The sequence below is a fragment of the Podarcis vaucheri genome (assembly GCF_965113315.1).
Source record: "Podarcis vaucheri genome assembly, chromosome: 7".
Taxonomy (NCBI): domain Eukaryota; kingdom Metazoa; phylum Chordata; class Lepidosauria; order Squamata; family Lacertidae; genus Podarcis; species Podarcis vaucheri.
In genome coordinates this window covers 5,669,467-5,791,596 of record NC_138765.1, presented here as the reverse complement: position 1 = coordinate 5,791,596, position 122,130 = coordinate 5,669,467, and the positions used below count along the sequence as shown (strand labels likewise).

The window sequence follows — 122,130 nt, the reverse complement described above, 5'->3', positions numbered from 1 at the left end:
TGTCCCATTCTCACATGCCGAAGTTACTTTGTAGGGAAATCCTACTTTAAAAATTGGGGAAGTGATGGTACCATGGAAAAACTGGATGGAAGCAGGTGTATTGACTTTGGACCAATCAATAGATGAGGAAGATTAGTTTCATACGTTCGCTGTTTCAAGAGAAGAGATCTGGCCCCAAATCTCCAGACACAACATCTCCTCACAAGTTTGTTTGGAACAGCAGCTTTTTCAGCTTCTGTGACACCTGAGATATTGGAGCAATTGGGTAATTTGTTGTAAACTAAAAAGACATGATCACTTTCTACAGATGTTTATTATCAATAAGTAAGTTTCATATGCAGACTTTAAGAAATGGTTGGAATAAAAAACTGGAACTTTCAATACCTCCCAAACAGTGGGAAAATGTTTTAGCCTCAGTATCAACGGTATTGATGGATCTTAAATTGAGATTTATACAACAGAAAATAATATTCAGAATTTATTGGACTCCTTTATGTTTGTATAAAAAAGGACTAGCTAAAGCAGCTTTTTTGCTGGAGATGTAATAAGGACAATGCCTCCTTGAAATATATTTTTTATAGTGTTCTATATTTGCTAAGTGTTGGGAGAAATTGCTGGACTATATAAATAGGACTGTATGGAAAAAGTTAACATTTTCAGAGAAGAATATTCTTTTAAATTTTATACCTACTGTATGGAAATGGATAACGGCACAATGAAAATGGATTCTGCCCTAACAGTGGCTAAGAGACTGATACCGATGAACTGGAAGAATTAAGATATGATCCCTTTAATCAATGGCTTGACAACATGAAAGGGGTTGCTTATAGAAGTAGACTTTGTTTGGACATTTGGAATGAGTCTATGCAGAATGTAGTAGGTCATTCATAACCGTATATGCATTAAGATAATAATAGCACTAATATCAAAATAAAGATTTATGGAAATGTAAGTGATTATGCTAAGTGTATTGCACTGTATTTTTTGCACTGTTCCCTTTGTCACTTTCTTTCTTTATAAATGATTTTTTCCCTAATAAAATATTATTATTAATAAAAACAGTGGTCAAGCGGAGGTTTTTCTTCGTCTCCCTTCAAGTTGGGACTCAGCATCCTTCTTAATACCAGTTTATGGAAGCCAAAAATGGAGAGAGTTCCTCTTATGTTCAGGTTCTACTTGCAACTTTCCTGCAATGGACATCTGGACCTTCCATGGAGGAGGCAAACAAAGAGGAGCCTCAGATGATTATGGGCTCAGTCTATATGGGGACTGGTGGTCTTTGAGGTATTGCAGTCCTGAGCCATTTACGCATTGCATGGTGAGTTCCCGCCTCCCACCAGTGGAAAGAACGACACATGACACCATAATTAAGGTTAATGGGCTAAAATTGGCCACAACTTTATTGGTTACAGGTAAGAGCGGTATTGGCTTAGGCATTGGTCCTATCAGACTATCCGGCTTCAGCCTGTTTGCTTGAAGACTGGGAAGGGTTAACACCAGCAGGGGGAGTCCTGCTGATGCACATCAACTAGGTAACTCCCCCGGGGTTGGGGGTGCGCTTTAGGCCCTGGTCTCCATAGGCTTCGGACGAGGCAACACCCCCCGGAATCCTTTATCAGACTCCCCTTCAATATTTGGGGGAGGTGATGGCACTCCTCCCCCCTACAGATCTGCATAACAATACCCCTACCAGTGCCTAACCGCCAATCTCTGGGAAGTTGTGATGATTTGCTACAAGGTAGGCGAAAAACCAAATGGCCGGTGCCAATTTGCCAAGTGGAAAAAATTCCTACCAGGCCCCTTAAGGGTGACCGACGGAGGTCCATAGCAAGGTCAAAAGAGAAACCTTGAAGGCCGGGCGGGTGGGAAGCCAGGCAGCTGAGTGGTCCAAAGAGGGCGATCCCCGGGCCGCGCTTGCCTTAGAATCATAGAATCATAGAGTTGGAAGAGACCACAAGGGCCATTGAGTCCAACCCCCTGCCAAGCAGGAAACACCATCAGAGCACTCCTGACATATGGTTATCAAGCCTCTGCTTAAAGACTTCCAAGATAGGAGACTCCACCACACTCCTTGGCAGCAAATTCCACTGTCGAACAGCTCTTACTGTCAGGAAGTTCTTCCTAATGTTTAGGTGGAAGCTTCTTTCTTGTAGTTTGGATCCATTGCTCTGTGCCCGCTTCTCTGGAGCAGCAGAAAACAACCTTTCTCCCTCCTCTATGTGACATCCTTTTATATATTTGAACATGACTATCATCTCACCCCTTAACCTCCTCTTCTCCAGGCTAAACATGCCCAGCTCCCTTAGCCGTTCCTCATAAGACATCGTTTCCAGGCCTTTGACCATTTTGGTTGCCCTCCTCTGGACATGTTCCAGTTTGTCAGTGTCCTTCTTGAACTGTGGTGCCCAGAACTGGACACAGTACTCCAGGTGAGGTCTGACCAGAGCAGAATACAGTGGCACTATTACTTCCCTTGATCTAGATGCTATACTCCTATTGATGCATCCCAGCATTGCATTGGCTTTTTTAGCTGCCGCGTCACACGGTTGGCTCATGTCAAGTTTGTGGTCAACCAAGACTCCTAGATCCTTTTTACATATACTGCCCCTTAAATGAGGCAAGCCACACACCCTGAGCCAGCTGATTGTATGGCTCAGGGGATGACGCGGCCTGAGGATTCCCCCAGATTGCGCGGGGCTGCAAACCAGCCACCGTGCGTGTGTTGGGGGCGTGAAGCCAACAACAACAACAACAACAACAACAACACCTCCTCCTGATGTCAGAAGTGGCTTTGTACACATTTGACTGCATATCATCTGATCCATCCACAGTAATTATTAAGTTTGCAAATGATACTACCATAATGGGCCTAATTACAGGCAGAGATGAAACAGCGTACCGGGGAGAGGTTCAAAAAGTATCTACACGGTGCTTAGAGAATAACTTGCACCTAAATATTAGTAAGACAAAGGAGATGGTGTTGGACTTGCGGAGGAAGAGAGGGGAACTTGCACCGTTGTATATCGGGGGGCTGTGTGGAGAGAGTCTCCTCCTTTAAATTCCTGGGAGTATACCTTGGAAAAGGACTTCACTTGGAAAATCAACATAACTCGGGTGGTCAGAAAGGCCCAACAGAGACTCCATTGCCTCAGGGTCTTGCGAAAGAATAATGCTAAACAACAACTGATGAACTTCTACCGGTGCACAATAGAAAGTGTCCTTTCACATTGTATCACAGTGTGGTATGATGGTCGTTTACCTTCCCGCTGGAGCGGTACCTATTTATCTACTTGCACTTTGACGTGCTTTCGAACTGATAGGTTGGCAGGAGCAGGGACTAAGCAATGGAAGCTCACCCCGTCTCTGGGATTCGAACCACCGACCTTCTGATCAGCAAGTCCTAGGTTCTGTGTGGAGGAAGAAGAAGAAGAAGAAGAAGAAGAAGAAGGAGGAGGAGGAGGAGGAGGAGGAGGAGGAGGAGAAGAAGAAGAAGAAGAAGAAGAAGAAGAAGTCAGCTATAGCTGAGAAAATAACCCATAATGTAATGCTGCTGAAAGAAAAGTTAGAAAAATGGGTGTCTTTTATGCCATCTAGTGGGTGTTTCCTTTATATACGAGTGAAAATAGTCCACAAAATATTATACAAGCTGCATCTTGTGATCATCTATAGTTACAGATACACACTGGTCCCACTATTAGAATGCTTGTTATCTGAAATATCAGTTATCCGAATGCAAAGAATTATACCCAAATCTTCCTATGTGAATGGCTGATTCAGATAGCTGAACAGCTGGAATTTCCCCACTTCCTTCCTTGTTTGTGTTTTGCTGGTGGTGGCAGCTATTCTGAGCAGAAACCATGGCATGAGGGAGAGTGACTGGACAAATGAGGGAGCAGGAGAGGCCAGACAAATTACCGTATTTTTTGCCCTATAGGGCGCACTGGCCCATAGGGCGCACCTAGTTTTTTTGGGGGGAAATAAAGGAAAAAAATTCCCCCCAGCCCCCAGAACAGGCTGCTGTCCGCAAGCCTGCGGAACCTAGCGGGAACTCCCGCCGGGCTCCCAAGGCTTGCGGATAGCTTCCTGAAGGCTGGAGAGCGAGAGGGGTTGGTGCGCACCGACCCCTCTCACTCTCCAGGCTTCAGCGAAAGCCTGCCTTCGCCCCATAGGATGCACACACATTTCCCCTTCATTTTTGGATTGGAAAAAGTGCGTCCTATAGGGCGAAAAATACGGTAGTTTTTCTGTTGTTTGCTTTTGCTGATTGGCTACAGCAGTTTGGGACAGAAAGCAGGCAGGGAGGGAGAATGGAGAACTTATGGATTAGAAATGTTCCCATGGAAAATAATAGACATATCTGCTCCTTCTGCAAATACTCACCTAATGATTTCCTGGGAATGCATTGTGTTTGGAAAGCAGGGGAAGATGAACTTGCTATAGATGGATGCTTCTATACAGCCCTGCTGGGCGAATCTGTACCCAGAGGAGGCTGTGATGGCCATCAATCAGATATTTGAAGATGGCTATCCTGCTACCTCTCAGTCTTCTCTTCTCCAGACTTAACATACCCGACTCCTTCAACCATTCCTCATTGGGCTTCAGCTCTGTGTGGCACCCCCTGGAGTTAAGTGACAAGGCTGCATCTCTTGCTCTCTTGCTAGGTGCACCCTTTGACCCAACACACTTCTTGCAACTCTGGAAAGTGGGGGAGTTCATTCAGTGGCATAGTGTGGGTTTGCAGTGCCCGGGGCTGTATGGAGGGAGGGAAATGGACAGAGTACGCATGCACATCCAACTGCCTAGTTGCGTATGTGTCACCCAGGAGATCGCAGAGATAGGGAGAGTCATTCCCTTGTGCTGTTCACGGTCCGCTTTAGATGTGTGGATCAATGCATAACAATATTACAAATTTTAGTGATTCATGGAAGTGAGAGCTGGACCATAAAGAAGGCTGATCGCTGAAGAATTGATGCTTTTGAATTCTGGTGCTGGAGGAGACTCTTGAGAGTCCCATGGACTGCAAGAAGATCAAACCTCTCCATTCTGAAGGAAACCAGCCCTGAGTGCTCACTGGAAGGACAGATCCTGAAGCTGAGGCTCCAAGACTTTGGCCACCTCGTGAAAAGAGAAGACTCCCTGGAAAAGACCCTGATGTAGGGAAAGATGGAGGGCACAAGGAGAAGGGGACGACAGAGGACGAGATGGTGGGACAGTGTTCTCGAAGCTGCCAGCATGAGTTTGACTAAAGTGCGTGAGGCAGTGGAAGACAGGAGTGCCTGGCGTGCTCTGGTCCAGGGGGTCACGAAGAGGCGGACACGACTAAACAACTAAACAACAACATTACAAATTTGTCCAAAGGATTGATCAAAATGCATACAGTGGTACCTCAGGTTACATACACTTCAAGTTACAAACACTTCAGGTTACAGACTCTGCTAACCCAGAAATAGTGCTTCAGGTTAAGAACTTTGCTTCAGGATGAGAACAGAAATCGTGCTCCAGCGGCGTGGCAGCAGCAGGAGGCCCCATTAGCTAAAGTGGTGCTTGAGGTTAAGAACAGTTTCAGGTTAAGAACGGACCTCCGGAACAAAGTACTTAACTCGAGGTACCACTGTATTTTAAAACAAACAGTTGCCTCAATACAAAGCACAGAAACCCTCCCAGTGTAGCTCCCCTCCCCAGTGCCCTATGTTTCTTGATCCCTCCTTTTCTTCCTTCCCTGCCCACCTCCTTTCCCAGCCCATTGTATATGGAGAGGAACAACTTCCTTCCTTCAGAGGACGTTTCTGTAAAAGCTGAACTGCGGAACAATGTGGACCCTCCACTAGGCTCTATATAGGAACCTTTGGGAATTCCTGGCTTCTACTTCTGACCTTTCTTGGCTGTATCCCTTCATGGCCTCGGAGGGCAAGTCACAGCTCCAGCTCCAAAGGCAAGTGGTGGCCTTGGCCCTTGAGAGACAACAGCATAGGGAAGTCACCCCATCACAGATCACCTGCCCTCATGGGACAGGAGACTTTTGCTGCCTCCTTGCAGAATTATTTTTGCATATTTCAGAGGGTAATTTGGAGGTGGGGGAGGGAGGAGGAGGTAGGGAGAGAGAAAAATGTTTGGAAGCTCCTTCATTTGCCCAGAAGGTTCCCTTCTACAGAAATGTGAATGGTCCAGTTCTGGGGCAAGAGACCATTTATTTGTGCTCTAGCCAACTCTCAAAACAAGAATTCCTCCACTGGTATTTTGAAACACCAAGTGGTCAGATTTATCTCAAGTTTACTTGCAGCTTACAGGCATTTTGGAGTTGGCTGTTTCTTTTTATTGCCCAAGTGACATTCTCTAAACCTCTCCCTGCAGCATATCGGCCATCTGGGTCAACATTTTCCAATCCTTAAAGCGCACGGTGCAAAGAAACTCAGGGCTCCCCATCTGATAAATTGAGGTTGGATATCTTTGTGCTTGTTTGGTTCTGTATCTTCAAAGACAAACCCAGAGTTGCCTGATTCACCCTGCCCTCCTCTCCCCTCTGGCCATTATGTGCTCAAGGAGGCTTAGAAAACTGGGTATAATTATCCCTTCCTTTGAGCATCTCTTACTCTTCCAAAGCCCATGTCACTTTTTGCATGCTGCCCAATTTTAGCCATGCTGATGTGGTTAATGATGGTTCAATTATGGTTTATTGGCTTTGCACCAATAATCAATAATTTAGATTTCTAATGTTAATATCTAGTAGGGGTTTTTATGCTATTAACCTCAGAGGCACAGGGAAGTGTGCCGGACGCCACTCTAACTCAAGAAGTATATACAGTGGTACCTCGGGTTACATACACTTCAGGTTACATACACTTCAGGTTACAGACTCCGCTAACCCAGAAATAGTACCTCGGGTTAAGAACTTTGCTTCAGGATTAGAACAGAAAGCGTGCAGTGGCAGTGCGGCGGCAGCGGGAGGCCCCATTAGCTAAAGTGGTGCTTCAGATTAAGAACAGTTTCAGGTTAAGAACGGACCTCCAGAACGAATTAAGTACTTAACCCGAGGTACCACTGTATTCGCTATGTGCCTCAAGACACATCCTTGAACACTAAATTTTCCATGTGCTGATATGTAGGGGGACTAATTCCCCCCTTAACGCGGCAGTTTTTAAAGAGGCAACTAGGGTGACAAACTGAACTGTCCATTTGGGATACATAGACGTTTGTCCTCTGAGCTTAGATTTGTCCTCTGAACAGAGCAAAATTCTGCAGTATTGGGGTGAATTTATACTGGACCATCTGCACATAGAATCATAGAACTGTAGAATTCAAAGTTGGGTTATACCATATTCAGCCATTGTGAACGGCATCCGGTTGGAAATCGCTCAACAACTTTGGTCAAAAAAACTTTTGTGGCAACCCTAATTCAAAGGGACCTTGAGGGCCATCTAGCCCACCCCCCTGCGATGCCGGAATCTCAACTAAAGCATCCATGACAGATGGCCACCCAACCTCTGTTTAAAAACCTCCAATGAAGGAGAGTCCACAACCCCTCAAGGGATTCCATTCCGCTGTTGAAGGGCTCTTATCAGCAGAAGGTTATTCCTGCTTTCTTTTTTTTTAATAAAATTTTTTATTGGATTTTCAACTTTTATAAGACAAAACACACACAAAAATGACACAAGACAAGAACATGCATAAATTCAGAAAAACCTTGTTTCCTAACCTTATTCCCTGACTTCCCCCACCCCCCCTCGTGCATCCCAATTCCCAAGATTATATCAGCAAATTGGTATTTCTCCTCTTAACCATCTTATTCATCTTATTATCTCTTTTATTAAAAAAAAAATTGATTTTCCTAAGTTGGACTTAAGTTCTCTTCCATCGATTTTTCATTTTATCTTAATTAAAAGTCATATTAACCAAACCTAAAAGTCTTGAGAGTTTTTAAGATTCTCCTCTTTCCTCCCTCCCATCCCCGGTTTTTGTCCCTTCCCAATAAAAATCCAAAATCAAGGTTCTCAGCCTGGGTTCCTCACGTCCGAGGCTTTCAAGTCTCTTTCAGTCCCTCTCCGCCGGTCTTGTTGGCAGTCCTTTATATCAGTCGTCGGATCTGGAAAAAGTTCTTTCACCATCAAAGTATATTCTCTTCCCACAAGGAGATTTGAAAACCCCTGCTGGTAGATTTCCACAAATCCTGTATCTCCAGAATCAAAGTCCCCATGGAGGCCCCAATCATATTTCTTTATTTTAAGTTCCTGTATTCCATAGTCTCCCGGGGCCTCCTCCTTCTTCTTCTGCGTCTTTCGTAGACTTGTGGTAGGTGTATTCCAAAAGTCTCCTTGCTTGTATTCCACAGATGTCAGCTTTTGGTTGTTCTTTCCCGAAGTTACTTTCTCTTTTTCTTGTTTAGTCTCTTCCACTTCTTTAGATATCATTTCCCATTCAGCTGTGGATTCTTTCTCATTCAAGTCCTCAATACAAACAGCAGAGTTGCCTGTTCCCAAGGTCATAGTCATAAGTTGTTTATTCATAGCCAAGCTCTGCTCTTGTAAAATTCCCACCAATTGAAGCATCCTTTCAATTTCCACTAGTAACTTTCCATCCACAGCCATTGTAGCCATTGTAATTTCACAGAGTTTCCCCTAGGGGGAATCTGGTTACTTATTAGTCTTTTCTCCAACAATCCTTTAACTTTTTATTGTTACTTTGTTTCCAACAATTTTAGTTCAGTTGTAACTCATCTTAGTCCAGAGGGATCTTAAATAGGAGTTTTTCCACTTTAAACTGCCCGTTTGACAGCTTTGACAGCTGTCAAACTCCGCAGCTCTTACACAGGCACGAAAACAGGACGCTCCCGAGCCCGGGAGGGAGGTTGTTTAAAACAAAAAGAAGGTTTCCAAAACTCCACTCTCCAGCACAAAATTTCCTTTAGCTAAATCTTGGAAGTTAGTGTCCTTTTTAACTCACCCCACCAAGGGTAGGCTCTCCAGCTTAGCTCTTATGTCGTTGCTTAGATCGTCTGCAAGGGGGGGGGTGCGGACTTCCTTTTAGCACACCCCCCGATCGTCTCCAATTCAAGATAAAAATTTTTAAAATCCAATTCCGTCCTACTCACGGGTTATTCTTTCAGTCCAGATTTCAAGGAAGGAAGTCAGCGCTCTCCGGTCATGGCTCGCGGCTTCGCTCCACCGAGGTAGCGATCGACTCTCAGTGCCACGCCACCCCCGTATCCTCTCCGCAGCCTTTAAAAAGGCTCTTCGTGAATCAGGGGGGGCGCTTAAGGCACCCGCCGAGTCTTCAGTCCGCAGGCTTCCGTGCCTGTGGTTTTTAAGGGTCCCCGCGTCGCCGGCGCGGCAAAGACCCGTCCTCGGTTGAGCCGATTCCCTCCGCAGTTCGGAGGGAATCCGCCATTTCCAGATCGCGCCAACCCGGAAGTCCTATTCCTGCTTTCTTGTAACTGGATGCAATTGGTTCAGGCGCTACAATCTGAAGCAACAAAAAAATGAGCTTGCTCCCTCTTCTGTGTGATAGCCCTTGAGATATCTGAAGATGGCTAACGTGTTTCCTCTCAGTCTCCTCTTATCCAGTCTAAACATACGCAACTGCCTCAACTGTTCCTCATCAGGCTTGGTTTCCAGACCCTTGAACATCCTGGTTGCCCTCCTCTGCCCACCTTCCAACTTGCCAACATCCTTCTTAAACTGTGGTGCCCAGAACTGGACACAGTATTCCAGGTGTGATTTGACCAAGCCAGAATAGAGTGGGACTATTACTTCCCTTGATCTGGACACTAGTCTTCTGTAGATGCAGGCTAGAATGGCTTTAGCTTTTTTTTGCTGCTGCATCACACGGTTGACTCATGCTCACCTTGTGGTCCACCAAGACCCCTAGATCCTTTGCCCGTGTACAATGGTAAGCCAGGTGTCTTCCCATGTTATATTTGTGCAGCTGTTTCTTCCTACCTAAGTGCAGAACTTGACATTTGTCCCTACTAAAATTCATTTTGTTAGTTTGGGCCCAGTTCTCCAATCTGTTAAGGTTGTCTTGAATCCCGATTTTCTCTTCTATGGCATTGGCTACCCCTCCCAGTTTCATGTCATCTGCAAATTTGATGAGCATCCCCACAATTCTTTCATCCAAGTCGTTCTGCTTCACCATTCTGCTTCTTTAGTAGACTAACAACCTACTGGATCAGAATGATTGCAGAAATTGTTGGGATACTGCCAGGGAGACAAAGTCCATCATGGCCCCCAAGCCGGCTGCCGGACGATCCATTGATCTCCCGTAGGCATGCTGTATCAGCAATTAGCGACATGAGCTCCAGAAATAGCCTGCCACATTCCAGAACTCAATGCACGCTCTGTCAGCAGATAATGCACAGCAAAAGTCGCACTCAGGAGTGTTGATATAGCAGAGTCCATTTGCACAACGGAATGATGAATAGTACGTGCCACATGCTTTAAGTTGCTTTATTTTCAGTTCATTGTAGAGAATTTACAAACATGCATCTTGCCTCTGCTGGAGCAGAGAAGCAACCGACCTTCTCCTCGGACTAACGAACACCAAGAGTAATCAGTGAAAAACAGGAAACCAGTGTACGTCACATCCAGCTTCCCATTCCCGTGGGAAAACCCAACAGTACTCTGACTGTGGAATGTAAACATTGTCTTGTGACAAGCACTTTGCTGCACAGTGAAGAGAGCAGAAACCAACATCCTCCCCCTTTCCGTGAACATCACTGGGCAGCGTGTTCGTACAATATCAGTACAAACCCAACTTCTGTACATAGGTACAGTGTTGATTCCTTGACACAATCTTGGACAATACATCAGCAGGAATTTCATTACCTGGCATATAGGACACCGTTACGAGTCCCTTCTGAATATATTCCCTAGCATGTTGCAACTTCAATTGCAAGTGCTTCGTGCTTTGCTTACAACCTTCCGAATTCAGCAAAACCAAACATGCTTTGTTGTCCTGGTAAACCTGGATTGGACATTTGACAGGAATTTTCATGTCTTTGCACAATTGTAACAACCATTCACAATCCTTAAGTGAATAAGACAGTGCATTCAGTTCTGCTTCACAAGTACTTAAGCTAATCGTTGTTTGCTTCTTGCATGACCAATCAAATAGACCCTGATTGTACATGTAGCAAACTCCAGACGTACTTTTCCTGTCTGTAGTGTCACTTCCAAAACTTGCATCTGCAAAAATCTCAAGACCACCAGACTTCTGATTGTTAAATCTTAGTCTGTAATGCATAGTGCCTTTCAAATAGCGTGCTATGCGTTTCAGAGCTTTCCAATCCTTAACAGTAGGATTGTTAACTTGTCTGCTTAGCAAATTACAGCTAACAGCAATGTCAGGTCTTGAACATCTGGCAATGAAGTTTAGCTTACCTAGCACACTTCTGTACAGTGTAGTGTCAGAAAATGCTTCTTCAGTGTCTTCTACCTGATAACCTGTTGTCATCGGTGTGTCTACAGGGTTAGCATCCATCAGGTTTAGTTTGCTTAACACATCAGCAATTTTCCGTGACTGGTGTACTAGAATGTTACCACTTTGATCTTTCTCTATTTCCAGAGATAGGTAGTTGTTTACCTCACCAAGATCTTTCATGTCAAAGTGCTCTTTCAGTTGAGCTAGGGCATTATTGTACATTGTGACATCTTTCCAAAAGAATAAAATATCATCAACATAAAACAAACAATACAGCTTCTTTTGCCCCTCCTCTTTGACAAACACACATGGATCAGCTTTCCCTTGCTTAAAACCTAAAGAAAACAATGCTTCAGTGAGTTTTGTGTGCCAACACCGTGCACTTTGTTTGAGACCATAAAGGGACTTTTTCAGAGCACAAACAAATCCCTGTTTTACCTGTACGCCATCAGGTGGATGCATATAAAGTGATTCACCTAGAGATCCGTACAAAAACGCTGTATTCACATCGTGGTGACTAATGTGTAGATTCTCCTCTGCAGCTAGCTTGAGCATAAGCCTAATGCTCTCATATCTCACAGTGGGTGAGTAGGTCTCGTGATAGTCTTCACCTGGTACCTGTGCAAAACCTCTGGCTACCAATCTGGCTTTGTGCCTGACTATCTTGCCATTTTGATCAGTCTTCGCTTTGAAGACCCATTTGCTTCCAAGCAGTTTCATTCCTGGAACTACTGGAACTAGTTCCCAAGTTTTGTTCCTTTCTAAGGAATCAAGCTCAGCCTTCATGGCGTTTAACCATGGCTCAGCTTCCTTTGAATCTAAATCCTGGATTTCTTGGAAACTTGAAGGTTCAAATACCTTCTTGGAGCTTTTAACAGCTGCTACTGCTGTCTTAGCATATTCATCAGCAAATCTCTTTGGAGGTCTGCCTTTTGTGGCTCTTTGTGACCTGCGAATCAGCCTTTGGTCTTCAACACTCTCCTCTTCCTTCTTAGGAGAAAAGTGACCTATTGTGAACAATGGTTCTTCCAATTCCTGATCAGAGCTTTCAGAGGGTCGCATAGAGGCTTTCGCACTCTTGAAATCCTCTGAAGTATCCGATTCAGTTTCAGACTCAGAATCAGAACCTTCATCAGTGGGTGTGGGTTGTTGTTGCTTATCCTCAGTCTCATCACTGTCATCAGGATAACATTGGAAAATTCCCACGTTCTCCCCCCACTTGGCATTGTACTCAACACTTCTTGTGAGCCTAATTGTCTTGGAGTCAGTCATCATTATTCTGTAAGAACCTTTCTGATAACCTAGAAAGATACCATGCAATCCACGTTTGCCTAATTTGGAGCTTTGTGGTGAGTGAATCCACATATCAGAACCAAAAATTCTCATGTGTTTGATGTATGGTTTCTTACCAAACATCTTCTCATAGGGGGTACAACCAATCGCTGAAGATAACCTGCGATTGTAACTGTAAAGAAAACATGAGAGAGCTTCGGCCCAATAACTCTCTGGAAGATTTGCATCATGCAGCAAGGTTTTTAACCCTTGAAGCAATGTTTGATTTGCCCTTTCGCAAAGCCCATTCTGCCATGGCGAGCGAGGACTGGACAAATCGTGTTGAATTCCTTTCTCAGTCAGAAAAGCTTCAAACTGCTGAGAAGTGAATTCTCCCCCGCGATCTGTGAAAAGAATTTTTATCTTCTTACCATGCACATTTTCTTTTTTTTTTTTTTTTAATCATATTTATTAAAATTTCCAATAATAACAGAATAGGAAAATAAGAAAGATAAAGGAAAGAAAGAAAAAGAGAAACTAACTTAGACCCTTCTTTTCATAACCTTCTTTCTGGGACTTCCTCCTTCCCCTCCCGATTGTATTCCCCTTTATCCAAGTTGGTTCCACAAGTTCTCATCCCCAATTAAACCTAATATATTATACTCATAAACCAATTTAAATTTACACCATCTTAGCATCACTCCTCGTCTTATAATAGAACAAAATTTTCCCCAAGATCCGCTCTCATTTCTTCCACGAGTTCCCCCTTTCTAAAAAAAAAGAAAAAACAGAAACGTAAAGTATCAAAGTTATAAAGAATATAAGATAGAAAGTATAGAGAAATTCAAAAAGTTGGTTACAAAGCCTTTGGATTCTAAGGTTCCCCCTCCCTTCCCCGGTTTTGATTCCCCATGTCCATTTATCTGTATGTTGTCGGCCTGGAGATCTTAAGTCCACAGCCAAATTTATCTCAGTCCATCATGCTGTTTTCTTCGGATTTGATTGTCTTAATGATGTTTAACGTCGAAAATCCAATCTAATAGAGGCCTTTAATTTTCTTTAATCTTTTGTTGCTCCTCCCATTATTCTTTCCGTGTCGTATTCAGTCATCTACTCTTTTATTTCTTGGTTTCTCAGGTTTCTGTCTTGTTCAGCTGTCAAAACATTCTTGTTCCAAAATTTAACGTCTCTACAGAGGTTTGTTATTCAGGGACACAGACTTACGTCCAGTTCCTTTCTTGCTTCAATGGAAGATTCTATTGTGTTATAGTCACCTCTGTAGACAAAATAATATTTCAGTTCTGCAGCTTTCCCAGGAGATAAGACCTTTACACATCCCAGAGTAGTTTTCCACATACGACACTTGTAATGTCCCGAATCCCCTCTAGAGGGATTACAATAACTTTGTATCCTCTAATCCAAAAGTCAATTTGTTGTTTCTTTTTCCCGACAGTTTATATCCATATTTATATCAAATTGTAACAAAATTAACCAGCAAAAAACTTGTAGCAAAGTCCTCTTTATAATTTCCAGTTTTGACAGCTCCTTTGACAGCTGTCAAAATCTCCATCTCTCTTCGCCAGGCTGTCCGAATCGCCCCGGTTCCCAGGGGGGGGGTTGCTTTTTCCTCACCCTCGACTCCTCTCCTCCAGCACAGTTCTTATAATTCACATCGTGGAGTTGGTAATTTTTATCATCAATAAGCTTCTGAATCGATCTTGGTTTCTCAGTCCTTGTTTTAGCATGTTTACAATCAGGGAGGGGACTGACTTCCTTTTTTGGATCCCCTCCCGCTCGTGCCAAATCCGGAAAAATTTTTCTTTTTTCCTCCTTTTAAACCCGGTTGCCCAATTACTCACGGGTTGTTGATCAATTGTCCGAATTTCCTTTGGAAGAAGCCAGCGCTCTCCGCCGAATGGCATGCGGCTGCGCCCGGCAGGGGAAGCGGAGGACTCAAAGCACCACGCTACTCCCCGGCGCCCGATCCGTAGCCTTTAAAAAGGCTCTTTCACAAGCCGGGAGAGCGATAACGGTGCCAGCCGAGTCACCATGTCCACGGGATCCGTTCCCGTGGTTTCTAAGGGTCCCCGCGTCGCCGGCGCGGTAGGACCCAGCCCCTGCCGAGCAGACTCCCTCCGGAGCTCGGAGGGAGTCCGCCATTCGGCGATGGCGCCAACCCGGAAGTCCCTTACCATGCACATTTTCTAACCAAGCACAGAATTCCTTGAACCTTGGAAAAGCCTCTGATTTCTGCTTGAGATTGTACACGTAAATATACCTGGAAAATGCATCAATGAGAACCATGAAGAACCTATTGCCACCCAAAGAGGGCGATAGTGGACCAACTAAATCAGCATGAACAATCTGGTATGGTTCTGTAGCTTGCCTACTAGACACCTTACCTTTCGCAGCCATTTTCACCTTGTTTGCTGCGCATGCCTTGCACTTCATGTGGTACCTGCAGGGTTTAATAGTCATACCTTCAACCAAGGTAGGCATCTTAGATACTGCCTCAAAATGCAAATGACCAAATTTCCTGTGAAAATCATGAATACATCCTGCATGCAAACTTTTGTTAGAACCTGCAATGCAACAAGTATCATTCTGCAAAACATCATCATAATACAAAACAAATAAACGATCAACACATTCAGCATGCAATACGTAATCGTCTTTCTTTGTGATGGTGCATTTCTTGTTCTTGAAGGAAACGTCAATGTTCCGTTCATTCAGCTGCATCACACTTAGAAGATTGTGTGTGGCATCTGGAACATAAAGTACATCCTGTATCGATAAGTCCAAACTGTGAAGAACAACAGTTCCGTAGCCTTGACTGGGGATCGTGTGGTCATCCGCCTGGTGAATCGCACCTTCTTGCGGTGTAAAAGACACGAACAGTCTCTTATCGTTGCACATGTGGTGGGTAGCTGCTGAATCAACAATGAAGAAAGATCTAGACGTCTTCTGGACCTTTGCAACCTTTGGAGTGAAGCGTGAGACCATTGCCTTGTGCTGCGTTGTCCTGGACACCGGACCTTTGCCTTTGCTTTGGCCTTTTCCACGCGATGAGCTTCCGCTACGCTGCTCTGTCTTGGCCCTGGGATATCTGCATTCCCTCTTCATATGGCCTAGATGTCCACACGAGTAGCATTTCACTGCCTTCAAAGCTTTGGCGCCCTCTGGTGGTTCCACTGCACTCTGGGATGACGTCTGTGAAGACTCCCCCTTACCCATGCAGCTAGCACCCCGGCGATCTGCTTCATTCTGGATCACGGCAGTAACATAGGCTACTGTGAGCTGAGCAGTTGGCTGTACAGCAATCTGAGTGGCAACGGACTCCCAACTTGGTCCCAAAGAATGTAGTATCATGAAGGAATACACAGCCTCTGGAAAGTTGAGTCCTCTCTGTTGTAACTCGTGTCTCAGATTTTGCATCTCCATCAGGTGTGTACGCACATCTCCACCTTCAGCAAGAGCCATACCATGCAGCTTGGCATAACAGTACATTGAGGAACCAGCTTCTGTCCTCAAGTGAGCTTCTCTTAAAGAGTCCCAAATTTCTTTGGCTGTGGTCTTTCCACGCAACAGACAGAGCTCTTCTGGGGATACTATCAACGTAAGCGTTCCCCTTGCTTTGGAATCCTTAGCAGTCCATTGAGCTGTTATTGGAGCTGGGGGGTTGTAATAACATTAAACAGACCTTCCCTCCGCAGAATTGCCTCTGCATAAAGTACCCACTCCGTGTAATTTTTCTTATTGAGCTTAGGAATCCCAAAAGCATCAACCAGCTTTGCATCAGCCATCATTGCTGCTTTAATCAAGCTGCGTCACAGTACTGCAGCTTCTTCCAAAAGCACTTTTAAAAAGTACTTTCGTTTTCCCCAGCCATCCAAGCCTGTGAGCTTGTGCCTTAAACTGTATCGCGGCAAAACGGCTTTAAAAGTTCAAAGTCCAGCCATAAAGCATAAACAAGGAGCTGGCAGGCTGCTCCGGGAGCATGAGCACATACCTTCATCAATCAAACTTGACGCGCAGAGCAGATAACGCGGTCCGTTCCTCTGTACCTCTGCCGGCATTCCGACTCGATCGCTGGAGTCTTTAATCTTCAGTTTGATTTACATCTTTCTGGGCCCGGAACCAAAATGTTGATATAGCAGAGTCCTTTTGCACAACGGAATGATGAATAGTACGTGCCACATGCTTTAAGTTGCTTTATTTTCAGTTCATTGTAGAGAATTTACAAACATGCATCTTGCCTCTGCTGGAGCAGAGAAGCAACCGACCTTCTCCTCGGACTAACGAACACCAAGAGTAATCAGTGAAAAACAGGAAACCAGTGTACGTCACATCCAGCTTCCCATTCCCGTGGGAAAACCCAACAGTACTCTGACTGTGGAATGTAAACATTGTCTTGTGACAAGCACTTTGCTGCACAGTGAAGAGAGCAGAAACCAACAAGGAGAGCATTATCTACAAGTTTTATTCAGCGTTGATCAGAACAAAGAAAAACATGACTGCCTGCTTCAGTGTCTCTGACACACAGAGAGAAACGAAAGCAATAGAGAACATAAACTTCATGTGAACAGGAAATGCGCAGACTCTGTGACTCACAGCCTGCGCCCTTTTAAGGTGGAACGGAAATATCCTAACAGAAATGCCCTGCTGAATTAGATCCACCTGGGCAACAGCTTGTCTTTCTCTGACATGGCCACGATCCCTGCAGAAAGCCCTTAAATACTCACCCCTGTCCTTTGACTGCCCCTCCATGGATATGGCAGCAGCCTCCCCTCCTTCAGCCTCTAAAGGGGAAAGGGCAGGGGGTCCATTCTCTCCTCTAGGACAGCACCCCAGTTGTATCCCCAGCCCATAGGTGCCTACTCCCTCAGGCCCGGGGTGCCTGAGCACCCACAAAAATCCCCAGGAAGGGCCTGGACACCCACAAATTTCTGTACGAGGGCCATGGCACGCCTGCCTTAGCCCCAAGCCACTCAGGATTGTGAGGATCACAGAACCAATTTCATAGCTCTATAATATTCATCGGTTGTTGTTGGAATACAACTTCCATCATTATCACCCCAAATCGAGGGCCATGCTGGCTGCTGCAGGTTGGAATCCAATGTGAAACAGGTCTTATTTATTTCTTTATTTGATTTATATACTTCCCGTCATCCTAAGATCTCTGGGCGGTTCATGGAATAAAATACAAGATAAAAACACAAGTAAATTATTAAAGCTAAACAGCGAGACCCCGCTTCCCACATGCACATCTTAAATGGCTGTAGAATATTAATCAGCCAAAGTTTTGGTTGAAAAGGAACGTTTTCACCGGGTGCCTAAAATATATATAGTGAAGGTGCCAGGCAGACTTCCCTGGGGAGAGCATTCCACAGCTGCGGAGCTACTGCAGAGAAGGCCCCGTTCTCATGTTGTCACCCTCCAGCCCTTTCATGGAGGAAGCACACAAAGAAGGGCCTCAGATGATGAACACAACGTCCAGGATAGTGTGTATGGGGAGAGGTGGTCCTTGTGCAAACCCTCACACAACCTCTTAGTGGGCACAAAAAGGACTTATGTGAAGTTGTACCAATATCATCGCAGAGCCATCTCTATCCAAATCTCCTAGAGTCCAGGTGTTGTGGTAAACTGAAATTCTGAAGTGAATCGTAGAATCATAGAATCCTAGAGTTGGAAGAGACCACAAGGGCCATCGAGTCCAACCCCCTGCCAAGCAGGAAACACCACCAGAGCACTCCTGACATATGGTTGTCAAGCCTCTGCTTAAAGACCTCCAAAGTAGGAGACTCCACCACACTCCTTGGCAGCAAATTCCACTGTCAAACAGCTCTTCCTGTCAGGAAGTTCTTCCTAATGTTTAGGTGGAATCTTCTTTCTTGTAGTTTGGATCCATTGCTCCGTGTCCGCTTCTCTGGAGCAGCAGAAAACAACCTTTCTCCCTCCTCTAGGTGACATCCTTTTATATATTTGAACATGGCTATCATATCACCCCTTAACCTCCTCTTCTCCAGGCTAAACATGCCCAGCTCCCTTAGCCGTTCCTCATAAGGCATCGTTTCCAGGCCTTTGACCATTTTGGTTGCCCTCCTCTGGACACGTTCCAGTTTGTCAGTGTCCTTCTTGAACTGTGGTGCCCAGAACTGGACACAGTTCTCCAGGTGAGGTCTGACCAGAGCAGAATACAGTGGCACTATTACTTCCCTTGATCTAGATGCTATACTCCTATTGATGCAGCCCAGAATTGCATTGGCTTTTTTAGCTGCCGTGTCACACTGTTGGCTCATGTCAAGTTTGTGGTCAACCAAGACTCCTAGATCCTTTTCACATGTACTGCTTTCAAGCCAGGTGTCACCCATCTTGTATTTGTGCCTCTCATTTTTTTTGCCCAAGTGCAATACTTTACATTTCTCCCTGTTAAAAAGTGCATCGGCTCTGCACGACAACTCTGTAGACATGCCTCTTCTAAGGCTGTGCAACGAAAAACAAGGTCGTCCTTTTGGTTTTAATACCAAGCCAGTGGTCTGTCTGCCTCCAGTCCTTCCCTGCCTGTTCTTGTTTTGCCACCCTCTGGAGCTCTCATGGAGGAGGCACATGAAGAAGGGCATCAGATGATGGCCACAGGGTCTGAGTCACTATATGGGGAGAGGCAGTCCTTCAGGTATTGCGGTCCAGAACCATTAAAGGCTTCGTAGGGGAAAACCACCACTTAAATTGGGCCCGGAAGCTAATTGGCAGCCAGTGCTGTCATTGGCCTTATCTGCAAACTGTCTTGGTGCAGGGAACAACCTTGCCACCAAGCTGATTTGCAGATAATATCTATCTGCACAAAATGGCTTGGACTATATTATTCTCTGGGAACGAATTTTCATGGGGCATTTTAAAAAATCTTCTGTGCTCTACCTGGGACATTAGACACTGGATTAATAAGAATCATTCATGCTAATGTACAATCTGATACTTGCTATGCGAGTGTGGATGTTATGTTATATACACATCTTTGCCATACACACACACACACACACACACACACACACATATAAATACGGTGGACGCTCAACCTGATCAGTGAGAGATGCATGTTCGCAACCTGCAGTGTCCGCAACCCACAGCTGCGCGTCTGTGCACACGTGGGTTGTGATTTGGCACTTCTGCGCATGTGCAAATCATGATTTAGCGCTTCTGCACATGCGCGACCACCAAAATCCGGAAGTAACCTGTTCCAGTACTTCTGTGTTTTGGCGGTCCATAACCCAAAAAACCCGCAACCTGAAGCGTCTGTAACCCAAGATATGACTGTAATGTTAGATGTATTCTACAACCATGGCAGAGGAAGGAAATTCCACAAATGGAAACAGAGATAATGGAGGAGCTTCAAAAGAAAGGATGAGAGCATGGGATGGTTAACCTGCTCTGGCCCTTTACATGTTGAAGAATGCGCCTCTTTTGGCAGTCGGGTGGCCAAGGTAGGTGACAATGGGACGCCACTTCTCCAAGACACCTGACCACCTTCAGAGGGGAATGGCACACATTTCATAAAAATGTGGGACATTGAAAAAGCCAACCAGCATGGGAGAGATGTCGATCTTTTCAGGAGGGATGGGGGATTTGAAGCGGAAGTTCTGCAGGATGCTGGTGAAGAAGAGGAAAAGTTCCGTTCGGGCCAGATGTTCTCCAAAGCAATAGCGCTTCCCTAGGAAAGAGGAGGAAGGTGAATATGGGCTTCCACAGTGCCGTTATAGACAACTAAGGAGTGTTTGGAAATGGAAGGGGACTCACTCACCAGCAGAGAAAGGCATGAAAGCCTTATTCCTCTTGAACTGCCCATTCTCATCCAGGAAATGTTGGGGGTCAAACACATCTGGTCTTGCAAAATGTTTGGGGTCTTTCAGCACAGACCCGAGCATGGGAAACACTTCAGTCCCCTGAACAAGAAACAGAGAGAAATGAGAAGAGATGGGAGAAATGGAAGATTCTTCTGGGCGACAAGAAATCATTCTGAGATTTGGAGGAGCAAATCCTGTTATCTACTACCAGACCCAGTAGTGTACTGGTCAGTTCTGTACTGCAGAAAACTATCATGGTGGCCTCCACAGCCACGCACCTCCGAGGAGAGTCCCCAAATGCAGACAACTGTAACGATCCATTAGCCACCCTCCAGTACTAATATTCAGAAGATGATGACGATGACAATGATTCTTAAATTGTCCTGTTTTTGTGGCCTTCCCACAGTTATCTGGTTGGTAATAACTTTGCCTTCATGAAGTTAAATTAACAGCTGCTCCATCTAAGAAAAATACCGTAGCTTTTGGAGAGTTAGAACTAAGCCACCTTTCAGCCTCATAAGAAAACCCACCACCACTCCTTTGGGGAAGAAGGCACCAAGAAAAATGGGCCTAACATAGTGTCATCTGGCTGGGCTCTGTCAGAGGTTCCGTATGACTGAGCTGCAATGGCTCTCCTCGTTGTCACATCTTCCAAATCCATCAGGCTCCCCTCCTCCGACGGTGTTTAATGACCTAATCCTTTGATGAGGCTTCAGGCACACTCCTCCATTACGCAGAGTATCCAAACAGTAGAAGGAGCCAAGAAATGTGTGCTACATCGCTACATTTATTTCTAACTACGCAGGACAGAAAAGAATATGCATCTGCTCTCTGTGAGAATCAGTGAACAACTGGAACAAAGAAACAGGAAACCAGTAACATCAACATCCGTCTCCCGTGAGACTTCCAACAGTCTGGAATGTAAACAGAGTCTTGTGACTCCCAAAACTGCACAGTGGCATAACAGAAATCTAACAGGCTCTTCTGGTCTTATTTTGGATTTGACTCTTATAACCCTAGAGCGGTGATGACAGATAGGTCAGGGACAGAGGTACCTAAGGGAATTTTGTCGGCCTTCAAAATATGTCTGGAGATTGTACTGAATAGCAGAGTCTTCGTCTCAGGAATTAATAGAACCACCGTACCTTGGGAATGGTGTATCCCCGGAACTGGGTATCACGGGTCACACGTCTTACTACGCCTGTTGGGACCAGATCTGAGAATCTCTGGATCTCGTGGATCACAGCATCCGTATAGGGCATCAGGGGACGGTCATCCATGCTGGGAATGCGATTCAGGCCAATCACCCGTTCAATCTCTTTGTGGACCTTCTCTGTTGAGAAATCAGCAAGATGTGACCAAAAGTGCCATTTGCACCTTCAGGGAACTAAACAAGGATCCCACCTCATAGGTGGGAAAACAAAGAGCGACCATTCCATAGAAAGGCAAGGACACACCTCTCCACCCTCTTTTCCAGCCCTTTCCCCATTCACCTTCGATCTCTGGGTATTTCAGTAGAAGCAGGAAGCCATAGCGCAAGGTGGTGCTGACCGTTTCTGTGCCAGCGAAAAAGACATTGAGGGCTGTCATAACAAGATTCTCTTGGAAGAACTCTGTGTTTGGGTTTTCCTTTTCCTAGGCGGAAGAAAAACAAGAAAAGAAGATGTTTCACTTGTTATATCTTAGTAAAGGTAAAGGGACCCTTGACCATTAGGTCCAGTTGTGGACGACTCTGGGGTTGCAGCGCTCATCTCGCTTTACTGGCCGAGGGAGCTGGTGTACAGCTTCTGGGTCATGTGGCCAGCATGACTAAGCCGCTTCTGGCGAACCAGAGCAGCGCACGGAAACGCCGTTTACCTTCCTGCCAGAGCTGCACCTCTTTATCTACTTGCACTTTGAGGTGCTTTTGAACTGCTAGGTTGGCAGGAGCAGGGACCGAGCAACGGGAGCTCACCCCGTCGCGGGGATTCGAGCCGCCGACCTTCTGATTGGCAAGCCCTAGGCTCTGTGGTTTAACCCACAGCGCCACCTGACTGCCTCCTTTCTATGAGGCTCTCTCTCCTAATGATTGGCTGAGGGGGGAAGGAACAGTCGTGGAGTTCTGAAAAGCAGCCCAATGGTTGTGTAGGCAACAGATGGCTGGGTGGAGTGGGAGGGAGCAACCACACAGTCCCTTTGTGCAGAAAGGCTACAGAGGAGAAGTCCTGCTGAATCAAGCCTCATCTAGTCCAGCATCCTGTTCTCACAGCAGCCAACCAGATGATCCACTGGGAAGGAGGGTTCAAGCACAACAGCCCTCTCCCCTCCCGTGGTTTCCAAAAACCGGTATTAAGAAGCATGGTTGCAACCAACCCATGGAGGGTAGGGCACAGCCATCCTGGCCAGTAGCCTTCAATAGAACTCTCCTCATCAATGTGTTGAATCTTCTTTTAAAGCCACCCAAGTTTCAAAATTTCCTTGGTTGAAACTGTTATGATATAGAAGCAATGCAGCTGTGAGCTACTGCTAGCTTGAAAGCAAAACATAATGGGAATGTTGGGACTGTTCCGTGGGAAACAGAGGGACAGTCTATTCACAGTGCGAAGCACCGGAATTAGCTCAGAGTGTAATATGAGCTGTACAGGAAGTACAGGAGGTGTTTGTCTCTCGGCTGTTGGAGTTTGAAGAGAGCAGACGTGTTTTTCTGTAACGCTGCAAAGACAGAAATAAAGGCATGTAAATACGTTTCTGTCTATCTCTTTCCCCTGCCCGGGGGGGGGGCAGGAAAGAGGGGGGGTGTTCTTCTCACGCTGAGAAGGATCACCTATCGGGACCTAGCCTGGATCCTGCTGGGGAATGCAGACAGGGAGGTCAACCGGAGATCAAGCCGGGTGCCTGGAGAGTGGCCAGTTTCCCCTGATAAAGGCTTGATTCCCAACAGAAACAGGGTCTACAAAGTTTCCTTACACAGAAATTGACCATAGTACTTAGAAGAACACAATCGTACCTGCTGCATTTTCACTAGGAAGCAATCAATGAAATCCCGAGGGTTGTTGGGGTCCAGGGTCTCCTTGTTGGCTTTTATCTTCCTCACAAAGAACTCTTTCATGAGCAAGAGCTTCTTGAAGGCTTTCTCTTGTGGGCCAGGCAGGTGCTGCATGATGCCTGAGAACATCTCGTAGAGCTGCGTGTGATGGGTTTGGAGGAATGCAGCGTTGGCAGGAGGAAGAGAGAGAACAGATATTGAACAAAGTGGGGGACCGCTAGGGGCGCCTTGGAAGATGGCGGATATTAACATCTATCCAGCCCGCACGAGGTAATTAGAGGCTGATTATGGGGAGTAAATCAGTCTCCCTTCATCTCTCCAGTGGGGAGAGATGCAGTTTTCACCCGCTGTTGCCATAAATCACCCCCGAGTTCGGAAGAAGGAGGGGGTGAGGCACTGGGTGCACAACCCTCGGCGGGCCTCGGAACTCCTCCGAAGCTGCTTCCAGGAGCGAAACTAGTTGCGTTACTTAAAAGGGAAATAAAATTGGTGAAAGATAACGCACATGCTTCAAGAAAGGCAGGAGGTTTTTATCTGCTTACAATTTTACCACTGAAATGAAGAAGACTGAGACGGAAGATTACATCAAAGTACTACAGACATGGTATGTGGAATGGAATGCAACGGAACTGAAAGGGGGGGAAACAACTTTTTATTTTTTTGCTCTATGTGATTAACTAATAACCCTCCCTCTTAGAAGATCCGTCACAGCAACTAATTGCAAATGGGACTAAAAATGAGCTGTGTGGAAATAATATGAACTTAAAGGTTTTACTTTGTGAAGGATTTGGAAAGAAGGGCTCCCTTTGTGACGCAGTTAGAATGGAGATGTGATACGAGACCTGTGTTGCAGGAGGTTTGGTCTTGGGGAGGGCGAGCCGAATATTTATTATTTTCGAGGAGATTGTGATCTGGAAGGGGCAGCCCTCCTGGAAAAAGACTAACTTATGAAGCAACAGGTCGGGAAAGTTAAAGAGCGAGCTTTTAGACTGTATTTCATCGGAACGACAAAATGGCGATTGCTTGCTCGAGCGGAAATGCCTGGACTATTGGATGAGAGTGATTTACGAGAGAGCAGTACAAAGCCCACACAGAAACACAAATAAGACTGTTTTTTTCAACCCACTTGTGGAGCAACTCGGAGGTGAATGAAAAGGAAAATGAGTAACGACAAGGATTGAAAAGAGGGGACTGGAAATATCATTCTTAAGATGAAAGCAGCACAAATATTCGAGGATTGGACTCCTGCCAATCAAGAAGCATGAGTACCCCCCACAAAAATTTAAAATTTGGGAAACAATTGGATTATATGATATGTATTGATATAATTTGGATTAATTGGTTTGATGTGTTTAATTTGGTAATATGAAACTTAATAAAAATTATTTTTTTAAAAAGATATCGAACAAAGTGACTTGAGATTGATTTTTGGGGCAGGCAGAAGCAGGAGTTCCTCTTTCACTTGGTTCCTCTGAGCTCCGCACAGAAACAACTTGGTACCAAGTGCTGACTAAGCTATAAACCTGTCACAGACACAGCCTCAGGGCTTGACTTCCCCTTTGTGATGGACAAGGATGTAATGAGGACAAGGATGAAGAGGAATCAGATGGTGTGCTTGAAACAACATTGTAAAATTGCTCCAGGCAGAGCCTGACCAAAGAGCAAGGCAGATCAGGAGTTGCAGCACCATGGAGAGCTCAGAGTGAGACGCTTGTTCCAAGCCTCTTAAGCCTCTCCCAGGTTCTGGCCCCTTGTGGAGAACTTAGTTTCTTAAGATAGGCACTTGTCCTCTCTTTATGTGTGATTGTATTTTTAATATTTTGTTGGAAGCTACCCAGAGTGGCTGGGGAAACCCAGCAAGATAGGCGGGGTATAAATAAATAAATATAAAATTATTATTATTATTATTATTATTATTATTATTATTATTATTATTATTATTTTTCATGGTCTCCTGCTTGGTGGGGTTCCTGTGCTCCTAGATTTGTGATGTGCTGGGGGGTGGCATTTGGTTCGGGCGTGAAAGACACCCATGAGCATTCTGGTCCAGGCTGTGGTGGTATGGAAGAATATAATGCGACCCTTTGTTAGTCACCCTCACTCAGACCCCTGAATGTGATCTTGCTCCTTAGCTGGTGATGCTGCAGCTTCTGATCGGTCTTTTTATTTTATTTTATTTTTTAAAAAATATTCAAAATTAAAACAAAACATATTATCCAGAGACATATCATCCTTACCCCCCCATTTTCCCCTACACTTCCAACATATATTTGAACTAGTTTTATACATTTTCCCTAACTGCATTGGTGTCGTGTACCATTTGTACATCATCTTCATGTAATTCTCCTTCAATAGGGAACAATCTGTAAATTTTAAATCAGTTTTCCATTTTTCCAGTGCCCATTTAATCATAACTGATTTTACCTCTTCATCTTTTGTTTCCCATTCTAATAGTATGCTGTATGCAGCCTTCAGTAATTTCACTTTCCCTTCAATCACTTCTGTTTGAAACCTAGATCTTGTATAACTGAATCCTTTCTTGCTATCTTCTTTATGTGTTTCATATAGTTGTCGATAATGCAACCAACTCTGAAAGTGGTCTTTGATCTCATCGTAATCTCTTAATTTCCATTTCCCATCATGGTCCTACATATGTGAGCCATTTTCCTTTCTTTCCAAGTGGTTTGAGCAGTAATGCTTCATGTGGTGTAAGCCACCATGGGGTATTTTGTTCCAATAAGTCTTTGTATCTTTCCCATACTCTCATTAGTGATTTCCTGATTATATGGTTGTAAAAACTTCTATGAACCTTCCCTTTCCTGTACCATAAGTATGCGTGCCAGCAGAATCTGTTGTCATGTCCTTCTAGTTCTAATGCCCCTTGCTTATCCAATCTCATCCAGTCCCTGATACATACCAAACAAGCAGATTCATAATACAATTATGCTTCTGGTCGGTCTTGACCACTGCTGGACATGGGGGTAATGACAGAGCCCCACACAGAGCTGGCTGTCCTGCGTACCATGCCTTCAGCAGATCAAGACAAATAGCATTATTCACAAATGCACAATAGAAGTTCTCTCCCTCCCCTCCAATTTACCTGTCCCCAAGAGCTGGAAACAAACTGGTAGGTTTCCTGCATAGTGGTGAGCAAGGAGAGGAATTCCTCATCTTTATATTCAAAGCGGTTGCCAAAGATGATGGAGCTGATGACGTTAGACACAGAGCGGCTCAGGATGTAGGTGGGGTCAAAGGGTGCACCTAGAAAGAGAGACACCCCCCTCAAGTCACTCAGCCCAGGAACAAGTCAAGGCTACACTTGACTTGCAAAGCTGTCCAGTCCTTGCCTTATCCATGTTATGGGTTGAAATCTATGCCTCAAGCATGACACAGAAAACCTAACTGGAGTTGACCTTATGTCCATCTGAAGATGATGGGAGTGGTAGAAAACCACCTGAGCAAAAGGCCTCCAGGGTAAGTGCAGGACAGGACGATTTGGACCCGGGTTTCTGATGGTGGGAGAAGGGCTGTCATATGGAGGATGGAGCAAACTCATTTTCTGCTGCTCCAGAGGGTAAGCTACATGTTGCAGATTTTTTAGCTGTGATTCCTGAATTGCAGGGAGACACGAAGCTGGCAGGGAAGGCTCTGGAGCTGAAGGAGGAGGAGGGACGGGAGCCTGTAAAAGAGGCAGGAGTAACAGAGGGTGGAGAGCAAGGGGAAGGCACTCAGCTGTGAGCCAATCCGGTCCTCCAGGAAGTGTACCCACAACATGGACAGGCCACGCAGAACTCGAGGCTGGAAGGTCTCCTGGAAGATGCTGCTCTTAGCACCATGCAATGGGGAGGACTTACTTGGGGGGCGTTTAGGATACTGGAGGAACTTGGTCTTTTAGCACAGACCTAGAATCATAGAATCATAGAATCATAGAGTTGGAAGAGACCACAAGGGCCATCGAGTCCAACCCCCTGCCAAGCAGGAAACACCATCAGAGCACTCCTGACATATGGTTGTCAAGCCTCTGCTTAAAGACCTCCAAAGTAGGAGACTCCACCACACTCCTTGGCAGCAAATTCCACTGTAGAACAGCTCTTACTGTCAGGAAGTTCTTGCTAATGTTTAGGTGGAATCTTCTTTCTTGTAGTTTGGATCCATTGCTCCGTGTCCGCTTCTCTGGAGCAGCAGAAGACAACCTTTCTCCCTCCTCTATGTGACATCCTTTTATATGTTTGAACATGGCTATCATATCACCCCTTAAGCTCCTCTTCTCCAGGCTAAACATGCCCAGCTCCCTTAGCCGTTCCTCATAAGGCATCGTTTCCAGGCCTTTGACCATTTTGGTTACCCTCCTCTGGACACGTTCCAGTTTGTCAGTGTCCTTCTTGAACTGTGGTGCCCAGAACTGGACACAGTATTCCAGGTGAGGTCTGACCAGAGCAGAATACAGTGGCACTATTACTTCCCTTGATGTAGATGCTATACTCTTATTGATGCAGCCCCGAATTGCATTGGCTTTTTTAGCTGCCGCGTCACACTGTTGGCTCATGTCAAGTTTGTGGTCAACCAAGACTCCTAGATCCTTTTCACATGTACTGTGTACTGCTCTCAAGCCAGGTGTCACCCATCTTGTATTTGTGCCTCTCATTATTTTTTTTTTTTTGCATCTCTCACACTAATGCAGATGTCAAAACCTAACTCTGCACCCGATTTCATCCTTCTCCAAATGTTGTGGTGGTACAGTTCTCAAGAATTCGAATAAGAGGATGGTGTAATTTTGAGTGAAAAAATGCCTTTTTTAAACATGCATTTACATGCAAAAGGCCTGCTAGGGACTACCCTGTTGTACACTTCGGTTTCCTACCTACTAGGATGCAGAATCCGGACCCCATTTCCAAAGGGGTTGCCGGTAAGAGCCCTGGAAGAGGGCATAAAAACTCCTTTTGGAATGAAAGAAGCTTACACGCAGCTGAGCTGGGGGTTGGATCATGACCTCAGAGACTTCTCAAGAAGGAGCTCTGAGGGTACCGCACCAGCGGTATTAGAAACCGAAGTATGAAAGCTAGGAGCTAGATGGCACTTTAAGCCCAGGTTATGGGCGCAACAACAGAATATCTAGGCACGCTTTTTTTAATAACAAAAAAATGAAGGAACTGCAGCTAAAATATTATGTTGGTATTTCACATGGTCTAGTCCTTCCCCTGCCCACCCCCTTAATATTCTTAAGAGGGTCTCTTCTCCAGTCTTCATAGAGTAGCTGGAAGTGGGGAGGCAGAAAAAGGCCTTCCTTTCCTCCCACTCTGCAGTTTTAATCTGAAATCTTCGGCGCAGTGCTGCCCCAGAGCTCAGAAACTGCAATGCCAGTTCCTTCTGCGCAGGACCGGAGACGGTTAAATTGCAGGGAACCAAGAAGGTGTTTGGGATTGCCCAAGCTGCTTTGCTGGAGGAGGAGCCGAAAGCTCCCTCTTCCGGGATCTGCTACGGACAATTCGGACGCATGAAAGCTATGCTCTGCATCTTGTAAATAGATGTAAATAAAGACATCTCTGAGTGAGCAGAGGTATTTATTGTGAAAGGCCTCCCAAACCCATCACACAGGGGGATTGGTCTAGAAGACCCTTGGGGTCCCTTCAAACCCTAGATGAGCCATTAGCTAGATTCAGGAGGAATTTCTTATGTTCTTATGATGTGAGGTGAAGCAGGAGTGCTCAGCAACATCCTTGTGTAAAACGACATGACCTTTCATTTACTAAGAATCTACCATGGATCAACTTCAAGGTTTTGAGTCCAGCTTCTAATATTATATGAGAGAGGGAGAGTTTCAGTTTGCAGAAAGCAGTATGTGTTTAATGGTGCTTTCCTTCACCTGATATTTTCGCCCTCAACGTTCATCAACAGCTCTCAAAGTGGCTTGTTTATGACCAACATTCAAACACTCGGTTCACTATTTCTAATCACCTCATGAAGCAACATTTCTTGAAGTTACAAAAACTGAGCTCACTTTTTGTTTCCCTCAGGGATTCCAGCAGGAAGTGGGTCTCCTCCAGGATCCGCTCTTCTACGGATCTCTTTCCCATCCCAAAATTCCTCAGCGTCATGATGGAGAAGCGCTGTAGCTGCTTCTCCCGTTCCCCGTTACTGAAGCCAACCCCTGAGAAGCAAAGGAGTGAGGAATAAGGAGCAGGATTGAATGATGTTGTGGCTGAAACCACAAAGGTATGGAGACCCCCTCAAAAAAAATTTTTTTGCTTTTTGGTCTGGTTTGATTTCAGCTTTTGAGAGAACATTCTAAGTGTAAGAGGTGTGTGTGTGTGTGTGTGTGAGAGAGAGAGAGAGAGAGAGAGAGAGAGAGAGAAGAAGAAGAAGAAGAAGGGGAGGAGGAGGAGTTTGGATTTGATATCCCGCTTTATCACTACCCGAAGGAGTCTCAAAGCGGCTAACATTCTCCTTTCCCTTCCTCCCCCACAACAAACACTCTGTGAGGTGAGTGGGGCTGAGAGACTTCAGAGAAGTGTGACTGGCCCAAGGTCACCCAGCAGCTGCATGCGGAGGAGCGGAGACGCGAACTCGGTTCCCCAGATTACGAGTCCACCGCTCTTAACCACTACACCACACTGGCGTAGAGAGAGAGAGACTTCCCTCAGTAAGAGGGGTTTAACAATAATCTACTACATAGGACCATGAGAAAGGCCAATGAGACTCTCCAGTGCTAAGCGTGATAAAAAGGGCATATAAATGCCCGTAATCGTGTGATCTGGGCAAGAATTGCCCAAGAAGAGACTGACCGTAACCCTGGAAAAACCAGTCCAACGTGGCTTGTTCTCCACGGTCACTGAAATCTTCATCCTGATCCACCAGGGCCTCCTTCACGGCATCGTATCCACACAAGACCACAACACGGCGGGGCCCTAAGTGGATGGTGTAGACAGGACCATATTTCTCACGGATCTGTGAAAACAGAACACAAGGAGAGCCTGCTGGGTCAGGTTAAAAAGAGTCCAGGATCCTGTTCTCAGAGTGACCAATCAAATTCCCCTTCTGGTAAGGTTACCAGATTTTTTTGATTTTTTAAAAATATTTATTAGAGTTTCCAATTTTTTTACAAAACAAAGAGAAAAAAGCAAACATAAAAAACATTAAAAACCACATAACTTTCACAACTTATTTTCTCATAACTTGTTTCCCCGACCTCCTCATATCTCCCCTTCTTGTATATCCAGTTCAAATTGTTTATACAGCAAATCCTTATCTCAAAGCATTACAGCTTAAAAAAGAAGAAGAAAGAAAAAAGAAACACCTTATTTTCTCTCCAACATCTTAGATTGTTATAACTTCAAATTCTTGCTTACAAAAAGAAAACCATTTAATCATAATTACAGCTTGAAACCACTTAATTCCAATCCAACATCATTCAACATTCCTTAATTTTGCAATATTTTTGTAAATAGTCCTTAAATTTTTTCCAGTCTTCTTCTGCCGACTCTTCTCCCTGGTCACGGATTCTGCTAGTCATTTCTGCCAGTCCCAGACTGGTAAGGTTACCAGATTTTGTTCAAAGAATTTGGGGACACTTTTTTTTTTTTGAAAAGAGAAAACCAAGCTATTAAAAATGTTTATTTATTAAGTAGTATCTTCTGTGGTCTCCTCTGTCGCGTGGCCTTCCTCTGGGCCCTGGCCTGATCTCTTGGAGCGCTAGCCACTGTGGAGTAGGCTCAGGTCAGGCCTGGATTCGGCCACGTGTCCTTGCCCTCCCAGTGCTCTCCTACCTTTTCTCCTCAGCAGCAGAGACAGTGGCACAGCAAGGTCGGGTCTCCCCTCCTTTTTCTCCTTCCTCTTTCTCTCTCTTCCTTTTCCTCTCCTCCTTCTCCCTGCGTCGGCTCCGGGGTTTTCCTGGCCACGGAGCACCACTGGGCAGTCGGCCGGGTGGCCAGGTGCTCTCGCTCCCACTCTGGGCACCCCCAGTTCCCCCTCGGCTGTGGTGGCAGCAGCGGCCATCTCAGCAACCTGGACCCAGCCTGGTAATGCAGTTGGCTCTGGCTGGCTTCAGAAGCTGCTCGCTGCCATGGCGCCCTCCATTTTGCCTCACCGGAAGTCCCCATATGATGTGTCTTGTTCCGTTGAACCCATCACGCAACATTCATTCCCTACTAATAAATCCACAACACTTAAAATATACCGTATTTTTCGCTCCATTGGACGCACCGGACCATAGGACGCACTGGACCATAGGAGGGGGAGAACAGGGAATTTTTTTTTTCTTGTTCTCCCCCTCTAAAACAAGGTGCGTTCAAGGTACATTCACCAGAGCTTGTGGGGCTGGTGGTGGTGGGAAGCGCTGCTTTCCCCCACCGCCAGCCTCAAAGATCCCTGAAGCCTTTGGAGCACAGCGCCCCTCTGCCCTACAGAGGTTTGCTCGCAGCCGTCCCCAAGCTAGAGCAGCGAGATGGAGACCTCCGTCTCGCTGTTTTGGCTTGGGAACAGCCTTGCTAGCTTCTGCAGGACAGCGGGGTGAAGGCACCGTCCCCAAGCTAGAGCAGCGAGACGGAGCGCTCCGCAGTGCTCCGTCTTCCTGTTCTGGCTTTGGGCTTAGCGGCGCAGCCTGCATTCTCTTTGTAGGACGCACACCCATTTCCCCTTAATTTTTGGAGGGGGAAATGTGCATCCTATAGAACGAAAAATACGGTACATCCAGGGGCATTAAATGAAATCCGGGGACATTCCGGGGACGGATTTTGTCCGGGGACAGATTTGTAAATCCGGGGACTGTCCCTGGGAAACAGGGATGTCTGGTAACCATACCTTCTGGGAAACCTTTAAGTGCTCTTCCCTTGTTTGGTTTCCAGAAACTGGGATGCAGAGGCATCGCTGACTCCAACTGCGGAGGCAAAGCAGATCCATTGTGACTATCAGCTATTGGCACTTCCCTCCATTCCCACACACCGTTAGGCAGAGGGATGGAGAGGGAGAATCAAAGTTGGAATTAGACAAGAGAGAAGGCTGGGTTGGCAGACTGGAGTGATCTTCATTCACCATCAGCATATAATAATGATTTTATAACCACAATTCAGAAAATGGATAACTGAAGCATCATAGAACAGAGCTTTCCAAACGGTTCATGTTGTCAACACACTTTTAAAGGCATGTGTCATTTCGCAACACAGTCATTCAGTATTAGTAGCAAACTGGGCATTAAACTAACCCCTTTCCAGCCCCGGGAGGAGCAGAGAGACATCTACACACTGCAGCCAACACACTAATGTGTCGTGACACACAGTTTGGAAAGCTCTGTTACAGAAAGTTACCTTCATGAGTGAACGGTACATATCGCTTGTGTTGACTTGGAGCAGGTTCCCGATGAAGGGGAGGGGAGTTGGTCCAGGTGGCATCTGGCTTTTGCGGTGCATCTGCCGCCATGTTGAGAGGACCATCAGGCAAGAGAGGCAGATGACCAGGAAAAGGGTTGCTGCTCCGAGGGGATCCATGGGGAGCTTGCGTGTGGCCTGTGGAGCTCCGCAGGCAATGTGTTGCTGACCAGCTGGGAAGAGAAAATACCCGCGCAGTCCGAGTTCAGCCTGTTACATACCTTTGGAAGAACCTCCTCCTTGAAATTGTGCAACCTGTTTACTCTCTGCTCAGGGTCTTCTTTCAAGTCAAGAGAAGACCTTCCAGAGCAAAGTTCAGATGGACAGATAGTGGAGACAGGGAGTTGCCTGTCCAGGTCTGCACCACCACGGGAGCTTCAAGGAGTCAAACACAATTCTCTCACCTCATTTCTCAGAAGTCTGTATCATTTGACAGGGTCTCTGCTGGTGTAAGACTAAGGGGAGAGCAGCAGAATTGTAGAGTTGGAAGGGACCCCAAGGGTCATCTACTCCAACCCTCTGAAATGCAGGGATCTGAGCTACAGAATCCCTGACAGATGGGCCCTCCAACATCTGTTTACAAACCTCCAAGGAAGGAGAGTCCACCACCTCTTGCAGGAGTCTGTTCCACTGTCCAACAGCTCTTACTGTTAGAAAGTTCTTCCTGATGTATTGTTGAGATCTCATAATTTGAAGGTGCCCTCCAGAGCGGGAGAAAACAAGCTTGCTCCGTCTTCCATGTGTCAGCCATTCAGAGGTTCGAAGATGGGTGGACTATATGGAACTTGCCGAACTGACTGGGAGACTCTGGGACCAGAGAGAAGAGACGGTGGAAGAAGATTGGAAGAAGTTTGAAGAATATTTGAAAAAAATATGTTATTTTTTAAATCTTAGAATAGCTTTGGAAGTGGATATAGGCTGTAGGGTTAGCAGTAGAAGATAGTGTATTTTAAAATAGTATTATTTGTAAGGGATAATATGTGAAGATTATAATGGTAAAAGTAAGTGTGATTTAAAAAATGGTTAAAAATTATGATACATGTAAACTGCTAAAGATGAGGTAAAACGAAAATCAGATGCGGGGACTTGGGGAAGCTCACCTAACAATGTTTAGAAAAAATAAGGATAAGACAAGAATTTGTTTGTATTCTTTGTTTGTTTTTTCTTTGTGTTGTTTATTAGTGTTATAAAATGAATATTTTTTTTTTGAACCCCCCCCCCCAGATATTCAAAGATGGGTATCATATCTCCTCTCCTCTCAGGACTCCTCTCATATCATATCAAGAGATATCCTGATCTATTTACCAACTTTTCTTGTTACTCATTTCCGCACATTCCCCCCCACCAATGGATCATAAAACCTGATCTTCCAGGCACCCCTGCCTATTTCCCCTACTCTGTTAGGAGTGTTTGCAGGGTCTACATGCAACAGAAGTGCCCAATGTTGACAAAAGGTGAAAGAGCAACAGTGCGGCAGTGTTTTACACTGTTTTACAGCTTCAGGACCAATATCAAGGGCCACCCTACATAAAGTGTGTTACAAAAATCAAGCTTGCCTGCTAGATCTCCAACAAAGCCACTTCTGAGCTGGAGAGGAAGTGGGGTTGCGGGCTTCACGCCCCTCTCCACGCACGCGGGGGCTGGCTCACAGCTCCCGCGATACTGGGGGAATCCTCGGACGCGTCATCCCCCCGGCCAGCCAATTGGCTAGTCCGGGAGGCGTGGCCTGCCCTATTTAGGGCCGGCCGACTGAGGACCCCCCTCTTTCCACGCTACAGCTGAGCAAGTTTTCCCACCCACCCACCCATTGGGTTAGGCTCTCTGACATTGCTATGGACTTCGGTTGGTCGCCGTTGAGGAGCCTGGTAGGAATTTTTCCCAGCTGGCAAATTGGCACCGGCCTTTTGGTTTTTTCGCCTACCTCGTAGCAAATCAACACAACTCCCTTTTCAATGGCGGTTAGGCACTGGTAGGGGTATTGTTATGCAGATGAGAGGGGGGGAAAGCACATCACCTTCCCCCAAATTGAAGGGTAGTCCGGTAAAGGATTCCGGGGGCGTGGCTTTGTCCTAAGCCTATGGAGGTGTGGGCCTACAGCAAGCCCCCGAGCAGTGACCCCGGGGGGAGTTCCTAGTTGATGTGCATCAGCAGGACTCTACTGGTGGTTAACCCTTGCCGGTCTTCAAGCAAGCAGGCTGAAGCCGGTTAGTTGTGAGGACCAATGCCTAAGCCAATACCGCTCAATTCCTGTAATCAATAAAGTTGTGGCCTAATTTGACCCATTAACCTAAAATCTTGTGTCCCGTGTCTTTATTTCCAAGGGGGGGGGAGGCGGGAACTCACCACGCAATGGTGTTATGGAGCAGGGACAGGCAGGGATGAAGTACAAACCATTTATTTCGCAGGACGAACGTCTTGCCATTTGTCTGTGCACCCCATATATAATAGCTTTTCTCAAGAAGAAATCCGGCCAAATAAGCCAAGCAGGCAAAGTGTTCAGTCACATTACCATGCACAGCTCAGGGGTAAGCAGCCAGTTTTATTGTGAAAAATCCCATGTCCCTTTATTAGGGCTAACCAAAGTGTCACAATATTGAGCGAGCTTTTGAGTTTACCAGAATCTTCATCAGGTTAAGTACAGTGTGGGCAGAAAGGGACAGACCACTGGTTTGGTATTAAAACAAAAAGGACAGCCTTGATTTTCGTTGCACAACCTTAGAAGAGGCATGTCTACAGAGTTGTCGTGCAGAGCCTATGCACTTCAGAATTTCTGTTTACCATAGAATCATAGAATCCTAGAGTTGGAAGAGACCACAAGGGCCATCGAGTCCAACCCCTTGCCAAGCAGGAAACATCATCAGAGCACTCCTGACATATGGTTGTCAAGCCTCTGCTTAAAGACCTCCAAAGGAGGAGACTCCACCACACTCCTTGGCAGCAAATTCCACTGTCGAACAGCTCTTACTGTCAGGAAGTTCTTCCTAATGTTTAGGTGGAATCTTCTTTCTTGTAGTTTGGATCCATTGCTCCGTGTCCGCTTCTCTGAAGCAGCAGAAAACAACCTTTCTCCCTCCTCTATGTAACATCCTTTTATATATTTGAACATGGCTATCATATCACCCCTTAACCTCCTCTTCTCCAGGCTAAACATGCCCAGCTCCCTTAGCCATTCCTCATAAGGCATCGTTTCCAGGCCTTGGACCATTTTGGTTGCCCTCCTCTGGACACGTTCCAGTTTGTCAGTGTCCTTCTTGAATTGTGGTGCCCAGAACTGGACATAACACCTGGACTCTAGGAGATTTGGACAGAGATAACTCTGCGCTGGTATTGGTACAACTGCACACGGGTCCATTTCCTGCCCACTAAGAGGTTGTACAAGGAGCGCTTCGCTACATACAAACTATCCTGGACTTTGTGTTCATCATCTGAGGCCCTCCTCCACAAGAGGGCTGGACGGTGGCAACATGAGAACATGTTGGTTTTCTGTGGTGGCTCCCTGTCTGTGGAATGCTCTCTCCAGGGAGGTTTGCCTGGAGCCTTCATTATATATTTTTAGGCACCAGGTGAAAATATTGCTCTTCCTCCAGGCCTTTGGTGGACTCGTATCATACAGCCTTTTAGACATGTCTGTTTAATAAAAGTATTGGACTTTGAAGACTCCTTCATGCGCCCAGAAAGTTCCCTTCTTCAGAAATGTGAACAGCCCAGTTCTGAACAAGAGCCCATCCCTATTTGTAGCCTAACCAACTAACCCAATAAGAATTGCTCTGTTGGTATTTTGAAAAAGCAAGATTATTTTCTGTCTGTTCTCTGCCTGTCGGGTGTCTGAGTCAACTTTCTCCAAAATCTGAAGCACACGTTGCAAAGAAACTCCCGTCTGATAATTCAAGAGAGAATATGACATGTGATATTTTGGCCAGTCACAAATAATTTAGACAACGCAGTTGCGGTTAGGCATTGGTGGGGGTACTGTTCTATTGTTCTTCAAATGAAGGGGGGAAGGAGCTCCATCACCTTCCCCAAACAAGGGTAGCCCGGTAAAGGATTCTGGGGGGCGTGGCCTTGTCCTAAGCCTAAGGAGGTGTGGTCCCACGGCACGCCCCCACGCGGTGACACCGGGGGAGGTCCTAGTTGACGTGCCTCAGCAGGGCTCCTCCCACTGGTGGTTAACTCTTCCGGCCTATGAGCCGGTTAGTAGTTAGGACCAATGCCTAAGCCAATACTGCTCAATTCCTGTAATCAATAAAGTTGTGGCCTAATTTGGCCCATTAACCTGAATTCTTGTGTCCTGTATCTTTATTTCCTCGGGGGGAGGCAGGAACTCGCCATGCAAGGAGCTTCTTCTTTTTCCCCTTTTTTAAAGGGGGAGTGTGGCTAATGTGTTTGAATCTTTATATGAAATTGCAAGAGACCCAGCCCTATCATCCTCTGACTCAGGTGGCTATACCTCCTGATATTTTGGCTAGATATAAAGAAGATAAACATATAGCTGAGAAGCGGATAAAATATACTTTGTAAGCGATAATCCTTTCTCTAGGACTAGTCACATCTTTGAAGGAAACAAAGGTGGAAATTTGTTTTTGTTTTTTTATAAAATTTTTATTGGGTTTTCACATTTTATATAGACAAAAACAAAAACACAAAAAACAAATAAACACATAAACAAAGAAAAAAAAAAAGAAAACAACAACAAACATATATACTTTCCCGAAAATGTTATTTCCTAACCCTGGTCATTGACTTCCCCCTACCCCCTATCTTGCATCCCCATTTCCAAATTTATGTCAGCAAATTGGCATTTCCCTGTCTTAATATTAGTCCTTTTATAAAAGCAAACAAAATTAATTTTTTCTAAGTTGGACCTCAATTCCCTTCCATCGATTTCCCATTTTGTCTTGAATAATGATCTTTTTAACCAAATCCCATAATCATGAGTGTTGTTAAAACTTAATTTTTCCCTCCCTCCCATCCCCGGTTTGCGTCCCTTCCCAAAGGGACAAAACAAAGGTGGAAATTTGAATTAAACTTTCTGCTCGTGCCTCTGTGAGCATAGAATAGATCAATAAGGTTCAATAGTCAGGGGGCATAATATGGTGGGCAGAGTGAACTGTTCTACAAGAAAGTGGGGTGAAAGGACAGCTCCAAAGTGAAATCTGTCATCTCTTTATTCACAACATGGGAACAGCAGCTGACATTAGAATTTTGAGGGATGCTTTTACAGCTGTGATTCTGGTATGCCTTATAAATAGAAGTACACGTAAAAGAAGAGAATAGAGAACCAAGACAAAATATTTGATCTTGCAGCTTCCTCAATTAGGGGTGCAGCAGAAAAATGAACATTCACAAGAAATAAGGCAGCAAGATACTAAACATGTAGACAAAGAAGTAATTCCAGAAAATGGGAAAATGTTAAACATTGCCATTGCTAAAATTATGGGTGTGTGGACGTTAGGTTTGTGTGTGTGTGTGTGTGTGTGTGTGCGTGCTTGTGTGTGCTTGTGTGTGTGTGTTGTGTGTGTGTCTCCTTTTGGGTGGCCAAGGTTGGTGACGATGGGGTTCTTCTTCTCCAAGACACCTGACCACCTTCAGAGGGGAATGGCACACATCTCATAAAAATGCGGAAGGGTGGCAAAGCCAACCAGCATGGGAGAGATGTCGATCTGTTCAGAAGGGATGGGAGATTTGAAGCGGAAGTTCTGCAGGATGCTGGTGAGGATGAGAAAGAGCTCCATCTGAGCGAGGTGCTCCCCAAAGCAATAGCGTTTCCCTAGGAAAGAGGAGGAAGGTGAATACAGGCTTTCAGGGTGCTGTTAGACATGAGTCAGCAGTGGCTTGGAAAGGGAAGAGGACTCACTCACCGATGGAGAATGGCATAAAAGCCTTATTCCTCTTGAACTGCCCATTGTCATCCAGGAAATGTTGGGGGTCAAACACATCTGGCCTTGCAAAATATTTGGGGTCTCTCAGCACAGATCCAAGCACAGGGAAGACTTCAGTCCCCTGACCAAGAGAGGGAGAGAATCTTAGAACCATAGAACTGGAGAGCTGGAAGGACCCTGGGGGCATCTAGTGCAGCCACCTGTGATGAAGAGATCTCAACTAAAGCTTCCATGGCAGATGGCCATCCAACCTCTGTTGAAAAACCTTGGTGGAAAGAGATTCCACCACCTTCTGAGGGAGCCCTTTCCACAGCCTCAAAGCTCTTACCATCAAAGAGTTCTTCCTGATGAGAAGGGAAGGGGAAAATGGCTTTTAGAGGGTTAGAATTAACCCCTTTAAGCCCCATAACCACCACTACTCCTTTGGGGAAGGTAGCACTAGAAGATGTGGAACCAAAATCGCATCATCTGGCCGGGCTCTTCAGGTCTTATTTTGGATTTGCTTGGATGCCCCCACAATGATGATGGCAGACAGGTCAGAGACGGAGGTGTCTCAGAGGAATTTGTTAGCCCACAAAACATGTCTGGAAATTGTACTGAACGGTGGAGTCTAAGTCTCAGGAATGAGTGAAACCAAAATACCTTGGGAATAGTGTATCCCCGGAACTGGGTATCACAGGTCACACGTCTTGCTAACCCCAAAGGGAGCATGTCAGCAAATCTCTGGATCTCGTGGATCACAGCATCCGTATAGGGCATCAGGGGACGGTCATCCATGTTGGGAATGCGATTCAGGCCAATCACACGTTCAATCTCTTCGTGGATCTTCTCTGTTGAGAAATCAGCAGGATGTGACCAAAAGTGTCCATTTGCAGCTCCATAACTGGCAAAAACAAAGAGATTTCTCCACCCTCATTTACAGCTACTTCCGCATTCACCTTCAATTTCTGGGTATTTCAGTAGAAGCAGGAAGCCATAGCGCAAAGTGGTGCTGACTGTTTCTGTGCCAGCAAAGAAGACATTGAGGGTCGTCATAACGAGATTCTCTAGGAAGAACTCTGAGTTTGGGTTTTCCTTTTCCTAGCAAGAAGAAAAATGAGAAAAGAGGATATTTCACATATTATATTTTGGGATAGGCTACAATCTGACTGCCTCCTATCTATGAAGCTCTCTCTCCCCTACTGATTGGCTGAGCTACAGTGATGTCAAATCTTCGCGGAGCTCTGAATTAATTTTATAATGAATGATTTTAGAGTGTTGTGTTGTGTTGCACTGTTGTACTGTTTTTATTGTTATTAGCCGCCCTGAGCCCGGCTTCGGCTGGGGAGGGATATAAATAAAATTATTATTATTATTATTATTATTATTATTATTATTATTATTATGATGCAATGAGGGGAAGGGTCAGTTGTGGAGTGCTGAAAAGCATCCCAATGATTGTGTGGGAAACAGAGGGTTGGGTGGAGTGGGAGGAAGGAGTCACATAGTTCTTTTGTGCAGAAAGGTTACAGAGGCAAAGGAGAAGTCCTGCTGAATCAGGCCCCATTAGTCCAGCATCCTGTTCTCACAGCAGCCAACCAGATACCCCACTGGGAAGGAGGGTTTGAGCACAACAGCCCTCTCCCCTCCCGTGGTTTCCAACAACTGGTATTCAGAAGCATGGTTGCAACCAACTGCGGAGAGCAGGGCACAGCCATCCTAGCCAGTAGCCTTCAATAGAACTCTCCTCATCAATGTGTCGAATCTTCTTTTAAAGCCATCCATAAAATTCCCGGCGTGCTATAAGCTTAGGGAGAACGTAATGAAAATGATTTATAGATGGCACCACACTCCAGCAAAACTTGCGAAAATGTATAAAGGCAGATCACCAATCTGCTGGAAATGCAAAAAAGAGACAGGGTCATACTTACACATGTGGTGAAACTGCACAGTCATCCGTAAATTTTGGGATAAATTATACAATGACTTCAAAAAGTTATTTAGATTTACATTCAGAAAAAGGCCAGAAGCCTTCCTCCTAGGTATAGTGACACTGGAAATCAGAAAAGATATAAGACTGTTGTTTATGTATGGAACTACAGCAGCCAGAATATAAGTGGTAAGAAATTGGAAAAATGAAACAGTACCCACGATAACAGAATGGCAGACTCTTACAATTGAATACCTACAACTGGCAAAGATGACAGGGACAGTAAGAGGGCTTTACAATCAGAAAGTATACAAAGAGTGGAAAATATTCAAAGATTACTTAAAAACACACTGTACAAGTAACAAGCTCCTTGCAGAATTAAATTGATCCTTGTAAAACGCAATGTGTAAATGTTAATTTACCAGAGTACAGGAAGATAAATAAGGGCAAAAGAAGGCTGTGTGTTAAATGTAAATAACAATACAAGTACAATGAGAAGAATTGGAAGTCTCTTATTTAGAAATTTAACGAACGATTATATAATAATGCAAATTTCTTTTTTTGGTGTATGTTTTCTTTCTTTTTCTCTCTCTTTTCGTCTTATCTTTATGTATGTATATATTCATGTGTATATATTTGTATTTTAATTCAATAAAGAGAAAGGAAGAAAGGAAGGAAGGAAGAAAGGAAGAAAGGAAGGAAGGAAGGAGAAAGAAAGAAAGAAGGAAGGAAGGAAGGAAGGAAGGAAGGAAGGAAGGAAGGAAGGAAAGAAAGAAAGAAAGAAAGAAAGAAAGAAAGAAAGAAAGAAAGAAAGAAAGAAAGAAAGTCTATAACGTTTCCTTACTCAGAAATTGATCGTAATAACTAGAATAACATAATCTTACCTGCTGCATTTTCACTAGGAAGCAGTCAATGAAATCCCGAGGGTTGTTGGGGTCCAGGGTCTCCTTGTTTTCTTTTACCTTCCTTTTAATGAATTCCTTCAGGCCCAACAGCTTCTTGAAGGTTTTATCTTGTGGGCCAGGCAGGTACTGCATGATGCCTGAGAACATGTCGTAGAGCTGTGTGTGTCGGGTTTGGAGGAATCCAGAGTTAGGGGGAGGAAGAGAGAGAACAGATATTGAACAAAGACTGATTTGGGGGCAGGCAGAAGCAGGAGTTCCTCCCTCCCTTGGTTCCTCACTATCATGGAAGGTTTGGAAGAAACAGGTGGCTTGAAAAGAAGGGAGACTGGAGAAGTGTCTCTCCAAGAAGAACAGACAGAGGGAACTCCTCACTCCACCCAGACAGAACGTGGTGCTGACTAAGCTATGAACTTGTCACAGACACAACCTCAGGGCCTGACTTCCCATCTTTGAGGGACAAGGAAGGCAATTTGGAGGGAAAATCAGGGTGTGTGGCGGAATTGCTTACAAAGCCAGCAGCTTCGGTATCTCAATCTGGAATTATCTCAGGTTGAAGCAACATTGTAAACATTGTAAACAGAAGGTACTCCTGACTCCACCCAGATATAACTTGGTGCTGACTAAGCCGTAAACTTGTCACGGACAAAACCTCAGGGCCTGACTTGTCCTCTCTGAGTGACAAGGAAGGCAATTTGGAGGAAGAATCAGGGGGTGGGGAGGAATTGCTTACAAAGCAAGCGGCTTCAGTTTCTCAATCTGAGATTCGCTCTGGTTGAAGCAACATTGTAATCTTGTTCCGGGCTGAGCCTGACCAAAGAGCAAGGAAGAAGAAGAAGAAGAAGAAGAAGAAGAAGAAGAAGAAGAAGAAGAAGAAGAAGAAGAAGAATAGTAGTAGTAGTAGTAGTAGTAGTAGTAGTTTGGATTTGATATCCCACTTTATCACTACCCAAAGGAGTCTCAAAGCGGCTAACATTCTCCTTTCCCTTCCTCCCCCATAGCAAACACTCTGTGAGGTGAGTGGGGCTGAGAGACTTCAGAGAAGTGTGACTGGCCCAAGGTCACCCAGCAGCTGCATGTGGAGGAGCAGAGACGCGAACCCAGTTCCCCAGATTACGAGACTACCGCTCTTAACCACTACACCACACTAGAACGGGAGTTGCAGCACCATGGAGAGCTCAGAGTGAGACACTTGCTCCAACAAATATCAAAACCATTTTTAAGCTTCTCCCAGGTTCTGCCCACTTGTGAAGAACTTAGTTTCTGCTGCTATGGAAGATTGTAATATTGGCTTTTGTTGGCCAGGCTCACTCAGACCCCTGAATGTGATCTAGGTCCTTAGCTGGTGATGCTGCAGCTTCTAACCCTGTGTCTTGACCACTGCTGGTCTTTGGGGTAGTGACAGTGGTGACTGTCCTGCATACCATGCCTGGAGTAAATTAAGAGAAATTGCATTATTCACAAATAAGTCCTCCACTTCCCCTCCAATTTACCTGTCCCCAAGATGTGGAAGTAAACTGGAAGGTTTCCAGCATAACGCGGAGCATGGAGAGAAACTCCTGATCTTCATATTCAAAGCGGTTGCCAAAGGCGATGGAGCTGATGATGTTGGATACTGAGCGGCTCAGGGTGTAGGTGGGGTCAAAGGGTTCACCTAGAAAGAGAGACCCCCAAGTCACTCAGCCCTGGAGCAAGTCAAAAGTACACTTTGCAAATCAATTCAGTCTTTAATGGTGTTTTCTTTCATCTGCCTGTTTCTCCCTCGCTGTTCATCTAAAGGTGGCTTACAGAATATTAATTAGAAGAGTATTCGCATAAAAACCACAATTACTACTTTCTGTAACAACTCATGGAACATCATCAAAATTAAACCAAAAGATTCAGTTTATCAGCATTCAAATTCTCAGTTAACCGTCAACAGTTTCAATCATATCATCATATCATATCATATCATATCATATCATATCATATCATATCATATCATATCATATCATATCATATCATATCATCATATCATATCATCATATCATATCATATCATATCAATCTTTATTACGGTCCAGAGACCCAAGAAATCATTACAAAGCAATGCACAATTCAAACAGCCTATCTCCAGATTAAACAAGCATTTTGTTCCGACTTAAAGATAGGGATCATTGGTTGTTGCAACCACTGATAAAAACTTTGCCACTGCTAATGTTCTAGCATTTGTCTAGTCTTCCAATAGGAAACTGACATAGTGAGCCTCTGATTTTCCCAGGAAAGGTACCAGCAAGAAGAAGAAGAAGAGTTTGGATTTGATATCCCACTTTATCACTACCCTAAGGAGTCTCAAAGCGGCTAATATTCTCCTTTCCCTTCCTGCCCCACAACAAACACTCTGTGAGGTGAGTGGGGCTGAGAGAATTCAGAGAAGTGTAACTGGCCCAAGGTCACCCAGCAGCTGCATGTGGAGGAGCGGGGAAGCGAGTCCGGTTCACCACATTATGAGTCTATCGCTCTTAACCACTACACCACACTGGCAAGGGTAATATCAGTTCAGCCCTGGCTTGCTCATATTTCGCACAGTGCAACAAAATATGTTTTAAAGAATCGATATCTTGAGCACATGAGCAAAGTCTGTCCTGGTAGGGAACTCCTCTCAACCTGCCATCCATCTATAATTATGCCACATTTCTTGAAGAAACCAAAACTGAGCTCACTTTTTGTTGCCCTCAGGGATTCCAGCAGGAAGTGGGTCTCCTCCAGGATCCGCTCTTCAACAGATCTCTTTCCCATCCCAAAATCCCTCAGTGTCGTGATGGAGAATCGGCGTAGTGGTTTGGCCCGTTCCCAGTTACAGAAGGCAACCCCTGAGAAGCATAGGAGGAGTAAAGGGAAGGAGGAACAGGAGAAGGTGCACTTAGTGAGAATGTGGCTGAAAACACACAGTGATAGAGATATCCACCCTTCATTTTCCAATCTTGTATAGTTTTAAAGTTCAGAATTTGGGAGAACAGCCTAAGATATGATGTGGGGTTTTATTGTTGTTATTATTATTATAGAGGGAGAAAGACTCTCTGGCTCATTTACCTCCTCAGTAAAATGGATATAAGGGGACGTGGGTGACGCTGTGGGTCAACCCACAGGGCCTAGGACTTGCCAATCAGAAGGTTGGCAGTTCGAATCCCTGCGACTGGGTGAGCTCCCGTTGCTCAGTCCCTGCTCCTGCCAACCTAGCAGTTCGAAAGCACATCAAAGTGCAAGTAGATAAATAGGTACCGCTCTGGTGGGAAGGTAAATGGCGTTTCCATGCGCTGCTCTGGTTCGCCAGAAGCGGCTTAGTCATGCTGGCCACATGACTCGGAAGCTGTATGCCAGCTCCCTCGCCCAATAAAGCGAGATGAGCGACTGGACCTAATGGTCAGGGGTCCCTTTACCTTTACCTAAAATGGATATAACAATAATCCACGGCACAGAACCACCATTGAGACTCTCCGGTGCTAAGCTTGCTAAAAGGTGCCATATAAATGCCAGTAATCATGTGCTCTGGGCAAGAATTGCCCAAGAAGAGACTGACCGTAACCCTGGAAAAGCCAGTCAAACGTGGCTTGCTCTCCACGGTCCCTGAACTCTTCAGCCTGATCCACCAGGGCCTCCTTCACGGCATCGTATCCACACAAGACCACAACACGGCGAGGGCCTAAGTGGATGGTGTAGACAGGACCATATTTCTCACTGATCTGTGAAAACAGAACACAGCTGCTAGTCAGGTTAAAAGGGAGCACATCTAGAGTCCAGTACAGTGGTGCCCCGCAAGACGAATGCCTCGCAAGACGAAAAACTCTCTAGACGAAAGGGTTTTTCGGTTTTGCGTTGCTTCGCTAGACGAATTTCCCTATGGGCTTGCTTCGCAAGATGAAAACGTCTTGCGCTTTTTTCTTAAAGCCGCTTGACGAGGCGCAGTTGCGACGGACCGTGCTTCGCAAGACGAAAAGACTCGTGGAACGAATTATTTTCGTCTTGCGAGGCACCACTGTATCCTCTTTTCAGAGTGACCAACCAGATGCCCATTATGGGAAACCTTCAAGCTAGACCTGAACGCAAGAGCGCTCTCCCCTGTGCGGTTTCCAGAATATGGTTTCCTCCAACTGCGGAAGCAACGCAGATCCATTGTGGCTATCAGCTATTGGCATTTCCCTCCATTCCCACATTCCATGAAGCAGAATAATGAAGAGAGGGAATCTGTATCTACAGCACCAAAGTGACCTCTCTGGGGTGCAAGCCTGACGGCAAGACCCCCCCTCTCAGCCTCACTGATGTGGTCCGAGGGAGAACAAAGCAATACACTTGGCAACAGCTTGGCTGCAGGAGTTGCCGGAAGGAGGCATTCAAGGCATCATCCAAGCACCTTACAGACTCCACTCTGGATTTGCGTATGGTCTCCTTATCCCCCAAAGATATCTCACAAGGCAGTGGGTCCAGACCCCCCCCCCTCAGGGTTTACTCCTGGATCCTTTCTCATGAATGAGTGTAACCGTGAAGCAGAGGAGGTTTACGATCAGAGTTCTCCTAGATTGTCTACCTTCTCAGGTTGATGAGCCCTTTCTTGCCCCCATTTCTCCCTTCATGCAGCAACTGCTTTCTTGACTGATGGACCTGCTGTTGGTCTCTGTCTGCTGCAGCCCATCGTTGCATACAAGGCACCTCCCTAAATCACCGAGGGTTTGCAATCCATCGGATACCTTCACCTGTTTCAGCTGGTGAGTTTAAGCTGTTTCCTGGGGTCTGGCCACTGTCACATGCCGACAGCTTCTATTTATTATTATATTATATTATATTATATTATATTATATTATATTATAATTATTATAATTTTCTATACCACCCTATACCCGAAGTTATAGGAGCCATGGAGGGGAGGGGGAATTAACCCCAAAGGAACATGCTTTGTCCCCTTCAATATATACTGCTTCTCCCCAACACCTCAGAGAGAGAATCAAAAGCTGGAGAATGCGGTGGAAGGAGAATTATGAGGAGATGATGAGTCAAGTGGGAGAGAGAGAGAGAGAGAGAGAGAGAGAGAGAGAGAGAGAGAAGGGTGGGCAGGCGGATTGTATGGAGTGATCTTCATTCAGAAGCAGTATATAAAAATGATTTGATAATAACAAAGCAGAGAGTGGATAACTGAAACTGAAGTTACCTTCATGAGTGAACGGTACATATCGCTTGTGTTGACTTGGAGCAGGTTCCCGATGAAGGGGAGGGGAGTTGGTCCAGGCGGCATCTGGCTTTTGCGGTGCATCTGCTGCCATGTTGAGAGGACCATCAGGCAAGAGAGGCAGATGACCAGGAAAAGGGTTGCTGCTCCCAGGAGATCCATGGGGAAGTTGCGGGTGGCCTGTGGATCTCCACAGGCAATGTGTTGCTGACCAGCTGGGAAGAGAAAATACCCGCGCAGTCCGAGTTCAGCCTGTTACATACCTTTGGAAGAACCTCCTCTTTGAAATTGTGCAACCTGTTTACTCTCTGCTCAGGGTCTTCTTTAAGTCTTTCAAGGACAGATAGTGGTGACAGGGAGTTGCCTGCCCACCTTTGCACCTCCAAGGGAGCTTCAGGGAGTCCCAGAGTCAAGCACAATTCTCTCACCACGTTTCTCAGAAGTCCGTATCATTTGACCAGGTCGCTGCTGGTGTAAGACTAGGAGGAGAGCAGCTGAGAAAGAGGCTGCAAAAGGGTCACTGTAGCAGTAATAGAGTAGTCCAGAGCAGCGGCGTAGTGTGGGTTGTCAGCACCCGGGGCAAGGCAAGTAATTTGCGCCCCCTAACGGGGGGCAAGGCAAGTAATTTGCGCCCCCTAACCCTACAAATCTATGCCAATGAATGATGGTCCCTCTCTCTCTCTCTTTCTCATATTCCAATTGATTCCCATTTCCACCGATCAATCCCCGAAGCTCTCACCCAGCGAAATTCGTGCGTAATTACACTTCGCCATCCCTAATCCTGCCGCTTCCACCGGGAAATCATGACGGTGCGTTTCTCCTCTCCAAACTTTCCCCGGCCCTTTGCCGGCCGGTGCAGCCCTTTTGGCTACGAGCTCCCCTCCTTCTCTGCCCGCGTCCGACCCCACCTCCCCGTCCAGCCTCCCTACCTCCTGAAAAAGGCGCCGGCGCCGAGCAGGACACCCCCGCGGCCATCGGAGAGAGGCGGGGCCGAGGGAGGCAAGCCAATGGGCGAGGCGGGGGTAGGTGGCCACGGGGGCGGGCGCTGCCGCAGTCCTCGGGTGGGCAAGGTAGGAGCAGGCGGAGGCTGGCCGGCCGCTCTGACAATAGGGGCGGGCTGAGGGCACGACGGGGCTGGGCCCTCTGGACTGGTGCCCCCCCAGATGTTGCGGCCGGTGCGGCCGGCACCCCTGGCACCCCCCACGCTACGCCACTGGTCCAGAGAGTGAATGATAGAGACAGTATTCCATACTCAAATTCAAGGGCAGCCCCACATAAAATGCATTGTGGCAGTCACCACCAAAGGTGTAAGCAGAGCAGGAACAGGCAGCGGGAAAGCATCACCATTTATTTCACAGGAGGAATGTAGAACCATTTGTCAACCACACACACAAAGTTTTCTCAAGGAGAAGCTCATCAAATAAGCCAAGCACTGAAAAGGGGTGGTGACATAAGCAGGCATGGCCAATTTTATCTTGAAGTCCCCCTTTATTGGGGCCAACCCAGAATGTCACAAAAAACTGTGCAAGCCTCCGAGTCCAGCAGGACTCTTTATCAGGCTGGATGTTAAGCACAACAAGGGCAATTGGGCATTATGGGGAGAAATACGATTTGGCATTAAAAACATAAGGCCTGTCTTGATTTTTGCTGCATAGCCTTCAAAAAGGCACAGCTAGGGAGGTTGTCATGTCAAGCACATGCTCTTGAGAGATCAGTTTTCCAAAACACTCGGAGACTGGGGAATTTGAACAGAAATAGCACAGGGACCGTTAGGCTGAGGGCTTGTTCCAGTGGACAGAGAACGTTAGTGTGCAGTTCTCATAAGCTCACCTGAAAAGGGACATTTTAGAGTTGGGAAAAGACTCAGGAAAGGACGACCAAGATGATCAAGGGCATTGAGCAACTTCGTTATGATGAAGGTTGCAGCCTTTTTACTTTAGAGAAATAGTAAGAGGGGACCTGATACAATTTTACAAATTTATGCATGACATGGAGAAAGTGCATAGACAATTTTCTCTCTCTTAGGGAGTTTTTGCACATTTCAGAAAAGCCCTCTTGATTATTTGGCTGTGTGTGTGAGAGAGAGAGAGGGAAGTTTGTGGTTTTTGAATAGACAAGATGAGGACCAGCTTTCAGGTTGGACTTTGAAGACTCCTTCATGTGCCCAGAATATTTTCTTCTTCAGAAATGTGAACAGCCCAGTTCTGAACAAGAGCCCATCCCCATTTGGAGCCTAACCAACTAACCCAAGAAGAATTGCTCTGTTGGTATTTTGAAAATGCAAGGTTATTTTAGGTCTGTTCTCAGCTTTATCTCAACTTTACTGCTTTGAGGCTTTTTGGAGGTGGCAGTTTCTTTTTATTGCCCAGGTGAAGTTTCCTAAAACTCTCCCTGCTGCCTGAGACAACATTTCTAAAACTTTGAAGCATGGGTTTCAAAGAAACTCAAGGCTGCCCATCTGATAATTAAAGGGATAATTATCTTTGTCCTTGTCTGTTTCTGCCTCTGCAAGGACCAAGGAAGACATGACTCTAGAGTTGCGTGAGCTATGTCAGAATCCTCTTCCCTCAGGCTGTTTTATACATATAGGTGCGGGTAACAGAAAGTAAAAAAGATAGAGGAGGGAAGATTCAATCTTGGATCTTTCTCAATCTGAGTTGCAGCATATATGTGACTGGTCACAGGTTCCTATGAACAACTGCTGGTTGCAAGGACAAAGTAAAGTTGCAAGATACTAAATATGTGGAGAGAGCTTTGTTTAGTAAGAGCTATTTTGAGATGCAAGGAAAGTGATTTGGGTCAGCCACTCTCCAAAGCAATCATGTTTCTCTTGGAAAGAGGAATAAGGCAAAGATGGGCTTTAAGGCTGTTGCTATAACCTGCTTGTGAGTGCTTGTGCGAAGACTCCTCTAAACCACACACCCCCTGGATTAAACACCATTGGTCTTATGGTCTGCATGGTTTGCAAAAGGATTTTTCCGTAGAAAGGAAAAGAGAGACTGTTTGGAGAGACAGGGTAATTCAGGGTTACATCTGCAGCAGCAGCAACTAGTTCTTTGCACTTCAATTGGTTGATTATGCTGGGCTGTTATGTGCTGTCACCCCCCTCTCCCAGGGGCTGCTGAGGCCTCACCTACAGAGAAATGCAAAAAAAACCACCCTCATTCTTCTTGAACTGCCCATTCCCATCCAGAAAGCGTTGGGGGCCAAATATGTCTGGTCTTGCAAAATCTTGGGGCAACCCTAGTAAAATGTGCATCAAAAGGCATATACTATTGAAAAGCATATTTAAAAAATGCATGATTTGTTGTTTCTTTATTCACAACATGGGAACAGCAGACAACAGTAGAATTTTGAGGGATACTTTTACAGCTGTGATTTGGGCTTGCCTTATAAGCAGAAATGTGGGTAAGAGAAGTGAATAGAGAACCAAGATGAAATATTTGATCTTGCAGCTTTCTCAATTAGGGGTGCAGCAGAAAAATGTACATTCACAAAAAAGTAATTTCAGAAAATTAGAAACTGTTAAAATTATCATTGCTAAAATTCTGGCAAGTGCCACAGCAAGAAGACTCAATAACATTAATGGATTATATAAACTAGATTTATTAAGAGAAGGCACCTGAGTACATATGTTGAAAAAGCAGTATACATTGTGAGGAAAGCAGAGATAAACAGGTTACTGTTTTATTATTTTTAAGTGCCACAAAAGCCTTTGACAGGGTAGAATGGCCCTAAGTATTTGAGGTATTGAGAAAAATTTATAAAGATGATTGAAGTAGTTGCATTATCAGCTGGTTAAAGGTGAGAAATTTTCCATCTCCATACTCAAACATATTCCCAAGGATAATGGAACAGATGACATTGAAGAAACTTTGACTTACAATGGAGGTGGGTCTCAAAGGGTGCCCTTAGTTGGCGGATGGGGGTGAGGTGGGAGGGTGTGATGTCCCCGCTTCAGGGTCCCCAAGTCTTCCTGAGGAGGACTCAGATCCAAACAATGCAGCAACATTGCCTCCTGTCCCTCCTCATACTGTGGATTGAGAAATGACAAGATCCCAGAGAGGCAAGATTTCCTAGGTTATGACTGACCTATGGCTGTAAAACCTTCCAACAACTGTCATATCCTGCAGGGTTAACTATTCTTCCTTAGCTTTTGTTGTTGTTTAGTCGTTTAGTCATGTCCGACTCTTCGTGATCCCATGGACCAGAGCATGTCAGGCACTCCTGTCTTCCACTGCCTCCTGCAGTTTGGTCAAACTCATGCTGGTAGCTTCGAGAAGACTGTCCCACCATCTCGTCCTCCGTCGTCCCCTTCTCCTTGTGCCCTCCATCTTTCCCAACATCAGGGTCTTTTGAAGGGAGTCTTCTCTTCTCATGAGGTGGCCAAAGTCTTGGAGCCTCAGCTTCAGGATCTGTCCTTCCAGGGAGCACTCAGGGCTGATTTCCTTCAGAATGGAGAGGTTTGATCTTCTTGCAGTCCATGGGGCTCTGAAGAGTCTCCTCCAGCACCAGAATTCAAAAGCATCCATTCTTCGGCGATCAGCCTTTTTGATGGTCTTCCTTGGCTACTCACTGGGAAAGTGACAGCAAAGGAATGTTGGCAAATAGACCACAAAGGAAAGAAGGCATGAAAGGGATGGGGAAGGGGGGGGAACCATTTCATGGCTGGACTAGATGCCAGGAGGGGAAAGGGGAGAGGTGCCTTGGGGAAGTGGGGTAGAGGAGGAAGAGGGCAGAGAGTCAGGGACCAGACATTTATTCACCTCTGAGATCGATTCCAAAAGAAATGAAGAGTAAGGAAATTCCACAAATGGACACAGAGCTAATGGAAATTCAAAAGAAAGAAGACTTGGTATGGTTAGCCTGTTCTGGTGCTTTACATGTTGAAGAATGCCTCCTCCTTTGACACTTGGGTGGCCAAGGTGGGCGACGATGGGGCTCCACTTCTCCAAGTCCTGCTTCAGAGGGGAATGGCACACATTTCATAAAAACGCGGAAGGGTGGCAAAGCCAATCAGCATGGGAGAGACGTCAATCTTTTCAGGTGGGACGGGAGATTTGATGTGGAAGTTCTGCAGGATACTGGTGAAGAAAAGGAAGAGTTGCATCCGGGCCAGCTGCTCTCCAAAGCAATAGCGTTTCCCTAGGGAAGAGGAAGAAAGCAAAGACGGGCTGTTATAGCCTGCTTGGAAATGTTTGGGCAAAGACTCCTCTAACCCACATGACCATGCATAAAATAACACCACTGGTCCTTTGGTGTGCCTTGTTGGCAAAGGGATTTTATGTAGAAGGGAAAAGAGATACCACTGGACAGACAGAGTAATTCTGGGGGGAAATCTGCAGCAGCAACATCTCCTAGCAATTTTTCTCACTTCAATTGGTCCACCAGTGTGGTGTAGTGGTTAAGAGCGGTAGACTTGTAATCTGGTGAACCGGGTTTGATTCCCCACTCCTCCACATGCAGCTGCTGGGTGACCTTGGGCCAGTCACACTTCTCTGAAGTCTCTCAGCCCCACTCACCTCACAGAGTGTTTGTTGTGGGGGAGGAAGGCTTTGAGGCTCCTTCAGGTAGTGATAAATCGGGATATCAAATCCAAACTCTTCTTCTACTGGTGATTGGCCTATTCCAAACTCTATGGTCACCAGACGTCCCTGTTTCCCAGGGACAGTCCCTGGATTTTCAAATCTTTCCCCAGACAAAATCTGTCCCCAGAACGTCCCTGGATTTATATTTTAAGTGTTGTGGATTTATTAGTAAGGAATGAATGTTGCATGATTCACAGCACAAGACATATCATATGGGGACTTCCGGCGAGGCAAAATGGTGGGTGCCATGGCAGTGGGCAGCTCCTGAAGCCAGCCAGAGCCAACTGCGCTACCAGGCTGGTTCCGGGCTGCTGTGACTGCCACTGCCGAGGGGGAACCGGGGACGCCCGGTACATCAACTGGGGGAACCGCTGACCCCCTGCCCATGACCCAAATTGAGCCGGGAACGAGAGTGCCCGGCCACCTGGCCGACTGCCCAGCGGCGCTCGGGGGCCAGGAAAACCCTGGAGCTGATGCAGGGAGACGGAGGAGAGGAGAAGGAGAAGGAAGTGAGAGAAAGAGGAAGGAGAAAAAAGAGGGGAGCCCCGACCTTGCTGCACCACTGCTATGCTGCTGAGGAGAAAAGGTAGGAGAGCACCGGGAGGGCAAGGACACGTGGCCGAGACCAGGCCTGACCCGAGCCTACTCCATGGCAGATAGCACTCCAAGAGAGCAGGCCGGGGCCCAGAGGAAGGCCGCGCGACAGAGGAGACCACAGAAGAGAAGATATTACTTCTTTATTTTTTAAAAAAATTACTTTTTTTTCCTTTCAAGAAAAAAAAATGTCCCCGGATTCTTTGGAAAAAATATCGTAACCTTAGTAAACTCCCCACCCTCCGGGGCTGCTGAGTACTCACCAATAGGACCCCTGACCATTAGGTCCAGTCGTGACCGACTTTGGGGTTGCGGTGCTCATCTCGCTTTATTGGCCGAGGGAGCCGGTGTACAGCTTCCGGGTCATGTGGCCAGCATGACTAAGCCGCTTCTGGTGAACCAGAGCAGCGCACAGAAACGCCGTTTATCTTCCCGCCGGAGTGGTACCTATTTATCTACTTGCACTTTGACGTGCTTTCGAACTGCTAGGTTGGCAGGAGCAGGGACTGAGGAACGGGAGCTCACCCCGTCGTGGGGATTCAAACCGCCGACCTTCTGATTGGCAAGTCCTAGGCTCTGTGGTTTAACCCACAGCGCCACCCGTGTCCCTTACTCACCAATAGAGAAAGGCATAAAAGCCTCATTCTTCTTGAACTGCCCACTCTCATCCAGGAAATGTTGTGGGTCAAACACGTCTGGTCTTGCAAAATGTCGGGGGTCTCTCAGCACAGACCCAAGCATGGGAAACACTTCTGTTCCCTGAAGAAGAGAGGGAGAGAAAGAAGAAGATACGGGAGAAATGGGAGATTCTTTCTGTTATGACATCAGTGACAGTTCCCCATTTCTGTATTTCCTCCCTTGGTGAAGTGTGTCCCTCCCTCATTATTAACACTCATAAGGAATTTTAGAACATGCCTGTCCTCTTTGTGTGGTCTTCTCACAGGAAAGCCACTTCCGCCCTAAAGAGGAGGTGGGGTTGTGGGCTTCACGGCCCCACCACACGTGTGGTGGGTGGAGGCCAGGCCCCGTGTGATCGGGGGGATTCCCGGCCTCGTCACCCCCTGGCTGGCCAATCAGTCCGTTCAGGGGGCGTGGCCTGCCCTATAAAAGCAGGACACAGCCGGGGATCTCCCTGTTTGCCGCCCACCAGCTGTTCCTGTTTTGGTTGAAGGTGAACCTGGCTGGCCATTTTGGGGAAGAGGAATGCTAGTGTTATGTACTGAGTTGAATAGGATCCAAAAGGCAGCAGTCTGATTGGTCCTAGAACAATAGGATTCAGAATGCAGCAGTCTGATTGGTCTTAAAACAATAGGGTCCAGAATGCAGCAGTCAGATTGGTCCACAGGAGCCACCCAATCCAGCTCCAGGTGGAAGTGAATCCTCACCCTGATTGGCCTACAGGAGAATCCCAGAATTAGCCAATCACGTGGGGCCCATTGTGTAAATAATGTATATAAAGCAGACATTCTGGGGGAACTTCCATTCTTCTTCACCACTATGAGCTGAATAAAGAGCATGAAATCCGCTCCTGACTCCAAGTATATTTCAGCTAGGGATGATGGACCCAAGGTAGTTTCATCTGGCAGGGCTCCTCTGCTTTTATTATGGTTTTGACTCCACAGTAGTGATGACGGATGAGACACAGACCAGCGGTGCCTTGGGAATATTAACTGGCCCATCATCCATATCTGGAAATAGTACTGAATGGTGGGGTCTCAGGAATTTTTAAAAAAGATAGAAAAATAAGCAATACCTTGGGAATGGTGTATCCCCGGAATTGGGTATCACGGGTCACTCGTCGTGATACCCCCATAGGAATTATGTCAGAAAATCTCTGGATCTCGTGGATCACAGCATCCGTATAGGGCATCAGGGTCCGGTCGTTCATGTTGGGACTGCGATTCCGGCCAATCACATGTTCAATCTCCTTATGGACCTTCTCTGTTGAGAAATCAGCGGGATATAAGAAAAGGGAGACCTCTCATACCTGGGAAAGCTGACAGGCATATTCCCGAATAAAGGAAGGCAGTTTCCCGCCTCCCGCCCCGTTCTGCTGTCACCTTGAACCTCCCTACATTCTCAAAAAATATTTTTAAACTTACTATAAGGGCAGTAGTTACTAAAAATGACTTAGACTCCATGTATCTATCCACATGCGCCCCATTATGTTTATTATATTTTAAACTTAGAAAAGGGACATGGGTGGCGCTGTGGGTTAAACCACAGAGCCTAGGAATTGCTGATCGGAAGGTCGGCGGTTCGAATCCCCGCGACGGGGTGAGCTCCCGTTGCTCAGTCCCTGCTCCTGCCAACCTAGCAGTTCGAAAGCACATCAAAGTGCAAGTACAGTGGTACCTCGGGTTACATACGCTTCAGGTTACAGACTCCACTAACCCAGAAATAGTACCTTGGCTTAAGAACTTTGCTTCAGGATGAGAACAGAAATCGTGCTTCGGCGGTGCGGCAGCAGCGGGAGGCCCCCATTAGCTAAAGTGGTGCTTCAGGTTAAGAACAGTTTCAGGTTAAGAACGGACCTCCGGAACAAATTAAGTATGTAACAAGAGGTACCACTGTAGATAAATAGGTACTGCTCGGGTGGGAAGGTAAACGGCGTTTCCGTGTGCTGCTCTGGTTCACCAGAAGCGGCTTAGTCCTGCTGGCCACATGACCCAGAAGCTGTACGCCGGCTCCCTTGGCAAAGAAAGCGAGATGAGTGCCGCAACCCCAGAGTCGTTCGCGACTGGACCTAATGGTCAGGGGTCACTTTACCTTTACTTAAACTTAGAAAGGCCCATGAACATATGTTTTACTTCAACGAACTGATTTTTGTACAACTCCGAAAGCTTTTACAAAGTTACTATTAAGTACAATAAACTCTGTTTATAGAGATGGGAGACATAGAGGCATGCCAGTAATTGAACCAGTTACAGATAGGTTGCCGTGTTGGTCTGCCATAGTCAAAATAAAAAAAATTCCTTCCAGTAGCACCTTAAAGACCAACTAAGTTAGTTCTTGGTATGAGCTTTCGTGTGCATGCACACTTCTTCAGATACACTGAAACAGAAGTTGCCAGATCCTTCTATATAGTGAGAAGGTGGGGAGGGGTATTACTCAGAAGGGTGGTGGGAATGGGAGATCGGCAGGTAGCTGAGATGAGCCTGTTGACGACTCTTAACGACTGCAATAGGTCTTACAGCAATTGAACGTGTTTGTATTAGGGGATGCCCTGAATTAGAGCACCTCACACATTATATCTTGCTCTGCCCCTTATACACTGAAGCAAGAGAACAGTTTTGACACCTATAATGATAAGGTCCTCTGGCCAGAATCCTTCTGACATGATTCTATATCTCCTTGCAGACATTGATAAGTATGTGACCTGGCATGTAGCACTTTTTGCAACTGCCTCCAGGGAAATTAGAAAAAAATTATATAGCTGAGATTGCTATCAACTGTAAAGGAGATGAATTTATTTGACCCCATCTACCCCAAGCTGTATTTTTTTCACCAAACTTTGTACATAATCGTCTATTCTATTATTTAACATTACTTTTGATATATTAGTGGCCCCGCTGTGATTTTAGCCTATAAATTTTATTGCCCAATGTTTCAATTTGTATATTAAGGAGTTTTTATAGCTTTGTGCAGATTAGGTGATGTTTTGACAATATAAATGTTTTTAAGTTTCTGTATCAAATTAGTATATATTCTGTTGAATGATACTGTATACATTGCAGCAGCCTTTGGCTATAAGCAATAAATTTGGCTGACGGACTTACCTTGAACCTCCGGGTATTTCAGCAGAAGAAGGAAGCCATAACGCAAGGTGGTGCTGACAGTTTCTGTGCCAGCAAAGAAAACAGCGAGGGTAGTCAAAACCAGATTCCTCAGGGAGAACTCAGAGTGTGGGTTTTCCTTTTCCTAGCCAGAAGGAAGAGGGAGAGGAGGAGGTTTCTCTTATTAAACATTGCTATACTCTAAACATTGCTATAGTCCGTATAGTTAAAGCTCTGGTTTTCCCAGTAGTGATGAATGGAAGTGAGAGCTGGACCACAAAGAAGGCTGATCGCCGAAGAATGGATGCTTTTGAATTCTGGTGCTGGAGGAGACTCTTGAGAGTCCCATGGACTGCAAGAAGATCCAACCTCTCCATTCTCAAGGAAATCAGCCCTGAGTGCTCACTGGAAGGACAGATCCTGAAGCTGAGGCTCCAAGACTTTGGCCACCTCAGGAGAAGAGAAGACTCCCTTCAAAAGACCCTGATGTAGGGAAAGATGGAGGGCGCAAGGAGAAAGGGATGACAGAGGACAAGATGGTTGGATAGTGTTCATGAAGCTACCAGCATGAGTCTGACCAAACTGCGGGAGGCAGTGGAAGACAGGAGTGCCTGGCGTGCTCTGGTCCAGGGGGTCACGAAGAGTCGGACACAACTAAATGATTAAACAACAACAACATATTCTAAAGCCTTTCCCACAAAGCGCTCTTTCTCTTACTGTTCAGCTGAGCTGCAATGGTGTCTTGGTCAATTGGATAAGGGGATATGGACAGTCGCGGACTGTTGAAAAGGTGGCTTCAATTCATGGCCCTCCAAGTTGTGGGAATGTTCAGGGATTCAGGGGAGGATATATTGTTTGATTATAGCCTTTCCAACTTGTGTTAATAAGTTCACAATTTAGCAGAGTAACATCCCCCTTTTTAAACTCACAGCGGATGCGTTTGCTCAGGCTAGCTAAAGCCTCTATAATAACTGTTCTGGTAAAGGTAAAGGTAAAGGGACCCCTGACATTAAGTCCAGTTGTGGTCAACTCTGGGGTTGCGCCGCTCATCTCGTTTTATTGCCCGAGGGAGCCGGCGTACAGCTTCTGAGTCATGTGGCCAGCAGGACTAAGCCGCTTCTGGCGAAACGAGAGCAGCACACGGAAACGCCGTTTACCTTCCCGCCAGAGTGGTACCTATTTATCTACTTGCACTTTGACGTGCTTTTGAACTGCTAGGTTGGCAGGAGCTGGGACCGAGCAACGGGAGCTCACCCCATTGCGGGGATTCGAAACGCCAACCTTCTGATCTGCAAGTCCTAGGCTCTGTAGTTTAACCCACAGCGCCACCCACGTCCCAACTGTTCTGGTATTTCCCCCTTATTTCATCATAAAAGATAAGACACGACACAGTCTTCTATAAAATTATAAAAAGAGTTTATTCACATTCTGTTCACAATCGGATCCCAGAAGGCAGACGTAGCTTAGAAGAGGAACATACACCTGGAAACTATCTCATAAGGGGACAGTCCCTTTGTCCTCTCTTGGCTGGAAGCCAAGAGAACATCTTTAGCTAAGCGGATGTTGCTTCTTCGATGCATGTAGTCAAAAAAAGAGAGATGGCTGCCCTGCCCTGTGCTTTTGTAGTTACCTGCACAGGTGAGGCCACGGCCACCTCTAGTCACATGCAGAGGAAGTCTGTCCCAGCCCAGAAGGAAACAGGAAACAGGAAGTCTACCTGCTGGCTGGACAAACATTCCTCCCCATGTGTAAACATGATCACTCTAGGAATGTTGAACTTGTTGGCATGGGGCAAGACAACTGGCATGGGGCAAGACAACTTTCTTTCCCAAGAAAATCATCACAGTTCTTCGAACGCAATAATCATACCTGATGCATTTTCACAAGGAAACAGTCGATGAAATCCCGAGGGGAGTTGGGGTCCAGGGTCTCCTCATTGGCTTTTACTTTCTTTGTGATGAACTTCTCCAACCCTAAGAGTTGCTTGAAGGCTTCCTGCTGCGGGCCAGGCAGGTACTGCATGACGCCCGAGAACATGTCGTAGAGCTGCAGAGTCATGGGGAGGAAGAGAGACCCGATATTTCCCCAAGTGAAGCTGAGATAAAGGTGCTGTTTGCGTCTGAGGCTCCCCTAACACACCCAACATCCGACCCTCCCTTTATGGTGGAGGCTGATGCCTCTGACGGGGCAGTGGGAGACGTGTCTGCAAGCTGATGAGGAAAGGGAGCTGAGGTCATGCGCCAGCCATTCAGTCATGGGCGTGGTTGGAAACCTGGAAGTGTTTCTCTTGCCAATACAGAATCAACTATTAGACAGGTGCCTTCCTTATCTGGGACAGGCTGTGACAGTAGGCACAGAGACAAACAGAAGTTGTATAAGGCCTTCAAGGGGCATGTCTGAGGTCCAGCGCCGAGGGCCTTCTGGTGGTTCCCTCAGTGCGAGAAGCCAAGTCACAGGGGACCAGGCAGAGGGCCTTCTCGGTAGTAGCGCCCACCCTGTGGAACACCCTCCCACCAGATGTCAAAGAGAAGAACAACTACCAGACTTTTAGACGACATCTGAAGGCAGCCCTGTTTAGGGAAGCTTTTAATGTTTGATGCATTACTGTATTTTAATATTGTGTTGGAAGTTGCCCAGAGTGGCTGGGGAAAGCCAGCCAGATGGGCAGGGTATAAATAAAAAATTATGATGATGATGATGTCTCTGGTGCACTCCTAGATTGGTGAGGTGTTGTGTGAGGCATTTGGTTTCTCAGGGTCAGGGAAAGACATCGCTCCTGGTTCTGGCGCTATTTGTACTGTGAGCTTCTGTTGGCCAGCCTCACTCAGACCCCTGAAGGTGGTCTGCTTGTTAACTGGCAATGCTGCAGCTTCTGACAGTGTCTTGATCACTGCTGGGCTTTGGGGCAATGACTGATTAAGAGGAATTGTATTATTCACTCACTCACAAAGGAAGTCCTTCCCATCCCCTCCAATTTACCTGTCCCCAAGAGGTGGCAGTGAACCGGAAGCTACCCAGCATCATGCTCAGCAAGGAGTGGAACTCCTTATCTTCGTATTCAAAGCGGTCGCCAAAGGCGATGGAGCTGATGACATTGGACACCGTGCGGCTCAGGGTGTAGGTGGGGTCAAAGGGTGCACCTAGAAAAAAAGACACACACACACACTGTGCAAGTCACTCAACCCAGGAACAAATCAAGAATACACTTTGCAAAGCAGTCCACTCTAACCTCATTACAGTGGTGCCTCGGGTTAAGTACTTAATTCATTCCGGAGGTCCGTACATAACCTGAAACTGTTCTTAACCTGAAGCACCACTTTAGCTAATGGGGCCTCCTGCTGCTGCCGTGCCACCAGAACACAATTTCTGTTCTCATCCTGAAGCAAAGTTCTTAACCCGAGGTACTATTTCTGGGTTAGTGGAGTCTGTAACCTGAAGCGTATGTAACCCGAGGTACCACTGTGTTTCTTTGAGCAACGTTTCTTCGCGTGGATGTAGAGTGTTGGTGATGTACAGTCATACCTCAGTTTACAGACGCTTCAGGTTGCGGTTGCGGACTGCCGAAACCCGGAAGTACCGGAACGCGTTACTTCCGGGTTTCGGCAGTTGCGCGTGCGCAGAAGTGCCTATTTGCAACCCGAGCGGGCGCAGATGCACTGCTGCGGGTTGCGAACGTGCATCCCGCATGGATCACGTTCGCAACCGGAGCGCCCACCATATTTAGCTTAGGCTAAGTTACGTCTTTTCCCACCCATTACCAAAAATAAAAGCAGCCGTGATAATATTCAGTATAAAGCCTTCAGCTGCCCACTTAACTGCCCACAGGTCTAACTATCACTGTCAAGCGTTTCTGTCACCTGTAACTCATGAAGCAGCATTTCTTGAAGATACCAGAACTGAGCTCACTTTTTGTTTCCCTCAGGGATTCCAGCAGGAAGTGGGCCTCCTCCAGGATCCGCTCTTCGATGGATCTCTTTCCCATCCCAAAATTCCTCAGCGTCATGATGGAGAATCGGCGTAGCTGCTTGGCCCGTTCCCCGTTGCTGAAGGAAACCCCTGGGAAGCAAAGGAGCCAGTGAAATGAGGAGGAGAAAGAGGAGCTGGAAGGTGACACCATTTTAAACTAGACTTAAGTATGTCTTTTTAACTGGATTACGGTATTAAGCCTCCCTGAAAATGCTGCTATATCAGTTATTCTTCAACAGGTATTCTTTATGCGTAAGTGCTGTTTTTCCCTTTTGTGGGGTTATTTTAAGGGGGAGAAAAGAGGGAAATACCAGGAGAATCCAGTCTGCCTTAAATCATCCTGGATTAGCTACAATAGTTTTAGCCTTTTAACTTATCAAAGCTTCTCTGCAAAGGGATGCACTCTGTGGAACTCGGAAATGTGAGGAAGGAAGGAGAGTATCTAATAAATGTATAATCTCTTACCATCTATTCACATCCCAACATTTAAGAGTACCTGGGAGAACACAGTTGGCAGTCAACTGATAGAAGGCACTTGCAGACTCAAGAGCTTTTTCAATATTATCTATGCTTGCAAAGTTACATCGGTGGTCCTTTACTTGGCTATGAATATTCAGATGCAAATGCCATCTCTTCTATGACTTGTCTGAATTGTCGGAGCTTCCTTACGACTGAGCTGTAATGGCTTTACTCCGTGTCGTATCTATGGAATCCATCGACCTCTCCTCCGACATGATTAACGACCTAAGCCTTTGAATGAGGCTTCAGGCATGCTCCCATTACGCAGAGTATCCAAACAGCAGAAAGAGAGCCAGAAATATGTGCTACATTGATACATTTATTTCTAACTACGCAGGACAGAAAAGAATATGCGTCTGCTCTCTGTGAGAGACAGAGAACAACAAGAAGAAAGAAACAGGAAACCAGTAACATCAACATCCACCTCCCATCTCCCATGAGACTTCCAACAGTCTGGAATGTCAACAGAGTCTTGTGACTCCAAAAACTGCACAGTGGCATAACAGAAATCTAACACGAATGATGTAGAGAAGCCCTCTCTCAGCCTGTCCTAAGAAACTGGTATAAAAAAATCTACTTCACAGGAAGGACCACTGCTAAGTTCAATGCCAAAACAATGGTAGTAATGATGCGCTCTGCCAAGGGTTGCCCAAGAAGAGACTGACCGTAACCCTGGAAAAGCCAGTCAAACGTGGCTTGCTCTCCACGGCCACCAAACTCTTCCGCCTGGTCCACCAGGGCCTCCTTCACGGCATCGTATCCACACAAGACCACAACACGGCGGGGCCCTAAGTGGATGGTGTAGACAGGACCATATTTCTCACGGATCTGTGAAAAGAGGAGGAGGGCATTGTGTGAGGTCATGAAACTGATGCAGAGATGGAGCAAATTGCTCACCTACCTGTGCAGAGATTAGTAGCTCCTGAAAGCCTAAGCCTAATTAGGCAATGAAAAACACATCCTTTATGATGAACCTTTGGTTCTCCATTATCTGGGCACCAGAATTTAAGAAGGATATTGGCAAGCTGGGATGTGTGCAGAGATGGGCCACAAGGATGATCAAGGGTCTGGAGATGAAGCCTTATGAGGAATGGCTGAAGGAGTTGGGTATGTTTTGCCATGATAAGAGGAGACTGTGGAGAGATATGAAGGCCTTCTTCAAATATCTAAAGGGCTGTCACCTGGAAAATAGACCAAACCAATGGATTCATGTTATAAGCAAAGAGCTTCTGACTTAACTTCAGAAAGAACTTTCTGGTGGTAAGAGCTGTTCTACAGTGGAACAGAATCCCTCAGAAGGTAGTGGTTGAAATTTGCAGTTCCTCAAATTTTGCAATGAATTTCTCCAAACCCACAAGTATACAAAGTGTGCATATAAAGGCATATATTTGTGGAAATAGCATACAAAATTGCATTATATTTGGGGGGGTTCACTACATAAATGTGGCTATAAGGCAGATCTGCCCACAAAAATGTGTATACTCTATTAGGAAAAACGCACAGTGAAATTCTGATGAATTTGCATGAGGATTAAAAACATATAAACTGGTGCAGAATGTAATGGACTGAGAGAAACAGAAAGAAACAGATTCACCCACCAATAAAGGCACACAACACCAGCAGGCTACCATGAGGAAACCTCTCCTCCATGCGGGGAACTGAAATTAAGATTGGAATCATGGAATTATAGAGGTGGAAGGTACCCCAAGGGTCATGAGAAATGAGAACAATGAGAGAAACAGATTCGACCACTTCGACAGCCACATGACACCAGCAGGCTATCCTGAGAAAACTTCTCCTCCATCAACAGATTTGTGGTTAAATCCGGGCTGGTCTCAGATATTAAATTGCCCTGCAATCTACCTGTGTAGTTGGTGCCAAGAAGCTGAATCTGGGTGGGGAAAAGAGTCATGCAGGCCAAGCCCTGGGAGAAGATGATCTTGGATTAAGACAGGGCTCTTGTTCTGCCAGGACTTTGTTTCCCTCCTTGGCCGATATTTTTCCCGTCCAAATTCAGCTGGTTGGCACCACTTACATAGGTAAATTGCAGGGCCATTTGATAGCTGCTCAGATTTTGTTTTGAACTTTGATCATTTGTTTGTTTTGTATTTGTGTGCATTTGTTATTTGTCAACCACCTTAGGGGACTTTTTTGGTTGAAAGGTGAGTATAATAAATAAATTACATAATATAACACAACATAACATGCCATCTGGATAATCCCTGGGCAAGCTCAGCGCAGTCTCCAGTTTCACCTACCTGGCAGAGCAGGTTTTGCTCAGTGTTGGATTTCCAACTGATTCCAAAGAATCAAACAGTTGGATCTCCTTAGGTGGTGCAATATTTATTTTTGGTTATGTTTGCACGCAACCTTTCTGTTAAGGGTACCAGGGCTGAAACTGAGCATGGCGCCAACTGGGTGAAATATGCCAGGCTGAATGACTTCCCACATGGCGGTCCAGCTTTGGGCAGTCTCTGCCCCACATAAAAAGGTAAGGGTAAAGGGACCCCTGACCATTAGGTCCAGTCGTGGCCGACTCTGGGGTTGCGGCACTCATCTCGCTTTACTGGCTGAGGGAGCCGGCGTACAGCTTCCGGGTCATGTGGCCAGCAGGACTAAGCCACTTCTGGCGAACCAGAGCAGTGCACGGAAATGCCATTTACATTCCCGCCGGAGCAGTTCCTATTTATTTACTTGCACTTTGACATGCTTTCAAACTGCTAGGTTGGCAGGAGCAGGGACTGAGCAACGGGAGCTCACCCCGTCGCAGGGATTTGAACCGCCAACCTTCTGATCGGCAAGTCCTAGACTCTGGTTTAACCCACAGCCCCACCCGCATCCCAGCAAAAATGGCGTCGAGAAAGGATGTTCCTGGCTGATCTCCACAGCCTGTTTTGATTGTTTAATTGGGCTTTGTTTGTGTTATGTACTGAGCTGAATCCTAGATCAATAGGATCCAGAATGCAGCAGTCTGATTGGTCGGCAGGAGCCACCCAATCCAGCTCCAGGTGGAAGTGAATCAGCAACCTGATTGCCCTGCAGGAGCAGCCAATCAGGCTCCTGGATGAAGTGAATCAGCAACCTGATTGGCCTGCAGGAGCCACCCAATCCAGCTCCAGGTGGAAGTGAATCAGCAACCTGATTGGCCTACAGGAGCACCCCAGAATTAGCCAATCACATGGGGCCCATTGTGTAAATAATGTATATATAGCTGGATGTTTTGGGGGAAGTTTCATTCATTGCTACTATGAGCTGAATAAAGAGCATGAAATTCACACTTGGCTCCGAGTATATTTCAGTTGATTTTTCTCTTTATGTGATAGTGCTGTTGCTGGCCTAAAGGTAAAGGTAAAGGTACCCCTGCCCGAACGGGCCAGTCTTGACAGACTCTGGGGTTTGTGCGCCCATCTCACATCTATTGGCCGGGGGCCAGCGCTGTCCGAAGACACTTCCGGGTCACGTGGCCAGCGTGACAACGCTGCTCTGGCGAGCCAGAGCCGCACACGGAACGCCGTTTACCTTCCCGCTGGTAAGCGGTACCTATTTATCTACTTGCCCCCGGGGGTGCTTTCGAACTGCTAGGTGGGCAGGCGCTGGGACCGAGCAGCGGGAGCGCACCCCGCCGCGGGGATTCGAACCGCCGACCTTTCGATCGGCAAGCCCTAGGCGCTGAGGCTTTAGCCCACAGCGCCACCCGCGTCCCGATTGCTGGCCTAGCAGCTATCTAATTTATCAGGGGGCAAGGACCTTTTTTGTGTTGTTTTACTCTCTGAGGAGCCAATAATTGTTAACCAGTTTTAAAGGGAGTTCGAACAGCCACAGGTCAGCCACCTCTTTGGAGTTCTTGCCATTATATCTTCACTGGTTTCAAACTTTATTCTAACGACTTTTTAATTTCTTAAAGACCAGAGTTTCTGAATAGGAATCTGGCAGATGTGGTAACTGATTCTTTAAATTCTTCCCCTTCTGGGATAAACAGTCTGCCAACAGAATTTTCTTCAGATGCTCCTCACAGTCCTTAAAAGGTGTCTTCGGGTTATAACTACATGATTTCAAGAGACGTGTGTTATCTATTTGTGTAGATGAACCAGAACACCCTCAATAATGTGCACTCTATAAAAGAAGAAATTTCAGCGCTGAGATCTGCTTTGGATTCTGTAGTGGCTCTAATAGGAACCGGGGATTTTGAAGGCAGCATCCGATGAATTTTGTGAGAGGAAATCAGAAGTGCTTCAGGCTGATAAACTTGGAACTGGAGCAGTTAGGAGTGAGAATGGGAACGTCCCTTCCAATGAGCCCTCCATCCTATTCCATCTAAGGAAAGAACAACTAGACTGGCAGTACATAGAAAAGATTTTTGGGGGTTTTGCATTAACGCTTTGGGACTCAGACTTGGTTGTTTTGGATGAGTGGCATCATGATGACCAGTAGGAGGGCTGTTCTCAGTCTTCACCTGCGATGGGAGCTGCCATGGAGGACTCTTAGAGGGTTGGCAAATGCCTGGATGTTGACCTTCATAAATCACTGCAAGAAGAAAAGTTCCTATGCCCATTTACACCACAAAGAACTCATAACCCACCTACTTTCAGCAGCCAGAAACACCATAACCAGACACTGGAGAGACCTGTCAGGAGGAAGCATGGACCAATGGTACCAAGTAGTATGGGAAACAGCCCTACTAGAAAAATTAACCAATAAACTGAAAGTGACACGGGGACAAATAGAAGAAGACGCCTTCGCCCCAGTACGGCTCCCCTTTATCACACACACAGCCCAACAAGACAATGACAAGAATCCACCAATGGCATACAAATCAATGTGGCTAACCTGATCCAAAACACCCACCCACCCCACTCACACAAGAAAACAAAGACCACCACAGCCAACCACAAATGAACAACCACACCCCAGGCCAACCCCAACCTCTCTCACCACCAAAGGAACACAAGTACGTTTCCGAGCACAATTCAAAGTGTTGGTGCTGACATTTAAAGCCCTAAATGGCCTCGGTCCAGTATACCTGGTCCAGTATATCTCCACCTCCATCGTTCTGCCCGGACACCGAGGTCCAGCGCTGAGGGCCTTCTGGCAGTTCCCTCCCTGCGAGAAGCCAAGTTACAGGGAACCAGGCAGAGGGCCTTCTCGGTGGTGGCACCTGCCCTGTGGAACGCCCTCCCACCAGATGTCAAAGAGAAAAATAACTACCAAACTTTTAGAAGACATCTGAAGGCAGCCCTGTTTAGGGAAGCTTTTAATGTTTAATAGGTTATTGTATTTTAGTGTTTTGTTGGAAGCCGCCCAGAGTGGCTGGAGAAATCCAGCCAGATGGGTGGGGTATAAATAAATTATTATTATTATTATTATTATTATTATTATTATTATTATTAAATAGCACAGAAGCTGCACAAGCGACGCTGACACAAAACCCCACATATATTAGGTATAATAGAAACATCGCCACCCGACCCCACCACCATCTCCCCCCCGCTTTCCCCCTTCTTCTTCCGAATGTCTAAACAAATGAAACTGATCTGTGAAAAATGTTACTTGGAGGAAAAAAAGAGAGAGAGAGAGAGATTGCACATACTTTGTAAACTAAGAAAATCTTTAATAAAAATACATTTTTAAAAAAGAAGAAAAGTTCCTAACTGATCCTAACAGCAACACCAGGAACTTCTGATAGATTGGTTCCCCGGGAAAGTCAGATTTTGATTACTATACTTCATTGCAGGAGGAACTTTAACCATTACTAATTGTGTTGCCATCTTCAGTTGGCCCCTAATAGGGTCAAATAACGTAAGGGAATCAGAGGTGCTACAGGATATTTGAAATATGACAGGGGAAGCCTGGGATTGTAAACTGCTTCTGCATATACGTCACTAGGTCTATGCACATAGTCATTGGGCCTGGGTGGGGTTGGGTTATTTTTTTTTTGGGGGGGGAAGCCTGCTATATAAATTTAATGGCAAATGCATCTCCTTTAAATCAATTCCCAGACCAAATGAGTAAAATTTTCATCAAGGAATCGTAAGCTTGCCTCTTGTGCAAATGCCTGTAAATCTAAATTTCAGAAGGCTGTGTCCCTATTTAGAACAGGACAATCGTCTTTCTTTTTTATCAGCACCTAATAATGTCCCCAGAGGGCACTCTCAACCCCCAGAAGCTAGATCTAGCGACCAAAAGTTAAAATCAGAGGATTTCCTAACACACGAGATACCTGTCAAATCATAACCCACCAGAAGCTGCCCAAAAAGTGTGACCTTGTGTCAAAAGGAACTAATAATATACCTGCTGTACAGCTTGGTTGGTTAGAGCATGGTCTGATAAATTAAAATTAAAATTATTATATTATTATATTATTTATTTTTTAAAAAAATTATTTAAAAGAAAGGCACACTAAAATGCTGATTAATTTTTTTGAGGACATGAGAATTGACAGATGTGCCCATCCCTTCACTCAGGCAGAAATATACAGTGGTACCTCGGGTTACATACTCTTCAGGTTACATACGCTTCAGGTTACAGACTCCGCTAACCCAGAAATAGTGCTTCAGGTTAAGAACTTTGCTTCAGGATGAGAACAGAAATCGTGCTCCGGCGGTGTGGCAGCAGCAGGAGGCCCCGTTAGCTAAAGTGGTGCTTCAGGTTAAGAACAGTTTCAGGCTAAGTACAGACCACCGGAACGAATTAAGTACTTAACCTGAGGTACCACTGTAAAGAGAGAGAGAAGCAAAAGCTGGAGAATGTGGTGGAAGGAGAATTATGAGGATATGATGAGTCAAGTGGGAGAGAGAGAGAGAGAGAGAGAGAGAGAGAGAAGGATGAGTAGGTAGGTAGGTAGGTAGGTAGGTAGGTAGGTAGGTAGATAGATAGATAGATAGATAGATAGATAGATAGATAGATAGGAGTGACCTTCATTAATCAACAGTATTTAAGAATGATTTTATAATAACAATTCAGAGAATGGGAAACTGCTCTGTCACATTATAGAAAGTTACCTTCATGAGTGAACGGTACATATCACTTGTGTTGACTTGGAGCAGGTTCCCGATGAAGGGGAGGGGAGTTGGTCCAGGCGGCATCTTGCTTTTGCGGTACATCTGCCGCCATGTTGAGAGGACCATCAGGCAAGAGAGGCAGATGACCAGAAAAAGGGTTGCTGCTCCGAGGGGATCCATGGGGAGCTTGTGGGTGGTCTGTGGAGCTCTGAGTAGCTGGGAAGAGAAAATACATGCACAGCCCGAGCTGAGGCTGTTATGTAACCTAACCTGAGGGATAACACCCTTTGTGGAGTTATGCAATTTGCTTGCAGTCACTCCTCTTGGCCTCCTTTCTATTTAAGAAGAGAAGATCTCCTGCCAAAAGTCCAGAGGTCTTATTTTTTGCGCGAGACAGTCCTGCTTCATCGATTTTTCATGCTTTATGTACAAGAGAGAACTGGCACTATTTGGAGATTATTTCTGAGGCAGAGGATTCCAGCGGTTCTCCACCTGTGGGTCCCCAGATGTTGTTGGACTACAACTCCCAACATTCCTGAGCTCTGGCCTTGCTTGCTAGGGGTGAGGGGAGTTGTAGTCCTGGGGACCCACAGGTTGAGAAAGGCTGCTTTAGGCAGACATGGGTGGATTCTGTGTCTCAGTGTAATAACGTAGTATGACAGAGAAAGACCCAAATGATTTCCACAAACACAAGCACAAAACTATCAAGGAGACAGGCACTTACGAGGGAGTGTCCTGCCCACACCACTAGGAGACCTTCATGGAGTTCCCAGGACATGCACAATTCCCTCCCACCTTTCCAAATTGTTGGACAAGGTCTCTGGTACATAAAACAAGGAAGGAGGACACAGAGGTGGAGGCTGCTGAAGCATGTGTGGCCGTGATGGACTGTCCCAGGAAGCCAAGGGCAGAGATAGAATCCCAGAAGCCCCACTTTCTGTATCTCCCTTTACAGCCTAGGACCCTCGTACCTACAGGACCGCCTCTCCCTGTATGCCCTGCAGAGGACCTTAAGGTCCATAAATAGCAACACCCTAGAGGTCCCGGGCCCTAAGGAAGTCAGATTAGCCTCAACCAGAGCCAGGGCCTTCTCAGTGATGGCTCCAGCCTGGTGGAACGCTCTGTCTCATGAGGCCAGGGCCCTGCAGGATCTGATTTCTTTCCGCAGGGCCGGTAAGACAGAGTTGTTCCGCCTGGCCTTTGGCTTGGAATCAACTTGATCCCCTTCCCCTCTATCCTTTTTTCTTTCTATTTCTGTGATGGGACACCTATTTGGGGACTTCCCTGGCTTTTCTGGCCTACGTTGGACCAGTCTGGAATGTTGGCCTTGGTGAAGATTTGACATTTTCATCCCCAAAAAGTTTTTGATTTGAGTTTCTATTGAAATGAGGCTGCATTTTAATGTTGTATTTTAATCTTGTTTTTAAGTTGTATTTTAATCAATTGTTTTATACCTGGTGTTAGCCGCCCTGAGCCCGGTCTTGGCTGGGGAGGGGGGTATAAATAAATTATTATTATTATTATTATTATTATTATTATCATCATCATCATCATCATCTAATTTATTTACCAGCTACCACTGTTATCACTTTGTCCGGGTGTTTGCTGCGGCTTGTTTCTGAATGGAGAGGTATCTTCCTGGCACTGGGTGAATTGTCCGAGGCTGTCTTCAAGGTGTCTTTCATTTCCAGAACTGGTTCAGATTGATGGCTCAAATCTATCTACGACAGGCATAGGCAAACTCGGCCCTCCAGATGTTTTGGGACTACAACTCCCATCATCCCTAGCTAGCAGGACCAGTGGTCAGGGATGATGGGAGTTGTAGTCCCAAAACATCTGGAGGGCCGAGTTTGCCTATGCCTGATCCATGGCTTTCTTTCCTGCATTGCAGGGAATTGGCATAGATAACCCTCAGGGTCCCTTCCGACTTTAAAATTCTATTATTCTAGGGCTTGCAGGGTGCGGAGGCTCAATGGAAAATCAACACCCAGTGCAGCACTTCCAGGAGAGGTGCTCCATGTTGTTCATAGGTTAAATCAGAGAGCAATTGTGTAGCAGAGTTTTACACCATCTGCAGCTTCTCCACCAAATTCAGACCAGGGAAGGCAGATGAAAGTGATGGACTACATGGAATTGGCAGAAATGACTGGCAGAATTCGTGACCAGGGAGAAGAGTCGGAGGAGGAAGACTGGAAGAAATTTAAGGACTATTTGCAGAAGCACTGTAAAATTAAGGAATGTTAAACTGATGTCTGATGGAAAATAAGTGGTATTGGTAAAAAGATTTTTAAGAAAATGTAAATAGGGATTGATAATTGGAAAATTGATATTTATAATAGGTTCATATCTTGAGTGAGGATAAATGTTAGAGGGTAAGGATTTGCTGAATTTAATATTTGAACTGGACTACAAAATGGGAGGCGTGAGGAGGTCAAGAAACTAGTGAATGAAGTATAAGATTTGAAAATACTAATCTATTTTCTGCTTTGTTTTTTGGTTTTTCTTTTTGTTCTTATTCTTTCTTTTTTCTTCCCTCTTTTTGTTAACTGTTTTCTATTGTGTACTTTTTATGTGTTTTGTTTTTGTATTATTTTTATATTTTTGTAGGTTTTCTTATGTTTAAATTTTGGAATTTTTTTATTGTCTGTGAAACTTCAATAAACATTATTATAAAAAAAAAAAACAAAAAACAAATTCAGCCCAGGGAACAATACATTTGGGATTTCTTTGCATGGAAACCTGGAAAATCTGCATGTTCCATTAACTGTTATGCTTCCTCTTCAGTAAGGATGGTGGAGAAATTTGATTCAGTTCACATTTAAAGACAAACTTATTCACACTTTTTGATACAAGCTGTAAACTGAAACGTAGCTGGTCTTCAGAATGTGCAGTACTTAGAATTTTGAAATACAGTTTCCCCAGGCATGTAATGTATTCAAGCATGTCTGTACTAGAGTAATGTGTGAATCAAAAAGCACATGCTATTGAAAATTAGATTTATTTATTTTGAAATGCCTTATTTGCAGGACAAATGGAAGAATACATTACACCAACTTCTTTGCTCTCCATAAACATGGCAGCTGCTCTCTAGCCACTGTGGGCAGGCAGAACCTTCTGCTAGAATGAAGGACATGAGCGGGCATAAATCAGGCCAATAGGGCAGGATATCCTAGAGAAATATATTAGCCTACAGGTGAGGAAAGCTATTGTTGTTGTTTAGTCGTTTAGTCGTGTCCAACTCTTCGTGACCGCATGGACCAGAGCACGCCAGGCACTCCTGTCTTCCACTGCCTCCCGCAGTTTGGTCAAACACATGTTCGTAGCTTCGAGAACACTGTCCCACCATCTCGTCCTCTGTTGCCCCCTTCTCCTTGTGCCCTCCATCTTTCCCAACATCAGGGTCTTTTCCAGTGAGTCTTCTCTTCTCATGAGTTGGCCAAAGTATTGGAGTCTCAGCTTCAGAATCTGTCCTTCCAGTGAGCACTCAGGGCTGATTTCCTTCAGAATGGAGAGGTTTGATCTTCTTGCAGTCCATGGGAAAGCTAAGTAAGGTAAAGGGACCCCTGAGCATTAGGTCCAGTCATGGCCGACTCTGGGGTTGTGGCGCTTATCTCGCTTTATTGGCCGAGGGAGGCAGCATACAGCTTCCGGGACATGTGGCCAGCTTGACTAAGCCGCTTCTGGCGAACCAGAGCAGCGCACAGAAATGCCGTTTACCTTCCCGCCGGAGTGGTACCTATTTATCTACTTGCACTTTGACGTGCTTTCGAACTGCTAGGTTGGCAGGAGCAGGGACCGAGCAACGGGAGCTCACCCCGTCACGGGGATTCGAACCACCAACCTTCTGATCGGCAAGCCCTAGGCTCTGTGGTTTAGCCATGGGAAAGCTATTAACCTCCATTTATTGGGTGGGAGAAAAACTGAGTATTGAAAGGCATTTAATAGAGGTAATGGTGGGAATGCATCCTGATATTTTAGCCAATCAAAGTGAATTTAGACGTCACAATTGAGAAGGAGATAAACTATATTTGTAAGTGGGAAATGATAATTCTTACCCTAGGAGTAGTTTCATCTTTATGCCACCAGGACTTTTCAAAGGCAAAAATTGGAATTAAACTTCTTTTTTCCAAATTATTTTTATTATTTTTTCCAAATTATTACAAATCAAACCAAATTAATTTAAAATTTAATACAATTTCTTAAGATCAGGTTTCCTGCTCTGGTTACAAGCATATGACCATCATCAATTCTTATTTTGAGTCCAGTTGACATCTTTCACTTGCCGTTAAACCATTCTTCCAGCAGGCCACTTTTTCCACTTTACAAAACAGCACCTCCATTACATTTTATAAATAAGTAATCAATTTCACGTGTATACATTGTTGTTCCAGACCTGGTGTGCTGGGAGAGTTCATTACTATCTTCCATTACTCAGTTCTATGCAGTGTTTAACTGGATGGTACAAGGTCACATACCATTCTTTCTGCTGCTTACCAAATTAGCATATGAGCTGATGGGAGGGTATTCCACAGGGTGGGTGCCACTACAAAGATGGCGCTCTGCCTGGTTCCCTGTGGCTTCGCATCTTGCAGTGGATGGGTTTGGCATAGAGTAAAACAATCAAACATTCCAGGAAGAATAAGATCCATTTTTGAAGAAGCTGTTTAAATATTTCCCACAGAAAGAAGTAACTCCTAAGAGCTGGAATTAATCAAAAATTACTCTAATTCTGGCAAGTGTCATATAAAGAAGGCTCAATGACATCAGTGGATTGTACATTCGTCCAGTTCAAACTGGATTTATTAAGAGAAGGCAATAGAGTACAAATATTGAAAACATTGTACTGTACATCCTGAATAAGGCAGAGATAAACAGGTTACGAACTGTTTTGCTACTTTTCAGTGCAACAAAAGCCTTTGACAGGGTAGAATGGCCCTAATTATTTGAGGTATTGAGAAAAATCAATATACCGCTTCAACTTAGTTTCATTCTCAGCTGGTTAAATGTGAAAAAAATCAACAGATGGCATTGGCGAAACATTGACTGATAATGGAGTGGGGGTCAAAGAGTGCCCCTAGTTGAAGGGGGAGGGAGACTCATGGTCCCAGATTCTACCCTAAGGAGATTCTACCCAGGGGTGGAGGAAGGGGTGTGTGGTAGGGGCGGGGTGCCCTGGGTGTCACCACTGAGGGGGGTGACAAAATGCTGGGAGAGACATGGTGGTTTGGGCGCGCACAGGCTCCGCTCTGCCCAAATGGTCCATCCACTGCCTCCCCCCCCCCCAGCTGTAGGCAGCTGAGTGGGAGGAGACAGGCAGACTCCAGAGGCCCCGCGCTGTGGCCTTCCCCTATAGGTGGCTCGCCCCGCCCTCGCCCCGCCCCTATGGGCAGCATGCCGCATCCCTGGGCGCGCCACTCCAGACACCTGAGTGGCTTCCTCCGCCGCTACCCCTGCTCATCATACTGTGGACTGAGAGACGGAAATATTCAGAGAGGCAAGATTTTCTAAGGTATGGCTGACCTCCTCAAGCTGTAAACCGTGCTAGCAACTGTCCTATTGTCAGGGATCGGTTGGCAGAGAAGGGGGGAGAGACCGGAAAGTACAGAGAGCCGCCTCCTTTGATGAGCAGCTGCACTTGTCAGAGGGAGAGGAGGAGGGACTGTAAGGAAACACGGAAAATGAGAGGGAGGGAGATCCAAAGGTTGTTATAGTAGAGAGAAAGGAGCAGTCTCTGGCGCTTACCGTATTTTGTGCCCCATAAGACGCTCCGGCCCATAGGACGCACCTAGTTTTTTGGGGGGGAAATAAAGGAAATTTTTTTTATTTCCTCCCCCAGGTGCGGGGCTGGAAGAACCAGGTCAGGGAACAGTGGGAAGGCACGCTCTGCCTCCCCGCTGTCCCCCGAGCTTGTGGGGCTGGCGATGGGCAGAGCTGTGCTGATCCCGGGATGGCAGGCAGCTCTGCGCCGCCATCCGGAGCGGGGCGGGACTTAGCGCCCCGCTCCGGATGGCGGCGCAGAGCTGTGCTGGTCCCAGGACCGCAGGCAGCTCTGCGCGGCCACCGGGAGCGGGGCAGAGCTTCGCCCCCGGCTCCCGGTGGCCGGGCAGAGCTGCGCTGGTCCCAGGACCGCAGGCAGCTCTGCGTGGCCACCGGGAGTGGGGCGGAGCTTCTCCCCCGGCTCCCGGTGGCCGCGCAGAGCTGCGCTGATCCCGGGACTGCAGGCAGCTCTGCGCAACACTCGGAGCCGGTCTCCCGAGGGTTGCGCAGAGCTTCCTGAAGCCTGGAGAGCGAGAGGGGTCGGTGCGCACCGACCCCCCTCACTCTCCAGGCTTCAGCGAAAGCCTGCATTCGCCCCATAAGATGCAGGCACATTTCCCCTTCATTTTTGGAGGGGAAAAAGTGCGTCTTATGGGGCGAAAAATACGGTAGTTTTTCACGTAAGGAGAGGAGGAAAAGGGGTGTGTGTGTCAGGAAGCTTCTCTGTTGGAGGGGGAACTGGAGTGAGCCACTTCCCACAACTCATAGCAACTGAGGCAGACACGCTTTCAAGAGCTCCGTACTGTATATAGTTTTGGACTTAATAAATCTTGTAAAGACAGTCTGGAATCCCGGGCTGTTATCTCGGCAAGCACCCACATATCATCCTGACACCTATCCCACAGGTTCTTCCTTAACTACAATTCTTCCTTAACTACTCACAATGAAAGGGTCAGCAAAGGAATGTTGGCAAACATATCACAAGTGGAAGAACAAAGATAGGAAAGGGAGGGGAACATGACATGGAAATAAAGACTTCAGAGTTGGACTAGGTGCCAGAAGGGAGTCTGGTGACCAGAAAGGGGGAAGATGAGAGGGACTCAACCCTGGTACCTCAGGGAAGTGGGGTAGGGCAGGAAGAGGGCAGAGAGCCAGGGACCAGATATTTATGGACCTGTGAGATCAATTCCAAGAAAATGCAGAGAAGAGAAATTCTACCCATGGAAACAGAGATCATGGAGCTTGAAAAGAAAGATTCTGGAGGAGGAAGGACCAACCTCTTCTGGCCCTTCATGAGTTCAAGCTTTCTCCAACTTTTGCATTTGGGGCAGCTAAGGTGGGCGACAACGGTGCTCTGTTTGTTCAAGACACCTGTACCTTGGAGTACTGTGTCCAGTTCTGGGCACCACAGTTCAAGAAGGACACTGACCAACTGGAACGTGTCCAGAGGAGGGCAACCAATATGGTCAAAGGCCTGGAAACGATGCCTTATGAGGAACGGCTAAGGGAGCTGGGCATGTTTAGCCTGGAGAAGAGGAGGTTAAGGGGTGATATGATAGCCATGTTCAAATATATAAAAGGATGTCACATAGAGGAGGGAGAAAGGTTGTTTTCTGCTGCTCCGGAGATGGATCCAAACTACAAGAAAGAAGATTCCACCTAAACAATAGGAAGAACTCCCTGACAGTAAGAGCTGTTTGACAGTGGAATTTGCTGCCAAGGAGTGTGGTGGAGTCTCCTACTTTGGAGGTCTTTAAGCAGAGGCTTGACAACCATATGTCAGGAGTGCTCTGATGGGGTTTCCTGCTTGGCAGGGGGTTGGACTCGAGGGCCCTTGTGGTCTCTTCCAACTCTATGATTCTATGATTCCTCTTTCACAAGGGAATGGCACACATTTCATAAAAACGTGGAACGGTGGCAAAGCCAACCAGCATGGGAGAGATGTCAATCTTTTCAGGAGGGATGGGGGATTTTAGGCGGAAGTTCTGCAGGATGCTGGTGAAGAAGAGGAAAAGTTCCATTCGGGCCAGCTGCTCTCCAAAGCAATAGCGTTTTCCTAGGAAGGAGGAGGAAAGCAAAGACGGGTCATTATAGCCTGCACTGAGGCTTTCAGGCCAAGACTCCTCTAACCCGCACAGCCACAGATAAAATACACCCATTACAACTGAGATCTACAGGTAAAGGGCAGTATACAAGTTTAATAAATAATAACAATAATTTTGGTGTGCATGGTTCAAAAACAGATTTTTCTGTAGAAGGGAAAAGAGAAGGGCGAGACAGAGGTATATCAGCACCAGCAACTGTAAAGGGAATTGGGGGTTACTTGTGTGTAGAGAGTGCGGATGCTCTAGGCAACGTTCCCTGGCTAAACCTTTCCCTGGCTGGACAGCCTTTACTCCGTGGCTGTGTCAGTCACTGGCAGAATCCGTCAGTGGGCGTTTCCTAAACTTCTTCCAACATAAAAACTCCTTGACACCAAGTCTACGCCTAGACTCCCTGCGCGGAAGTCTTCTGCGCAGAGTGGGCGTGGCCAGCGGAGGTCCTGGACTCTCCCCGCTGGTCTCTGTGGAAGAGTCCTAGAGCTCTCGCTCCGAAGTCCCTCCCTGCTCCCCTTTCTCCCAGGTGTCACGCTGATTTCCTTCCCCAAAGGAAGTGTTCTCTCTCCCTCTGCTGGTCCCTTCTCCCGCATCGTCGGGGAGCCTTACCTCCACTCTTGGCTCCAATGGCAGTTCCCTGACAGCAACAGTTTCTGGCTAATTTTTCTCACTTCAATTGGTCGACTATATTGGGTTACTATTTGCTGTAAACCGCCAAGGGGCTGCTGAGGACTCACCAGTAGAGAATGGCATAAAAGCCTCATTCTTCTCGAACTGCCCACTCTCATCCAGGAAATGTTGGGGGTCAAACACGCCTGGTCTTGCAAAATGTTTGGGGTCTCTCAGCACAGATCCCAGCAAAGCAAACACTTCAGTTCCCTGAACAAGAGAGGGAGGGAAATGAGAAGAGAGGGGAGAAATGGAACGTTATTCTCGTGGGCAAGAAAATATTGTTTTTTTGGGGGGGTGACCTCCCTAAACTTTATAAATTAATAAATGGCAGGTTCTTTATTATTTGAGAGAAAGCTGAATAAGAATTCCTGGGCTAGTCTGGGCAGAAGAACCTGGCCAAGCTAGGGCCATTAAGAAACAATACAGAGTCACTGAGTGGCTGGGGAAACCCAGCCAAATTATTATTCTTATTATTATGAGGGCCAATGGCAACGCAAAAGAACTGTCTTTCCACTTGCCTTGAGGTGTGATGATAATAATAATAATAATAATAATAATAATAATAATAATAATAATAATTTATTGTTATTTTCAATGAGAGTTCCCCATTTTTGGGACACCACCCTTTGGTGTGGTGCCTCTGTCTCCCTGATTATTATCACTCAGAGGGTACGGACAGGTGGAACAGATATGCTTGGGGAACTTCACTGAGCCACAAACTATACCTGGAAGGGTGAAGTCTTATTTTTTTTTTTATTAAATAAATTTTACTGGCATATAAAACACATTTTATATGCAAAATAAAAAAATTCCTTCCAGTAGCACCTTAAAGACCAACTAAGTTAGTTCTTGGTATGAGCTTTCGTGTGCAAGCACACTTCTTCAGATACACAGTATGTATCTTCTGTGTGCAAGCACAGAAGTGTGCATGCACACGAAAGCTCATACCAAGAACTAACTTAGTTGGTCTTTAAGGTGCTACTGGAAGGAATTTTTTTATTTTGACTATGGCAGACCAACACGGCTACCTATCTGTAACATTTTATATGCATAATTTTACTGGCATATAAAACACATAAAATACATTTACACAATGACACAATACACAAACATAACCCACTACCTTATATTCATAACATAAAACATACCTACATTACTCTATATAATACCTACCTATACTGTACATACACCTGCCAACCTAGCAGTTCGAAAGCACGTCAAAGTGCAAGTAGATAAATAGGTACCGCTCCGGCAAGAAGGTAAATGGCATTTCCGTGCGCTGCTCTGGTTCGCCAGAAGCGGCTTAGTCATGCTGGCCACATGACCTGGAAGCTGTACGCTGGCTCCCTCGGCCAATAAAGCGAGATGAACACCGCAACCCCAGAGTCAGCCACGACTGGACCTAATGGTCAGGGGTCCCTATACCTTATACTGCACATATCAACATACCTACACACTTGGGGAACTTCACTGAGCCACAAACCATATCTGGAAGGGTGGAGTCCAAGTCTAAGGAATTAATAGAACCACAATACCTTGGGAATGGTGTATCCCCGGAACTGGGTATCGCGGGTCACACGTCTTGCTAACCCCAAGGGGAGCATGTCAGCGAATCTCTGGATCTCGTGGATCACAGCATCCGTGTAGGGCATCAGGGGACGGTCATCTATGTTGGGAGTGCGACTGGAGCCAATCACCCGTTCAATCTCTTCGTGGACTTTCTCTGTTGAGAAATCAGCAGGATGAGACCAACAGTGCTATTTGCACCTTCCAGGGAGCTAAAGAAGGATCCCAGCTCACAGCTGGGAAAGCAAAGAGGGACCCTCCCATAGAAAGGCATGGAGACATCTCTCCACCCTATTTCCCTCCCCCTTCCGCAGTCACCTTCAACCTCCGGGTATTTCAGCAGAAGCAGGAAGCCATAGCGCAAGGTGGTGCTGACCGTTTCTGTGCCGCCGAAGAAGAGGTTAGCTGTTGTACAAACCAGATTCTCTAGGAAGAACTCTGAGTTTGGGTTTTCCTTTTCCTAGGCAGAAGAAAATGTACTTACTTATTATTTCTTGGGATAGGCTAAAATCTGACTGGCTCCTGTCTATGAAGCTCTCTCTCCTCTACTGATTGGCTGAGCTGCAGTGATGTCATGCTCACTCCAATGAGGGGGGGGGGACAGTTGTGGAGGGCTGAAAAGCAGCTCAACAATTGTGTGGGAAACAGACGGCTGGGTGGAGGGGGAGTTTAATCAAATGCTGCAGGAAGAAGTACATTATTTGATCTGTCCTGAATCCTCCAACATACTTCTTCCTTTCTTTGAATTTAGTTTAGTTACAGTATCTTCCCAGTGGGCCCAGGGTCCACAAAGTTTCCTTATGGAGAAATTGATTGTAGTAACTAGAATAACAAGGGAGGTGGGTGGCGCTGTGGGTTAAACCACAGAGCCTAGGACTTGCCAATCAGATGGTCGGCGGTTTGAATCCCCGCGACGGGGTGAGCTCCCATTGCTCAGTCCCAGCTCCTGCCAACCTAGCAGTTCGAAAGTACGAAGTACAAGTAGATAAATAGGTACCGCTCCGGCAGGAAGGTAAATGGCGTTTCCGTGCGCTGCTCTGGTTCGCCAGAAGCGGCTTAGTCCTGCTGGCCACATGACCCGGAAGCTGTACGCCGGCTCCCTCGGCCAATAAAGCGAGATGAGTGCTGCAACCCCAGAGTCAGTCACAACTGGACCTAATGGTCAGGGGTCCCTTTACCTTTACCTAACTAGAATAACATAATCTTACCTGCTGCATTTTCACCAGGAAGCAGTCAATGAAATCCCGAGGGTTGTTAGGGTCCAGGGTCTCCTTGTTTTCTTTTATCTTCCTTTTAATGAATTCCTTCAGGCCCAACAGCTTCTTGAAGGTTTTATCTTGTGGGCCAGGCAGGTACTGCATGATGCCTGAGAACATGTCGTAGAGCTGTGTGTGTCGGGTTTGGAGGAATCCAGAGTTATCAGGAGGAAGAGAGAGAACAGATTTTGAACAAAGACTGATTTGGGGAGCAGGCAGAAGCAGGAGTTCCTCCCTCCCTTGGTTCCTTGTTATCATGGAAGGTTTGGGAAAACAGGAGGCTTGAAAAGAAGGGAGACTGGAGAAGCGTCTCTCCAAGAAAAACAGACAGAGGGAACTCCTCACTCCACCCAGACAGAACTTGGTGCTGACTAAGCTATGAACTTGTCACAGACACAACCTCAGGGCCTGACTTCCCATCTTTGAGGGACAAGGAAGGCAATCTGGAGGGAAAATCAGGGTGTGTGGAGGAATTGCTTACAAAGCCAGCAGCTTCAGTATCTCAATCTGGGATTATCTCTGGTTGAAGCAACATTGTAAACTTGCTCCAGGCAGAGCCCGACCAAAGAGCAAAGCAGAACAGGAGTTGCAGCACCACGGAGAGCTCAGAGTGAGACGCTTGCTCCAACAAATAGCTAAACATTTTTAAGCCTCTCCCAGGTTCTGCCCACTTGTAGAGAACTTAGTTTCTTAAGATTGGTGCCTCTGCTTTCTTTCTCACACTTGGTGCAGTTCCTGTGAGGTACTGGGGGAGGCATTTGGGTCATTTGTGAAAGGCACCTGTGAGGGTCCTAGTTGTGGTTCTACAGTCCCTGAAGCTCTGGGAGGTTGTGCTGTGGGCTTCTATTGGTCAGGCTCACTCAGACCCCTGAATGTGGTCTAGCTCCTTAGCTGGCACTGCTGCTGCTTCTAACTCTGTGCCTTGACCACTTGAAATATACTCAGAGTCGAGAGTGGATTTCATGCTCTTTGTTCAGCCCATAGTGGTGAGGAGGAATAAATGTTTCCACAAAATATCTGCTTTATATACATTATTTGCATAATGGGCTGCACGTAATTGGCTAATTCCTGGATTCTCCTGTAGGCCAATCAGGTTGTGGATTCACTTCCACCTGGAGCTGGATTGGGTGGCTCCTGTGGACCAATCATACTGCTGCATTCTTCTAGGACCAATCAGACTGCTGCATATCGGATCCTATTATTCTAGGACCAATCAGGCTGCTGCCTTCTGGATCCTATTCAACTCAGTACATAACACCACTGCTGTGTAGGAGTGCAAATATCCAGAGTGTGGGGTTCAGGTGGGATTGCTATGAGGAATTATGACATATGGAGCAAGCCATTGTGTCCGCAATGAACGCATTGCGCTGACTGGGTTTAATTCATTGACAATAATTTCTGATCAAATCCCACAAGCCTCTCCACCTCTGGCATTTGCTTTCTCTATGCCTGACAGTCACGTATCAGCATTCTAAGTACACAGGCCAGTTGTTCATCAGGCATCCTGGGTCATAAAGCTAGCTTTGATGTAGTTTGTTAATCGTTCACAAGGAGATGGTAAATACTACCTATCCTTCCTCTCCTGTTTATTGCTGTTTATGACCTCTGGAGTTTCCTAAAAGCATTCCTCCTTGCTTCTTCTTTTATTTACTCTGAATTACATATGCACGCTCAAGTAGGAAATTAGCTCTTTGTAGTTTTAACTTTAACTTTGTCCCACGTGGGGTTTTTTGAAATGCTCAGAAGAAAACTGATTGGTTCTTAAGAACACTGTGTAAAAAGTTCTTTTGTGAATAAAATGACCTGGGCCGAGGGGAAGGGAATTACTATTATACATACCCATAGCTGTCACAGATTTGAAAATAAGGGACCAGCCGCCCCGAAAATAAGGGATCAGCAGCCAAAATAAGGGATTTTAGTCAACCAGCAGCCAAACGAAGCCTCAAGCGGTGGTTCCCACAGCGCAGCAACCCGGCAAAGGGGATGCAGCAAGGAAAACCACCGTCACCTCTCCACTGGGAAGCGCTGAGCAAAGGCGAGTCCCCAGGCAACGTGGCCGATTTGATCGGCACAAGGCATGCAAGCTCCACCTCCCAGTCGTTCTTAGACTCCTTATTGGGTGAGCAACACAGCCAAGCAACACAGTTGGAGCCTCCCTCCTCCCTGGCCGGCAGGGAAGGAGGGAGAGGAGCTGCTTCCTTTGAAACCCGGGAAATTTAAGGGACATCATCAATAAGGGACAGCAGCGGGACACAGCGCTGGGATAAGGGAGTTTCCCGTCAAATAAGAGACGCTTGACAGCTATGTATGCACCCCTCCCAGAGTCTTGCTGGTCAAGCCTCTGTGTGTATTTTATCAGAGTCCAATCCTTCCTTGCTTTGGGAACGCTACACTGCTGGTTTTTGGGGTAATGACAGGGCCTCACCTGGTGTTGGCTGTCCTGCATGCTGTGCCTTTAGCAGATTAGGAGAAGTGACATTATTCACAATCTCATGCTGGAAGTCCTCCCCCTCCCCTCCAACGTACCTGTCCCCAAGAGGTGGCAGTGAACTGGAAGATTTCCAGCGAAGTGCTGAGCAAGAAGAGGAACTCCTTATCTTCGTATTCAAAGCGGTTGCCAAAGGCAATGGAGCTGATCACGTTGGACACTGAACGGCTCAGGACGTAGGTGGGGTCAAAAGGAGCACCTGGAAATTTATATATATTAACAGTAACTAACTGTGTTATATCTCTTGATATTAAGATGCCTAGGTATTTAGCAGATTCGGAACAAATCCGAAATGGATATTCCTTTAATGAATGTGCAATCAAATTTTTGACCTACTGGCATCAATTCCAATTTGTGTTTTTTAAAAATTTATTTAATTTTCCAGTTCAATTCCCCCCCCCCCAATCAATTTTCCAACAACCAACATAAAAACAAGATCCCAAAGAATCTCCTGGACTTCCCTCCTCCCCTTTGTGGGTCCTTTTGTTAACCATTTTCTCCTGCATCATTTATAATAATCCAAATCTCTTTCATCTCCATTATATCCAAAACTCAACATTAAACTGCAAGTGTTATTCCAATCAATTCCAATTTGGACCAGTTAATAGGATATTAAAATATTTGTATCAACATTAATCAAAGATACGCTACAGACTGATAACTTGCACACTGTGCATGATCTTTATCTGGTTTGGGAATAACTGTAATTTAAGCTCGAATACATATTGTTGATAAAATACCTTTATCAAGTACCTCATCACACAATTGATGAAGTTTTGGTACCAATAGATCTTATACCATTCAATGGCGATTCTATCCAATCATTGTGTTTTGCCACTTGTCATTTTAAATATACCAGTAGTTTGTTTAATTTTTGCCTCCCATTCAGTATTGGTGTTAATAGCATTTGTTTCTGTATATCATCTAAATGGGGTAGTTTTATTCTATTAAAAAAGACCTTCATATCTTTGTGACTGATGTGACTGATGTCTTTCAGTTTAGTATATAATTCTTTATTTATTATTATTATTATTATTATTATTATTATTATTATTATTATTATTATTTGTTTCTACCCTGCCCAACTGGCTGGGTCTCCCCACCCACTCTGGGTGGCTTCCAACAAAAGATTAAAAATACATTAAAACACCAGTCATTAAAAACTTCTCTAAACAGGGCTACCTTCAGATGTCTTCTAAAAGTCTGGTACTTGTTGTTCTCTTTGACATCTGGTGGGAGGGCGTTCCACAGAGCGGGAGCCACTACCAAGAAGGCTCTCTGCCTGGTTCTCTGTAACCTCACTTCTCACAGGGAGGGAACCGCCAGAAGGCCCTCGGCACTGGACCTCAGTCTCTGGGCTGAGTGATAGGGGTGGAGACGCTCCTTCAGGTATACAGGACCGAGATATTAATTGATCATTAATATCTTTTGAGTTTTTATAACTTTCACCTTTGTCAATTTTAATGCTTGGATCACTTGGGTCACATTTTGCTATTGTGTATCTGGCTTATTTTGTCCGAGGGAAGCAGAGACTGGCACTTTTAGTTCCTTCTCCTTGCAACCTTGGAGCTGTCCAGTATACAATTGGGACTCAAATGCCGCAGTGACAAGGTTCAGATTATCAGCGTTCAAATGCCCAGGTAACTGTCCAGTTTCTAACTATTACCTGTAACTCATTAAGCAGCATTTCTTGAAGGTACCAAAACTGAGCTCACTTTTTGTTTCCCTCAGGGATTCCAGCAGGAAGTGGGTCTCCTCCAGGATCCGCTCTTCGACGGATCTCTTTCCCATCCCAAAGTTCCTCAGTGTCATGATGGAGAATCGGCGTAGCTGCTTGGCCCGTTCCCCGTTGCTGAAGGCAACCCCTGAGAAGCGAAGGAGGAGTAAAGGGAAGGAGGAACAGGAGAAGGTGCACTCAGTGGGAATGTGGCTGGAAACACACAGTGATAGAGATTTCGCCCGCAATGAAATCTTTGTTGACTGGTTTTTAAAGTTGCAATTTCAGCACTTGGAAGAACATTCTAAGTGTGTGTTTCCTCTCATTCTCTCTCTCTCTCTCTCTCTCTCTCTCTCTCTCTGTGTGTGTGTAACTCCTAGTTGTGCAGCAATAAAACTGCTAACACATTTGCAAAGCTAAGGAGTCTCGTGTGTGCGTGTGTGTGTGTGTGTGTGTGTGTGTGTGTGTGTGAAGACATTTGAGGTATTTAAGAGTGTGCGGGTGTTGATGTTACTGGTTTCCTGTTTCTTTGTGTTGTTGTTCACTGACTCTCACAGAGAGCAGATGCATATTCTTTTCTGTCCCGCGTAGCTAGAAATAAACGTAGCGATGTAGCACACATTTCTTGCCCTTCTGCTGTTTGGATACTCTGCATAATGGGAACGTGCCTGAAGCCTCATCAAAGGCTTAGGTCGTTAATCACCGTCAGAGCAGAGGCCGTTGGATTTTGAAGATAGTATGGCATGGGGGAGAGCCATTTCAGCTCAGTCGTAAGGAACCTCCGACAGGGAGAACAACAGAGGAAAAGACACAGCAGACAAATGATGGAAGGCACATGCAAAGCCCAGAGCTTTTTCCAGGCACACTTACAAAGCAAGTAAGTTACATCACAGGTCCTCTACTTGGCTTTGAATATGAAAATGCACATACCATCTCTTCTAGGACCACTGTCGGAGGAAGAGGAGTGCGGGGGGAGTGCACCGCCCCCAGCAGCGCAATCCTGGTGGGGTGCCATTGCGGCTGCCCCTAATCCCGTGCTGGTCACCATGCCCACGCAGGCAGCATGCCACACCCCCAGGACGCGTGCCACACCCCTGTGGCAGCGCACCACGCCCCCAGGATGCACGCCATGCCCTCGGGACACATGCCAGTCCTGCCCCCGCCTGTTCTCTGCCCCCCGGTGCCGGAGAATGCAGCTCCGCCACTGTCTATGACTCGTTTTAAGTGCCTAGAGAAACCCTTTCTTGGACCACTTTTCTCCACTGAAAAATGGGTATTCAAAAATCTTCTTCATAGGACTGTATGAAGGACCATTGCTAAATGTTGGGAGACATTCTGCACAGAAACATGTGTATACCTTTAAGAAGTTTCTGGGTTAATTGGTTGCAGCTGGCCGTGGCTACAAAAGGAAAAAGCAGCGTTTTGTAGCCTGCCTGCAGGAATAACACCCACCAGAGTTTCTGTTTGTTGTTTTGTAATAAAGTCTTCGTTTTAGTTTTGGTTTTACACCTATGTCTCCTGGAGTCACAGTCTGTCCTCTGCCACCAATTGAAAATCCCCCTCCAATAGGTTATGGGCCCAGTCCTGAGTGGGCAGAGACAGAGTGTGAAAAGAACCCAGAGACTGGAAGCAACTCAGCGTTTCTCAAGCAGCTGGCTGTGTGAAGGCATCAGCAGGGAGTGTCTGTTTGAGACCAGGAGCTGAACATTTCTTCAAGCCACGTGTGAGTAAAGTGGAAAGCTGAAAGCTGGGTGGAGCCATGGCTGGACTTGGAGCTGGAGCTCAAGGGGGAGCTTCCTATTTTCCAGTAGAGAAACTGGGAGAGTCCAATTATATGTCATGGAGTTTACAGATGCAGGCGTTTTAAAAGAAAGAACAATGTTCGACTGTTATTGTTAACCCTCCTGTAAAAGTTGAGGATGAAGAAGTAGATGAAGCAGACCAAAGGCTGGAGGACAAAGCCTATGCCAATTTAATTTTGAGTTTAGAGAAGTTTCAGTTATCTCATGTGCGAGACCTTGAAACAGCAAGTGAGATTTGGAAAGCACTGAGAGCGATACATATTAGAGACACTGCTGGCAGCAAAATTACTCTAATGAGAGCTCTGTACCGAGCCAGACTAAGTGAGGGTGAATGTGTTTCAAAACACCTTCAAAGAATGCGTGGTTTATTTTCACAGTTAAATGAACTTGGGGAACATTTTTCTGAACAGAGAAAGGTTTATACAGTGGTGCCTCGCAAGACGAAATTAATTCGTTCCGCAAGTCTCTTCGTCTTGCGAGTTTTTCGTCTTGCGATGCACGGTTTCCCATAGGAATGCATTGAAAATCAATTAATGCGTTCCTAGGGAAACCGCCTTCAGACCAGGTCCGGGGACAGTCTGTCCCCGGACCTCTTCTGAAGGCTGGGGGGGGGGACAAGGGCTTTTCTTCCCACCCCCAGCATTTTAAAAAACCCCGGGACAGCGGAGGACTTCTCCGCTGTCCGGGCGATCTTAAAATGCTGGCGGGCGGCATTTTAAAATCGCCCCGGGACAGCGGAGGACTTCTCCGCTGTCTGGGGCGATTTAAAAGCCCCTGGGAAGGCAGGCAGGGGTGACAAAGACTTTCGCCCCCCGCCCGCCTTCAGAAGGTGTTCCCGCCCCGCCGCCCGGCTTCGGAGCAGCGTTCCGAAGCCCGGCGGTGGGGGCAGGTGTTGCCGCCCCGCCGCCCGGCTTTGGAGCATCGTTCCGAAGCCCGGCGGCGGCGGGAGAAGGCGTTCCCGCCCCACCGCCCCGCTGTCCCGGATATTTCCCTATGGGCTGTCGTCTTGCGAAGCAAGCCCATAGGGAAATTCGTCTTGCGAAGTGCCTCCAAAACGGAAAACCCTTTTGTCTAGCGGGTTTTCCGTCTTGCGAGGCGTTCGTCTTGCAAGGTACCACTGTATTGTGCTGTCTTCACTTCCTGAGTCATGGGACAATTTAGTGATGACCTTGGAGGCAATTCCAGAAAGCCAATTAACAATGCATTTCTTAATTGGGCGTTTGCTTGACGAGGAGAAAAGACGCCATGAGAGGAAGGCCACAACCCCTCACCGTAACTCCAGAAATGGGAGGCAGTCCAGTAAAAGATATTCAACCGATGAGGAGCGGCAACCTAAAGAGGTTGTTGAGGAAGCAGCTTTCACAGTCAGAAGATGCTATCATTGTGGGTCAACTAAGCATTTAGTATGTCAGCGCACTGTGTCTGTGGGAGAAAATACAAGACAAAGGCGGCCTGCATTTGCTGGGAAGCGAGGAGACAGGAAGAGTCGAGTCCAGTATGTTTCTGCAGAAGTTCGAGGCACCAGTCACGACGTTGGACAGGACTGGATTTTAGACTCAGCAGCGACAAACATTTTTGTTAAGTCTGCACAAACCCTTGTAGAAAAGCAGCCTTGTAAGTCTGTAAATGTAGTACTAGCTGATGGAACAGTGCATGAGTCAGCTGGAAAGGGTAGTGTGAATATTAACTGTTTAAGTACCAAGTTTACCAATGTTTTATGTGTACCAAGTTTAGAAAATAATTTGCTTTCAGTTACACTAGAAAAATTGCCAGTGAAGATGCACTCTGGCCAAGGCTTGCCCAAGAAGAGCTACTCACCGTAGCCCCGGAAAACCCAGTCAAATGCCGATTGCTCTCCACGGCCGCTGAACGCTTCGGCTTGATTCACCAGGGCCTCCTTCACGGCATCGTATCCACACAAGACCACAACACGGCGGGGCCCTAAGTGGATGGTGTAGACTGGACCATATTTCTCACGGATCTGTGAAAAGAGGGGGAGGGCATTGTGTGAAATCAGATGGACAGATGGAGCAAACAGGTTGGTTTTCAGACAAGCAAGATTAAAAACTGGCTATCCTCCCTATCATTAGCTGACCCAGAGCTATTTTTCTAGAAAAAGAGGTGCATACCCTTCAACATTTCTCTGATGGAAATAGGGACACCCCATTCCATAATGATAATTTTACTGTTTATACCCCACACATCTTACTGGGTTGCCCCAGCCACTCTGGGCAGCTTCCAACATATATAAACACATAATACATAATGTTTATCTGCTAGCCAGTGGTGGGAATATTGCTTTGTTAATTGTTTGAGTATTACTAATGTTGTTTCTTACCGTTCTAGAGTCTGCTGTGTTGTTTTTCCACAAACTGTATCTTACACGAAATGTTAGCTCATAATGTGACCCCCCCTTCCCCTGCCATGGCATTACATATGTGCATATATATTTCTTTAATATAAGTTGCTTGGACCCTCATGCCCAAATACCTCTCTTGGGTGGGAAGTCTCCATTTTCACCAACTAGGTAGAGCAGGTTCTGCTGGGTGTGAGATTTCTAATTCTTAAGAACTGAATAGCTGGATTTCTTTGGGCAGTGCACTATTCAATTCTTGGTTAGGTTTGCCTGCAACCTTCCCTTTAAGGAGCCTAAGGCTGTAACTGAGAATGGTGTGAACCCTGTGAAATAATAAGCCAGGCTGAAAGAACTCCCACCGGGAGGTCCAGCGCTGGGCAGTCTCCTTCCATCAGCGGCTCCCTTGGTCCGGGCCACATGTGCCAACTTCAGAGATGATGAAAAGGAAGGAAGGTGTGCCACAGCCTGATGAAACTGCTGGTGTTGCAGTAAAGCATTTTCCTGGACTTACATGTAGCTGCTGCAATAAATCTCTAAAGACATTTGTGGGGGAGAATTTAGGGTTCGGTCCACGTAGTAATGCAAACAGTCCTCATTCCCACTTTCTGAAACAGAGCTGCCCCTTCAAAATTGAAACGTTTTTGAGTCGGATGATGCAGTCCTCCACGCCCACCAGGAAAATGTGAGGATAAGTACATACATTAGGGGAATGTGTGCACGAAAATGTTCATAGGATCGAAAATAACATTGGAAAATCCTCAATATCTGGAGGAATTGCTAGGGGAAAATGTTTATTTAAAAGAAATGGACACCAAAATGCTGACTAATTTTCTTGAGGACTTTCCTTGAAAAGAACCACTAACTGATGTGGAAATGAGACATGAGAAAACCTAAGATTATGGTCAAGAAACAGTGGGATTGTCTAAATGAATATTTACAAAACCAGGGCTCAGTTACCCAAATTTGGTTGTGTTTAGACTAATCTTGTGAAAAATATAAAGAATGTAAAGTGAAAAATTAAGGAAAACCTATAGGAAGGATATGAAGAACAGAGGTTATGGCGGCTGAAGTATAAAAGACGTGTGGCGTAAACGGTGGAAGTCTTTTTAAAACATTTTAAATAAGGTTGGTATCTTGCAAGATGGAAATGTATGCAAGCATAGATCCTTCCACTCAGGCAGAAATATAAAGAGAGAGAATAAGAAGCTGGATAATGTGATGGAATGAGAATTATGATGAGATGATGAGTCAAGTGGGAGAGAGAGAGAGAGAGAGAAGGATGAGTGGGTAGATAGATAGATGGGAGTGACCTTCATTAATCAACAGTATTTAAGAATGATTTTATAATAACAATTCAGAGAATGGCAAACTGTGCTCTGATACATGATAGAAAGTTACCTTCATGAATGAACGGTACATATCGCTTGTGTTGACTTGGAGCAGGTTCCCGATGAAGGGGAGGGGAGTTGGTCCAGGTGGCATCTGGCTTTTGCGGTGCATCTGCCGCCATGTTGAGAGGACCATCAGGCAAGAGAGGCAGATGGCCAGGAAAAGGGTTGCTGCTCCGAGGGGATCCATGGGGAGGTTGTGGGTGGCCTGTGGAGCTCTGCAGGCAATGTGTTGCTGACCAGCTGGGAAGAGAAAATACACGCGCAGTCCGAGTTGAGCCTGTTACATACCTTTGGAAGAAGCTCCTCCTTGAAATTGTGCAACCTGTTAATCTCTGCTCAGGGTCTTCTTTCAAGTCAAGAGAAGACCTACCAGAGCAAAGTTCAGATGGACAGATAGTGGAGACAGGGAGCTGCCTGTCCAGGTCTGCACCACCACGGGAGCTGCAAGGAGTCAAACACAATTCTCTCACCTCATTTCTCAGAATTCTGTATCATTTGACAGGGTCTCTGCTGGTGTAAGACTAAGAGGAGAGCAGCAGAGGAAAAGGGTTGCTGCTCCGAGGGGATCCATGGGGTGACATGTGGAGCTCCAAGTAGCTGGGAAGAGAAAGTGCCCACGTAGCTGAAACTGAGGCTCTTGTATAAATTTTACTGAAGGCTCACACCCCCTTTTGGAGTTATTCCATCTCTCTCTCCAGCCTCTCTCTCCAGTTGGGAGGGGGGTGTAGAGTTTGTGTTCTGGGCATTGGGCAATCAGGACAGATTAGAGATTCTGCTGGCTACCTCACTGGCTGGCAGCCTACCTGCCTGAGCTGAGACAGCTGGCTTGTGCTGGTCCCGGGGAGGGGGGTTACCGTGCAGCGTGGTCTGAGTCCGGTCCTGGGTCAAGGGTCTGGAGGCTGTCTGTCAATGGCAAAGCGGGGTCCAAGGCAAGGAACTCCGGAAGAGCAGGGTGCTAGCAGAAACAGGTTTCCCACAACCTGGGACTGGGCTGACTGGCCTTTATCTCCTCTGGGGCCTAGGGCTGTCCCGGCCCACAGGTGACTCGCCTCTCCTGGCCTGGAGGCGAGCACTCCCCCTGTGAGAACTTAGTTTCCTCCGCCTCTCTGCCCTGAGCCTCTGCAGCTCAGGAGAGGCTGGAGGGTTACTGGACCCAGGGGCAGCTTCACCTTCCCCTGACAGGGCTGGGAGAGGAGCACCTGCAGGCAACAGGTCCTCCATCACCTCTGGAGCCAGAGTGGATTCAGCTGGTGTCTGCTCCTGAGGATCCAGCACAGGTGCGGGCCCTTCAGATTCAAGCCCCTGCCCTGGCTCAGCCGGCCCTGGAGGCGGGGACTCCTGTGCAGGCTGGGATTCTTCAGGTTCAGCCTCTGAATCAAATTCCCAGGCCATCACATGGCTTTGGAGGTGGTGTGGAGGACTCCCAGACTGCTTGTGTTGGAAGACTTCAACACCCATGCCAAGGCGACTGACTCTGGGGTAGCTCAAGGGCTTCAGGGCTGGCATGGCGACCATGAGAATGTACCAACCTGTCAGCAGCCCAATGCATGTGGTAGTCCACATTCTGGACCTAGTTTTCTCAACTGGGCCTGAAGAGTGTGATCTGAAAGTGAGGGCTCCAGACATCATTCCCTTGTCATGGTCAGTTCATTTCCCATTGAGATTTAGGCTTTCAGGACCCTTCCTCTTCTGCAAAGGCAAGGGACCTATGAATATGGTTCTGGGGGAGTTTCTGACTGATCTGACTGGCAGTCAAACAGGAGGAAAGATTGGATCTTGGGGCTTTCTCAATTTGAGGTGCAGCATAAAAATGACCCTCACAGGATACCTATTGGTTGCAAAATAAAAAAATTCCTTCCAGTGGCACCTTAAAGACCAACTAAGTTAGTTCTTGGTATGAGCTTTCGTGTGCATGAACACTTCTTCAGATACACTGAAACAGAAGTTGCCAGATCCTTCTATATAGAGAGAAGGTGGGGAGGGGTATTACTCAGAAGGGTGGTGGGAATGGGAGATTGGCAGATAGCTGAGATGAGCCTGTTGACAACTCTTAACGACTGCAATAGGTCTTACAGGAAAAGGCAAGGGGTGAGAAGGTGAAAAATGGCTTAGTCATGTATAATGAGATAGGAATCCAATGTCTCTGTTCAGACCAGGTCTCTCCATGGTTTTAAGTTTGGTAATGAGTTGCAATTCAGCAGCTTCTCTTTCCAGTCTATTTCTGAAATTCCTTTGTAGTAAAACAGCTACTTTGAGATCTTGTATAGAATGTCCTGGGAGATTGAAGTGTTCTCCTACTGGTTTCTCTGTTTTGTATTTCTTGATGTCAGATTTGTGTCCGTTTATTCTTTGGCGTAAGGTTTGGCCTGTTTGTCCAATATAGAGAGCTGAAGGACACTGTTGGCATTTGATGGCATACACAATGTTAGACGATGAGCAATTAAATAGTCCCGAGATGGTATGTGTGATGTTGTTGGGGCCAGTAATGGTGTTGTCCGGGTGTATGTGGCAGCAAAGTTGGCATCTGGGTTTATTGCAGGCTCTGGTGCCAGTGTCCGTGTTAAGTCTGGTTGTAGTATTATTGTGGGTTAGGAGTTGTTTAAGATTGGGTGGCTGTCTGTAGGCAATGAAAGGTCTTCCTCCCAGAGCTTGAGAAAGAGAACTGTCATTGTCCAGGAGAGGTTGTAGATCTCTGATGATGCGTTGTACTGTTTTAACTTGGGAGCTGTATGTGATGACTAGAGGTGTTCTGTTATTTTCTTTTTTGGGTCTGTCTTGCAGCAAGTTCTCTCTGGGTATCAGTCTGGCTCTGTTGATCTGTTGTCTAACTTCATCTGCTGGGTATTTTAGTTCTGAAAAGGTTTGCTGTAGATCTCTTAGGTGAGAGTCTCTGTCTGTAGAATTGGAACAGATGCGGCTGTGCCTGGCTATATACAATGGACTGTTTGGTATGTTTGGGATGGTAGCTAGAGGCATGTAGATATGTTTGTCCATCAGTTGGTTTACGGTGTAAGGTGGTGTCTATGCGCCCTTCCTGTATTTTTATAGTAGTGTCCAAAAAATGTATTTATTGCATGGATTGATTCATTGTTAGGTTGATTGTAGAGACCAACACGGCAGACCAACACGGCTACCTATCTGTAACTACTATTGGTTGCAAGAAAAACTTGCAATATGCTAAACATGTGACAAGAGGTTTAGCTTATTTATGACAAAAGTATTTTGAGAAGGGAGCAATGTGAAATAAATACAACCTTGGCAGATATTTTAAAGATGCAACACTGATGGCTCTCTCAAAAACAAGGCAAAAATCAAAACCTGGGATGAAAGATGAGTTATTTGCTTTCTATAGTCAATTTTACAATTCATAAAAAATCCATTTTGGGAAGATATCTTGGATTTCTTGCATAATTTGAATATTAAAGAAATATTCTCAAACAGAAATGGATCCAGTGACAGCAGAATTAATGGATTACCCGGTATAGCCAGAAAGCTAAGAAGAATAAGTTTCCAGGAATGGAGGGCTTTGGATTTTAATTAAGCATTCCAGGAAGAACTAGTTACATTTTTGAAGGAACTGTTTGATTATCTTCCACAAAAAGAAATTCCAGGAAGTTGGAAAGAGTCAAAAATTGTCTTAGTACCAAAAGAGAGTAAGAATCCAGCAAATACAGATTCGTACAGATTCATTCCTCCTTCAGAGAGGAACGGTGCACATGCTATGAATTGTGGGATGGTGATAAAACCAACCAGCATGGGAGAGCTGTTGATCTCTTCAGACAGGATGGGTGATTTGAAGTGGAAGTTCTGCAGGATGTTGGTGGTGAAGAGGAAGATTTGCATCCAGGCCAGCCGCTCCCACAAACAATAGTGTTTCTCTAGGAAACATAAGGATGCGGCTGGGGCTGTGGGTTAAACCACAGAGCCTAGGACATGCCGATCAGAAGGTCAGCGGTTCGAATGAGCTCCCATTGCTTGGTCCCAGCTCCTGCCAGCCTAGCAGTTCGAAAGCACGTCAAAGTGCAAGTAGATAAATAGGTACCACTCCGGCAGGAAGGTAAACAGTGTTTCCGTGCTCTGCTCTGGTTCGCCAGAAGCGGCTTAGTCATGCTGGCCACATGACCCGGAAGCTGTATACCGGCTCCCTCGGCCAATAAAGTGAGATGAGTGCTGCAACCCCAGAGTCGGCCACGACTGGACCTAATGGTCAGGGGTCCCTTTACCTTTAGGAAACAGGAAGAATGCCAAGATGGGCTTTCAGGGTTCTGTTATGTGCTTGGGCCAAGACCCCTGGATACATCAAGACCATTGGTATTTTGGTGTGCGTGGCTGGCAAAGAGATTTCTCTGCAGAAGGCAAAAAAGATGATGCTTGGACAGACAGGGTAATTTGAGGGTACATCTGCAGCAGCAACACTTTCTGGCTAATTCTTGACTTCTTCCTGTTTCCAGGGGAAACCACTCTTTAGCACTCAATCAGAACAAACAGCAGTTTGGGTTTCCCCTGGATTGTCTATTGCTAAAGAGCGGGTTTCTCTTGGGAGCTGTCCAGAGTGGCTGGGGCAACCCAGCCAGATGGGCAGGATACAAATAATAAAATTATTATTCTTATTCGTCTTATTCTTATTATTTCCTCTTGGAAAGGAGCAGGACAAGGGGGAAATCTGTGCTGGTCCCGGGGGGGGGGGGTTACCGTGCGGCGTGATCCGTGTCCGGTCCGAGGCTGAAGCAGAGTCCAAGGCAGGGAGTCAGGCGTGGTAAGGAAGTCTGGCAGAAAGCAGGACAGGGTGCTGGCAGGAACAGGTAACCAACGACGTTGCTCCCGCAACCTAGGACTGGGCTGACTGGCCTTTATCTCCTCTGAGGCCTAGGGTGGTCCCGGCCCACAGGTGACTCGCCTCTCCTGGCCTGGAGGCGAGCACTCCTCCTGAGAGAACTTAGTTCCCTCCACCTCTCTGCCCTGAGCCTCTGCAGCTCCGGAGAGGCTGGAGGGTTACTGGACCTCAGCTTCCCCTGACAGGGCTGAGAGTGGAGCACCTGCAGGCAATGGGTCCTCCATCACCTCAGGAGCCAGAGCAGACTCAGCTGGTGTCTGCTCCTGAGGATCCAGCACAGGTGAGGGTCCTTCAGATTCAAGCCCCTGCCCCGGCTCAGCCGGCCCTGGAGGCGGGGACTCCTGTGCAGGCTGGGATTCCTCAGGTTCAGCCTCTGAATCAGATTCCCAGGCCACCACAAAATCACTCAGACCTCTGCTTTCTAGGCACAACACAAGTCTGCTTACCTTTAATGGTCAGGCGGTGCTGCGGCCCCGGTCATGTCCGCGATCTGGCACTGACCTGGGGTCGGATTGCAGCCTGCTTGCAGATCAGCCAATGGCAGGCAGCTTTAGGCTTAACCAACAGGCATCACTTGGCTCCACTCCCAGGGGGATAAACAGAGGTCTGCGAAGGCTTCCTCCCCAGTTCTTCACTGGATCTCCCACTCTGCCTCGATTATTCATGTGTTTTTTGCCTTCATGTTTAACCTTGCTATGGACTTTATTGGCTGCCATATTCAGATCCAGGCCAGAATTCTTCCACTTGGCAAATTGGCTCCATTTTTGTGGTTTTTGCCTTCCTCGTAGCAATAGTCACAACTTTGTAAGGTTAGGCATGGGGTAAGCCCATGGCTGGAGGGGAGGTTGTAGCCTCTGCGTGCCCCTCCTTGGTTATGGGTATCCTGTTAAAGGGATCTGCAAGGAGTTGCTTCTGTCTGGATGCCCAGACAGGGACTAAGGTCATAGTACTCCTCCACGGGGAACCCCCATGGGGTACCCCTATTTGATGTAGGTCATATCACACACACCCCAGATGTGATTTACCCATAGATGCACTCCCAGCAAATGGTCTGGAGTGGAAAATGGCTACACCCAAATGCCTATGCCAAACCATTCACACCTGTAATCAATAAAGTTGTGGCTGATTTGAAGTCAATTTATGTTGTTGTCTTGTCTGCTTATTTATCACTTACACACACACACACACACACACACACACACACTGACTCACCAAAAGAGAATGGCATAAAAGCCTCATTCTTCTTGAACTGCCTGTTATCATCCAGGAAGTGTTAAGGGTCGAATCCTTCTGATTTTGCAAAATTTTTCGGGTCTCTCAGCACGGATCTCAGTGCCAGGAAGACTTCAATTCCCTGAACAAGAGAGGGAGAGGAATGAGAAGAGAAAGGGACAAATGGAAGATTCCTCTGGGTGGGAAGAAATCAGTATGAGATTTAGAGTAGCAACTTACCTTCCACTAATCCTGGTTGTCTTTGTCCATGGAGTTTTCTTGGCAGGGATACTGGAGTGGCTTGCGGGTTCCTGCTCCAGGAACCTAAACAGCATCTTAAAAAGCAGCGACATCACCTTGCCAACAAAAGTCCGTATAGTTCAAGCTCTGGTTTTCCCAGTAGTGATGTATGGAAGTGAGAGCTGGACCATAAAGAAGGCTGATCGCCAAAGAATGGATGCTTTTGAATTCTGGTGCTGGAGGAGACTCTGGAGAGTCCCATGGACTGCAAGAAGATCAAACCAATCCATTCTGAAGGAAATCAGCCCCGAGTGCTCACTGGAAGGACAGATCGTGAAGCTGAGGCTCCAAGACTTTGGCCACCTCATGAGAAGAGAAGACTCCCTGGAAAAGACCCTGATGTTGGGAAAGATGGAGGGCACAAGGAGAAGGGGACGGCAGAGGACGAGATGGTTGGATAGTGTTCTCGAAGCTACCAGCATGAGTTTGACCAAACAACTAAACAACAACAACAAACCCAAGTAGAAGAGGGGTGGATCTACACACAGGGGGGGAAACATGATGCTACAAATAAGTCAGAAATTAAATAATTATAACAAAAGGGGGGGGGAAATATTATGTAAAAAAATTGCATAGAATTTTTTTTGTTTGCTCTCTGGCTCCATCTAGTGTTGCATGTTTATAACACATTCAAAGCGTTGGGGGTGTGTGTGGGTTTTTTTGGACTAATGTAGCTGAGTCCCAGATGTCCTCAAAGCATCTGACGTGAAGACAAGATTGGACCAGCCAAACTGTCCAGAACACCGCTTAAAATGGCAGGTGGCATTTTAAACATGGTGCAGCCCAACTCCCTATTCATCCCCTCCTTCCTGAGTTAGTCTCGGTGGAGCAGCACCAGGATTTACCGTATTTTCCGTGTATAACACGCCCCCATGTATAAGACGCCCCCTGTTTGGGGGACTCCAAATTAAGAAAATGGGGGGGGGGCGTCTTATACCTGTGTATTAGACGCCCCCAGTTTTTTAAACATAATTTTAAAAGGAAAAAACCTAGTTTTATACATGGAAAAATATGGTATTTGCTCATTTAAGACAAAAGCAAAAGCAACAGAATCCGAGATCAGGGAGAGGAGGCGGTGGAAGAAGACTGGGAGAAATTTAAAGATTATTTGCAGAAATACTGTAAAATTAATGAATGTTGAAGTGATGTTGGACTGAAAATAAGCGGTATTGGTAAAAAGACGAATAAGAATATGTAAATGTGGATTGACAATGGTTGGAAACATATAGCTATAAAAGGTATATAATAAGTAAAGATAAATGATAGAGGGTAAGGATTTGCTGAACTAACTATGTGAACTGGAATACAGAAAAGGGGGGTGTGAGGAGGTCAGGAAATAAGTAAATGAAAGAAATGACATGAAAATATGGACTGTTTTTTTTCTTTTTTATTAATTCTCTTCTTTATTGTCTATTTTTGTATTTCTTTTTCTTTTTCTTTTAATATTGTTATGTATTTTTATTTTCTTATTTATAATCTTGTAATTTTTACTGCCTGGAAAAGCTTAATAAATATTACTTTTTTTAAAAAAAAAAAGCAAAAGCAACTTCCCTGTGCACTTTTTTGGTAGAAACCTGCCTTGAGGGAAACAAAGCGTTGACAACCTTGCCGGAAAAGCCCCTTTGAGCCAGCCAGAGCTTTTTATCTCCAGCCCTGTCTAGTCCCATAGGCCTCCACCAAGGAATAGCCTGTATTGGTCAGCCTTGGGCATCCCAAAATGAAGACTGTGGGTCTCAACAAATCCCCCAGAACTCTAGGCCACCATCCCCATCTTGGTAACCACCTGGCAGAGATGAGCACCCCAAGCGAACCGACTGCAAGCTGCCACCAGGATCCGTCCCTGCAGCTCCCTCCCTCCATTAACTGGGGAGGGATGAAGCACCGCTGTAGCTGGGTCAGGAATGGACACTTGAATCCTCAGCTCCACTGGAAATGGATATCAGAATGGAAGCAGAAGCTGCTGAGGAGACCAGGAGAGAGAACCCAGTGCCGGATTTACGTATAAGCTAAACAAGCTCTAGCTTAGGGCCCCACTCTCTTGGGGGATCCCAACAAATTTAAAGGGGGAAAAACTGGATGTACATTTCCAAAATGTAAGATAAAAAACAAATAAAACAAAACCTACATACAGAAACAGTGTTTTGTGTTGTGTGGGCTCCTGTGATGTAAGTAATGGGCTGCTCCCTAAAATATCACTGGTTTGCTCATTTCTATATATAGGGTGCCTACATTCTGCATGGGACGCGGGTAGCGCTGTGGGTTAAACCACAGAGCCTAGGACTTGCCAATCAGAAGGTCGGCGGTTCGAATCCCCGCAACAGGGTGAGCTCCCATTGCTCGGTCCCTGCTACTGCCAACCTAGCAGTTCGAAAGCATGCCAGTGCAAGTAGATAAATAGGTACCGCTCCGGCGGTAAGGTAAACGGCGTTTCCGTGCACTGCTCTGGTTCGCCAGAAGTGACTTAGTCATGCTGGTCATATGACCTGGAAGCTGTACGCTGGCTCCCTTGGCCAATAAAGCGAGATGAGCGCTGCAACCCCAGAGTCGGTCACGACTGGACCTAATGGTCAGGGGTCCCTTTACCTTACCTTTACATTCTGCATGGAATGGTTGCATGGCAACATGTGCAAATGTCTTGAGATACCTATTAGGCCCATAAATTACCATATAGCACAGGGGTCTGCAACCTTTAAGACAAAAAGAGCCACTTGGATCCGTTTTCGAAGGGGAAAAAAACTGGGAGCCGCAAAACCATTGCGACATTTAAAACAAATATATCTCCGGAGCCGCGATCTGACAGCGAGCGGGAAGGTGACGTCGGGACGGTGCGTGACTAACGCACACACCACCCCCATGTGACGTCACAGCCAGTACAGCGCCCGCCACAGTGAGGAGTGTCGGGGCGCACAATGCGCCTCCTCCCCTCGCTAGTATCCGCCCCGGAGCCACAGCAAAGGTGTAAAAGAGCCACATGCGGCTCCGGAGCCGCGGGTTGCAGACCCCTGATATAGCATATATTCAACTCAAAAAAAAAACAGTGGCAATTTGTTGTTGACAAAGGACAGCTGGGCATATAAAAGGCCCCATTCCCTTCAGTAGCTCCTCATCAAACCTAAATCCGGCCCTGTAAGAACCAGAACCGCCAGATTGGGTTGGCACCTGACACCATCAGGCCCTATAGCCATTCTCATCCAAGGTGCCAGGGCATCCCCTGGGATCGGAGGAGGAAGAGGAAGAACGGACGCTTGTGCATTTAGCCAACGCTACTCCTGAACATTTTAACATCAGCCAAAAATTATTCGGTTGCATCAAGTCAAAAGACAAACTTTGTCCTCGTATTCAAACCGCTGGCCAAAAACCACAGAGCAGATAACATTGGAGGCGACGTGGCTGAGGTAGAAGGTCGGATCAAATGGATGCCCTGGGGAGGTGGAAAATGGGCACAACATCACCCAAGATGCCAGGATGCATCCTGTGGTCAAAGGAGAAAGAATATGCCTAATGGGCACTGGTGCATTTAGCTAAAAAGGCTCCTTTTTTATAATAATTTTTATTGCATTTTTTCCAAATTACAGAAAGAACAAAAGAATAGACAAGATAGAAGAAAAAAAGAAAAAAGAACAGAAAATCACAACCATTTCAACAACTTATTTCAAATTTCCATTGGACTTCCCCACATCTCCCACATAATGCATTCTTGATAATAAAGTTACCAGCAAATTATACCCTTATTTCGTGTGTTTCTTTATATTTTCAGTTGCAATTTAAGTTTAAATCTCTTATTCTCCATTTACTCTAAAGATATAACATAATGTCATTTTTACCCATTTAAACTTTGATTCTTTCATGAATGTTATCAATTTCATAGATAATTAAATTTCGTTGCTGGGGCTAACGTTCCAAATCATACGGCGTCTTATGTTTCATACAACTTATAATACTTTTGCAAATAGTCTTTAAATTTTTTCCAGTCCTCCTCCATTGCCTCTTCTCCCAAGTCTCGGATCCTTGCAGTCATCTCGGCCAGTTCCATGTAGTTCATCAATTGCGTCTGCCAATCCTCCAGTGTGGGCAAATCTTGGGTCTTCCAGTGCTTAGCGATAAGGATTCTTGCTGCTGTTGTAGCATACATAAAAAAAGTTCTATCCTTTTTTAACACCTTCTGGCCGACAATGCCCAGAAGGAAGGTAGCTAAAAAGGCTCCTAAGTGTTTTAACAGCAGCCAGAAATATGCAAACGAGCTTCTCCAGCTAGTGCAATTCTTAAATGTTCCTAATATATTTGCAAGAGAAAAATATGTGGCGGGGGAAGGGAGAGCAGCTTGGCCATGTCCCCTTGACCCCCTTGGCCATGCCCCTAAGACCATGTTCCCATGATCTCCAAGCTGCCCTATCAGGTCTGAGGGACACCAGACACCACGGCTTGACTGTGAATAAATGCCATGGGGTGCCTATAAAGGTAAAGCGACCCTTGACCATTAGGTCCAGTCATGACCGACTCTGGGGTTGCGGCGCTCATCTCGCTTTGTTGGCCGAGGGAGCCGGCGTACAGCTTCCGGGTCATGTGGCCAGCAGGACTAAGCCGCTTCTGGCAAACCAGAGCAGCGCACGGAAACGCTGTTTACCTTCCCGCTGGAGCGGTACCTATTTATCTACTTGCACTTTGATGTGCTTTTGAACTGCTAGGTTGGCAGGAGCAGAGACCGAGCAACGGGAGCTCACCCCGTTGCGGGGATTCGAACCGCCGACCTTCTGATCGGCAAGTCCTAGGCTCTGTGTGGTTTAACCCACAGCGCTACCTGCATCCCACCGGGTGCCTATAGGGGGGAAATATTCTCCAGGTGACCCGCCTCTTCCCCATTGCACATCTAATATAGAGAAACCCTTGCCGCTGTGAGAGATTGCTCACACTGAGCCAGCCAGGAACCATTTCAGACAGCCTGATGAGCCTGATGAGCCATGTGTTGTGTCTCATGTGGGGTTTCAGCCATGGTGGTTAGCAGCAGGTGGTGCAACAGCTAACACTGGACTACAAATCTCCAAGTAATGTGCTCTTAGGGCTCAAAGAGGCAGCAATTTCCACCCCATCTTGTGCTTATCACAAACTCAACACCCTTCGTGTTCTGCTACTTTGCGTTCTTCCACTGAAACCTGTGCTGTCCATTTTACTATCCGCTATGGCCAAAACTAAGGGACGCGGGTGGCGCTGTGCTCTAAACCACTGAGCCTTGGCTTGCCGATCAGAAGGTCGGAGGTTCGAATCCCCACAACGGGGTGAGCTCCCGTTGCTCGGTCCCTGCTCCTGCCTACCTAGCAGTTCGAAATCATGTCAAAGTGCAAGTAGATAAATAGGTACCACTCCGGCGGGAAGGTAAACGGCATTTCCGTGTGCTGCATGGTTCGCCAGAAGCAGCTTAGTCATGCTGGCCACATGACCCGGAAGCTGTACGCTGGCTCCCTCGGCCAGTAAAGCGAGATGAGCACCGCAGCCCCAGAGTCGGTCACGACTGGGCCTAATGGTCAGGGGTCCCTTTACCTTTACCTTATGGCCAAAATGAAATAATTTCAATGCATTTCAATGAAAGGGGGAGGGATGTCAAAAATAATGCAAAAAGTAAAATAAATAAATACATACATACAGTGGTGTCTTGCAAGACAAAAAGAATCCATTCTGTGATTCTCTTCGTCTAGCGGTTTTTTCCTCTTGCGAAGCAAGTCCATTGACGGATTAGCGGATTAGCGCTATTAGCGGTTTTTAGCGGCTTATCTGCTGATCGGATCAGCTGATAAGCGGCTTAGCGGCTTAGAAAAAGGGGGGAGGGGAAAAAACCAGCAGGAACTCGCAAGACATTGTCATCTTGCGAAGCAAGCCCATAGGAGATTCGTTTTGTGAAGCACCTTCAAAACGGAAAACTCTTTCGTCTAGTGAGTTTTCCGTCTTGCGAGGCATTCGTCTTGCGGGGCACCACTGTACATGAAATGGTTACGGGCTTTAAAAAGCAATGGTAGTGTATACCGCTTGCTTCCATTTCTGGTGGAATTCTCTAACATCCCTGTTTTCCTTTAAGCTCTCCAGACAAATTCATCTTGGCCAGCGCAAGATGCCTCTGGGGCAAAGTTAATTGCTTTCCAACAGAGAAGGAGTTAAATGATAATTGATTTGGACTGATTCTGTAAACGAGTTAAAAAGCATAGGAGGGTAATAACATTGGCACTACGCTATTGTGGCTTTTAGGTCCTGCCCACCCCCCAAAAAAGGACTGTCACTCTCTTGTGCCAACACCCAAACACCGTATTTGTGCTCCAGTCTGAAGGAAACCTTTATAAATTAAATCCATATTCTCTTGTTGATAAAATACATTTTATTCTATGTTTAACCATCAGCAATATAACATAAAAACAATAATGGGAAGCATTATCTTGCTTGATGCAGTACTTTTCATTCTATATTTATAGAAACTCTATTACAGTACATATCTATTAACGATGAGGAAATTTAAAATTCAGAGGAAAATCAATCTGATATTTTTTTCAAGTAGATTCAGTCTCAGAGAATTTGTTTGAGAACTTCCTTTTCCCCCAGCCACTCGTTGGTCCACTCACTAGCTTGTTTCAGTTCCAATGCTTTGTGCATAAATATGCCTTAAACACCCTTTGGACCCAGTAATTAATAAAGCAGACCGTCCCCACTACTTCAAGAAGTCTTGGGTAGATCATGGATTCTAATCTGTACTAATGCTTCAGATATCAGAATCAACTGGGGTATTTATTCTTTCATTCTGGATCCCCCCCTGGCATTAGCGAGTGGCTGTGTTGAACCATGAGATGGAAATGACCTCTCCTGGTTAATGACTGATTGACGGTTGCTCGTGCGAGAGAGAAAGCTTTGCAGAGGCATTTGACATGCAAGTGAACATTCTGGTCAAGGCTGTTTCTGTATTTGCTAACAGGCCTTGCCAAAGGCAACCTCAGAACTACTCCAGCCCCCAGCAGGGATGGATGATAGAGAAACCCTTTAAAACAGAAGGAGGCGGGCTCATGTCAAGGGTGACCTCTCACATATTTCTGGGTGTGTTTCCAATGGAAACATGAGAGTCTGTGAAGATTTCAAAAGCTAGGTAAAGGTAAAGGGACCCCTGACCATTAGAGGTCCAGTCGTGGCCGACTCTGGGGTTGTGGCGCTCATCTCGCTTTATTGGCCAAGGAGCCGGCGTACAGCTTCCGGGTCATGTGGCCAGCATGACTAAGCCGCTTCTGGCGAACCAGAGCAGCGCACCGAAACGCCGTTTACCTTCCTGCCGGAGCGGTACCTATTTATCTACTTGCACTTTGATGTGCCTTCGAACTGCTAGGTTGGCAGGAGCTAGGACCGAGCAACGGGAGCTCATCCCGCCGCGGGGATTCGAACCGCCGACCTTCTGATCAGCAAGCCCTAGGCTCTGTGGTTTAACCCACAGCGCCACCTGCGTCCCTTTTTTCAAAAGCTAGGTGGCTGTTATTTAAACAGGAGATTTTGCAGCATTTGAACCAAAAAGTGTGCTCACACAGAGCAAATCTATTCCTGACCTGGGACGCACCTTTAAGGCAAACAGGCATTTATGGACTAATTCTCAATTTTACCATCTGCATTCTGAATGTTGGCGGTGGGAAGGAAAACCCTCCTCCCACCGCCAGCCTTCAGAGGAGCCTTCCGAAGGTTGGCTTGGGGAGAAGGGCTTTTCTCCCCACCGCCAGCCTTCGGAGGAGCCTTCCGAAGGCTGGTGCGGGGAGAAGGGCTTTCCGACCCACCGCCAGCCTTCGGAGGAGGTCCGAGGACAGTGGGGAAGATGCGCTGCGCTTCCCCGCTGTCCCGGAGATTTCCCTATGGGCTTTCGTCTTGCGAAGGAAGCCCATAGGGAAATTCGTTTTGCGAAGCGCCTCCAAAACGGAAAACCCTTTTGTCTAGCGGGTTTTCCGTCTTGCGAGGCGTTTGTCTTGCGGGGCACCACTGTACAACCAAAACAATCAAGGAGCAACTTCCCTATGAAGAAAGGCTGCAGCACTTGGGACTTTGTAGTTTAGAGAAGAAACAAGTAAGAGGCATCATGATAGAAGTTTCTAAAATTATACATGGCATGGACATCCATTGAAGCTGAATGTTGGAAGATTCAGGACAGAGAAAAGCCAGTCCTTCCCCATGCATTTCAGAGTTAAACTATGGAACTCTCTCCCACTGGAGGAAGTGGTGTCCACCAATTTACACGGCTTTAAAAGAGGATTGGACACATTAATGGAAGAGGAGAGGGCTATCAGTGACTACTAGCCATGATGTCTATGCTGTATCGCCATCGTCAGAGGCACTAATGCTTCTAAAGATGAGTTGCTGGAAATCTCAGGAGGGGAAAGTACTGTTGCCTTCATGTCAAACTTGCAGGCTTCCCACAGCCATCCGGCTGGGCACTGTTAGAACAGAATGCTAGGCTAGATAGACCAGTGACCTGTTTCAGCAGCTCCTGATTTGTGTTCTTGTGTTTTCAATTCGATTCAATAATCTTTATTGTCATTGTCCCATACAGAACAACGAAATTGAAAAATCTACATTCAAAACACAACAAGCCTGCTATCCCAGCTATCCCAGCTATCCCAACCTGGTTAGCCCCCTAAAAACTCTGATACAGTGGTACCTCAGGTTACATACGCTTCAGTTTACAGACTCCGCTAACCCAGAAATAGTACCTCAGGTTAAGAACTTCGCTTCAGGATCAGAACAGAAATCGTGCTCCAGCGGGGCGGCAGCAGCGGGAAGCCTCATTAGCTAAAGTGGTGCTTCAGGTTAAGAACAGTTTCTGGTTAAGGATGGAATTAAGTACTTAACACAAAGTACCACTGTACCTGATTTTTTGTCAGAATTGCCCCACTGGGTCAAACTAAGCAAATCCATCTATCCCAATCTTCTGTTCCCAGAAGCTCACAACAGAGCAGGGCAGGAGACAGGAATGTCACATAGCCCAGACAGTTCACAGGCTTAAAATATGACTAAATAATGGGGTGTGTTTCTGCATAGTTCTAGAGCAGCTTAGGGCGAAATGAAAACAAGACCCATGATGAACAGGTGAACCCAATATGCATCTTCTCCCCTCCCTCCCTCCCTCCCCACCCACCCCAGGCAATGGCTTGCCAAATCTGGGATCAGCGAGGCACCAGACACAGCTCATATGTTGGGGGGATGTTCCCAAAGCCACTCAGTTTGGGGGAGAGGTCAATGTCCTTTGCAGGCACAAGGGATTTCAGAGAGAAACTTTGCAAGATGGTGGTGAAATAGAGGAAGAGCTCCATGCGGGCCATGGCTTCCCCCAGGCAGACGCGCTTCCCTGTGGGGAGAGAGAGAGAAAGGAACCCGAACAAGTTATAATTTGCTTGGGCAAGGGGGGCTCCACTCTGGCTGCAGATGCTACAGAGGTCTTGGAAAGCCACCTTCCCTTCGGCCTTTATAGTTCTCTCTCACATTATTCTCTGCCAGTACTACTATATAATTAATAAAATAAATAAAATAAAATAAAATAAAATTTATTTACACCCCGCCCAACTGGCTGGGCCTCCCCAGCCACTCTGGGTGGCTTCCAACAAAGTATTAAAATACAATAACCTATTAAACATTAAAAGCTTCCCTAAAGAGGGCTGCCTTCAGATGTCTTCTAAAAGTCTGGTAGTTGTTTTTCTCTTTGACATCTGGTGGGAGGGCGTTCCACAGGGAGGGTGCCACTACCGAGAAGGCCCTCTGCCTGGTTCCCTGTAACTTGGCTTCTCGCAGGGAGGGAACGCCCAGAAGGCCCTCGGAGCTGGACCTGAGTGTATAGTACAGTGTCAGTACTATGAGCACCATTGCTATCACTACCACTGCTATTATTCTTAATCATCACCATCATTTGTTTCCCACGTTTCTTCCAAGGTTTTCAGGGTGGCACACACAGGAATCACCCCATTGTATCTTCACATCAGTGCTGCAGGCTCGGTTAAGCTACAAGGGAGCTGACTAGCCAAAGACCACTTTCAGTAAGCAGTAAGAAGCAAACAAGGACAAAGACCTACCCGAAGAAAATGGCACAAAAGCATCGTTCTTCTTAAAGCGCCCTTTCTCATCCAGGAAGTGCCCAGGGTTGAACTTCTGGGGGTTGCTGAAATATTTGGGATCACGTAAGACCGAGCCTAATAAGGGGAAGACATCGGTGCCCTGGAAAGACATGAGACAGAGGTCCATCTTGAAATGGAACTGACAGGGACAGCGAGGGCCTCATAAACAGATATGGCTCACCCTTCCATCCCCCCTGTCAGGGAACTGACATCAGAGCTAGAGGCAGAGGGAAGGCTCTCAAATGATGCTGCAGAAGGGCCCAGCAGGGAGAGAGGCAGCTCTGCGGATGGGGAAGCAAATCAGCGCAACACTAGGGATATAGAGGGGCTGATGGGGGAATCAGCGAGAGGGCTCCAGGACTCTTCACCGGACACCAGCAGGGAGAGCACGGGTCCTCCGCTACCCACGCCCACCCTGCGCAGAAGACTTCGCGCAGAGAGAGTAGGAGGAGACTGGGTGTCAAACAACTTTTATGTTGGAAAAGATTTAAGAAACGCCGACTGACGGATTCTGCTAGCGACTGAGGCAGCCACGAAGTGAAGGGCTGCCCAGACTGAAAGGTTTAGCAAGGCAACAAAGCCTGGAGAGGCGGCAACTTACGCACGATCAACCCATACACATTACACCCCCTTTTCCCATAGGCTTGTTCCTTTTTAACTTAACTCTTGTCTCACCTTGGGGAGGTGGTACCCCCGGAACTGAGTGTCTCGCATCACAGTGTGTGGAACTCCCATGGGGACAATGTCCGTCAGTCTCTGGATCTCATGGATGACGGCGTCTGTGTAGGGCATGTTCATCCTGTCCTCGCTGGCAGGGATGCGGTTGAGGCCAATGATGTGGTCAATTTCCTGGTGGACCTTCTCTGTGGAGACATCAAGAAACACCTTCTAGGAGAGCAACCGGGGAAGTGAAAACATGGCCTTCTGAGAACATAAGTGAGAGAAAGAAATGCATTATGGATGCGAGTGGAACAGCCCTGGGATTAGCTGCCTTCCGGAGCTTAGAATTGGAAGCTGTCTATCATGTAGAGCCATCAAACCTTAAACTGGAAACAAGTGGACTTAGTGCATTCAACCTTGTTTAATGCCTGACAGTTCCTCATCATTGTTCAGTTCCTATGGGCCTGGAAGAAGCTGGTATGAAACGATGCCTGAAAGATCCAGCAGTCGTAACTTACTGCTATCTCCCTGGGACATTGCGGCAGAGAGTACAGATGGCTCTGAAGTAGGGAGTAATTGCTTCAGTCCTCCTGAGCAGAAGAGTTAGCTAGAGGGAAGCCTTTCAGAGATGGCCACTTCCATATCCCCTCACTCATATGCAGTGGCTACTTTTTCTCTTTGTCCACAGCAGTCACAAAATTAAAAGACGCCTGCTTCTTGGGAGAAAAGCAATGACAAACCTAGACAGCATCTTAAAAAGCAGAGACATCACCTTGCCGACAAAGGTCCGTATAGTTAAAGCTATGATTTTCCCAGTAGTGATGTATGGAAGTGAGAGCTGGACCACAAAGAAGGCTGATCGCCAAAGAATGGATGCTTTTGAATTCTGGTGCTGGAGGAGACTCCTGAGAGTCCCATAGACTGCAAGGAGATCAAACCTCTCCATTCTGAAGGAAATCAGCCCTGAGAGCTCACTGGAAGGACAGATCCTGAAACTCCAAGACTTTGGCCACCTGTTGAGAAGAGAAGACTCCCTGGAAAAGACTCATGTTGAGAAAGATGGAGGGCACAAGGAGAAGGCGTGCTCTGGTCCAGGGGAACACGAAGAGTTGGACACGACTGAATGACTAACAACAGCAACTTTTTCTCTTCTCCTCATTATGGGTCAAAACTGAGGTGAGCAGCCGTAATTGAATCACTCCTCAACTAACCATGTGAAGGGGGCAGGAATCAAGTTGTCTCCAGTTGAACTTTAATGTGGTAATCAATAAATCGCTGTAGGGAAAGGAAGGTGTGTGAGCACTTCCACCCTGAAGGATGGAAGGCGAGCTCTTTCACTACAATATGCACCTGGCCTCTTCTCCATCTCACCTTGAGATATTTTTGTTTTGCCCTCCAATTCTTCTCCTCTTCTCTTTCTTAGGGCTCACTTAGATCTAATGTTAAACACATACCGTAATTGGGAAGCCCATCTTGCTTCTTCTTTTATTTTCTTTTTTCAGAGTAGGCCAGCTTTCATTGGGACCACAACAGAGAGAGAGAGAGCAGGTTTTGCCAGTGGTGGCTGGTGCCCCTTGGGATTGGTTGGGTGGAAGTCAAACAGCCCAACAGCAGGTGGTGCCAGAGTCAATGACAGGCAGAGCCAACTAACCCAGCCTTGCCCCCCATTTTTCATCCTCCCTGCTGAGCTCTGCAATAAGGGAAATTGAGGCTGGGGAGGAAGAGAAAGCTGGCAGTAGGTTCCACCACTCGGACTGGATGTGTGGGAAAAGGCAGGCAGGTTTGGGCTGCCCAAGGGGGCACAGGATTAGCTGTTCCCTACTTCACTGGGATGTGGGTGGCGCTGTGGGTAAAACCTCAGTGCCTAGGACTTGCTGATCGTAAGGTCGGCGGTTCAAATCCCCACAGCAGGGTGAGCTCCCTTCGTTCGGTCCCAGCTCCTGCCCACCTAGCAGTTCGAAAGCACCCCTAAGTGCAAATAGATAAATAGGTACCGCTTTATAGCGGGAAGGTTAACGGCGTTTCCGTGTGCTGCGCTGGTGCTGGCTCGCCAGTTGCGGCTTTGTCACGCTGGCCACGTGACCCGGAAGTGTCTTTGGATGGCGCTGGCTCCCGGCCTCTTGAGCGAGATGAGCGCGCAACCCTAGAGTCGGTCACGACTGGCCCGTATGGGCAGGGGTACCTTTACCTTTACTTCACTGTGATCCCAATGAAAAGCCCCCCCTTGCTATTAAACTCTATGGGAAAGTCCCCATTGACAGCAGCAATGATGAAAAGCAGAGTGAGGCAATACTTTTCATAGGAACTGAAGGAAGACTTAAATCTTTCCTTCCCATGTGCTGCAGTCTCTCTCTCTCTCTCTCTCTCTCTCTCTCTCTCTCTCTCTCTCACCTGTCAGCTATCCTCATGATGCTTTTAGCACCATGTCTAGTTGGGTGCCTCTAGTCTCCTGGTTCTTCTGATTTTGATACAGCTGCTAATGCATATTAGGTGCCAACATTAAATGTCTTATCAATGGTAAATGACGATGGCTCCAAACTGCTATCTAATGGGTCGTATTTGGCTACAGACCTGGATTGCTATACTTTCAGATAATGATTTAACCCCAAACCAGCCTTTACCAACTTGGTGTCTCTATATATTTCGGACTACAATTGCTGTGCCGACTGGGTCTGATGGGCGTTGTAGCCCAAAATACATGAAGAGCCCCAGGCAGATGAAAAAAGGTAAAGGTAAAGGACCCCTGACAGTTAAGTCCAGTCACAGACGACTCTGGGGTTGCAGCGCTCATTTCGCTTTACTGGCCGAGGGAGCCGGCCTTTGTCTGCAGACAGTTTTTCCAGGTCACGTGAACAGCAGGACTAAGCCGCTTCTGCCTCAATGGAACACTGAAACCAGAGCAGCGCTCGGAAACGCCATTTACCTTCCTGCCACAGTGGTACCTATTTATCTATTTGCACTTTGATGTGCTTTTGAACTGCTAGGTTGGCAGGAGCTGGGACCGAGCAACAGGAGCTCATCCCATCGTGAGGATTCAAACCGCTGACCTTCTGACTGGCAAGTCCTAGGCTCTTGGTTTAACCCACAGCGCCACCCACGTCTGATGGGCGTTGGTAGCCCAAAATACCTGAAGAGCCTCAGGCAGATGAAGGAAGAAGAAGAGTTTGGATTTGATATCCCGCTTTATCACTACCAGAGGGAGTCTCAAAGCGGCTAACACTCTCCTTTCCCTTCCTCCCCCACAACAAACACTCTGTGAGGTGAGTGGGGCTGAGAGACTTCAGAGAAGTGTGACTGGCCCAAGGTCACCCAGCAGCTGCAGGTGGAGGAGCAGGGAAGCGAACCCAGTTCACCAGATTACGAGACTACCGCTCTTAACCACTACACCACACCACTACATCAGCACTTGCTTGACATCTGCCAGTCCCAGATGTCATCCTCCATACCTTCCACTTCCGGGTGTTTCATCAAGAAGAGGAATCCGTATCTCAGGGTGGAGCTGACCGTCTCTGTCCCAGCAAAGAACAGGTTGAGGGTGGTGAGGACCAAATTCTTCAGGTTGAATTCACTGGAAGGGTTCCCTTTTTCCTTTGAAGGAACAAAGAAATCAGCGTATGTGTGTGCGTGAATGTGCACCGTGTACGCAAGCATGGCCACTGGTGGGAAGAATGGTTTTATGGTTCAAAGGTGCTTTGACTCTGCTCAGGGCTGGATTTAGGTTTGACGAGGCCCTAAGCTACTGAAGGTAATGGGGCCCTTTATGTGCCCAGCTTGTCAACAACAAATTGTTGCTGTTTTGTTTTTTTGTGTTGAATATACACTATATGGTAATTTATGGACCTAATAGGTCTCTAAAGCCATTTGCACAATACAAAATACAGTGGTACCTCGGGTTAAGTACTTAATTCGTTCCGGAGGTCCGTTCTTAACCTGAAACTGTTCTTAACCTGAAGCACCACTTTAGCTATTTCTGTTCTCATCCTGAAGCAAAGTTCTTAACCCGAGGTACTGTTTCTGGGTTAGCGGAGTCTGTAACCTGAAGCATATGTAACCTGAAGTGTCTGTAACCCGAGGTACCACTGTATGTATTCTATCAACGACATTGTTGAACTGAAATACAATTAAGAAGTATATTAATAGTGAAATACAATTAATTATATTAATAGTGAAATACAATTAAGAAGTATATTAATGGTGAAATAATTATTAAGCTCTAACCGTATGTGGGTTTAATTTTTTATCTTATATTTTGGAAATGTACATCCAGTTTTTTTTCTTTTAATTTTTTGGGGCCCCCAAGAGAGTGGGGCGCTAAGCTATAGCTTGTTTAGCTTATGCGTAAATCCGGCACTGACTCTGCTAATGCCTCTTGCTTGTCTGGACAGATAGGGAGGGGTGTGGGTGTTACAGATACCGTCATGCAAAGGTCACATTCAAATTAATTGCTCAGCCCACTTCTTCCTCTGTCTCCATGCACTCCTGCCGTGGGAAAATGGCCCTAGGGCAGAAAAAGGTTCCCCCACCCTTGGCATAAAGGTAAAGGGTAAAGGGACCCCTGACCATTTGGTTCAGTCGTGGCCGACTCTGGGGTTGCGGCGCTCATCTCACTTTATTGCCCGAGGGAGCCGGCATACAGCTTTCGGGTCATGTGGCCAGCATGACTAAGCCGCTTCTGGCGAACCAGAGCAGCGCACGGAAATGCCGTTTACCTTCCCCCGGAGCGGTACCTATTTATCTACTTGCACTTTGATGTGCTTTTGAACTGCTAGGTTGGCAGGAGCAGGGACCGAGCAATGGGAGCTCACCCCGCCGCGGGGATTCGAACCGCCGACCTTCTGATAGGCAAGTCCTACGCTCTGTGGTTTAACCCACAGCGCCACCCGCGTCCCTTCTACCTTGGCATACACCATGCATAATTGGACAAATTTCTGCTATGTCTCCGCTGAGCTGTCTTTTCCCCACAACCGGAAAACCTGATATTGTAGCCCTTCCTCATAGGGAAAAATGCCCCAAGCCACCCCCAAGCACTTTGGTTGCCTTTCAGCGCACGTTTCTGAGTGAGGAGAGCTGCACACGCAACCAGGATTCCAAGTATTGCTGCCCCTATCCTGGCAATGGGGGTGGGGGCTTCCCTCCCAATTTCAGATAATACGGTCCAATTTGATTCTCTTCCCTTCTCCCATGGCTGAAGAGGGGATCCATTCTGGTACCTTCTCCATCTGGATAAGGAAGCAGTCAATGAAATCCCGCGGGTTGTTGGGGTCGAGCGTCGCTTGGTTCTTTTTGATTCTGTCTGCAATGAAATCCTTGAGCTCCTCGATTAGGTAGTAGATGCGGTTGTGTCTCCCGGGCAAGTATTGCATGACGCAGGAATACATGTCATAGAGCTGGAAGGGGAAAGCAGCTGTTGAGATCATGCGCCCAAAGAACAGAGTTTGAAAAATTGAGAGGAATAAAGAGCAGAGACTCTTCCCCAGAGATGGAAAGACGGTAAGATTCCCACTGAGGAGGACTGGCAGAAACTACTGGATTATGCACAGATGGCAAGATTAACTAGGAAGATCAGAAATCAGGAGGATCAAAGCTTCAGTAAAGAATGGGACAAATCTGCATTATATTTGAAAGACCACTGGAGATGCTTGAACTCTCAGGCAGGTTTTAAATAACTTGCAATGACTTTGGATACAATGGAGGATAGCCAACTAAATGAACTTATTAGGTAAAGGTAAAGGGACCCCTGACCATTAGGTCCAGTCGTGGCCGACTCTGCGGTTGCGGCGCTCATCTTGCTTTATTGGCCGAGGGAGCCGGCGTACAGCTTTTGGGTCATGTGGCCAGCATGACTAAGCCGCTTCTGGTGAACCAGAGCAGCACACAGAAACACCATTTACCTTCCCGCCGGAGCGGTACCTATTTATCTACTTGCACTTTGAGGTGCTTTCGAACTGCTAGGTGGGCAGGAGCAGGGACCAAGCAACGGGAGCTCACCCCATCGCGGGGATTCGAACTGCCGACCTTCTGATCGGCAAGCTCTAGGCTCTGTGGTTTAACCCACAGCGCCACCCGTATGCATATAATGGACTTATTATATGCAGTAAAAAAAAAAAAATGTACTTGAAGAACCCACGGAGGGGAGGGGGGAAGTTCTGAGATTCAGAAGAATCTTGTGCTATTTTTACCATATGTGTTCATGATTGGGAATGGTGTTGTAAAATCAAATTTAAAAATATTATAAAAAAATAATTTTTTTGCCTCTTCCTATTGTCATCTTGAGAAGCTGAGGTTCCATTTTTTGAATGCTTCCCCCTTGCAGAAAGAGGGACAGATGGACTCCCTTCCATATCTTTCCATTACCTGTGCCCAAGGAGTGCTCATCTCGATGAAGCTCTCATTGATCATGCGCAACAAGGAGAGAAAAACCTTGTCGTCATATTCAAAGCGACTGCCAAAGACAACGGAGCTGATGACATTGGAGACTGTGCGGCTTAGGAAGAAGGTGGGATCAAAGGGAAGTCCTGAAAGGCAAAAAACCAAGGGTCATCAGCAACAGCACCCTTTCTCCATTTCCATCTCCACAAGCCTCTGGCAGCAGCAGCAGCACTGTGGAAGGAGCTGGGCGAGGCCAACACTAACCTTTAAAGGTAAAGGTAAAGGGACCCCTGACCATTAGGTCCAGTCGTGGCCGACTCTGGGGTTGCGGCGCTCATCTCGCTTTATTGGCGGAGGCAGCCGGCGTACAGCTTCTGGGTCATGTGGCCAGCAGGACTAAGCCGCTTCTGGCGAACCAGAGCAGCGCACGGAAACGCCATTTACCTTCCCGCCAGAGCGGTACCTATTGATCTACTTGCACTTTGATGTGCTTTTGAACTGCTAGGTTGGCAGGAGCAGGGACCGAGCAACAGGAGCTCACTCCATCGCGGGGATACGAAACGCCGAACTTCTGATTGGCAAGTCCTAGGCTCTGTGGTTTAACCCACAGCGCCACCCGCATCCTAACACTAACCTTTAGTTTTCCTAAACTCCTCCAGCAGGTACTGGGCCTCCTCCTGGATCCGCTCCTCAATGGACCGTTTCCCCATCCCAAAATTCCTCAGGGTGGTGAGGGAGAAGCGACGCAGCTGCTTCCACCGTTCCCCATTGGCCAAAGCAACTCCTGGAAATGAAGGCAGTGACTTTCATTAGGGCAGCCGTGGTTGATACAAAATCTTATCTCCTGCCCTCCACATTTAGGCCTGAACAGGGCAGGCACATATTACAACTCAGCTGCTCCACTCACAAGCCCAGGAGAAGTTCTGTCTGTCAGGAAATTTAAGAAATTCTGGTGGCAATTTACATCAACGATAACCCATCTGTGCCTGCCTCCAATAAGCTCCCTCACCTTACAGCAGACCTCACTGACTGTAGTTCAAAACAGCTTTCTCTAGTTGAGAAAGGCTATCCCCAACTAGAGATGGGAAAATCTGTAGATCTCAGTTTCTTCCACTTTCATATTTTCCCAAACTGACGTTTGGTCCTCCACATTCCCATGCTAGTTTGAAATTCTTCTTTTTAAAGCCTTCATGAATATTAATCAACCTGAAAGTGTGATATTCTCCTAGTATATACATTTTTTTTGGCAACCAGTTCCCCCTAATATAAAGGATCTTTGAATCTTACATATGCATTTTTATGGGCACTACCCTAGCGGACACATTTTGGTTACTTGTTTGGAGAATTGCCCTGCAAAATTCGGAGAGCTGCAAATTCTGAAGGATGGCCGTGTTTTGGTTTCTGTATTGTTTCAAAAAGGTCAGATTCAACCAGTTCACCTTTTAATATGAATTTCTGCTCTGTTCCTACCTGCAAAACAGACTCTCCTTTACCAATCATAAGAGTTTCTCCATGTTGTTTTGGGAGAACCCACCAGACCTACTCAACTCACCAAAGCCATTGAAGTTCCGGTCAATAGAAGCCAGCTCCCCGCGGCCACTGAACTCCTCAGCTTGGTCCACCAAAGCTTCCTTCACTGCCTCATGTCCACACAGGACCACAACTCTCCGCGGCCCAAGGTACACCGTGAACACGGGACCATATTTTTGCTGCAGCTGCGGAAGAAACCATAGTTAAGAAGACAATGGGGAAACGGGCAAAGCAGGAGGCATGAAAGAAGGTTGTAGAAGCCTTCAATCCGCCTGTGCCAACCTGGTGCCCTCCACGTGTTTTGGACTACAATTCCCATCAGCCCTACCATAACCATGCTGGTTGGGGCTGATGGGAGTTGTAGTCCGAAACATCTGGAGGGCATCAGGTTCGCATATATATATTGCATGGGAAAAGTGGATAGACATACACACACCTTGCAATTAATGCTATAACATGCTGTCATTCAAAGAGATTCGTTAGTAAGAGATTCAGAACAGAGAGAGAGAAAGTTCCTACTTCACACAACATAGAGTTAAGTGGTGATGGTGGTAGACCCTTATGGTGGTAGACACTTGGGTGGCTGTAAGTAGAAATAAAATAAATTCATGCAGGGTGCGTATTTGGCATAGCTGTCAACGTTTCCCTTTCTTTAAGGGAAATTTCCTTATTCCGAATAGGATTCCTCGCAAGAAAAGGGAAAAGTTGACAGCTATGGTATTTGGTCAGTGGGCATTTGCTCATAAAAGGTGATAGAGAGCTTCCATTTTCAAAGGCAACATTTCTCTTGAGTAGCCTTTGTGGAGCAAAAAGTGGGGTGATGTTGCCTACAGGCCCCTCTGGGGTCTTTCCAGAGAGTTGTGCTCAGTCACAGATGCAGTGGTGAGCAGACCACTGGTCTCACCTGGCTGGAGTCATAAAGAGCTACCTTGTGGAAGGTGGAACATGCACTCATAACCATTCCCTGGCTCCACTCGGGCAGTTTGAAACATGAGAATTCTTGAAAACTAAGCATACAGCCCCAGCCCACCCATACATTCTCCCCCTCATTTCCTCCCAAGCTTCTGATGGCAAAGAGAGCACAACTCACCGCCAAAAAGGACTTAAAGGGCTCGCTGGTTTTGATTTGCAGCAAGTTGCCGATGAAAGGCAAAGGCGTTGGCCCAGGTGGCAACTTGCCTTCCTTGTGCATCCTCTTCCATGCTGAGATGAGGAGCAAGCAGGAGACACAGATGGCCAGGAAGATGCTCAGTGCCCCTCCAAGCTCCATGGCCAAGTGGCTGAGAATTCAGCTGGAGGCCAAGCTCAGCGCACCCATTATATGCCCGTGCCCTGTAAGTGAAACCAGCTAGCCTGGCCTCCTGGACTTCCTTGCAGAGCAGGAAAACAAGATTGGGTTTCAATATAGCATTCATTGTGTGGGGAAGGTAGAGGATGGACGGATTCCTCTCTGAGTTCAAAGTGAGCATTTGGGGCACGTGGAAGATTTCTTGGCTAAACTGAACAAGGCATTTTTTAAAAAACACCGCATAGCTTCCCACCTTTCTACTGTATCTTACAGAAGCAGGCAGATTTAGGATCAGAGTTCAAAGTCTGCAGAAATCATTGACACAGCCTTGCTGCCAATATTTATCAGGAAAGTTCCTTTGAGCATCCAAGAGATCTGTTGTTGTTGTTGTTTGTTGTTGTTTAGTCATTTAGTCATGTCCGACTCTTCGTGACCCCCTGGACCAGAGCACGCCAGGCACTCCTGTCTTTCACTGACTCCCACAGTTTGGTCAAGCTCATGCTGGTAACTTCAAGAACACTGTCCAACCATCTCATCCTCTGTCGTCCCCTTCTCCTTGTGCCCTCCATCTTTCCCAACATCAGGGTCTTTTCCAGGGAGTCTTCTCTTCTCATGAGATGGCCAAAGTCTTGGAGCCTCAGCTTCAGGATCTGTCCTTCCAGTGAGCACTCAGGGCTGATTTCCTTCAGAATGGAGAGGTTTGATCTTCTTGCAGTCCATGGGACTCTCAAGAGTCTCCTCCAGCACCAGAATTCAAAAGCATCCATTCTTCGGCGATCAGCCTTCTTTATGGTCCAGCTCTCACTTCCATACATTGCTACTGGGAAAACCATATCTTGAACTATACGGACCTTTGTTGGCAAGGTGATGTCTTTGCTTTTTAAGATGCTGTCTAGGTTTCTCATTGCTTTTCTCCCAAGAAGCAGGCGTCTTTTAATTTTGTGACTGCTGTCACCAGGAGATCTGTATATGCTTATTATTATTATTATTATTATTATTATTATTATTATTATTATTATCTACAGCAGGACTGCCAACTTGAATAAAATATTGGGGGGCCCAGGTAAGTTCCGCCCCACATAATTGATCACAGATGCATGCACCCCATTTGAATGGAAATGCCCATCAACGTTTTTTTTGGGGAGGGCTCAAACATTTTTTGGGGGGCCAAAGGGACCTGGGCTCCTAGGAGTTAACTCCTATGATCTACAGCCTCTGCTTATATACTGGGTTAGGGAGATCATTGCTCCGCCATGTATGAGCCCATTGCTAGGTCCCAGAAGCAGCCTCCAGTTAAACGTTCTATTCTGAAAGATGTTTGAGATCATGGGGAGAACTATCGCCTGCCCAGGCAGGGCCATAGCTCAGTGGCAGGTCACCTGACCCACATGCAGAAGGTGCTGGGTTCAATCTCTGACAGCATCTCATATCAGGCTGGGAAAGAAGGTTTCAGCTGTGATTCCTGCATTGCGTAGGGTTTGGCTAGATGACCCTTGGGGTCCCTTCTGTGAGCTGCCTTGCATACAGGAGGCCTCAGGACCAGGTCCAATCCCTGGCATATCCAAATGGAGCTGTAAGAGACTCTCTGTCTCAAACTCTGGAGAGCCATTGCCAGTCAGTGCAGACTATGACAAACTGGGTGGACCAGTGTTCTGACTCAGTGGAAGACAGTTTGCTATGTTCCAGCTGGTAAACTGGGGCCGGCTCCAGAGGGTGACAAGTTGAGCATTTGCCAAAGCCACCAGCGCTGCCTTTCCCCTTGTGCACAGAAAAACCAGAAACATCATAGACACAACAGGGGTTTATTCTCTATCGATGCAGAATGCTGCAGCGAGGCTCCTCACGGGGTCTCTGCCATGGGAGCATATTCACCCAGTGCTTTTCCAGCTGCACTGGCTCCTGGTGGGTCAGATTTAAGGTGCTGGTTTTGACCTTTAAAGCCCTTCACGGCTTAGGACCCTCGTACCTACGGGACCGCCTCTCCCAGTATGCCCCACAGAGAGCCTCAAGGTCCATAAATAACAACACCCTAGTGGTCCCGGGCCCTAAGGAAGTTAGATTGGCTTCAACCAGAGCCAGGGCCTTTTCAACACTGGCCCCGGCCTGGTGGAACGCTCTGCCTCATAAGACCAGGACCCTGCAGATCTGATTTCTTTCTGCAGGGCGTGTAAGACAGAGTTGTTCCGCCTGGCCTTTGGCTTGGAGCCAGTTTGATTCCCTCCCTCTCTTTCTTTTTCCTTTCTCCTCCTGTGATGGGGCTGCATTTTAATATTTTAATGTTTCAATATTTTAATGTTGTATTTTAATTTTGTTTTTAAGTTGTAATCATTCAACTTGTTTTTATTATTGCTTGTAAGCCGCTCTGAGCCCGGTCTTGGCTGGGGAGGGCGGGGTATAATTAATAATTTATTATTATTATTATTATTATTATTATTATTATTATTATTATTATTATCTATCCTTCCCACCTCTGCATGCTTTAGAGGCCACTGCAAAGGCCCCACCTGAAGATTCTCTACCTCACCCCATAAGGTGCAGAAACAAACTCTGGGTGGCGTAAACTGTTTTCGGGTGGGTGGTCTGACTTCGTACAAGGCTTGGGGGTCTCATCCAGGGCAATTTCAACAAGGCACCACTTGGAAATTGATACCCATTCAAAAGTTCATGTGATGTGAGGGCTTCAGCTGCCCAAAGAATGACAAGGCACTTCCTTGGGAAGTGATTTATAATGAGTTGGGGGAAAATGTTTAAAATTGCTTTCCCAAAAAGACCAAAGTCCTTTCTATTGGGAATAATCTAGACAGAAATCCCTAGGTGTCAGAAAAGCCTGTTTATGTAGGCAGCAACAGCGACCCATGCTTTGTTAGCCCCAAAATGGAAAGTGAGCGAGGTCCCTCGTAAACAAGATTGGCAACTTAAGATGTTAGAATTTGCAGAACTCGCAGGTTTAACATATAGAATAAGAGAGTAAGAAGAACGTATATTTAAAGAAGAATGGGAAATATTCATTGAATATGTGGGGAACAACTATATGCAGCTGAAAACACTGGCAGCGTTAAGATAAATTCAACAGCATAAATAATAATTCATTGTTGTAAAAGTGGAAATGATCTGAATGGTTAAGTTAAAATGTGCAGGAACAGAAGATATGCAAAACGAACCACGGAAGGAGAAGAAGGGAAGTCAGTGGATATCTTAAAAGTTTGTAAAATGTTTATTTCGAGATGTAAAATTGAAATCTTTAATAAAAATCATTTTAAAAAAGGAACGACGAGGCACTTCCATGCTTTAGTATCAGCTGGGAAAAGGTTCTCATGGCTACCTCAAAATTGATCACGGGTGTTGTCAACTCTCAACTCAATGGCCCTGGCCTTTCAGCCAACTGTCCTGGATCAAGAATGCAGGACGATTGCTTCATTTAAAACCTTAGCAAACAGAAAAGCATTTTACAAAACACTGAAATCAATGAGAGATTGGGAAGTACTCTGCGAGCAAATGGATCAACAGAAGCAGGTGAGGAGGTGGGGGCTGAGCTTTGCATCAGCAGTTATGTAAAGCGAGATTGGGTTGCAGCTGGCGTTATGCAATCCCCTGCAAAGAAATAACTCTCCCTTTGGGAGCCTGACTTTGCACTTTGAGTGCCTTTGTTTACCCACCAATCACTCAAACCCTTGTGAACAGAGGCGAGGCAGCGAGAACTGATCCTCCATACCTCAAGCATGTATGGCCCCAGCTGACTAATATTTATCAAGGCACGAGAAGACCTGAGATGCCTCTGAGAGGCGGCGCAATGTAGACAACCTGCGGCAGGTCATTCCCCACAACACAACACACTTTTGACAGGCTTTAGTGAGTGTTACGGAAATGACGGGGGGGGGCACATCTTTAAAGTTGTTACAATGTTACAAATATTATGCCTGAATGTATCCTTTTGACTTGACAGCTAAGGGAAGATACAGTGGTACCTCGGGTTAAGAACTTAATTCGTTCCGGAGGTCCGTTCTTAACCTGAAACTGTTCTTAACCTGAAGCACCACTTTAGCTAATGGGGCCTCCTGCTGCCGTTGCGCCGCGGGAGCACGATTTCTGTTCTCATCCTGAAGCAAAGTTCTTAACCCCAGGTACTATTTCTGGGTTAGTGGAGTCTGTAACCTGAAGCGTATGTAACCTGAAGCATATGTAACCCGAGGTACCACTGTACCTAGCTTTATAAATTCATAGAAAATCCATACTTTAACCGACTCTCCTCATTCCAGCGCCATTTTAACCCTTAAAGAAAGGTGAATTTGGGCTCCACATCCCTCCACGAACTAAAATGCAGGAAGTCACATGGGGCATCCTGCCATAATTCCCCAAGCATGAGAGCAAATGCACGGCCCCCCACCCAGGGAGTGACCAAGGGGGCAACACTGGACATACGCAGAGGCAGTTGAGCAAGGCAGGTGTTCTGAAAGCCCATCCCCAGACCAGGTCTGAGGGCAAGGAGATGTCAAGAGCTTTATTATTCTTTCGGTGATGGGTACTTAAGAGGTCCATATTGTTAAAGCTCTGGTTTTCCCAGTAGTGATGTATGGAAGTGAGAGCTGGACCATAAAGAAGGCTGATCACTGAAGAATTGATGCTTTTGAATTCTGGTGTTGGAGGAGACTCTTGAGAGTCCCATGGACTGCAAGAAGATCAAACCTCTCCATTCTGAAGGAAATCAGCCCTGAGTGCTCACTGGAAGGACAGATTGTGAAGCTGAGGCTCCAAGACTTTGGCCACCTCATAAGAAGAGAAGACCCTGATGTTGGGAAAGATGGAGGGCACAAGGAGAAGGGGACGACAGAGGACGAGATGGTGGGACAGTGTTCTCAAAGCTACCAGCATGAGTTTGACCAAACTGCGGGAGGCAGTGGAAGACAGGAGTGCCTGGTGTGCTCTGGTCCAGGGGGTCACGAAGAGTTGGACACGACTAAACAACAACACTTAAGAGGTTGTTGGGAAAGGTCTCTGATCAAGTGACCTAATGTTGAACTTGTGTAACCCTTGTGTGACATGCTAGTGATGTAGTGATGATGTATCAATGCTGCTGCTCAAAGTGTATTCTGGGGGAAAGAGGGAAGTTTTGAAAGAGGGTGTCACCCCGTGCTCAGGGTTCTTACTCCTGTGGGGACCTGTCGCGCAACGATAAAGATCGTGGTCTACTGACCGCTGTTTTGCTTCAAATTACTTGGCTGGAACTTCCTTCTTTTACTGATCGCATGGACCCACGGGGGACTTGCACCCCGACGAGCTAGGCTGTTGAGTAGGCTCTCACCCCGGAATTCCCCCCCCCTTAACAGAGGTATTCTGTATCTGTCTTGGTACTTCACTCCCTTTCCTACCACTGCAGCAAATCCCCCACCCCCACCAATTTTGGCTCAGCATATCTGAACGATGTAAGTGCCCCACATCATAGCTCTCTGTCCAGTGTGCAAGTTCCTTAATAATTATGACCTGCCAGAAAGACCCAAAGGTGTGTCCCCCCCCCAAACATAAAAAGGGACGTGGGTGGCACTGTGGGTTAAACCACAGAGCCTAGGACTTGCCAGTCAGAAGGTCGGCGGTTCGAATCCCCGCGACGGGGTGAGCTCCCGTTGCTCGGTCCCTGCTCCTGCCAACCTAGCAGTTCAAAAGCACGTCAAAGTGCAAGTAGATAAATAGGTACCGCTCGGGCGGGAAGGTAAACACTGTTTCCGTGTGCTGCTCTGGTTCACCAGAAGCGGCTTAGTCATGCTGGCCACATGACCTGGAAGCTGTACGCCGGCTCCCTCGGCCAGTAAAGCGAGATGAGTGCCGCAACCCCAGAGTCGGCCATGACTGGACCTAATGGTCAGGGGTCCCTTTACCTTTACCTTTAAACATAATATCCATGTATTTTTTAATATAAAAAAACACCCAATTGTACTGCTGATGGTCTAGGCCTTTGGTTCTAACCATTGTTCATGCTTTCTATTTCCAGTTGCAGAGTAATGGTGGCAGCCCAGTGCGAGTTACACAATCAGGCTCCCAGTGTTTGCCAAACTCATTGTGCCTAATCGTACCGTGACAGTTCCCTGAGAAGCCAGAAGGAGCAAGCAAAGGAAAGAAAGAGAGAGAATCTATAAAGGACAAAAGGCTGTGAAAAGGCAGGATTAGCCTTTGGGGAATCCACCCTGAGCACAACGGGTAATGCTAAACCTCTCAAAGGGTTGGTCCAAACCAGTTCTTCATTATGTCCTTGAAAAAGGAGCCGCTTAAGCAGGTTGCGTAAGAAAAACATTCTGCGGCTTGGACAATACGTGCTGCCCAAATTGTCATGGGCTTCAGCCATGTGAGAGCAACAAAATCCATGTGTGCAAAGGCTGGAGATATCTGGCAAGGACCAGGGAACTGTTGTGCACAACTTGCCAGGAGGCTGAGGGTGGGATGGGAGGACAGAAGCCGCTTAGATTTGGTTCAGTAACATCGAAACTGGGGAAAGGAACACA

The 122,130-nt window shown here is 46.4% G+C and overlaps 5 protein-coding genes and 1 long non-coding RNA gene across 7 annotated transcripts; all 6 read right to left on the bottom strand.

The window, feature by feature from the left end:
• Positions 1 to 19,977: 19,977 nt before the first annotated feature.
• Positions 19,978 to 33,937, bottom strand: LOC309536842 (cytochrome P450 2A13-like). 2 transcript variants are annotated; one of them, XM_082231201.1, is made up of 10 exons: positions 33,311 to 33,937; positions 32,847 to 33,079; positions 30,330 to 30,492; positions 29,546 to 29,695; positions 26,648 to 26,808; positions 23,509 to 23,685; positions 22,016 to 22,157; positions 21,668 to 21,855; positions 20,480 to 20,621; positions 19,978 to 20,389 (listed from the first exon to the last, which is right to left on the bottom strand). In XM_082231201.1, exons 2-10 carry the CDS (start codon positions 33,024 to 33,026, stop codon positions 20,208 to 20,210), a joined length of 1,485 nt encoding a protein of 494 aa, XP_082087327.1. In that variant the 5' UTR covers positions 33,027 to 33,079; positions 33,311 to 33,937; the 3' UTR covers positions 19,978 to 20,207. The 2 variants fall into 2 exon arrangements, with proteins under 2 accessions (XP_082087327.1, XP_082087326.1); XM_082231200.1 differs by lacking the exon at positions 33,311 to 33,937 and having other exon boundaries at positions 32,847 to 33,304.
• Positions 33,938 to 38,053: 4,116 nt separating this feature from the next.
• On the bottom strand, positions 38,054 to 47,015 carry LOC309536841 (cytochrome P450 2A13-like). Its single transcript, XM_082231199.1, has 9 exons — positions 46,778 to 47,015; positions 45,155 to 45,317; positions 44,298 to 44,447; positions 43,090 to 43,250; positions 41,579 to 41,755; positions 39,724 to 39,865; positions 39,428 to 39,615; positions 38,765 to 38,906; positions 38,054 to 38,673 (listed from the first exon to the last, which is right to left on the bottom strand). Exons 1-9 carry the CDS (start codon positions 46,955 to 46,957, stop codon positions 38,492 to 38,494), a joined length of 1,485 nt encoding a protein of 494 aa, XP_082087325.1. The 5' UTR covers positions 46,958 to 47,015; the 3' UTR covers positions 38,054 to 38,491.
• Positions 47,016 to 51,538: 4,523 nt separating this feature from the next.
• LOC309536898 (cytochrome P450 2A13-like) lies at positions 51,539 to 68,498 on the bottom strand. The gene is made up of 9 exons (XM_082231288.1): positions 68,237 to 68,498; positions 61,904 to 62,066; positions 60,660 to 60,809; positions 59,733 to 59,893; positions 58,623 to 58,799; positions 56,757 to 56,898; positions 54,731 to 54,918; positions 53,595 to 53,736; positions 51,539 to 51,940 (listed from the first exon to the last, which is right to left on the bottom strand). The coding sequence occupies exons 1-9, from the start codon at positions 68,414 to 68,416 to the stop codon at positions 51,759 to 51,761; spliced, it is 1,485 nt and encodes a 494-aa protein (XP_082087414.1). The 5' UTR covers positions 68,417 to 68,498; the 3' UTR covers positions 51,539 to 51,758.
• A 3,855-nt stretch (positions 68,499 to 72,353) lies between these two features.
• On the bottom strand, positions 72,354 to 75,362 carry LOC309537037. Its single transcript, XR_014221779.1, has 2 exons — positions 74,661 to 75,362; positions 72,354 to 73,973 (listed from the first exon to the last, which is right to left on the bottom strand). It is a non-coding gene; the product is annotated as an uncharacterized lncRNA (long non-coding RNA).
• A 495-nt stretch (positions 75,363 to 75,857) lies between these two features.
• Positions 75,858 to 89,906, bottom strand: LOC309536838 (cytochrome P450 2A13-like). Its single transcript, XM_082231197.1, has 9 exons — positions 89,345 to 89,906; positions 87,409 to 87,571; positions 83,787 to 83,936; positions 82,110 to 82,270; positions 79,536 to 79,712; positions 78,646 to 78,787; positions 78,297 to 78,484; positions 76,827 to 76,968; positions 75,858 to 76,049 (listed from the first exon to the last, which is right to left on the bottom strand). Exons 1-9 carry the CDS (start codon positions 89,522 to 89,524, stop codon positions 75,868 to 75,870), a joined length of 1,485 nt encoding a protein of 494 aa, XP_082087323.1. The 5' UTR covers positions 89,525 to 89,906; the 3' UTR covers positions 75,858 to 75,867.
• Positions 89,907 to 104,521: 14,615 nt separating this feature from the next.
• Positions 104,522 to 116,455, bottom strand: LOC309536840 (cytochrome P450 2G1-like). The gene is made up of 9 exons (XM_082231198.1): positions 115,442 to 116,455; positions 114,374 to 114,536; positions 113,456 to 113,605; positions 112,807 to 112,967; positions 111,663 to 111,839; positions 109,899 to 110,040; positions 106,468 to 106,655; positions 105,751 to 105,892; positions 104,522 to 105,032 (listed from the first exon to the last, which is right to left on the bottom strand). Exons 1-9 carry the CDS (start codon positions 115,619 to 115,621, stop codon positions 104,851 to 104,853), a joined length of 1,485 nt encoding a protein of 494 aa, XP_082087324.1. The 5' UTR covers positions 115,622 to 116,455; the 3' UTR covers positions 104,522 to 104,850.
• Positions 116,456 to 122,130: the final 5,675 nt, after the last annotated feature.

Excerpts from the sequence above, each read along its gene's own strand:
- LOC309536898 (XM_082231288.1), bottom strand. The coding sequence starts at position 68,416 with ATGGATCCCCTCGGAGCAGCAACCCTTTTTCTGGTCATCTGCCTCTCT. Across the intron at positions 59,894-60,659 it reads ATCCCTGAGGGAAACAAAAA|GTGCACCCTTTGACCCCACC; the intron begins GTGAGCTCAGTT and ends CTTTTTTTCTAG. Across the intron at positions 56,899-58,622 it reads TCCTTGTGAAAATGCATCAG|GAAAAGGAAAACCCACACTC; the intron begins GTATGATTATTG and ends CCTTCTGGCTAG.
- LOC309536842 (XM_082231201.1), bottom strand. The coding sequence starts at position 33,026 with ATGGATCCCCTCGGAGCAGCAACCCTTTTCCTGGTCATCTGCCTCTCT. Across the intron at positions 29,696-30,329 it reads CTGGTTTTTCCAGGGTTACG|GGGTTGGCTTCAGTAACGGG; the intron begins GTCAGTCTCTTC and ends TTTGCTTCTCAG. Across the intron at positions 23,686-26,647 it reads TTTCCAGCTCTTGGGGACAG|CTCTACGAGATGTTCTCAGG; the intron begins GTAAATTGGAGG and ends CATCACACGCAG.
- LOC309536838 (XM_082231197.1), bottom strand. The coding sequence starts at position 89,524 with ATGGATCCCCTCGGAGCAGCAACCCTTTTCCTGGCCATCTGCCTCTCT. Across the intron at positions 83,937-87,408 it reads CTGGGTTTTCCGGGGCTACG|GGGTTGCCTTCAGCAACGGG; the intron begins GTGAGTAGCTCT and ends TTCGCTTCTCAG. Across the intron at positions 76,969-78,296 it reads GGGGATACACCATTCCCAAG|GGAACTGAAGTGTTTGCTTT; the intron begins GTATTGTGGTTC and ends TCTCTTGTTCAG.
- LOC309536841 (XM_082231199.1), bottom strand. The coding sequence starts at position 46,957 with ATGGATCTCCTGGGAGCAGCAACCCTTTTCCTGGTCATCTGCCTCTCT. Across the intron at positions 39,866-41,578 it reads TCCTAGTGAAAATGCAGCAG|GAAAAGGAAAACCCAAACTC; the intron begins GTAAGATTATGT and ends TCTTCTTGCTAG. Across the intron at positions 39,616-39,723 it reads GAAATACCCAGAAATTGAAG|AGAAGATCCACGAAGAGATT; the intron begins GTGAATGCGGAA and ends ATTTCTCAACAG.
- LOC309536840 (XM_082231198.1), bottom strand. The coding sequence starts at position 115,621 with ATGGAGCTTGGAGGGGCACTGAGCATCTTCCTGGCCATCTGTGTCTCC. Across the intron at positions 112,968-113,455 it reads GGAGTTTAGGAAAACTAAAG|GACTTCCCTTTGATCCCACC; the intron begins GTTAGTGTTAGG and ends TTTGCCTTTCAG. Across the intron at positions 105,893-106,467 it reads GGGGGTACCACCTCCCCAAG|GGCACCGATGTCTTCCCCTT; the intron begins GTGAGACAAGAG and ends ATGTCTTTCCAG.